The sequence below is a fragment of the Mytilus californianus genome, unplaced genomic scaffold, assembly GCF_021869535.1.
Source record: "Mytilus californianus isolate M0D057914Y unplaced genomic scaffold, xbMytCali1.0.p SCAF_19, whole genome shotgun sequence".
In the NCBI taxonomy this organism is placed as follows: Eukaryota; Metazoa; Mollusca; class Bivalvia; order Mytilida; family Mytilidae; genus Mytilus; species Mytilus californianus.
Genome location: NW_026262667.1, coordinates 3,316,876 through 3,461,054, shown reverse-complemented (window position 1 = coordinate 3,461,054; position 144,179 = coordinate 3,316,876). Strand labels below are relative to the sequence as shown.

General features: G+C 32.2%; 3 protein-coding genes across 4 annotated transcripts in view; 1 reads left to right on the top strand and 2 right to left on the bottom strand.

Moving 5' to 3' along the window:
- Positions 1-60,458, top strand: part of LOC127727068 (uncharacterized) — a 62,112-nt gene extending 1,654 nt beyond the window's left edge. The window contains exons 2-42 of one of the 2 annotated variants that reach the window (XM_052234482.1): positions 1,007-1,147; positions 1,997-2,138; positions 5,508-5,627; positions 10,741-10,967; positions 12,024-12,124; positions 15,959-16,009; positions 18,160-18,414; positions 18,776-18,958; positions 20,213-20,463; positions 20,867-21,710; positions 22,147-22,328; positions 24,402-24,476; positions 26,094-26,311; positions 26,640-26,814; positions 27,875-28,100; positions 29,374-29,483; positions 30,135-30,361; positions 32,120-32,287; positions 34,379-34,603; positions 36,290-37,839; positions 38,344-38,433; positions 40,540-40,771; positions 41,573-42,526; positions 43,212-43,330; positions 43,541-43,610; positions 43,990-44,092; positions 44,460-44,572; positions 45,047-45,164; positions 45,631-45,770; positions 47,318-47,589; positions 49,093-49,237; positions 51,395-51,585; positions 52,413-52,556; positions 52,940-53,180; positions 54,017-54,512; positions 55,078-55,350; positions 55,810-55,962; positions 56,258-56,371; positions 57,853-57,957; positions 59,416-59,567; positions 59,932-60,458. In XM_052234482.1, the coding sequence (XP_052090442.1) occupies positions 1,067-1,147; positions 1,997-2,138; positions 5,508-5,627; positions 10,741-10,967; positions 12,024-12,124; positions 15,959-16,009; positions 18,160-18,414; positions 18,776-18,958; positions 20,213-20,463; positions 20,867-21,710; positions 22,147-22,328; positions 24,402-24,476; positions 26,094-26,311; positions 26,640-26,814; positions 27,875-28,100; positions 29,374-29,483; positions 30,135-30,361; positions 32,120-32,287; positions 34,379-34,603; positions 36,290-37,839; positions 38,344-38,433; positions 40,540-40,771; positions 41,573-42,526; positions 43,212-43,330; positions 43,541-43,610; positions 43,990-44,092; positions 44,460-44,572; positions 45,047-45,164; positions 45,631-45,770; positions 47,318-47,589; positions 49,093-49,237; positions 51,395-51,585; positions 52,413-52,556; positions 52,940-53,180; positions 54,017-54,512; positions 55,078-55,350; positions 55,810-55,962; positions 56,258-56,371; positions 57,853-57,957; positions 59,416-59,567; positions 59,932-60,138 (9,843 nt within the window). In that variant the 5' untranslated portion in view covers positions 1,007-1,066 and the 3' untranslated portion in view covers positions 60,139-60,458. The remainder of the gene's footprint in view (positions 1-1,006; positions 1,148-1,996; positions 2,139-5,507; positions 5,628-10,740; positions 10,968-12,023; positions 12,125-15,958; positions 16,010-18,159; positions 18,415-18,775; positions 18,959-20,212; positions 20,464-20,866; positions 21,711-22,146; positions 22,329-24,401; positions 24,477-26,093; positions 26,312-26,639; positions 26,815-27,874; positions 28,101-29,373; positions 29,484-30,134; positions 30,362-32,119; positions 32,288-34,378; positions 34,604-36,289; positions 37,840-38,343; positions 38,434-40,539; positions 40,772-41,572; positions 42,527-43,211; positions 43,331-43,540; positions 43,611-43,989; positions 44,093-44,459; positions 44,573-45,046; positions 45,165-45,630; positions 45,771-47,317; positions 47,590-49,092; positions 49,238-51,394; positions 51,586-52,412; positions 52,557-52,939; positions 53,181-54,016; positions 54,513-55,077; positions 55,351-55,809; positions 55,963-56,257; positions 56,372-57,852; positions 57,958-59,415; positions 59,568-59,931) is intronic. The other variant, XM_052234483.1, reaches the window with a different exon arrangement.
- Positions 60,459-72,540: 12,082 nt separating this feature from the next.
- LOC127727069 (helicase with zinc finger domain 2-like) lies at positions 72,541-95,012 on the bottom strand. Its single transcript, XM_052234484.1, has 9 exons — positions 90,684-95,012; positions 89,686-89,777; positions 88,370-88,507; positions 87,584-87,721; positions 85,779-86,443; positions 80,190-80,414; positions 77,855-78,011; positions 77,116-77,283; positions 72,541-75,383 (listed from the first exon to the last, which is right to left on the bottom strand). Exons 1-9 carry the CDS (start codon positions 94,631-94,633, stop codon positions 75,286-75,288), a joined length of 5,631 nt encoding a protein of 1,876 aa, XP_052090444.1. The 5' UTR covers positions 94,634-95,012; the 3' UTR covers positions 72,541-75,285.
- A 1,989-nt stretch (positions 95,013-97,001) lies between these two features.
- Positions 97,002-125,373, bottom strand: LOC127726987 (uncharacterized). The gene is made up of 9 exons (XM_052234359.1): positions 125,252-125,373; positions 111,136-112,139; positions 106,013-106,055; positions 105,364-105,461; positions 102,063-102,266; positions 99,266-99,302; positions 98,578-98,705; positions 98,020-98,079; positions 97,002-97,010 (listed from the first exon to the last, which is right to left on the bottom strand). The coding sequence occupies exons 2-9, from the start codon at positions 111,949-111,951 to the stop codon at positions 97,002-97,004; spliced, it is 1,395 nt and encodes a 464-aa protein (XP_052090319.1). The 5' UTR covers positions 111,952-112,139; positions 125,252-125,373.
- Between the last annotated feature and the right edge of the window lie 18,806 nt (positions 125,374-144,179).

Genomic DNA, 144,179 nt, shown 5'->3' with positions numbered 1-144,179 from the left:
TCTCATTGGCAATCATTCAACATCTTCTTATTTCTATAAAGTGTGTTCTGAGACAAGAAAATCAAAACCTTGCAAAGAACTTGATAACTTTCTTCAACAGGTGATGTGTAATAGTAAAAGGCTATAATTCATGTCAGATAAAAATGTTAATGATCTTTATTACCGTAGAACTTGAAATATGGCTTGTGAGCCTCAAATAACAACTTAACAAGTTAAGGGTATTTCTTGTTTGATCATAGATTTGAGGAATATTTTTTTGTTATCCATTCAATATTTGCTTCCGTCCAACTGGACAATGGTTTTTTATTCCATTTGAAGAAATTGCGGCAGTGTATAGAATAAGGCCAGCAGTTCTTGATTGACATCTGCCTTATTGATTTCTGTAAAACTCCAGCAATATGCTACAATTGTCCTGATAGCCAAAACAATATGGTTTATATGATGACATTTTAGAGCTAATATAAGAAGAATGTTATTTTCAGTTGCACTAATATGGAAATTTTGATGTTAGGGGGTACTTTATTTTTGTGATTTCATCATTCCAATTATCTAAACTTGTGGTTCCTCCCTACCAAAAAGATCCACAAAAAATAATACATAAAAAATTATCATGATTAATGAATCCACAGTGTAAGGAGTGATTTTGACTTCATAAATATTGTAATTTTCAGACTATAAGGTTGAAATTGCGTTTTTATTTCATAAGAAGTTTTTTTTCTTGTCTCCTTACCTATTAATGCTTACCCTCACACATTTTAAGGACATTATTGGTTAAGCACTGTTTAGGTCCATACAGTTTGGTAATATGTACTATTAAAGTCCAGATTATTTCCTTATATAGTCCTTGTGAAATATAAATTGTTTTACTTACATGTCATGCATGTAGCTACATGTACCTACATACCTTATTTTTTTGCAAGGAGACAGGAAAATGTAAATTTATTTGTTTGCCTTCATTTCAACTTGGGTAATGATAATAACTTGTAATATCATGATTGTATTTCAGGATTTTATCAAGGATGGAAAATGTCAGTTAAGCATTAATATGTAACTAAAAGGCAAAGAAATGAAGCTTGAGCTTGAGGTGTTGGCCTCTACTAACATCAAGAGGAAAAAAGCATGGCCAAAAATAGTTTGGGTTGGAGAGGTTTGTATCAGATGTTTATTCATACTTTTATTTGATATCCTCTTATATTTATCATACTTATTACACATCAGAGTTTATCTTAGATACTGTAGAAACACTATATTCAAAGCATTGAGGGAAAAAGCAACTTAACAAAATAACTTAGGATAAGTAGAATTTGTCATGGCACGTAGGAAATTAATGGAGTAATAACATACATTGACATGAAGTATCATTCTTTGTTTGTGGTAAAACAACCTGCTTATTAGAAAGTGTCCAATGGATATTTGCACAAGTTGCAATGACACCCAGGTTTTGGTATTGTAGGTTATCTTGAATTAAAAATGATCAGTAAAAATTCAATTGAGGAAGGGATATAAGGTTAGAGTCAATAGCTAAAATAAATTATTGGAGGCATAATTTTACATCAGTGAAGCAGCAGATAAATACTAATATCCAAAGTTCAATAATGAGCTAAGCACTTATAACTACTACAAAAAAAAAAAAGTACAAATACTACATATACAGTAGATAACACATGCAATTTGACAAGTAGTGTTTGTTAAAATGGACTATCAACAAAAACAAAACATGAACAAACACTGATTTTTCAAGACTGGGACAGACAGATTTACAGTTTAAAGTTCTATGAATACTCAACACTTTGTGTATAATCTGAGATAAATGACAGAACAGAAGAAGTCTGTTTAATCCAAGCACAAGTGTTACACAATTATATTATAGTAGTAAGACTGATCAATATCTTTTTAACCTACACTGCTAACATAAGTAATCTGAATGTCCTCTTGTAAAGTACTACATTAATTTGCATTATTTAGACTATTGTGATGTTTTTTAAATATATTTTAGGAAAAAGAAAGCCTCCTATTACTGGATAACAAATCACATCGGCTGAGTGTTTTATATGTTCCATCTGGAAATACCAAACGTAGAATTAACAAATTATCTCCTTTGTTAGAACATGCAGAGATTATTACAACAACAAAAAATGGTAAGCCAAGTTAAATATATATTTAATTATAAATTGTATTGAGTTGAAGATATATTCTTTAATAAGGATATTTTTTTATCATATGATAATTTTAATTTGACTGAATATATTTAGTATGACCAAATGTTGTAATAAATCCACAAGTATACATAAATTAAGATACAAATATCAATATTTTGTTTCCAACAAGTATACATATGTTGTTTCAGAGCTAGATATACCTGGTCTGCAGAAAACAAAGATCTGTTGAATTGATTTTATATAGAATGTTCCAATAAAACTTTAAGCTAACCAGGGAGGACACTTATAAATCCTTCCTTCTTACCTTATGTTAACCAGGGAGGACACTTATAAATCTCTATTGTTGGTTGTTTAAGTTGCTCCTTCCTACTTATCTTACATCAACCAGAGAGGACACTTATAAATCTCTGTTGTTGGTGGTTTTAAAAGTTGCGCCTTCCTACTTACCTTACATTAACCAGAGAGGACACTTATAAATCTCTGTTGTAGGTGGTTTTACTGAAAAGTTCCTTCTCTGAAAGTACATCATAACTTTTCATTGAATAGCCCAAATTTTTTTATTGCTTTCCTATGAGATTTGTACTATACTGAGATAAATGAATTTTCCCGCGTTTCGACTAGTAATAGCTGGAAAATGTCTATTAACGGTTTGTAAATAAGGTATTGTCCAATCAGGATTTGTTTGTAATCAAAATTGATTGCAGGTAAAAGGTATACATGTAAATGTATCTCACTTTCTAGCCGTCCTTTGAAGCGTACACATCAAAATTACATTTTTTGATAATAGATTTAATATCGCAAAGCTGTTGGCGTAGAGTATATTTTTTTTAATTTCTGAATTTTCAATTTTGAAATGTTATATAGATTATAAGTGTATATTTTGATTGGGAATGAAAGTTCATTATCAACGCAAGTTCTCGTGTTGTCCCTATGAGACGGTCTGTTGAAAGATATTTTTGCTAGAGAACACAGGTTTCCAGAGCTTTTATGACCATCAAATACTATATGGTTTTATCTCTGGTTTTTCCTGAGCGTGTCTTGGCCATTGGTACGGGAAGGAACTTTCTTAAGTTAGTTGTAAATGATCAGTGATTAATAACTGTATGGATGTTTACTCAAACAATGTTTATCATATTTATTATATGTTGTATATCTAAAATAAAATCCGGCGTCCAGCGTACTTGACGTGCTAGTCGGCAAAATTAATATTGTTTTTAATTTGTATATTAATTATGGTAAACGTACATAGTGCTTATGTACGATGGGGTGTAGATCGGTCAGTATTTTAATAGAGTAAATACCACATTTTGGTACATTTGTTGCTAAAACTTCTACTAAAGATCTTAGGCAAACATGTCTCAACAATGATTGAACTGAAAGATACTAATGAATACTACAAGGTTCTAACTTTTTATTAAATCTTCCTTAATTACACAAGAAACCTTATAATTTTATATTTATATATTTGCATCTTTTAAGTGTTACAGCTTATTTTTTTTTTATTCTTTTAACTACAGTAGTACTTTTACAACTGTTAAGGAACTTTGTTAGCAAATAATGTGACAACCATTTTAGTACTTCTGACTTATTGTGTGCATCTCTATACCAATGTAATTTGGTTTGTTGATAAATAAAGATATACTGTGGATTCATTATTATTCGTTGGATACCAATTTTCGTTGGTTTTGTGGGTACAGGTGAACCACGAATTCAAATGTTCAACGAATTACCAATGTTAATTTGGCTTTGTATGTAGAGATTGGCAAAACCACGAAATCAAATATCCAACGAAAATGCAAGTGTTCCTCAATCCACGAAAATTGATACCCACGAAAATAAATGAATCCACAGTATATAGACTTGTACACCTACAACTGTTAAGGAATTAATTTGTAGGCATAATTTGACAAAACTTACAAAGTTATGTTGATTACTCAATATTACCTATTTCAAATACAAGTGTGTAATTATTACACGATTATCTTACAAGATGATACAATTCAGGCTCTTTCACCAAATGTTATGAATCAATCATTCACTTAATAGATTTTGGGGAAATATTATATACAAATATTTCTCACTTTAATTTCCAAATAAAATACTGTCAATTCAGAAATTATTACGATGTTTTTATTAATGCAAAAAATACGACAGAATAAGGTTCGCAATGATAAAAAACTGCATTCATAATTTCAGTAGTGATTTTCCATCACAAAATTTTGCAATTGCATTAACAAGATCTCACATTTTTACCACTTATCAGTGATTCGCAATAGTAAATGCTCAACTTAATTTCTGAATTTACAGTACAATGTATCATGAATTGATCAATCATAATATTTAATTAATAAAACAGAAAAAAAATGGAGATGTGCCATGATTGACAGTGAGACCACTATCCACATTAGGACAAAGATTGAGGCTATAAACAACTACAGGTCACTCTATGACCTTTAATGAGGAGCCAAGCCTACACCAAATTGTTAATATACAAATAAGGAGATCTGGTATGATTGCCAATGAGACAACTATACACCTGTAACAAATTATGAAGATGTTAGCAACTAAAGGTCGCTGTACAGCTGTCTATTTTGTTCAATTAGTAAGCCTGGTTCAGTGGTTGAAAGGTATAATATTTGGAAGAACATTGACATTTGTGCAAATGCACTCAATAATTAATGATTGTACATAGTTAAATATCAAAAGATTTTATTTAATTAATTTTCATTGTATATTCAATGATTGTACATAGTTGAATATTAAAAGATTTGATTTAATTAATTTTCATTGCATATTCAATGATTATTATGTTAGATAACTTTCACTTCCATATTTTATTAATACTGAATTTTTGATTCTGTTAAAAATATGTTCGAATATATTGTGCTGTCAATCTGTGTTAATACGGAATTATCTATTCTATTATACAGTTCCCATAAACATAGCAGAAATGTAACAACTTGTTGAAAATTGATATCATTATTTATTTTCAATAATAATAATAAACTCTCCAAAGGCTCGTCTATATTAAAATTAAATAATTTGAGTTGATTTCAAGTGATATCCAATTCACACTCTCTACATGCTCTATAAAACCTATCAATATCACACCTTTATCCCTTATTGTTGAAAAATGTAAGAACTTTCATGAGTTTAAATATATCATTTTAGAATGTTTTAGATCTAGTTCATGTAGTTACAACATTACATGATAAGAAATGCAGTCTTATATTAATTTTTTAAGTGAAACATTACATTGACAGATAAAATGTTGATAACTACTGTAAAAAGTATTAAATAATGTGTTGTATCTGTAACCCTGTAAACCTTGTTGTGGATATATTTCAGGTCGTTATGTAATTGGTTTCTTAAAAAGTGGAGAAGTCTTTATTTGGCATAAGGATCAAGATATTTTGAAATCCATCCATGGGTTGGAAACCATTGTTTCTGAAGAGGATTTTATTCATGGTAAGAATCAAGTGGTGAAAGCCTTATAATGTACCCATAAAAAAATAATTTTCTAATAAATCTATTTTCCTGGTTCAGAAATAAAATAGAAGCAAAAGAAATCCTATATATATTTCTGTTAATATACTGAGTGACTATAAAGACGCCATAGTGAATTTTTCGCTTGATAAACATTAAACCAACAGATCTTCTTTTGAAGTTGATCAGTTGTAAAATTTTGGATATTTCTTAGGATATGCATATCAAACAATTATGGCAATTTTCAAGCCTGTCAACACTGAGGTTGTAAGTTAGAACCAATCGTACTTGGCAGGTGCATCCATCTCCTATCCTAATTGATTGCCAGTTTTCCTGCTAAAGTTGGTAGTTCTCTCCAGGTACTCTAGCTTCCTCCACTAATTAAAACTGGCGGTGGCCAGGCTGCCACAATATTTCCAAGAGTGCTGAAAGTGGCAATAAACAACAATAATCAGTCAATCAATCAATCATTTTTGAACCAAATTCTTTGAATAGATTTTGAGAAATTGTAGTTTAAAGTGAATTTCTTTTTCTTCACACATACATTCACACGTTTAAAGAATTGTTTAACAGATTAATTAATTGTATCTCTGGGAGTAGAAATGTTACACCTGTCATTTATCAAAACTCAGATGCAGTTAAACGTGTTCTACATGCGTCCAAAATTTCATAAAAATCTGAAATACCACATAACTATGTAAATTACTCCTTATCAACTGCAATTTTTTACTGTTTTTGCAAAGAAAGTTTCTTATAGGTGTTGTTTTCTTTCTATAGACACATTGTTTTTATTTCCCCTGTGAAGAAATTCTCACAATGGAAGACTTACAGATGCTAGTATGACCCTACATTAACTGTTTGTATAAAGATTTCAGAAGGTAGAAGATCTGGATGCTTTATACCTGGCAGGGTTCGTGTGACCTTGACTTCATTTTCATGGATCATGGATAATGTTATATTGATTAAAACATAGGTTTATTCATGATCAGTGAAGTAGGGGATATATTTCAGCATGTGCACTCTTGTTTACAAACACTTTTGTTATAGCTGAACAACTATTTTGCCATTTTAATAAAACAAATTCTGGTATTAAACAAATTGACATTGATATCTGGGCTGTGGTGAATATCGTCCCACAAGTTTCTTGCATGTAAAGAATTAAAGAAACCAAAACAGAATTTTAACCAGTATTAATGCACATGATTATTTTTCATCACATTTTGATGTTTTTATGCCGCCTTGATGAAATGCCAGATGGGTTGTATTTTGTTTAACCTATTGGTCTGTGCATCATTTCTTCTTGGTGGCCATGTTGTGTTTATCTTAACACCTTCTATACATATGTATTTAAAAGATATGTGTCATTAATAAAAGCAAATTAGTTGACATTTGAATGTGAAAAAGATTGAACTCCTGGACAAATTGTTCCTGTTAACCGTTTATGATTTGAATTACCAAAATAATTATTGGTTTTTACTCAAAAGGTCATTTGACATAACTGTATGGGGAAAAAGTAAACTGACATTATAAATCAATATGCATGATACTTTTAATTTTTTTTTGGACAAATCCTGTAATTTCAATGCTCTGACCACAAATATGACAGTAGGTTTTGTCAATACAAGAGTGACATCGATCATAACAAACTGTCAACAAGTAGAAAAATTTTAAGTTTCTGACATTTTCTACTGTTTCTTCATTTAAAGTCAATGCAATAAAATTTTAATAAAAATCAAATACATTTGTAATTCAAATATGAAAAAGATATTTAACTGTAGACTGATCAGCAGTATGCATAACCATTAATCATGTTAATCAATGCGCTTGTTCTCAACGAAAACTTGTTAACATTTAACCACACGAACAATTGCAACATGCTGTGAAAATGAAACATCCTTATAAATAGTTGACCAAAATTATTTTATAAAAATTGATAAAGACTTGGTAAAATAGAATGTTCTACTTTCAATTTTGAATACATTATAAAGAGTTATGGTTATAACAGATGAAATATAAACTTTTTAGCTCACCTGGCCCGAAGGGCCAAGTGAGCTTTTCTCATCACTTGGCGTCCGTCGTCGTCGTTAACTTTTTAGAGAACCACTGAATGGAATGAAACCAAACATGGTATGAATGTTCCTTATGAGGTGCTGACCGAGTGTTGTTACTTTGAAGCTGATCCATTATCCAAGATGGCCGCCAGCGGGGGACTTAGTTTAACATAGGACCCTATGGGAAATACATACAAATGTCTTCTTTTAGAGAACCACTGAATGGAATGAAACCAAACATGGTATGAATGTTCCTTATGAGGTGCTGACCGAGTGTTGTTACTTTGAAGCCGATCCATAATCCAAGATGGCCGCCAGCGGGGGACTTAGTTTAACATGGGACCCTATGGGAAATACATACAAATGTATTCTTTTAGAGAACCACATACTGAATGGATTGAAACCAAACATGGCATGAATGTTCCTTTTGAGGTGCTGACTAAGTTTTGTTACTTTGAAGCTGATCCTTCATCCATGATGGCGGCCAATGGGGGGACTTCCTTTAACATAAGACACCTATGGGAAATACATACAAATGCTTCTTCTAGAGGTGCACTGAATGGAATGAAACCAAAACATGGCATAAATGTTTCTTATGAGGTGCTGATGAAGTGTTGCTACTTTGTTGCCGATTTACTGTTCAAGATGGCCACCAGGATTTTTTATCAAATTACAGGACCAATATTAAACCAAATTTGGCCTCACTCATTATTAGGGTATCTGTTATGATTTTAATCTATTTTTACATGATTTCCAAAACCAAAGTAGAATCAGGTGAGCGACACAGGCTCTTGAGAGCCTCTAGTTATTTGACATTTGAAATAATCATTTTTATAAGGTTACATTTTGAAATGTCAATTTTTTCATTGACATTTTGAAGGATCAACATTTTACATAACCTGATGGTTGACAAGGCACGGGCTTAACAATCACATGTTTTATTTGTACAAATCTATTGACAAGAACATGTAAACTCAAAACTTAACAGTACTAAATCTCCACTGTATATCAGTTTTTTTGTGTTTGTTTGATTTTTACTTTGTTTTCAGCAGCTAAAAAAGTGAAATTTGAATCCCTCATAAATTTTCCTGAATATTCCAAGATTTTTCGCATGCCTTATTGTACATAATTTTGTTTCCTTGAATGTTCTCTGAATTATGTTTTTTTTTAATTTTTAGTACTCATATTTATTTGTTTTCAATTCTCTGTCAGTCAATTAATTTTATGTTGTTTACATCTTAGTTTAAACAATATTTTATTATGAATTATAAAAATTACAATATAAATTCACAGTCACAAATAGGAATCAGAAACAAGCGACAAGTGCTTATATTAATCTATTAGATGTTTACATCTTAATACACTACAGTTATTTTTTCACATGTATTTTCCAAATCAGTGAAAATTTAACTTGCCCATTTTGTCATCAAATCGCTAGAAAATAAGCAGATAAGGAAAAACCAGACCTTGTGGTCATAAAACTTTCGAGCATGATTATCCTACTCAGACTAAGAAATCAACCAATCAAATTATTGGATTTGGTGTTTCGAGCACAAATTTTGTACTCCGAGTACTGAGTAAAGTTTTATGACCGAGAGCCCTGATATACAGTAGTTCAATCTCCATTGAAAGTGAAAATGTCCTTTTAACCTCAAACACTTAACTTGTTTGTTGTTAGCAACCTTGGCTATATCACGGTGGCTACTTGTAATTGGGTGATGATGCTGCAATGACTAGAGAAAACCCCCAACCTACAACAGGAAAACTGGTAATCCTTGTCAATTAGGATCAATGTATGTCCTTTCCTCCATAATGACACCTTTTCATTTACCCCCCTTTCCTTTACTCCATGATGACAGACTTTGAATCCTCCCCCACTACTCCATAATAACACATTTCAAAGCCTTTATGGTGAACCTCAGTTGAAATAAGCAAACACTTTTGAAAATCTATATCAGACTTCTTAAAAGGAGTGGGTTCAACAAGGCCCTAATATGGCCCTGATTTCCAGCTTAAATTTCAAATTTGATTTTATTGCCTCATTACTGCAATGAATCATTGCTAAAACAATGACTAGCTAGGAAATAGTTTTTTTTGTTGAGAATTTTTCATGTAAGTGTTTGTTCACACCATTGCAAATAGCACAACAATTGATTTCCATGACAGTTCAATGAAAACAAGTCAATTTCCATTGATTTTTTTTAACTGAAAACATAGAGCGCATGCATCCTCAAAAAAGATCTTTTAACATTTTGCATTATAACTTTAGTAATTAGTTTGTCCAGGCCTGCGGTCTATATTTCCTAGACTTATAAATATCGTTGGATTCTAGGCGATTTTGTAAAAATATCTACTTTTGGCTTATTTGGGTTGTAAATTTTAACTCTTTATAATATGAGAAAAGCATGACAAAATAGTTCTATTTCACTTTCTTACATGCCTTATCCTCTTCTTGAAACATTTATCATTTTGAAAAAAATGACTTAATATTTGGGGCCAAATATGGCCCTTACCAATCTTACTCCTTTGTATCCAATATATAGAGTATATACTTGGGAATATCTGACATGAATTTCCTTGATGAATTAATATTTTGGCCATGCACTATTGTTTCGAATGTGATGATTTTCATTAAATCGCCCTCGTAATTTAAAAAAAAAATTATTTCTTGAAAGTAAGCTTATTTTCCACATTTTATTGAAATATCCTATCTTAAATTACATGTAGTATATATGAAAAGAAAGTTCTCCATGGAGAAAAAGGTTAAGATGGAAGTCAAACACACCTCTCCACAAACAGGGTTCTACCTAACAACCTCAGAGTTAACAGGAGAGTGTTCACTGCGTATGAACTATTTAAAACACTCAACCACAATGGCCTCCAAAATTTAAGAGATTAGTCTGATTTCATACAGTAGATACCTAACCAGTAAATGATCAAAAGAGACAACGGTCTTATTCTTCATTCATATTTGAATAAAGCATATATCCTAGTACAAACATGTACAGTACAAAGTAAAAATATGTCTTTTGTACATGTTGTAGGTAAAACAGCAATTTTCTCCTCCAACGATTGTAAGCATATTATAGTTATATTGGGTACCAGTCATATCTATATCTGGAATAGGGAGCAAACTGAATCAGTTCTTGAGTCTAAGGTACCAGAAATCAGAGGAACATGGAATCTGATTACTGTCCCAACTGAGGCAGGAATACCAAACTGTGAAGAGTGTCCAGAATGCAGTGTAGAAGGAATCTTTTTTACCCATCAGGTAAGTCTTTAAAAAAAATACAACATACTTGCTTAAGTTGGAAATAAGATAAAAAGGGGAAAAGATATCAAAGGGGCAGCCAAAATATGGTAAATTAGAGAATAACAGACAATACCATCAGCAAAAGAAAAAAGACGAACAACAATGCACAAAACACAACACAGAAAACTAGTTTGAGCAACTCAAAACTCACCAAAAACCAGGATAGTAATCAGGTGATTGGGACAGGTAAACAGTTTCTGCTCCTCTAATTCCTCCTATCTTATCTCTTTAAACATAGTTTAGCATTGAAGTTTGAAAGAAAAAACATGAATCAGAGAGGCTGAAACTATTGCACATTAATATTTCCTAATGATTTATTTGAAAGGCAAATGTTGGTAAATTAAGGACCTATATGACATCATGTTACCATGGTGCTAAAAGGTCCTGTTGAGAACACTGGGGAAATGTGTCTTACATGTCTTTTGACTATCATCATGATCATGGATGATAATTTCTATTCATGTATTTGTTATTCAAATGTATTAAAATAAACAGAATCATGGCTCATTAATCAAAAATAAAAAAACATCTCTGGGTACTACCCTAGACCCAAGGTTGTGTCACCCAAGGACATACTTTATTTGTTATCTATTGGCCAAGGACATGTTATGTTAATGATCTGTATAACATCTGATGAATGTTTTGAAATATTTCATGGTCATGTTTATGTACTATTTGTTTGCTGGAATTGACAGTTTCAGTTTTACATGTGTTAACCCCCCCCCCCCCCCACCCCAAGAACCCCCACCTATTTTGCCTATCCAGATCATATTTTGTAAAAGTAAAACACATAATGAAAAAAGTCCAGTTACCAACAGAATGTATATTTAAAACTTTTACAAGGAAATGATAAATGGCACATAATTTGGAAAGCAGGGTCAGCAGTTGTTTAGATAAGAAATCAAGAATTAAAAAATCAAATCCTGTCATAATCAAAACACAAACTTCTTATATGTAGCAAGGGTTATATAGGAGTCCCTCTATGTTATATCTTTAATATTTGTTTTTTTTCAGAACCTTGGATTTTGCAGTCAAATTTCTTTTGCATTTAACAAGGACAAAGGAGTAAGCATTGTGACAGTCTTACTAAGCTTCAATGTTGATGGAAAAAGAAGGTGAGATTCTCTTTACAGTTTGTATGCAAGTTTCTAAGAAGTATTTTAGTAGAAAATTCCCAGTCTTTTGTTTAAATATTAACCATATTTTACTAATGAAGCAGTTTATAGATTTTTTCAAATTACCAATAATATGTAAAGCAATGTGGTACAGATTTCAAAGTTTTATTTTATTCTGTCTGTACTTTCCCATATAATCCACTTTTTTCAGGATTTTTAGTAAAGTCATAAAGAAGCATACAATTTTCTGAATTTTGTACACTTTGATAACAAAAAGTATCATAGCAATCAAACATTTCAAAAATAAAATCTTTACAAACCCCATAATTCTGCCAAGACCTGAGGTGCAAAATATCTTGGAAGTATTGGCAGAAAAAAATTAGAACAATTAAATATTACTATTCTTACTCTCAAAAACACATTTCTCAACAACACAGTAGTGAGAACTGAAAAATTTGACAAGAAATGTCATAGGCTTCAAATCACAATGATATTTTGAATTTCTTCTGTTTGTTTACATAATAAAATGATTTTTAAATGCTTATTGTTTATTCATCGTGATTTCGTAAGACATTTTAAGATAGTAAACAAAATTATTATAAGGAAAACTAATGTGATAATTAATGCTGATGTATGTAAGCACAGATTGACAACATGTTGTTGTTTTCAGGTGTATACAATCTTTTTGATTAAATAATACTTAAATAGGTGAAAAACTTTACCGAAAATGAAAATGACATAATCTATAAATAGCATAATAACATGATCAACATCAGGACCCTTTCCATATGTCTGTTGATGAATTCAACAGAAATCGTATTAGAAATTCCCATTTTTTATAAACCTGTTTTATATTGTTGAGGTTTCAAACGAGAAAACAATAATGTAGGGCATTTCTATTTATGGGTAAAATTGTTTATTTTTTATATGATTTTTTTGCAATGTAATTACACCTTGCAAAAATATTAAATGACTGAAGTAATATGATTAAAAATATTTTTATTTATTAATTTAAATTGAAAAAAAAAAAATAAACAATGTTGTATCAAATTGCTTCTTATACAGACCATCTTTTTTCACCTGCCTTATATTATATATAGCTTTTTTAAATAAAAAAGAAAAAAAATATAGAAAAAGAAAACAGCTGTTAGTATTATAATCTTTGTGTTATCATTTATAAGCAACAGTTTTCTTTCATAATTACTTTTATTTGGTTGCAATGAAATACAGTGATTTCCCACTTAAATAAAGACCGATAATTTTACTCCTCTGACATCATACAACAATGGGGGTCATTGACTATGACTTTGCATCAAAATGAAATGTGAATGCGTGCAAAAAGATATAGTTCCTTGTATGTTATACATTTTTTTACTTTATTTTCAATAATAAGCTCATGGCCAATGTCATAAAAAGAATAACTTATTGAAGTTTTCAAATATTATATGTTATTCAGGCCTCAGACAGGGTATATAATGTGACATTCCTGGCTTAGAGTTTATATTCCCTGAGCCAAAGGCGAAGGTGATATAAACCCTTAGCCGGGAATGTCACATTATATACCCTGTCTGAAACCTGAATTACACATATATTACGGATTACCCTTCCCTTAATGTTTTTTCAGTACCAGTTATTTGTTAAACATTCACCATGCAGTTCAATATATTTTCCGCATACGTAAAGGATTTTGCAATTTGCTGTGAAATAATTCTATCGTGTATGCAATAATTTGTAATAAAACTTAAAGACATTAATTAAGTATTTGATGTGTAAATCGCGTGGTTTTATATTAAAAATGTATTATTGATGGGTACACGTCATTATTTTCCATCTGTGAGCCTCTGATGTTCCTTATATGTTCTGTATAGCCTAAGACTACGTCACATAGTAACGATCGTTATGATGACGTTGTTGAGTTCCAATTGGGGTAAAAAAGTTGTATATACCCTGGCAGTTTCCTGAATATATACTGACATCTCTGTGTTGTTATCCAATCACAAAACTCGACACATTTGTAATTCGTAATATAAAAAAATATTCAACTTGTGTAGGAACAACACTGATAATTAACTCATTTGCTAGGGGCATTCGTGAATTAATGTGTTATTTGGTCACTGTTCAATATTTTTCTATATTTGAATTCTTCGATTAGTAATTATAGATATTCCAATAAACCAGTCATCCTTACACATTTTCCTTGAAGGATTTCTCAAAGGACTTGTTAAAATATCCCATATTTATAATATTGTAGCCAGAATAGATAGTTTCTTAATTTTTAATCAGATTCTTTCCAATTTGTATAAAGGTTTCCACTCATTAATAACTGGGATGTGTTCAATGGTCAGATAAGTCTGAAATTGGGGACCTATATTTTGGAGGGGACTTGTAAAAATATCCAATATCATTTTTTTGGGAGTTTGGGAAAGTTATTTTTCAAATAAATGTTTTCTCATTTAATCAGTGTTAATGAAGTTTGCTGGTTTTAGAATGAAATGTTTAAAAAATCAATTCCTTATTTTTTTTTTTATTCACTTTTTAGTTGTGATGATTTTTTCATTAGAATCCCCTTTACACATGCTTTCTGTAATTTGAAAAACAAATTTCATAACTATCCTTGAGTGTCCAAACTAGGAAAGTTAACACCTTTAAAATGCTAATCAGGATCTGAAGAAACTTATGACGTTAATACCTGGATTGACATTTAATGTTCATATTTGATGACATTTCAACATTTAACTTCTTTAGACCAGATGTTGAAATGTTAAGTCAGTCGTGAACACTATTTAATGTCATTTTTTGTAAAGTACGTAATTAAAATGTCTTTATGTTTATGAAAATTTATAAAAAATAAGAAGATGTTGTATGATTGCCAATGAGATAACTCTCCACCAAAAACCAAATGACGTAGAAGTTTAGCAACTAAAGGTCACCATACGGTCTTCAACAATGAGCAGAATCCATACTGCATAGCAAGCTAGTTTAAAATTAAAATCTTTCGCCAAATATAAAATAAATTGCTTTCCTAACTTACATTGAAGATAAAATGTTACTTTTGCAAAAGTTAACATGTATTTGTGGTAAAAAAATTTTCTTAGATCATTTTATAATTATGTGAATATAAATTATGTCATATCATAAAAACTTGGTTCGAAATGGCAATGTTTATTAGAATCATGCGAGTGGAGTCATACTTCTTTAATTTATATGTTTATTTGTAATAACATTTAAGTAAAGTTAAGGGAGACTTAAAATTAGAATGGTCTTGGTTTCTATGAGGATCGTAATGGGGTACCTTCATGACGAATAACGGTAAAAAATCTTGCCAAATGACGTTAACGGTAATTTTTGGTGCATGACGATAAAATGAACACTTTCTTTATGATGATAAAAAAATTGACTGATTTTGACGAATCACTTTAAATTCTTGTCAAAAATAATGGTAACGGTTAATTATTTGAGACCTCTGACGAATCACGATAAAATTATAACCAATTTGACGCTAACGGTAGCCGAAAATGACCGTTTGACGCCTAACAGTAAAGGGCATTCCTACCCTTTTCTATGGAACTACACAAATCATAGAAATTGAACACTGTATAGTACATGTAGTATATACATTGGTAATTAAATTCTATCAAAGAAATGATGACAAATTTATGGATCAATATGAATAAATAAATAAAAAAAAAAATAGTGTCAATAAATTGATGTTTTAAAGAGGATTGTTTTAGGCAGATGCTCGATAGTATTTTGTAATCTCATTTCATTGATATCTAAAAAAAGGAGTATCATTGATATCTAATAAAGTTGCTATATTGATATATATTTTCTCAGTTTGAAAATAGCTGGTAAAACACTACGTAATGAGAATTTAGAAGCTTTAAGGTACATTTTTGAAACTTCTGAAAGAATCAGATTATAGATGTTATCTTCTAATTTATTCACATCGCATACAGGGATTTTCTTCACTAGCACAAAGTTTCAGTGTTACTAACAATAACACATTCTTCTTTCACAATATAACTGGATGCTGGTAAAGGTGTTTCTTCATTCTGTATCTTCAATTCTTTGTTATTTACTTGCTCATTACACAGTTTTCGGTGGTGGAATATTACACAGCTCATGTCACACAATATTTGTAAGGTGTGTTCATGTTTCTCCAACATTTACAGGTAAATAATTTCTTGTTGGAAAAATGTGATTATTATGTGATAAGGATTAATGAAATTTACCTGTAATTAGAGTTACAGGAAATCCAGTCTAAATTAATGCCTTCAAATATAGTAAATCAAACATATGATCTGACGGACAAAAAACAAATTCTTTTGTTCTTATAAAAATCAAAAGTCACATATTAAAAGTATACTTATAAATAAAACTACACAGTTTTTAAAATTTTTTTTTCGTAAGTTCAATAAAATACACTAGACGCACTACTGTCTAATTTCCATGTGGAAGAGGAAGGTGGGTATGTAGGCATAGTCTTTGATGGGAAGTTCTCCTTGCAGAAATTGGTCTTTTAGCATTGATAGTCTTTTATTGTTTTTTTTTTTGCATTTCTTTGACATGGGTCGTAAGATACACAAGCTGCTTCCTATAAACAGTAACTTGGCCTGAGTTTTCTGAAGTATGTCTATCATGATGTATATGTTTTGGTGTGTGTGGTTGCTGTGCCATCCCTCTAAGTGGTTGTTGGTGCGTGGTTCCTTGTTGTCAAAGTAGTTGCATTACTGATAGTGTTTCTTTCTACCTGGTTCTCAGTAAATATAGGCGACAAACTGTCATGTTGATGACAATCATTTCTAGTGGGCAAGAGGTAGAAGTTCTGCATATCTTACTAGTGTGGGCGAAGTTGTCTTTGTTAGCGGTGACAAGTCACAGTTTTGGTGCCATTTCTCCATTAAGTATAGTGGAAGAAGCAACCTTCCAAAGTGGCGTTGGCAAATGCTCAATGGACGAAATTATGGGTAGCTGTCTCAAAGTCTGTGAAGAATATCTGTGGTGCTGATTTAAGTTGTTGTTGTTGACAAGCGGTCTTTGGCAACTGCTCAGTTTGGAAAACTTGGATTTGGCACGATTTACATTATGATGAAATTGGCATGATTTAATTTTGATTAATCAATTGATTTGAGTTAATATAGCAGGGTAGAATTAATATTCGTGTTATAATTATGATTGTATTTATTAATCATTTAGAATTAATTTAGAAAAAAAACATTAAATTTCTTTCAAGAATTTTTTAAACATACAATTTAATTGTTGATTTTTGAAAATTATTTTAAAAGATGTATGATTCATTTTTTTATTGTAAAATAATTTGGAATTTTAAAAATTTTATTGTGACATCTTAAATGTATGATAAAAAATGTAAAAATCATGGCTGTAGTTTGACTAGCCAACAATAGAATTAACTAAAGGCTATTCATTAACATTTATATAAAAACTTATGGTTAAATAGTTAATTAAAATGCATATTCAGGCACTTATTACAAAATAATTATTTCTGTTGCATTGTACTTTTTAGAGACAATGAAACATTTTTTTTCTAAGAAAAGATATGATAATTTTTTTCATAGCATTGTTGCAATAAAAACTATTTTTATTACTTGGGCAAACAACAATTATTGACTACAGTATATTTACATGACAACATAACCATTTAATTATGCTATTATAAATTATAATATTTATGTTTATTTGTATACAGATGCAGTTCAAACTAATATTGTTACCAAATTTTGTAAAAGTTGCAAACAAGGATTTCTAATATCCATGGTAATATAGGCGAGAAGTCATTAATACATTGGACCTGGTTATAACATTATCAGACAAGTTGAAGGAAGAATAAGGTTTTACTGTATTAAAACTATATAATATATCCTTAAAAATAATATCCTACTTCTCTTTCTTAAGCAGTTAAAGAACTTGCATGTTTATTATAACTTTCATGCTTTACTTATGCTTAAATTTATTGTAAGAAATATATAAATCCTTCCTTGAGTCTAATTCATTTGATGCCTGCTTCTCAATTGTAGCTTGCCGCCTGTTAATGTAGAATGGACTGTTATTCATTACCCTTTGAAACTCATCCATCCAAGCTGTAAACCAGTCTACCGTCATGGAGCATTTATAACCAAATATGCAGATAATGGTCAGGTAATTGCTGTAGCGGCCAATCAGGAGAATCCTATGCATACAGGAGTGTTGTTTGCCTCCCCTCTTTGTGATACAGTACTTCCTGTAAGCCTGAATGGATGTGGATCAAGAGATCCTTATTCCCAGACTGGAAGGTAATATTTCAGCACATTAAATACTGCATATTTGTTCTAAATTAGAAATAATTGTATGCCCCACTGGCATTATGTTTTCTAGTCTATGCATCCATCCCTGTATCTGTTAAATTGTTCTTCTGTCAAGTATCCACTTTAAGTTTTGGTTTGTTGTTGTGGTCACATAAACTTAAAACTGATGACACATGTCCATTAGGATGTAAACTTTTTAAGATATATGCTACATTATGGTTAGACCCAGATTTAGCAGTTTACTGAACATAGAAAGTAAGTAAGTAAATTTTATTTAGAGTCAGCACATATTTACAAACAAGAAAGAAGAAAGAAAAGAAGATATTCAGTTTTTTTTTTATCATTTTAGGAATTTTTGGGTGTCAGATATGGAATGGACATGTGACAGTCTCTTTTTAGCATGTTCTCTGCAGAATGGCTGTGTGTGCTTATTAACAAGGCTAGGAGAACCTCTAGTCATACAGATAGTAGGAAAGTCTCTAGATATGGGACCATCACACTTTTTACCGTTGCATCCACTTCTTATGGTCAGGTAATTTGATGAAATTTTACACTTGATACATGTACTATGGATTCATTTATTTACGTGGGTACACATTTTTACAGATTGAGAAAAACAGTGTTTTAGAAGATACTTGATTTCATTTGTTTAACAAATTCTGTTTGCAAATCTTAAGGAATTTGTATTTTTGTGAACACATAGATTTGTGATTCACCTATTCCCACAATCTCTGCAAAAGTCATAACCTGAAATATAATGATAAATCCATGTTATGACAGCAAAAGACACATAGATATAAGATGTGGTACGAGTGCCAATGTGATAACTCTCCATCCAAGTCGCAATTTGTTTAAGTAAACCATTGTAGGTCAAAGCACGGTCTCACACCAAACAGCAAACTATAAAGGGCCCCAAAAATGACTAGTGTAAAACCATTCAAACGGGAAAACCAACGTTCTAATCTATATAAAAAACAAGAAACGAGAAACACTTATGAACCACATCAACAAACGACAACTACTGAACATCAGATTCCTGACTTAGTCTTAGGACAGGTGCAAACATATGCAGCGGGTTTAAACGTTTTAACATGTCTATTTTTGAAAACTATATATTGACCTCAATCGACTATTTGCTTTGTGTTCTAGTTTTGCTGTCTCATTGATGTATAATCCACATCTTTGATTCATATGAATATTTATGAAGTAAGAATTGAATTGTAATATTATACTTTTGGATGTCTTACCATGCTTTATGAAACAAATGTAAATTGAACATGTAAAAGAACCAATAACAAAAATACATCAAATTTCAAAGGTGCAACCACTAAATATAAAAAACAATAAAGAATTAAACTTAAGACAGAAAATTAAATCCACATATATGACCTAAAAGGTCTTTGTCAAGTGTTATGGAAAAAAAAGAAAGAAAAAAAGTCCAGATCACACAAGGATGCAGTTACGACTCAAATAATCCAATACATGTAACACATATTTACAACAACAAAAAATTACTTCAAAATGCACATGATGTATAGGTTCCACAAAATAAAGAGATTATTGTACACATTTGTTTACCAAGTGGTGTAATTATAAAAAAATGAGGCTCTCTAATTATCTGTTGAAGCTCAGTGGCTCTTTTCACACAAATCTTACGAGTAAAAATACTCTTAACTCTTTAGTATAACTTACGATAAATTTAATGAAAAGAGTCGCTGTAGTTTTATGTTGAACCCAAAAGATTAAATATGTAGTAAGATTGTCTTAAATGCTTTTAAAATTTCAGGGGAGAAGAAGACCTAATTCATTCCAGTCCTAATGCACAGAAATTTTCCATATCAACACACCCTAGTCTCCCTATCATCCTATTCTCCGATGGTTTCATGGTTACTGTGGTCCAGTTCAAAGCAGACGTCACTTGTCTGAGGATGATGAAGAAGTTTGTCCTGACGTCTGCTAAACACCTGAAAGAAATTTCTGAAATGGCTAACCTTGATGTGACTTTGACAGAAGCATTTAAACTGCCATCGGAGAGAGGTAGTACATATATATTTTGGTGTGCTTTTATGTCTACACCATAAAGGAAAAAAATACAAACTTTCACAGTGTTTACATATTTAAAGAGAATTTTTCTTTATCAGATTTAATATGTTCACATTTTCATAAAATACCTTAAATTAGGACAGTTTGGCCATGGTTGTAATTTGGCGCTAGTAATGAAAGTGTCAAAATTAAATGAATAAAAACAAAATATTAAAAAAACTGTTTAAAGCTAAAGTTTTGGTAATCAGTTGCTTATATTATATAAAAGATATTTTGGTTTAGTCCAGTTTGAAGATATGCATCTTTACCGTCCAATCTGTGTTCATCTATTTCTGTAAATTTTAAAATTCGGGGTCTCACTGAAATATTTAGTTTCATCATTTTATTTCTTTTGAAGATGAAATATCAGCAAGGTCAGCTGGAAAAAGACGTCTTTTTCAATTTGAGGAAGATTATGGAAATGACCACGAAAGTGAAACAAGTTTTCTGGAGGAAAATGATTTAGCATTCAGAGGAATGAATGCTGGAAAAATAGAGTTTTCAGAAGGTGGATTTTTAGCCCTTGATTCTGGAGATTTCTCAGGTTTGACAGGACCAGAAATTTTGTTAAAGCACATGGAACTAGCTGAAAGTGCTTTGTTTTCATCATGGAAATTAGCAACGTCATATACTGATACATGGACTTCTGATATTGACAAAGTATCAAAACAGATTGCACATAATTTTACAAAATTGTTTACTATCCTGTTAGAATGTCGGGATATCGATCATATACTGTCTCATCGAAGAAATTCTTCTGTTGCAGCTCAAAATCCTCGTCTTTTTAGTGTAGTAACAACATACAAACGTGCCATGGAATTACTTAGATTTGATATTGTAAATAAACACTTACTTCCAGTCTCGCTAAAGTTGTCATATGAGACGGTTAATTTAGTGTTGACTAGTACAGAGTTACAACAGACAGACCCTCGTCTGAAGACGTTGTCTGGATGTTATGCTTTGTTGAAATTCACTGAAGAAATGTTAAACAAGGTGTACACATGGAGTCATCATGATGAAATATACACCGGTCTTCCCCTAGAATCTCGATCGGATCAAAAGCATGCTTATGAACCAGCAGTTTTAAGAAACTTGTCTCCTAGATCTCGACCAATAACAAATGAAGTGGACTATTCTAATTTAGAGCAGCTTACAGGAGTTGTCTCCCCTCGGCCTGGAAAATTACAGCAGCCTGGAAAAAAGTATGCAACACTGACAATTTGTTTACAATGATTTGAACAACTTAGTACTTTTATCATTATGAATAAAATATTGTCTTATAATTGATACAAAATGTTTTTGAAACAAACAAAATGAACTCTAGTGAGCGCTATTCAGCATATTAATGTATCAAAGCATTCCTTCTGTTTCTTTATCAAAATATAATACGGCCTTCTTTGAATTTAGATATGTTAAATAAGATAATATTGGCAGTATGTTTGTTGTTTTGGAAATGATTGTATTGTTTGAACTACAAAGAACGAAACAATTATTTTATACACAGAAAACATGTGAGATATGAAATGAAAATAAGTTGTTTTTCCCTTGTTTAAATAGATTTTGTATAATCACTTATACAATATATATAAGTGGAGTTTTCATGGTATTAATAGCTTATTTTTTTTATTTTTTAAATAGACTATGTGGTAGCTGGAAGTTATTGTATAGATCTCTAACACACTACCAGAAGTACATACAGCAGCAACCCACCAATGATAAGGAGCAAGAACAGTTAATGAACTTAATGTTTGCTGTTGAACAGAACATAAGACAAAGTGATGGCAGTGTACCTAAACAACCATCTCCTAGAATCACGCAAGGTAAATAATCCTATTTCCTACTCTTTGACCCTTTCAATGTTCAGTTTCTGTGTACTTGGATTTACATTTCTTCTGAATCATAGTTTGCCAGGATTTCAATACTTTTGTTTTATACTTCTTACTCAAAGAAGGTGGCATACTTGATTTATCTTTAACAATCTTTGTTTTTCATTTTATTGTCTTTAGCATAAGTAAGGCGGTTGTTTTTCTCTTCTTAAATTGTTTCAAATTTTGTCATACATGGGCCTTTTATAGCTTCCTATGGGGTGTTGGTTTTGCTGATTGTTGAAGGCAATGTGGTTATTAACCTATAGTTTACTACATCCACACTCTTTTGTCTTTGGTGGATAGTTGTTTCATGGCCTGATTTAAACTACAACAATGTACAAAAAACAAATATGTCAGACAGCAACCAACAGCAATCATTTGATTACAGGTTCCTGGTCAGACTGGTTCCTACAGGGCATGTTGGGTAGGATCAGAAATTTTGCCTTGCAACAGGACAATTGAGGACCCCTTCTTGAAAGGATTGGTTCTTTAACATGTTTAGAAGATGTCATTCTGCTAGACATAACTTTTAATGTTTTTGCTTAAGTTTTATTTTGTTACATATGATTATTCCTAATGCTAATATTTCCCATGTAAATGATAAATGTAATTAAACTTGTCGTGAATAACCTTTATTAACTAAGTCATTTTGCCTTCTCAATCTGTCAGTGTCTTGTAATAAGTTAAAAAAAAATTGTGTAATACTGTAGACTAGACTATTGAGACAGAAGAAAAAGCTCACATTCTGGCTATGGTAATAAACATATACTAGATTTTTTTTTATCATACATATATTTATATAGAGTTTTTAAATCTGACCTGGCCAGTTCCTGCCAATTTGGACTTTGTTGAAGAATTTATACTTATTTGTAAGACTTTATATTTTATGGAGTTATATGAGCTTTGGTACCAAGAAGATTCACATCTGCACCAGCACAATTTAAGTTTTCTTAGTGAACATTTGATGGAAACTTCACACACAGGTTTTGGTAGTGGTTATGGTTGTGGCTAATGTTGGGATGATAGTTTCTGACCAGAGCATTTATCAGTGTGTATATAGCTGAATGTTTGATAGTTTGTCATTTGAAAGGAAACAAAGTTTACTGTATCTTTAAATAAAGAATTGTTAATTTTGTGAAATGGGTTTCATAGGTTAAGACACCATATCTCTTTTTTTCCTTTCTTAAAAAGTGTTGCAGAATTTTATATCAGGTTTATGATGACCCCACCCTATAATGTCACCCTTTAAGAACAGAGAAGATACACACACATACAGTCTTTGTGTATTAGAATAGGCTTAGGACAGTTGGTTAAATACTTATGTGTTCAGTATTCCCCTCCCTCTTATTAAGATTGTAGTAGCAAAATAAACAGGAAACAAATAATAAAAAAACATGTAAGATAGGACCACACCTCATGATATAAATAAGACTTAGAAAGAAGCAATGGCAGATTTACTTGTTCAAAATCATTACATAACACAAGTAGGTCACCCTTACCTAATTATCACTTTTTCCAGACTTTTATCAAGTTTGTACTTATATACTATTATTCCAATTGATAGTATTCTAATTGATAGTTGCACATATATATATGTATACAGTATTTTTGAAATATTTATTTTAAATTTGGCAATTTAAGTAAAATTATGTGAAAACTTAATTTTTTTCAAGCATGCAATTTAAAGGGAATGAGGCAAACTTTTGAAACATTTATACTGATAGTAATACACATGTAGTCAAGTAGAAATACTTCTTGAATCTAGTTAAAAATGTCTGATTTGATAATTGTATAATCAAATTTAACACGTTAAAACAGAGTAATTCTGTTAAGATGGTAGTTGGATTTAATTACATTATACCATGTTCTTGATTTGATGAATTCAGAATCTTAAGTACATGTGTATCTGTTTAATTAAATGTTTGACCCATTAGAATTTAAATGTCATTTCACTTTCAAGGTCAAAATGTCTTACATAGAATATTCAGATTTATATGTTCTTTATAATTATTTTTTGTTTAACAGGTGAACATTTTAGTCTAGGTGGGAAGCATACAATGGCCATAGATGCCTGGAGAGAAGAACTGCAAAAAATATCAGGTACTAAAGTCTATTATCATGTAAAGGAGTGGATATTTGACATCATAGCTTCTAACTGTCAAGTTTCTATGTACTTAAAAATTCACACTTTTCAGCTTGTAATAAGAAACTAAGAACAAGCATCAGTTTTCAAAAAAAATCTTACAAAAAAAAGTGATATTAGTATTAGGAGCATTTAACAGTTTGGGTGATGATTGATCTTTTAAAAAAAAGTAAAAAAAATATATGTATAAGACAATTTAAATTAGAAATTTATTTTTTTACAAAATGAACTCAGTTTAAACTGTATTGTTTTTCGAAAATGTGTAGTAATATATTCCTACTAAGTTTTTAGCACAACTAAACAGCAAAATTCCAAGTGACACAACCTAACTTTCTAGATCATCTTATTTTCTACTGTTAATAAGGCCAAATAAAAATATTTGTTGTGTTAAGGGACACCCAACTGAATTAAAAAATTGTTGTCAGAAAAAACCTAAGAAACTTTTCTTAACCCAATAGTTCTGAATGTAAACAAGAAAAAATAGTTGTGATGAGTAACACAAAAGAGGACAAGAAGATCACTGCACACAGCTTCAACAGAATTTACTGATGAATTTGAAGTAATCAGTATTTTGTTTATGAATATATTCATAAAATCCTCTTCCCAGAAAAAGAATAGTTTCCGTTGGAGGCAATCATGACATGAGTTAATTCTCTGAAAGTAGTAAAAAGAAACTGACGATAGCATGACTTTCATTTAAAAGTTTGACCTTCAATGCATATCCATGGCATTAAAAAACTTAATCCCTGGGATGGGTTTTAATTGATTTTAGTCTCTGATGCATGATTTTTTATTATTAATTGTTTTTGGCTTTTAACTAGCTTTCAGTAACTGAGAGTATTCTCAAATCGTACTTTCATGTTAATTTTACCTGTTGACACAATTTGTAATACATTTCTGTTATTCAATGTTTACTTATTTTGTGTTATATCTCGTCTCACTATTTTTAATATATACCACCTTTGATAAGTATTTAGTATGACGATTAATTTTCACTTCTGTACTCGTACTGTGAACAATAAATTTATTTATTTTGTAAAAATTGTTTTCGTACTAACAACAAAATTATTATATTTAAATTTACCTGTGTAAGTAACTTTATTTAACGCCATTTTGTCCCAGGTTAGAGTTTGTCTTTTTGAAATGTTCATCTTTTTTATTAATATTGTATTTATATGTGTATGCACCTGTCTTAAGTAAGTCAGGAGCCTGTTGTTCAGTGATTGTCGTTTCTTGTTGTGGTCCATAAGTGTTTCTCGTTTCTTGTTTTTTATATAGATTAGACCCTTGGTTTTCCTGTTTGAATTGTTTTACACTAGTCATTTTGGGGCCCTTTATAGCTTGTTGTTCAGTGTGAGCCAAGGCTCCATGTTGAAGGCCACACATTGACCTATAATTGTTTACTTTTTACATATTGTGACTTAGATGGAGAGTTGTCTCATTGGCACTCATATCACATCTTCTTATTTATATGTAAAAAAAAATGCCTTAAATCTAGAAAAATAAAAAAAGACTTAAACCTTGACATATATCTGTCGAAAACTTTATTGATGAGGATGAAAAAATCATTTTAGAACAACCTGAAGATATTGAAAAGAAAAGTCAAGTTCTCCATGCTGTGTTATACACACATTTACTGAAGGATCAGCTATTGAAGGCCATTGATTTCGTAGATGAACTGATTATACATTCTAATGTGATGTCTACGCAACAACTACGACTTCCAAATTCTAAACCTGGTGTTGAGAAACCCTCACTGATGACACTAGTTACAGATACAATCAAATCACAGGTAAGTTATTTGGTTCAGAATATATCAAAGGGTCAAGGTCATTACAGGCTTTATTTTATAAGGCTAAAAAAAATGAAAGTTTAACTTTTTATTTCTTTACACATTCATTGTTGAAATATGTACTCCCTCCCCTCATGAAATCTTTTTTGTTGTATCTCATTCAAATTCAAATCATGAGTAAGTCATTTACGTCTAGTAACAGTCGTGATATATAATTACTTAATAACAAAATTAGGCTGGCATCAATAGATTGAAATATTCAGCAATTTTTCACATTGCATGCTTCATTCTTAAACAGTTATACAGTTATACTCTGTTCATGTTACAGCATACAGGTAACCAGTCCATGGTACCATGTATCCGTGACAAGGCTGTAAGACAATTAGTACAGAGTATGGCACGTTTTATGTCATCATATTTCTGTAACCAGCCAGTCTACATCCTACCACCACATAGTGCTCAGCCTCTGCCCTGTATACATCTAGGGAATGGTAAACAGAAAAGTAAGTATACTTCATTTAGCCTTTATTCAGATTATTTCAATGTTGTTTGCTTATAACGTAAGACACTTTTTTTTTTATATAAATAAAATGTCACAAAAACTTAATCAAGAACATCTGAAATACATTTTAGAAATTTTATCCATGGCATGGCCATATACTTCAATAAATATGTTGCCTCTTAGCTCTAGTTAAAAACAGAAAACAATTAATTAATGCATTTCTTTGTACGACATAACCCAAATCATTGTATTAATAATCCCCTTTGAAATAAACTAGTAAATCTTTTGGATTGAAAAATAGTATTTATTAACAGATTTATAAATCGTATAAGAAGAGGAACATACATCATTACATTAAAATAATGAAACAGTATACCTGTTAGCAAACCTGTATTATTTCCACTGTGGTCAAAAGGTATCAGGACTAAAATCAATCAAAAACTTATTCTAATATGACGTTCTTCTTTCACTTTGGTAAAAAAGCCATGTTCTAATTCCAATAAAACATGAGCTGCACATGATTGATATCACAGTTGAAATTGCAACTTCAGTTGTGTTTTGAACAACGCCTGAAATCAAAATGGACATTTTTGTTGGTGTTGCCCACTACAAAATTAAATAAAATCATTCTAAAAGTAAATTTACATGTATCTGTTCATTTCTTTTATAGTAAAATGGTTGATTTCATAACGCTTTGGCTTCATCAAATCAAAATGGATGCTCTTCTACGCATAACGCTTGGATTTACAAAAGTTCTAAATTTTCCTATTAGAATCAAAATAATTCAAACATGCTATGCTGTATGCTCATTTTAACATGGGTAGGCATTATATTTGTCAACATTTTACACAAATATAATGCCTACCCATTTAAAATGAGCATAGAGCATGTAAAACTTTTATACCACTGAGAAAATTACTTCAAAACTTAATGGGGTTATGTTGGGTTGCTGTCTCATTGACGTATATCCCAGATCTTTTTTTTTTGGATATTCAATTTTTTTGTTTAAGAGCTGAAACGTTTTCATTTTATTTAGGTAACATATGTATGTATTATTACAGATAACAGAATAATTCCTAAATATCATGAGGATATAAACAATGTAATATCTAAGGAAGGTTTAAGTAAGACTTGGACCACAGACAGAGCTATGGAATACCTGTTGTTAAGTGGACTATTGTGTGAGGCCACATGGTTTGCTGATAAGATGGGGGATTGGAAGGCTGGACTACTTTTATCTGTGGCATGTATTAATCACAGAATCATGTCTTCAAAACTCTACAAAAAGTAAGTTATATTCTTAAGGAACACCTTTTAATATTTTGGAAAATTTAAACTGATTGAAATAGCTTTCATATTGTGATAATTTACATATTTAGAAAATAATCTTGTTTCTATCAGAGTAATAAGTGAACTCTAGCAAATAGAACATTTTGAATGGAAAATGGTTGCCTATGGAAATTATCACCTTGGTTAACAGTTTTTGTGTAGTAGATTGTACAAACAACTTCTTTTCTTCTCAATTAAACCCATTAAATTAGACAAGGTTTTTAGATTGCCAATACATCACTCTGCATAATATCAGTATTTACAGCATGTTTAATTTCTTACAAGGAGATGATTTTTAGCTCACCGGGGCCCGAAGGGCCCTTGTGAGCTTATGCCATCACTTGGCGTCCGTCGTCGTCCGTCGTCGTCGTTGTCTGTCGTCGTAAACTATTTAAAAAATCTTCTCCTCTGAAACTACTGGGCCAAATACCTTCAAAGTTTAACTAAATGTTCCTTAGGGTACCTAGTTTATAAATTGTATCCGAAGTTTTGATCCATCGACAAACATGGCCGCCATGGCTAAAAATAGAACATAGGGGTTAAATGCAGTTTTTGGCTTATATTTCAAAAACTAAAGCTTTTAGAGCAAATGTGACAGGGGGTAAAATTGTTCAATTGGTCAAGATCTATCAGCTCTGAAATTTTCAGACGAATCGAACAACCCATTGTTGGGTTGCTGCCACCGAATTGGTAGTTTTAACAAAATTTTGCAGTTTTTTGTTATTATTTTGAATATTATTATAGATACATATAAACTGTAAGCAGCAATAATGTTCAGCAAAGTAAGATCTACAAAAAAGTTAACATGACCTTAATTGTCAATTGACCCCTTAAGGAGTTATTGCCCGTTAAAGACAATTTTACACAATTTGTTCATCAGGTTTGCTAACATTTAAAAATCTTCTCCTCTGAAATACAGGTGAGCGATTCAGGCTCTTGAAAGCCTCTTGTTATACCATAGGATACATTATTGTCCTTTTTATACATTAAATATATATAGTGTGGTATACCTGAAGCAGATCAGTATAATGTTTCCTTATTTCAAACTTTTTGAACCATATAGTGTATTATTGTTGTCATATTATGGAATTTTACATTTTAATATTTTATAAGTAGACTCAAAAAGTCTTCTTGATAATCAGATACATCAGATTTATAATTTGTGTCTTTTTTTAAGAGCTAGTGAGGTTATAAATGCCCCTTTTTCTTACTAATTGACATGTAATTTTAGGAAAAAGAGGCCTTTAATGTTACCAGATAACCTTTCTCCAGGTGCCATACTACAAGACAAATTAGAAGCTTTAATACATCTAGATAAAGTGTCCCAGGAACAAAAACAGGGTTAGTATTCAGGAAACATATATTTATGTATAGTTAAAACTTATTGAGTTATACATAGTTGTATAGAAAACTCCGATAAGTCGAGGTATTTTGTCAATCCTAGCAGAAGTCCTGTTTGTTCAATGCATTTTGAATCAAACTAATCAAAACTCAGTTGAATTGAATTGAATACTCAAGTTTATTTCAAAGTCCATTTTAAGAATAAATCAGATGTGATACAGTTGGAAGTTAAAGTACATTTGGAATGGAAAAAAGAAATTTTATGTTTTGAATACTGAATCATGTGTTCAAATCATATGTTTTATTGGACATCAAAATTAATAAAAGGTCTGTCAATTTGTTTGTATAACAATGAGAATGTCATGTTTAGTCTTTTGTGGAAACCTTTGATGATTGATCAAGCAGAATATAATATTATATTAAAGTTTGGAAAATTAAAAATGGATTTTTTTCCATATTTGATAAAGGAAATCTGTCCAACAGAACCTCCAACAATTAAACAAAATTACACTCCAATACAAGCTATTTTTGAACAATCATATATTTTGTTAACATTGAAGTTCTCATTTGAATTCAAACTTTATGAAATACATTGACATACTTATTAATAACCACGAAAAATAATATTTACTATTTTATCATTTATTTCAGATTTTATTCCCATAAACAATGAAACCAATATTGTACAGTTAACAAAAACAATGGAAGATTTATTAAAGGCTGGTGTCATTGGTGGGGTGGAGATCCTGCCCTGGTTGTTGTCTAGTTTGGTTGAACGGTTAAAGAATACAGTCTCACGACTACACCCCTTAGTACCGCAGGGATTCTACCTACCATCACCTCCTCTGTATTGTCCTCAGCCTTCAGATACATCAGAGGTAATAAAAGGATAAAATAGTAAATAGAAAAAAATGACATTGACTTAATTTTCATGGTTCATTGATCAATGTTAAGCTTTGGTCATTAGGACTGTTTTTCAGGGAGATAAAATAGAAAATTGAAAAAAATTACATTGACCTCATTTTTCATGGTTCATTGGTCAATGTTAAGTTTTAGTCATTAGGACTGTTTTTTGGGTACTATTCATAATAGCTTAACTATATTGGATGTATACAATAATGGTAAGGTCAGTGTTCTCTCCAGGCTGTTTTAGCGTCGCGGCACCGAGACGCTATATTTTTTTTCCATGATGCTATAATAAATTCCGCGACGCTATAATTATTTTGAGGATGCTATTTTTCTTATCCGCAAAACCATGTCCTAAATTTTGAACTTTCATCTAATTACCGCTTGTGATCATAAAAATTATATCACTTTTAATTGTAATCCCTTAAAGTCAGACAATAGAGGCAATTTAGAGTGATTAGATAGGTGTTAATTGCCCTTTTGGTGATAACTGTTTGGATATGAATACCCCAAGCTGACACTTATGACATGACTAATACCACGTGGTCCAATCGCAAATTTCGACATTGAGAAAATGTAATCAGAAATTCATAAACAATTCGAAATCTTCATTTGCATAATGTAAATTCAAAGATACAAAAGATTTATCTCTTTAGAAAAGAGGTTTGTTTTTACAACTTTCAAAAAGTTATTTTCTTTCCCTTTTGGTACTACTTGTTAATCGAGAGCGTATATTAAACATTTTGATTTCGAGCTAAATAAGTTTGATACTTCTTTAGAAAGTGATCAGAATTGGCTTCAGTTAATGTTTCATCCATTTAATGCATTAAAAGCGTCATATTCATTCCCAATCTCTTGTCAAACATTGTTTATTTTCGTTAATTAATCGGCCGCCATTGAAATATTTGTGTAAACTACGGATCGGAACCGGACCAGATATGAAAAAAAATCCGCATTTTTACGATAATAACTACAGATGCACAAATGGCACAGTAGACAGAAAAAATGACCCCAAAAGAGAAAACTATGCATTCCACACACATTAACAGACTATTTGTTAGATCTCCTTGCTAAATGTATTCATTTTGGAAATGCATTGTTTCAATATACTGATTAAACTTTGTTAAAAATACATATCATTTTGATATAAAGAAACAACTGGGACTAATACATTGAGTACCAACAAACAATGAATTTCATAGACATGATAAAGAAAATAGTTTTTTAATTGAAATTTTATTGCTATATGATACTTTCCCTTCCTTTTTTATATAAAAACCAGTTCTTTTTTTTTACTAGGTATTTAGTTGGGTAGGTAGGGTACAATGTAACTGGAACCACACATATATTTTTATTTGGCCCAAGAGGATAAAAATAATTCTGTAACTATAAATTAATATAGAAAACATAAACTGAAACAACTGTTATAGTTTATTTGTATTCTCAGTTATCAATTAAACAATATAAACATAACAAAAAGGAAATAGAGCATTGCCGCAACGTGACAAATGACATTGAAAAAAATACAGTTTATTTTTTTTTACACCAAATGTGATGCTATCCAAAATTTCTGGGGAGAACACTGAAGGTGTACTGTCTATCTGACAGGGTTTATCTGACCTTATTTTCATGGGTCATTGACAGTGTTAAGTTTCACTTTGTACTATTGTATTTTTTCCAGAGAGCAATAAGAAAAAGATAAAAATTACTTGATGAATATGTTATTTCAGGAAAAGCCTACGTCTGAAGTAGATATGGAGAAGAAACTGAGATTTGAGATATCATCAATGGTTCAGTTGATACTTGTGATACTTAATGCGTCCCATGTATCACTACCAGCTACACGGTGGTACATTCAACAGCTAGTTAAAGTACAGGAAAAGGCTGCACAGTTTAAGGTTTGTTCTTTGAATTTATCTTTAAATCCTCAGTGCTTGATTCTACATGTATCAGAATAGGGAATAGCTAAACATACTAATTTTAATGCCCCACCTACGATAGCAGAGGGGCATTATTTATTTTGGTCTGTGTGTCCCTTCCTTCGTTCGTCAGTTAGTCCGTTTGTTCGTCCGTTTGTCGTCTATTTGTCCCGCTTCAGGTTAAAGCTTTTGGTCAAGGTAGTTTTTGATGAAGTTGAAGTCCAATCAACTTGAAACTTAGTACACCTGTTCCCTATGATATAATCTTTCTAATTTTAATGCCAAATTAGAGTTTTGACCCCAGTTTCATGGTCCACTGAACATAGAAAATGATAGTGCGAGTGGGGCGTCCATGTACTATGGACACATTCTTGTTGAGGTATGGTTCAAGAATGTCATTGACCAAAATTGCTGGCCACCCTCCTGGAAAATCTCTCCTGCCAATTCCCAAAACATTGAAACAACTAACAATCTAAGTCTTCACTGTCTATACCCCTTACTTGGGTTGACATTTATTTACTAGCAATCTCTGGGTTGTTGATTCATTGCAGTGTATTTAAAGAATAAATACAAAATTAATTTCAGAAAGTGTTAATTTTACAGACTCAAAATAACATTTCTAGTGACTCATTGTTGGAATTTGAAAACAGATATTATTTTAATGTAAAATATAGGATTGACTTTGTGAAGTATTAAAATATATGCATCCAAATTAAAATTGCTGCTTAGAACTAATTGCATTAAGTATGTATACTACACCCTCTAAGATTTTTACTTTGCATATTCTAAAGGCTTGGTCTTTTCATAATACCGGTACTATAATTCACAAATATTTGTGCACATTTATATTTGCGATTGTTTGACACAAATGGAAGATTAATTATTAGGATTTCAGGAAATGTTGCATACAAATAATGTATCAAAATTTAGAATAAGCGTTTTAGTTTTGCAGAACAATTTTCGCAATAATAAACATATTGCAATGATTTCTGAATTCACAGTACCAAGTTGCTAAAATGTTTTACAAAGTTGTAGTTTGAATTCATCTCTTCAAACTGATCAATTGGTGAAATATTGTAGCTCATTGCTAATGAAAGGTTAGTTATATAGTATGACAGTTTAATGAAAATATTCTTACCATACTATTCTTGTGATTGGCTTACTGTTTACCTTAGAATGTGGACTGACTGATATCAGGAACACTAGTTCAAATATTATGTATATCGAAACTTCTATCATTTGACATTTAATGCGAACCAAATGAAATTCCACAGATTCATCTCCTATATATTGGTCAATCTATTTCAACTTTTGTCAGTTCTATTGTCCCATTGAATTAATACAATCGCTTATGTTCTCTGTGTAGTTTATTCACTGGGACCTTTAAATATCTTCTAAGAGAAATCCATCACTCATTGATTTATTTACCTGAGTAAAAAAATTATCTTCTAAAAGATGAATAGCTAAATTTAAACTGCAACTTGGTAAAATATTTTAGCTTCAGGATGTTTGCTGATCTTGCTTTTGACTTTTTATCAGATATTCAGAATCCTCCTCGTTTTATCCATGTAGTACCATTAAAAATTTTGCCCGCTAACTCCTACTTTTATTTTCATAAGTGAAATAGAGAATGAGAATCATTTCCTTCCAAAATTTCAATGGCTTATATCTCTTGCTCCGACTGTGCAAGACCCTCATGGGTAGTCAAGGTCGTTAAATACCCCTTAGTAGTTGCTTATATCTCAAAAACAAGAACACAGACTTTTCATCTTTTTGTACTTTTTTAGTTCGTTATTTATATACTATAGATTAATAAGAGTCTTTTAAAAAGCTTGATATTTTGAAACAGAGCAACATCCATAACTGATTTTGTACCTCAATTATTAAAATCATACTTCTGCTCTTTGGTTGGGTTGTTGTCTCTGTGACACCTTCCCCATTTCCATTCTCAATTTTATTCCAAACCAAATACATTTTCATCATATGATAGTGTCTGAAATTGGGTATATTGTAAGTTTTTAACAGTGTTTACATCTTATCATTGGGAGAAATTATGTATTATTATTACAGGCTACAACAGAAGGTCCCTGTTCAGAATTACCGGAGATTCTTGAGCAATACAACTCCATCCCATCATCAATGTCTGAGTCTGAGCCAGGTGTTGTACAGATTCTGACAAGCTTTAGAGATTTTACAACAACACTGTGGTTACTCCATGCTAGAGATACACTGTCAAAGAAACTCAGACAGAAAGAAACTTATCTTAATAATGTCAACTATCAGGACTATGTTAGGGTGAGTTGTCATGTAAACAGAAAGAATATGTCTCATAAATTAGCTGGGTTACTCACAAAATATCATGACATGTTCTGAAATTTCAATCTGTCATATGTACATTGTCCTTGACCTCATTTTCATGGTTCAGCAACTGCTTAAAAAAACTGTATTATATTTTATCACATGAATTGCTCATTTATCATGAGTACAGGGATATCTATATTTGGTATATGGGATCCTTGCAAGGTCTACATGTCGTTCAGACAAGGTTCACCGGACCTTGACATCATTTCATGGATCACTAGGGAAAAGTCTTAAGTCGAAGTATCAGATACTTTAAGCAATAGGTCAACTATATTTGGTGAATGGAGTGATTTCAAGTCTGTCTGGCAGGGTTCATCTGACCTTGATCATTTCATGATTCTTTGGTCAATGATTTGTTTTAGTGGTTACGTCCTTTCCCCGATACTTTAAGCAATAAGGCAACTATATTTGGTGTATGGAATGATTGCAAGGTGTACATTAAACTGGTCCGCTTTTCTATCTATAGCTTCACACCGAAGGAACGGGTTGGAGCCATTGTCACATTGGCATTAATTGGACGAAGCTTACAAATTCAACAATTCGCTTATAAAATAGACCAGTTATAGTGATAGGAAATTGACCTCAATTATTAATACTGCGATGCCGCAAAATAAACAAGTATCTGTTAATTAACCCCATGGTGGTAGCGCAGATAAAAGACCGACGAGCGTGTTATCATGTTCTTGACAAAATGAGCCGGTATCTTTCATTTCCTTAAGAACTCAGTAGGGTTATAAATGTGCTAATTTTTCGTTTGATTTCCTATCAGTATACTACATAATAAACATAGCACATGATGCACTAGTCTCGTCGAATTATTAAATCCCGTGGTCAGAATTCTGACCACGGGATTAAGGCCGTACCTGTTGTCAGTGTAGCGATAAGTGAACACAACAGGGTTCCAGTTTAGGTGTACATCTCTGTCTGGAAGGGTTCATCTGACCTTGAACTTGTTTTCATTGTTCATTGGTCAATGTTAAGTTTTCATGGTAAGGTCTATTTCTCAGATACTATATTCATTAATAATGAATATAGTTTCTGAGAAACAGACCTTACCATGAATCATTAGTTCAACTATATTTGGTGTATGAAATATTTGTATGGTGTACATGTCTGTCTGGCAGGTTGGTTAGACCTTGACATTTGTCATCATTTTCATGTTAAAAAGTCAGTGTTATGTTTTCATGGTTAAGGCTGTTTCTCAGATATATATGTGGTGATTGAAATGATTTAAGGTATACATGTTTCTGGGGTGATTCATTAATCTGTGGCCTAATTTTCATTGACCATTGGTTATGCTAAGTTTATGTACTACTTGTAGTAAAACCTTTATCTTAGAGACTTTTAACATGAATTGAATCATAATCAGCAAAGCAGGTGAGACATTGTAGCGTGTGCACTCTTGTTATATTAATGATTCCAGTTATATTGTTTGAAAGAGAAAAAAAAGTAAAAATTGACAGTTTTAATATAGCATAAAATAGTTCCTTTTGATATTTAGAAATATTACAGTTAACTTTTGACACTTATTATATTAATTTTTAATTAAATCAATTTTATGCATGAATTGATTTAAGAATATGATAGATAATTTGAATCCAGACATTACTTTAATTTAAGGCAAGCTGGGATGCTAAGCAAGGAGACAAGTGGATGAAGGAATGCTTCAATACTCTCCAATGGGCAGTTCACATGCTGGCATTTAGTAGATTCCTTCCTGAGGAGGAATGTGTCTACAAAATAGCCTTGTCCTTAATTCAGGAATTGAAGCCTGAAGAGGACACGGCTGATATTTTAGCTGAACATTTTCATGATGAAGAAAATCTTGACTCTGAAGTACAAGATAAATTGAATAAGATTATACAGGACTGGCAAGGTGTAACGATTGAACCAGAAGATGATGGTAAATCAGCCAGACCAGAACAGGACTTGGTGGAAATGAATGACACAGACCCAGATAACGAGGGGAGAAAATCTGTTACATTCTTTCAAGCATCTCCTCGGGGGAAGACTTTGTCAGTTTATTTTTTCAAGCAATGTGAAGTTGTAATGAAAATTTTGAAGAAAAGAAGAAAAGCTTATGGTAGCTATGAGGAATTCGTATTTGACTCCAATACTAATGTGGCTTACAGTATTACTTCTAGTCTAACACAAAATAATGGGCTTTGTCCAGGATCACGACCTTTTGAATCTAAACTATCATACTTAGAATTTTTAGACAGCTTTGTTGCAGTGTCATTTACAAAGATTGTTGATGAAGAAAGAGAGCGTAAAGTAATTATACCACCGTTAATTCTTCCATTTGCTGAAAACATTTGGAATATGGAACTAGAAAACTTGATCAAAAGGTCTGAACTCCCAGACCAAGAAAGGAAACAGGCCCTTATTGTCATGTCCTCCCCTAAAGGTCCAATGGGACAAAGTCCAAATAGGGTTGAAAAGGAACCAGTTCAAAAAGGCATGTTTAGAAGTGTAAGTGTGTCAAATGAAGCTGAAAAACATAGCCATGGTGGTATGAGCAGATTTATGAGTGAAGGAGGTGGACTGAATTATATTCCAGAGAATGAGTTGGGAAAGGAATATAACAACCACTCACCAAACAGAATGAAAGGCAAAATGACGGGTATGGTCTCAAAGTTTGCAGAATCGGAAGAAGTATTATATCGTGATCCCTCTTATGATCAAGAAAAACAGTGGTCACTTGATGTTGACCTGGGAAAACGATATCATCATTTACAGAATGTCTTACACTGGTTTTCCGTCTGGGGAAAGAAACAACATTCTTTAGGTTTGGAATGGAAAGGAGAAAAAGACTTGTCATTCAGGCCAAAAATGAAAATTGATGCACCAGTTGAACTTGTTGTATTGACAATATGGTTACTTGATAATAAATATTCCCCTTATGGTAAACCACCTAGTCACCGTACCTTACCACAGACGCAAAAGGAAGAAAATATTATTCAAGAGCAGATGCGTGTTTCTGTTAGTATGAAAGAAAGTGCTAAGATGCTACAAAGTAGTGGTGAATCAAAACGAAGATATCCAAAACCAAAACAAAACAAAAATGTTTCGTTGAGTTTACAAAGCACAAATACGGAAAAAGATTGGGAAAATGAATATGACATTGAAGCTGAAGAAGTCCATACAGAATATGAAAAAGTCTTGGATGTGTAAATATCTTCTTTTTCTACTTTTTGTTTTGTTTTATATGATCAACATTTTAAAATTTACTTAACAAAATATGATAGACTACATTTAATACTGTAAAAAAATTATTTGTGGGTAGAAAATTAAACTGAAACTGGAAATAGTGATTTGTAAAAGATGTACAATTTTTATGCATGATCTTGCCTTCCAGACCTCTTGAACACCATGTGCTATCTTTAGATGTCTTGATTTTTTGTGTCTCTGGGTTGTTGTCTCACTGACATATATACCTACATCTCGTTTTATTCATTTTTTAGGAATATGAATTTTTCTTAGAATTATTTTCAGATTTCATTAAATCACATAGAAGCAAGTCAATAACTTTCAAATGTCTTCAAAGATTCAAACATTTCTTTTCCTCTGAACGTTTTAAGATATTTATGGAGGAAAATTAAATTTTTTGAAATAGCAGTAGTAAACTTTTTTGGATCAATAAACTAAGAGACTATTTGACAATAATGTTACAGAAAAGAAGACAGCAGTTCAATAGAAGTAAGTTCATTGGAGCCAGAAGAGTATGATGATTCTCTGCGGAACACTTTATCATATATTAAAAAGTAAGTAGCAATATAGTGTATAGTAAATTAAATGGTTTTATTTTTTCAGAAAGAACTTAAATAATGATAGAAAGAATGCCTACACCTGGCAAAAAAATGGGAAAAAAAGATGAAAAGACAAACAACAAAACACTACACTTAAAACTAAACACTGAGAAACATAAACCCCACCAGAAACCTGGGGTGATCTCAGGTACTCTGGAAGTATAAGCAGGTCCTGCTCCACATAAATCACCTGTTCTGAAATTAACTTGTTGTTTATGATATTTATTAACATCAGATTTTAATTTTTTCAAAAATATGAGGCTGTGCTGAGAAATTTGAGAATTTATTTTCATGTGAATTGATAAATATCATAATCAATAGGGAATATTTATAGAATCTGTTTATCAAATGATTTAATGAATTTTTTTAATAAGAAATACCTTAATATATTTTGCAGGAAATCATGTAAAAAATTAATCAAGGTGTGGTTTATCAATTTTTTTTGAAACTGTCAGAACTGATGTAAAATGCACACGTTATAAGATTGATAGATTGTTGCTTGCTTATTGTCTAGTGGCAAACATTTCAAGCATATTCAGGAGAAAGAATAAAAGAAATTCATCTTACCTGTCATACTTTCAAGTCTTACCTTCAATACAATCTCTAATATTACCGTAATTCTCTATAAGGTACTGATAACTAATTTCTATAACTAGTAAGGTACTAAGGTTTGTAAATCAATTGGTAGATTTTTGTCTTGCCTCAATGAAGGCAAGACTAAGACATGCTTTTTGTGGTGACGGTTTCAACAGCCTACCCTATCCTATAATATTTGACAAAAGACCTATAGCTATATTAAGCTATTTCATGGAGAAAATAAATTGATTTATCAAATGTCTTATGCATCTTTAAAAAAACTAAACATTTCAGAAATAGTGACCTATTCCAGCAGCTCATCCCTACCACTAATTACATAGTGAGTGTTAAAAAGTTTATGATTAGGTCATTTTAAGATGAACCACTAATGGAAAGTCAATGATTTTTGTAATGCAGTTGTATTGGCATTGGCAAATCTCATTTCCAAAGAGATTATTTGGACCAGCCTCTCAGTCATATTTCATTGACTTTGAAACTTTTGCTTAGTTTACATGCTAAAGTTTGTAATTAGGTCAGTTTAAGGGGAGCCACTTATGATAAGTGATATTTAGTATGCTGTTGTATTAGCATTGGCAATTTGCATATCTCATTTTCTTGAAGATTAGTTGGCCCTGCATCTTCAGTCATGGTTCATTGACCTTGAATGTTTTGCATATTTTACATGTTAACATATATGGCAATCAAAGTTTGTAATTTACTATCAAAATTTGCAATTTACTACCAAAATTACATACCGGTACATAAAGACATATATCTTGTGTTCCAAGTTTATTTACATGCTAGTTAGAAAATTGACTTTGATTTAACATTAATTTCCCAAATATTTAGGAAAAAGAGGTAAGTTTTGTGTATAGATCCAGTGTGTCAGTTATTTGATTGCTCCCATTTCCTCCCAAAAATTTAAATCAATATCATCGGATATTGTTTTATTCTGTGTGACAACTCCATGAATTATTTATATTTTTCTAAACAGTTTTGGTGTCTGTTGTCATACAAATTTGAATGAATGTTCCCTGTTTGTTTTAACAAATATTTCTTTACATAAAATTTTTTTACAGACTAACATTCTATCTCTAATTTAAATTTTTTCCTTGAGAATTGTGAATTTTATCCAATGATTTTCCACTTCACCAAAACAAAAGATATACTTAGCTTTATTTTCAAATAGTTATTTAGATTATCTGAGGCAATATTTGTATAGCCTTATTTGATTACTATGTAACTTAGTGACTTTTTAGTGGCAATGAAGTGTTAATGTTTGAAAATGTCTCCTTTTTTCTACATTTGAAAAAGATGTGTTATTTCGAATTTTTTAAATGCCTATTTATTAGTCTGTTTTGTTAAATTGGAAATAAAAGTTAAGACCTAACAAAAATTGAGAGTGAAAATAAGACTACATTTTGGTAATTCCTGTTGTCATTTGTATGTGTTATTTAATGATGATAAATTTCTTTTTCATTAAAGATCTGGAAGTCTTAATCAGCGAAAGAAAAGTCCAAGAAGAGAAAGGTCATCTGAGAGCAGACGACATTTAGCAGATGACAGAAGAAGAAGATCACCTGATCAGTCAATTGATCATGAGAGACAGCGCTCTAGGGAGAGGTACAGTAGAGGGAATTCTGACAACTTTATTGGCAATGACCTTGCTCACCAGCTACAAGATATTGTCAGAGGAGAGCTAAGGAAAATTATGGAGGTAGGGAGCTTCACTAGAATTAACTAGCAGTGCAAATTGGTTACTTAGTTCACTTTTATCAAAATTTTAGATTGAAATATCTGTAGGCAGCTGGTGTGAGTACTGAAAAGTAATAAATAGACTTAGTTATGGAGAAATATTAAAAATCCGTATCAGAATTGAAGAGTTGCTTTATTAATTGGTTGGTCCATATTCACTACACGTATATGAATGTTACTCTGTTACTCTGTTTGTGAATTGGACGTTGATTTTTATACCCCACATCAAAGGAGGGAGTTTTCTTCTATCAGTCTGTCCTTAACACATTTTTTGTTGCTTTTTTTCTCAGCAACTACAAGTCATAGCTCTTGATATGTGGCACAAAGCTTCATCTGGTGATGACATTTATACCATGACACATTATCAGTTTCTTCAATAATCTACTTCCCCTTGTGAAAACTTCTAGTTAAAATACATGAATATGAAATTTAAGCCTCATTTTCTTAGCAGCTACAAATTTCTTGATATACATATACAAAATTTCTATGTGGGGAAATAGTGAATTGTAAATAAAGGATTATATTTGTGACATAGATGAATTCAGGTAGACAAAAAGGACATTATTAAGTCTAATTTTGTTATGATATTTATAATGTAAAATTTCCAATTATGTTTATTTTGATTGAGATAATACCAAGCCTAAAAACAAAGACTGTTGGAAATCACAATTAATTGTCAAAAATTCATAAACAAAAAGATGAAAAGATACTACATACCTTTGAAAATGTTGAAATTGTATTCATTATGATTTTCTCTTAACAGGCTCAACATAGAAGCATGCTGGCAATGATGGGTGCCCTTGATGGCCATGAGGTACCAGCTGATCATTACCATAATAAACCATCAGATTACAGAAGACATCAAAGCCCAAGGCGAGACTTATCACCAAGAAGGCGCCAAGACTCATTGGAGTCAAGTTTACCAAGAAGGAGAAGTCCTTCCAATGAAGAAAGAAGGAGGTATGAGTCAGGATCATTACATAGAAGGCCTGTTGAAGAACACATGACACAGAGTATGGTAATGGGTGAATTGTCTGGTTCTAGGAGAAAAAAATCACCTGGCAGAGCAAATATAGGCGGTACTCTGAAAGAATTACAGAATTTGCAGGAAAACACCAACAGAAGGAGGAGTAAATCTCCACATGGACAAGGGTATAGGTCAGAGGTCAATAAGGAGAACTATCAAAGTTCAGGAGCCCAGCAAGGAAGTGTTAATTTTATTCCTAAATTTCTACGTATGCAAGCAGAACGAGATGAAGGAGAATTTAAATTACCACATATTCCTATTCCAGCTTGGGAAGAAAGAGGACCACAGCAGCCACCACCAGGAATGGGTAGAGATTTTGGTATGCCACTCCTACAGCTAAATGCTGGATATGCTCCCTCACAATTGTTCCCTGGATCTTATAGAGTACCACAGGCACAATACCCACCCCCTCCTCCACCCCTGGGCATGCTATCACAGCCACCAAATGATACTCCTTTAGCACCGATGTATCAAAACATGTTTCAAAGAATAGAGAAGAGAGAAAATGACGGACCAGCAAAGATGGATATGCCACTGCTCAGTTTGCCAAAACATAAGGATTTATTAGGTCCGTCTGATGCTGCATTTGGTCGTCTACTGGATCCTCATCTCATTATAAGCCATGAACAAGAAATCAAGCAGAAAGAGTTGTTGAAACATAAACACAATTTAGATTTCCTGAGGTCTCATGTAAGTAAGAAAATTCATGTGCTAAAGTATTATTTTTAATCTTCAAATAAGATTTTTAGACTGTTAACTTCTCAAATCTTATACAGACCAGCAAGTCAAGGTGGAAAGGACCTAATATAACCTTTCAACTTATCAAAGGGTTTGATTCACAGTTATGTAAATGTATGTTCCTCTGTCTACTAAAGGATTTCAAAATTAAAGTTTAACTATATCAGAGCTTTTGAATAAACTGAGTTCTAGTAATCAGAGTAAAAAATCATTGGAAAATCATGAATTTTAATTTTGATGGGACTGACAAATACTGAAACTTAACCCAATTTTAAATTAGAAACACCACTAAAACTTTGTGACTGACCAAAGAAATTATGGATTAAAACTGATGTTACTTTATTTGTATGTTTTAACGGTAAAAGTGAATGATCACTTAAATTTTTGAAAATGGCAAATGAATCACTTTAAACTCATTTCATGGGTAATCTTAACTTTGTTTTACATAGATATAAGAAGATGTGGTATGAGTGCCAATGAGACAACTCTCCATCCAAGTCAAAATTTATAAAAGTAAACCATTATAGGTCACAGTACATGTCTTCTATGTGTAACATTTGTGTTTAGTAGATTAGTTAAGTAAATTGTTGGTATTTAGCTTTCAATTTGATTCTTATTCTCAATATATATATTCCAGGTTGAAAATCTTGAAGACTTAGAAAAGCAAGAAGAGGAGAAAGGAAAACAACTTTTGTCCGTTAATCTTAAACGTCAAGAGATGAAAGATAGGCATGAGGACGAAAGAATTGATAGAGGGTAAATAATAGAAAAATTATAGCAGTATTTAATTATATGTTCATAAATTTATAATTTTTAAAATTATAATAATTTTTTATCTGATATATATATATAAAGTGTTAACAGATGTGTGTACTTTCCATTCAATGTTTTTTTAAGTTTTATAAGTTTTGTTTCTGAATTTTAAGAAGTGATTATTAATGCGATGAATTTCTTGTTTTTGCATAGACGAAGTAGAAGAAGGAAACCAAGACCACAAAAACCTGCAGCAGGATTGACTCTGCAATCTTCACAGGAGGTATATATTCATATCAATTGATGCCATTTATATATAACTAGTCAACCATTCAATAAGTTTTGTTAAAAAAAAATAAATAACATAGTACATCCAATCATTGATTTTCATGCCTTATAAATTACTCAAAGTTTTAAAGTTTTTTAAGTTGGTCATTAACAGGATGGTTTACAATGACTTTGGTTTGCTTATAATGACTGGTTTTTAAGACAAATCCTACTGTAGATAAACCAATCAAATCAATAAAAAAAACAACGAAATGGAAAAACTACTTGAACTAATAGAAAAATATTTTGATACCATTTCAATTAATAATTTTAGAGCACAATTACACTCAAAGTACAAGTCCACTGATTTTGTAATAAGAGATTATCCCTTTTAGAGTCACATGGATGAGAAAGAAACACCAATAGAGGGCAGCACTGAAGAAGCAGAAGGTGAAACCAGTGAAGATCAGATACATGATGGTTATGCTATCAGACCAGGTACACAAACGTTGACTTTTCCTATTTTATCTTCTCTGTATTCAGCAACCATTTTGAACCAAATATACCAGGAATAATATGATTGATGTCATTTAAGGAAATTCCTGAGTAGGTCTAGTCGGGGAAACAACATGGACACCAAAGTGAATTTTTGAACAATTTTCAAATTTTCTCCGACTTGAATCTAATTTTTTTAATTATGAGATTATGATAACGAGACATTTCTGGAAAGATTTTTCTTTTTTTTGGTTTGGTGTATATAATGGCAACTATAATGCCATAGATTCTTTTTGATTCCTTTGGGAAAGGTCATTTCCATCTCTGAAAAATTACTCCCAGTAAATCTTTGATTTTGTTGATTTTGTAGGCTCCTATGAGAATTACCTCCACATGGACAAACAGATGGGATTTGAAGAAGACACAAATGCTAGAATACAGTACAGGACTGCCATGATCATGAAAAAACAAAGAAGAAAGAAGGTTCGTAATGAAATAAAGATAGTAATTCCACACTTTGTGAAGCTCTAATTGTAGATGATGTTTGTTTAAAAAAATTCATAAGCTGCTGGTGAGATTAGTTGGGCATGGTGATTAAGAGAACTGGATGGAGCTATTTTCATTCAGTATATATGTTGTACAAACTTATTTTCATATTAACATTCTATACCTTTTCTATATGTTAAATATTTTGAACTCATTTATAATGAAGTCATCAAAGAAAATTACTTTTTACAAGGATAGACTGTCCATTTTTATCGGGCACACTCAGGACTTTGATCTGTTATGCCTAAAATGACTTATAACTTGCAGAAATATAGCTATTTAGTATTTTTAAGACACCATTACAGTAGAGTAGATACTTTCAGTGTCAGATCTTAGTTTACTACATAATCTGAAACAATTTTGTAAAGTACAAGTCATAGCAGAATAGTATATTAAGGTTTATATTGACAGGTTGACTTTTCTACCATGACCCATAATGTTGAGGATGCTGAGATGGAGACAGACCCTGCAATGGAAAGAGAGTATGTCAGAACAGCCGAAGCTTCTACTTGTATTACTAAAGACACAGGTAAGTAGTTTTCAGTCAGGTTAGGCTAATATCTATTGTTCATTTCAGTGATTATTATATTTGCTTAGAATAACCATACTTTGATATTTCCAGATAAAATTGTCAAGCTCAAATCCTTTAAAATTATTATATAGTACCATCCATGTAAAACTGATGTTTAGAGGGGTTATATTCCTGTAAAAAAATGGAATAAAGATATAAAAATTTACAAAGAAAAAAATCCTTTGACTTGATTTTATTGAGAAAAGATTTAATCCAAAAGAGTCACCTGTCGCATTTTTGTAGCATCATAGACCATATCAGCAAAATTTTTTTTTCTTTGATTTATTTTAGTAGATTTTAAGTTTTTTTCTAATAAGAAAATCAAACTACATTTAGCTGATACAAATTTAAGACACTAATTATCCAAAGATGAACATTATTCTACTGGACTTGCTGTCACATTGATAAACTTGTATTATTACAGGTGTTGATCCAATACAGGAAGCTATAGTAGAATATAATCGAGCCAGACAAGGTAATGCTTTACCACCAGACATATACCTTGGTCTTAGGTTTGGTGATACTGAACAACAACCTACATCAGATGTTACTACTAAAGGAAGAGTAAGTCTAGCAGTTGATTCATTTACAACAATTGGAAAGAATGTTGTGTAAACTTTTCTGCAAAGTAGATTCAGAATTTAAGGTGTATTTGATATTGTAAATCTTTCATAATTTCAATAGTGTGAAATAAAAAAAATGATATTGCAGGAATGTTGTAATGGAAAATTAAAACAAAAATATAAAAATAAATTTATGATCATGTGATTATGTCACATAACTTTTTTAGTTCACCGGGCCCAAAGGGCCCCATGTGAGCTAATTCCATCACTTGGCGTCCTTCGTCTGTCAACGTCGTTGTCTGTCGTCTTCATCGTAAACTATTTCAAGAATCTTCTCCTCTGAAACTACTGGGCCAATTAACTTCAAACTTTAACTGAATGTTCCTTAGGGTATAAAGTTTATAAATTGTATCCGAAGTTTTGATCCATCAACAAACATGGCCGCCATGGCTAAAAATAGAACATAGGGGACAAAAGCAGTTTTGGCTTATATCTCAAAAACTACAGCAGTTAGAGTCAAAGTGAAAGGGAGTTAAAGTGATAAATGGGTCATGATCAATCTATGATGAAATTTTCAGGCAAGTTCAACAACCCATTGTTGGGTTACTGTTAGAAATAGTTTATTTTTATTAAATTTTACTGTTTTTGATTATTTTCTTTAATATTATAATAGGTAGAGAGAAAGTATAAATGGCAATAAATGTTCAGCTAAGAAAGATCTACAAATAAGTCAACATGATCAAAATAGTCAAGGCACCCCTTAAGGAGTTATTGCCCTTAAAACATTTTTTTTTTTAAATTTTTTGTGAAAGTCTTATTACTTTTTCAAAAATCTTCTCTGAAACTACTTGGCCAAATACTTAAAAACTTGAATTGAATGTTCCTTAGGGTATCTAGTTTATAGATTGTATTCGGGGATTTGATCCATTTAAAAACATGGCGGCAGTTTCTAAAAATAAAACATAGGCTTCAAATGAAGTTGTTGGCTTTCATCTCAAAAACTAAAGCAGTAAGAGCAACACTGACATAAATGAAAGTGTTAAACAGGTTTAGATCTACCTGTCAAGTAATTTTCAGACCAATAGGACAACTTATTGTTGGGTTACTGTCCAGAAATAGTTAATTTTTAGGAAATTTTACAGTTTTGGGTCATGTATTATCTTTAATATTATTATAGAAAGAGAGAAAGTGTAAACGACAAAATTGTTCAGCAAAGTAATATCTACGAATAAGTCAAATGCCTATAACTGAAATTACAGGTGAGTGATATCAGGCTCTCATGAGCCTCTTGTTTTAAGTACAATCAAACTTGCTATAAAGGTCACCTCTATAAGTGAAAACCTGCCTTGTCATGTCACCATCTTCTTGTCCCTCTATGGTAATAGCTATGTACTTTGAACCTCAATTATTGAGGTCAGTTTTCTCTGTTCCCGATGGTGACCTTTATATACTGGTTTGACTTTACTAGTATCAGTTGATTTGCAGAGACATTACTTAACTATTGAGCTGTAGATATTTCCTACTGAAAACAATACTTTATAACTTCAGGAGAAACCAAATGGACGTTCATATCTAAATGTAGTTGACCTTGATGCATCAGCTTTATTACATGATCTTCATGAGAAACCAGACAAAGAAGAGAAAGTACAGCGCGACCTTGCCCTTCAGCCAACATCTATGACTTTGACCTCAGCTAGAGAGGGATTGGAAGCCATGGAAACAACCTTGAGAGAAGCATTACAACCCAAGATTCAGCGTCCATTCACACAAGATGCTGTAACAGTCAGGATGTTTGAGAGCAAAGCTAAGGATCATGACAGGTAAAGTCAAATAAAATAAAGGGGAAAATAACTTGAGAGCAAAATTAAGGATTACGACAGGAAACACCCTTTAAAGTTAAGAACAAGACAATGGCAGGTTTTGCTATCAAATCTTTGAATTTAACCTGAGACTAAAAATAGTGAGACTTTTTACAGAATGATTGCCCATAGATATAGAAAATTTCATGAAAATTGCATTTAACAGGGCCATTAGTATCATCTCATGACACCTAGTTTTATATCAAGAGACCATAAAAGGTGATGTTTCAATTTGATTGAAAGAAATTAATTCAAGTAAAGTTGAAGACTCTGACACGAAATCAGCAGTTCAGTAGGAAATAAATGCATGGTTAAATCAATAAGAAGAAAACTGAAAAGAAAAAACTGTTTTAATTATAAGATCTATCTAAAAATATGTTTGGAAAAAAATCTATTAAACATGTTAATTGCCTAATGTAAAAGTCAACTAGTTTTTTTGGTTAATTTTTTTGGCAATTCAAATTGTACTTAAACAAGAATGTGTCCATAGTACATGGATGCCCCACTCACACCATCATTTTCTATGTTCAGTGGACTGTGAAATTGGGGGGTCAAAACTCTAATTTGGCATTAAAATTAGAAAGATCATATCACAGGGAATAAGTGTACTAAGTTTGAAGTTGATTGGACTTCAACTTCATCAAAAACTACCTTGACCAAAAACTTTAACCTGAAATGGGACAGACAGATGGATGAAGGAACGGATGCACAGACCAGAAAACATAATGCCCCTACTACTATCGTAGGTGGGGCATAAAAATCAATATCAACCATTTTGCTCTGCAATTGTTTAGCAATCACTATACTCCTTGTTTGATTATTAAATGTATATGTAAGCTTATTTTTTAAGATGTGAGCAAGGGAATACATTTATAAGCAGTAACTAACAGTACTTCTTTGTATCTTGATATTAATTGTAAATTTACAGATGATAAAATAATGTACTTTAAATGTTACAATTTATGTTGATATAATTTACTATCTATGAAACATGATATGTCTTGGTTAGTTAGAAAACATTAAAGACTTATTTGTTTAACTTACTTTTTCAAAATATTGTAATGAAATTTTGATACAAAAGGATTACGTATTGCACTAAATAACTTGCAAAATTGTGATAATGGAAAAAACTGGAAAAAAAATAATTTTATTGAGAAAGAGATGTTTTCTTATTAAGAGGTATGTTCCTATTCTTTAAATTAATCCAAAATGTTAGGAGTTTTTTCATTATATTTTTTGTAAGTATGATGAAATATTAAGTTATTATGGCTTTGAAAGTCAGTATATTGAGAAGTGTTTGATTTTATCTTAACAAAGTTACAGGGGGTATACATAGTAGTTGTTTAAAAATCTATTTTAAACCATCCAAATTGCTATTGTATTATAAGGTTTATGTAGAAAACTTTATAATTGACTAATTCATATTGAAAAGGTGGATATTGAGATAATGTTTGGTCTTTACAGAGTATCTGTTGCTGTAATGCCAAGAGAAAGCCTTCAGGGAACAAGAGCTAGTATAATCCAGAGACTGAGAGATATGAACTCACAAATTCAAGCAATAGATCACATGTCAGACAATATAGAAAGAGGTTTCCATGGAACCAGAATGGTATATATAAGGGGTCTTATGTTGGGTTTTATGGGACAATTCATAGACTTTTAAAATGATTCAGAACATAGGTCACATGTATATCTTGACGATTCAATGAAAGTTTGGGGATCTCAATGGTGGAGATCAAATCCATGTCATACATATGATATCTGTTAACATTCTAGTCATTTAATACCTTAATTTAGTCGGACATCATGGTTCATGATATTTTTGTCTCGTCTGTAACGAAAGTTGCAGTATATAATGGAAGACATAGGGATTACTATCCGGTGGTGGCAGTGATGTAACCTATTTGTATAAAGCTTTATATTTCAGAAGGAAGAAGACCTGGATACTTCATACCCTTTATGCAGATACCTTATGTTACGAAGTTTCAATCTATCATATGTCCATTGTCTTTGTCCTCATTTTCATGGTTCAGCATTTGCTTGAAAAAAAATTATATTTTTTTGTCAAGTGAATTTCTCACTTATTATGAGTAACAGGATAATCATATTTGGTATATGGGTTCCTTGCAATGTCTACATGTCTGTCAGATAGAGTTCACCTGACCTTGACCTCAATATATGGATCAGTGATCAAGGTTTAAGTTCTGTGATTAGGTCTCAGATACTATAAGCAGTAGGTCAACTAAATGTGGTATGTGGAATAATTGTAAAGGGCAGGTTTCATCTGACATAGACCTCATTTTCATGGCTCATTGGTCAATGTTAAGTTTTTGTGTTTTGGTCTGTTTTCAGATACTATAAGAAGTAGGTCAACTATATTTGGTGAATGGAATGATTGTAAGGTGTTCTTGTCTGTCTGGCAGGTATTATCTGACCTTGACCTCATTTTCATGGTTTATTAGTCCGTGTTAAGTTTTTGTGTTTTGGACTGTTTTTCAATTACATCTGACAGGGTTTATCTTACCTTGACCTCATTGTCATGGATCTTTAAAATGTTAAGTGTATGTGATACTTGAGTAAAAACTTTATCTTTAGGACTTTCAACATAAAATCAATGGTCAGTAAAACAGGCAAGACATTTTAGCATGTGCCTAGACAATAATAATGTTGTCTAAATTTTGAACTAACCATTTAAATTTTGAATGCAACTTTCAGTATTGTTAATGATTGAACATATTTTGTATGGGTACATAGACATTCCCTATATAAATATTTTTTTCAATAATAAGGATCAAATTATTGATTAAAATGTAGTTTTCAAAATCACGATACATAAGTAGAGTGAATTCAGTGTTTTGTTTGAAATTTATTAATGATGTTGAAGAACATTAAGAGCATTTTTATACATCCGTCAATTTTTGACGGGACGTATTATGGTATACTAATGTCCGGTGTCCGTCCGTCCGTCCGTCTGTCTGTCCGGCGTAAACATGTCGCACCGTAACTTGAGAATGACTTATCCAAATTTCATGAAACTTAACATAGTTGTTTCTTATGATGGTCAAACGATCTGTATACTTTTTGGTGAAAATAAAATTAAAACTTTTTGAGTTACGGGACTTAGTAACTAAAACAGGTGTGTGTTTTTTTTCACATGTCGCACCGTATCTCAAAAACAATTTATGATTATTGCTTAAAACTTTACACACTTCTTAGTTATATTAATCTTAAGATCTGTATACTTTTTGGTGATGATTCAAAATTTTATTTTAGAGATATTGAGTATTTTGTTAAAAAAGGGGGAGGGGTTTTTCACATGTCGCGCCGTATCTCAAAAACAGTATAGATTATTGCTTAAAACTTTACACACTTCTTAGTTATATTAACCTTAAGATCTGTATACTTTTTGGTGATGATTCAAAATTTTATTTTTGAGATATTGATTTTTTTTTTTAAAAGGGGGGTTTTCACATGTCGCGCCGTATCTCAAAAACGATTTATGATTATTGCTTAAAATTTTACACACTTCTTAGTTATATTAATGTAAAGATCTGTATACTTTTTGGTTTTGATTCAAAATTTTATTTTAAAGATATTGAGTTTTTTGTAAAAAAAAAAGGGGGTTTTCGCATGTCACGCCGTATGTCAGAAACTATTTATGCTTATTGCATAAAAATTCACACACAAGACAATGGGCGTATCATGCGCTCATGGCGCAGCTGTTTATTTTTTTATTGAACCTAAAATTCTTTTTCTAATATTACAGTTAATAAGTACATTAGAACATCTAGCAGACACAGAAGATACTACGCCTGGTATGATTGATGATAGGAAGTCAGAAACATTGACACCTAAAGTATCTCAGAAATCACCCAAGAGAAGTGCCAGGTCTAGTGCTAGGACTGAAGCCAAATCTACTGCCAGAAGGTCACTATCTCCAAAGGGCAAAAAGACTAGGTAAAACCATGGGACTTTACAATATATTCCCAAAATTGTTACGCTATCAGGGTGGTTACAAGGAAAGAGTTAGAATTGTAAATCATAACTAGACTTTTAAGCAATACCCAAGAATTTTAAATTAAAAGAGCAATGCCTTGTGTGGAATCTTGTATATATTATTTCACAATCTCTGTTAATTTATTTGCTGTAAATAAAATCCACAGCTGTCAATCAATTAAACTTGTACTGTACATATTAATAAGTGAAGATATAAGGCAAAACTCTATGAGAAAAAAAAAATATTGAAAAAGGCCTTCTACAATAAACAAGCTCCCACAGTGTAGGACAAACTCTAAAACTACCCTGAACTAAGAGGTAATGAAAAATTTAAACAGTGTGAATACTGTATCTTGCATCATTTATTCCCTTTCCTCCTACTTCAATGAGTTGAAAGGTTGTAAAGTCAATAATAAGGGAAGGAATTAGTAATTTAAAAGCTTATTTTAATCATGCTATAAGTTCATGGGAAATTTTTCTTTAAATTTTCAAATGTGATTTTTGGAAGTTTGTGTTAGTAAGTTTTTGAAATTAAAAATAAAAAAACTTTTCAATGCTTATTTTAATCTAGAATTAAACTTGTAGTATTTTGATGGATGACATTCCCTCTAGTTGTCTTTTGGTTAATTTTTTCATTGGGTTGCTGTCTCATTGACCTTTACCCCCATATCTCCTGTTATTCATGTTATTGTAAGTTAAGCTGTATTCACTGCTTCAATAATTCAGGATAGTAAGAGCCAACAGGCTGAATTAAGTTTTACTATATTAATATATGTCTTTCCCTACAGTTCTCAGGAGATAGCACGTATCTCAGGTCTGAGTGGTATCAGTGACATTATAGGGGAAATGGTCCAGAAAGGAGATATTGACTTAGAAGAAGCTGGATTTGAACCTGAAGAAGCCAAATTTCTAGTTCATCAAATGAAGCATAGGTATATGTCTAATAATTGTACATTGGTAATATATATTAATGATGGAAGTCCTTTCACTCTGAGTTTTTGAAAAGCTCTTGATGAAATTTGAAGCTGGATTGACCAGTTAAAAGAAAAATGGATAACACTTGAAGGGTCTCTGCTGTAAGTGTCTGAAGATTGTCCATCATTATTACTGAAAATTATAATTTTTCATATAAATACTGACACAAATTCTGTTAGAAGTAATTTGAAGGCAGAATAAGTCTTTCCAAATGCAATTACTTATTCATTAACCATTACAAGCAATGATGTTAATTTACTCGATGAAGGCAAACATATCTAATATTCCCTTCAAAACTAAAAATGTATAGTTGTATAGTTTTACTATTTGGTATTGACAGTGCTAGACGGGCAGAAAGTCCAGCACAGCAGGAGAGAATGAGGAAAAGTCTACAGAAACTGGAAGAATATGCTAAGGCAAAGGAAGAATATCCAGATGAGAGAAGTGCAGAAAAGAAAGAAGAAATAAGAAGATGGATGGCTGATAAGAGAGCACAAAAGATGGAGGAATATAGAAAGCACCTACAAGATCTGAGAGAACATGAAGTCAAGCCATTCAAACCTTCACAAGATACACACAAGGTTAACATTTATAACTATTAATGAATTGAAGATTTGGGTGTGTTAAAAACCAGGGACCTATGAAAAAAATCAACAAGTAACTACTAACTAGTTAGTATATATTTGGTTATTTTAGCATCAGGTTTTGTTCGGGGTTTTGGTGTCCGAAGGGGCAGTTAAATCTTTGCCTTGTTCATTGTTTGCATTTAAACAGACAGGGAAAGATTTATATGGTAAGTCATGGGTAGTCACAGATGTTAAACACCCCTGTATTAGTTGTATATGGTAAATGTTGCAGTAAAATGCCTACCACGAACATAGAAAATATTAGAAAAACATAAAAATTTCAAAATAGTTTGTATAATATAAGAATTGAATTTGCAGCAATTATCATTCATAATCTATATTGAGCTATTACTTGGAACATGAATAAAGAAATAAAAGAGTCTCAAATATATTGTCAGTATCGTTAATGTTAAACAAGTCCCGCATATTTGATTATCTGAAATGACCATGTACATAAATTTAAGCAAAGTATAATTCATTTGCTCAGTAGATAAATTCATCTTGCACAATTTTTGATTTTTTTTTTTAGATTTGATGCATTTCACAGTTAAGGTTCGTCAAAATGTCTAAAATGTCTGAAAAAAAAATTGAGTAGTCTGGTAAAAAATAAAGTTTTTTGTCCATTCGTTATGATACAAAACCATCTTTTAACTATTTGCACAGTATATCTTACTTTTCACTGGAAATACTCATTGTTTATTTTTGTTGTTGAAATGTCTTATATATGTTTCAGTGTATTGTCATTAAAGAAATATACTTGTTTTGAAAATATATCTTTTTGGTATTTTTAGGGAACGTTTAAAGCAAGTGAATTCAACGACAGGAAATTCCAAAATAAAGTGGACATGACAAGGAGAATGCAGGAAGCTGAAGAGTTATTTTTAGAAGCCTTAAGAGACAAGCCTGAACTGCCTCCTGAGCCAACATATCGGGAGCGAAGTCCAAAGCGTAAACCTGTTTCACGAGACACCAGTCCTCTTAAAACAAAAAAGCGGTCTCCAGAAAGATGGGAAAGAAGTCCTATGATCTCTGACAGAAGGGGTATCAGTCCAGGAAGAAAACAAATTGATACTTCAAGAACTACTGTAACTATTTCACCAAAGGTTTCAAGAAAGATATATAGACCAGATGAGAAGTTGCAGTACAGGGAACCAGTCAGGTCTCCAGTCAGGGAAAGACAACCCAGACCACAGCCTATCATGGTACAGCCTGCTCCTGAACCAGTTGTTCCTCGTCTTAGATTAATTGACTCTGATGAATTCATGAGAAGAAGTCAGGAAACTACAGGTATGTCATAAATATGGACCTTGTAGAATCCAACAAATACATTAGAGATTGATTTTATGTAAGATTTGTATCAAGAATGGTAATGTAAGAAGTAAGGGAGAAATTGCAGAAGTTTTTTTTTTATTTATACCTCATATTTGAAATATTTGTTTGGCTGTTTTAGTAGAAGAATAAGCAATTTGTTATTTAAACTTTTGTCTTTTGAAAAAGAAGAAATTATTAAATTTTCTAGATATCTTGTTATCTAAGAACCCCACTCTCCATGGAAAAAAAACTTCAAATATTTTTCCCAGTTTTCTTGTGTTGGACGGAAATGACAGCCTTCGAATATCTCAGGAAAATTTATGTATGCTAAAAAGTCAAATTGTTTACAGAAAAAACTTTAATTAAGAGTAATTACTGGTATAAAAAGTATGAAACTAAAAAATATTTGATTACATGTTACGAAATAAAACATTATAGTTTAAACATATTGTATTGTTCAAAAGGACAAATGGATTAGACACAAGTCTAAGAAATAATACATTGTGAACCATCATTTGAACAATTGAATTGTTTTATACAGGTGATTACTCTGCCTATGCCAAAGCAGTGGCTGACATGGAAGTAACACAAAGTCAGGAGGTTTACAAACCTAGACCTGCTTCGCCACCCCCCAAACCAGCAGGTAAACAGTACAAACAAAAATCATTCACAGAGATGGTGAGACTTCAAGATCCTTCCAAACTTAAAAAAAAATATTCTAAAATACCTACACCATATGCACAGAGGTTAGCTAGTATGCAGAGGGAAACACCCAGAGAACATAGCCCGGAGGAGAAAGGAGAAAGGATTTACGGTAATTATAGTAGAATTTGTTATTTGCTGTCAAAATTATTGATTAATTATTGGTATTACACCATGGGGATTTTCCTTTTCTAACATATTAGATTGAAAGAAACACCACTTGTAACACATGCTTTCACCACTCAAGTTAAACAATAATAGATAATACTTACCAACAAGAACGTGACAATTGGAATATATTATCATTTCACATCATTTTGGAAAAAAAAGATTGTAGAACCTGACGCATACATAATCTCAAAACATTTTCTTTTCTGTATTGATATTTAATTAAACTTTTGATTGAATACATCATATAGAATTTGTATAGTTTATTGTAAAATACTACACTACATTTTGAACCATTGAATTTTTTGAATTAAAAAAATTGATTTATGTATACTTGAGGTGAATTCCTGAGTCTTAGCAATTTGAATAATACCAAAAACTATTTTGAATTTCCCTTAATTAGGATCAAACAGATCTCCAAGTAAGAAAAGTTTTGCTGAACCATCTCCAAGAACTGTCAAGACATACGCAGAGAGGTTACAAGAGATGAAGTCAAAGAAAACATATAGCACCCCGATTATACCTCGTTCTCATATTCCTGGTACTGGAAGAACTGGTAAGAAATTAAAAAAAATATCCCAGCTGTACCTTTTTATCATACTCTTGGTGCTTGAGACATATAAAACGCTCCAATTTATTATTTATTACTTCATTTGAACTTAGGGATATATACCTAGTCCTAATTTCAGAATATCATCTGATAATTTACAATCAGTACATACATCTTCTTTAGGAAATAACATTTTTTTAACTCAGTCATACAATTTTGAAGTTTTTCAAAAGAGAAAGTCTGCAATTGTTTTCTAAGTTCTATATCAAGTGCATTCACTTTGTTTTATTATTTTTAAAAGGATCCTCAACAGTTATACAGAAGAAGAAAACAGGACCACCACATAAACCTATGACCTATGTAGAACAGTTACAGAAACTGAATCAAGGAGCTCCTAAAACTAGGGGCAAAGCAGGTAAACTTATTATTTAGTTAGATCAGACATGTCATCAGTTATCAAAATAGTATTCAATTGTATGTTTGTTAATAGCATATTTCATGTGAAATTTGTATGTCTTTATGTTATGAATAGAAAAGTATGAATGGTAAAACATGTAACACGAATTAGGTATTGCCAATGATTTCAGGTGTATTAAATTCAATTCTCCCAAAGTCTAAATTGTGTTACAATAGAGAAAAGACAAGTGTTACTGTTTACAAAATAGTTAATATTCAAGCATCAAAACAGTCATCTGTTAGAGGCATTGTTCCATTTGGTTGTAAATTACATAATAAGGCGTCACATTTGCTTGGCTTGGGTCAATATTTGTTTTTTGTCTTCCCTATATCCTTAATTTTTATCCCCTTCCTAGAAGCGGGAGGGTATATAGTAATGGAAAATTCTATCTGTCCTTCTGTCCCTCACAGGTTCAGTTTCTGGATAATATTTAAAGTAATGCTAGACCAAAATTTAAAAAAATTTCATAGACTATGAAATACAGGTCAAGGTCAAATTTGATAGTTTTGAAATGTACAGTTTATGAGTTATGCCCTTACTGACCTTGAAAGTTTGGTTTTCGGTTGATAATGATCATTCTGCTTGACTTAATCTATTTAAACCTTAACACAATGTCATGAACCATAAAATGCATGCAAGTTTGATTTTGATTATTTTTAAACATTAAACATTTCAAGAACTATTACTATCAGTTACCTTGAAACTCTTATTTTGGTTTCCAGATGATAATGAAAGTACCATTTCACAAAGCCATTTATGATTTTAGCACAATGCTATGAAACTTCATATGCAGGTTACATTCAATTTGAATTTTGGTTTTGGCATTTCCTGTTTTCAAAACTGTTTTCTGCAAGGTGGGGTATGAGTGATTACCAGATCACTTAAATCTAGTTTTGAATTGCTTTGAAACATCCCAAAAATTTTGGAGCTATCTCTGTCAAACATTATCTAAATCATGTTTTCTATAGGTTATTTATTTTATAATGCCAACAAAATGTTATTTATTTGTCTTCTCAAACTTATTATCTGCAGGGCTTCCATAGTATGTTATTTTACAAATATGTGTTCTGTGCACCAAAAAAGGTGTCATTTATTTATTCATATGTATTTACAGCAGATTCCATTGAGTGTGTAGCCAAAGGTAATATCTTTGGTTAGCTTGCTTGTTAGCTGAACCGTGAAGTCATTGTTAGGTTAGGTAAACTACCCTACTTTAAGAATAGACTTGTCCGACAGAAAACCAATCGATCTGTCTGTTTGACTATGCTACTTCGAAAGGAGGGTAGTATACCTGACCTAATAATGACTTCACGGTTCAGCTAACAAGCAAGCTAACCAAAGATATTACCTTTGGCTACACACTCAATGGAATCTGCTGTAAATAATTTTTTAGGTATGGATATAATTATGAATTATAAATAATGTTTTTATTTTACTAGGTATGAAGACCTTTGTAAAACCACAGACCTTCCTGAAATCTCACAAACCACTACATAAATCACAGACGTATTCTGAACAGTTACAGACTTTACAGCCACCTAAAGGTAATCAGATAATGATGTCATATCATCCTTCCCTTTACCTATAATCACCCTGTTCAGTTGCTCTGTAATTCTTGTATCACGTCTTTGAGATGTGAGTAGACATTATCAAGCTTATGCTTGTCTACCCTAAAACTGTCTAAGGAAGGCTGAAAAAGACCAGGAATAGAATGGTGAGAACAGATTATCGGGTTTTCTACATATTGATATCACAAAATACCAGCCGCTTGACACAATTCAAATTCTTTATATTCCTTTCCCAAGTCAGGAACCTGTAAATCAGTGTTTGTTGTTGTTTGCTGTTTGGAATATTAGTTTTTCATTTATTATTTTCATAAATCAGTTGGTTTTCTCTTTTGAATTGTTTCAAATTTTGTCATGCCTGGGCCTTTTATAGCTTTCTATAAGGTGTTTGTTTTGCTCATTGTTGAATGCCATACATACCCTTTAGTTTTCACATCCTCGTCCTTTGGCCTCTAGTCGATCGTTGACAATCATATCATATCTTTTGTTTTATATAAAGATACATATTATGGAAATCTCTCATAATTTAGAATTAGTGAAATCCCAATGCTGCTTACTGTAGTACAACAACCAATTGATAGAATTTATATTGAACTGACTAGTTGTAAGGAAATATAGCAATAAATTTTTCCTGCTCATGTTCCAGCTGGTTTCTTATCTTTTTCAATCTTTGAAAGATGGTGCCATTAATAAAGAGGGAAAAAAAATCATCAATTCTGATATTACTGACCAAAGGTCATGATCCCACCTATTATCAACCTGTAATGATGTCATCTTTTTGATTTCTAAAAATATTTAAAAACCGTAGGGATAATAAATTCCTGGTTTAGAACAATTGAAGTGGACTGTTATTGATTGATGAATTGTCCAGTGGCAAATATTACTTGCATATTATGAATATCAACAAATTATACAATCAATCAATCAGGTACATTTGCAAAGTAGGGTAACTGGGAGGATGGATATTACTTTTAATGTTACTAGACAAAGTAGGGTAACTGAGAGGATGGATATTACTTTTAATGTTATTAGACACTAAGGGCATGTTGGGAAGGCTCAGAAATATTTTCTTGCCACAGGTCACCCACTTGTATCTCACCAAGAGTTGTTCTATTGGTTTCTATCGACCAAAATGGGACAGATTTTAAAACACAACCAATGCCAACCTGATTAGGTTGCTTATTTATAGATCTTGCTCATATCAACAGAAACCACTTAGCAAGGTTCCTACTGCTTAATTGAAGTAGTTTAGGTAGCTTATTACTATAATTTAGTAGTATTTCTGTTTATTTACTACCCAATGGGTGAATAAACTATCAAGATATTCTCTAAGGTGAAATTTAAATTGACATGACTTGTTAAATACTTTTTCACATCTATTTATAGTAATAATCTAAACAATGTCTAATTATATTATATTGCTGTATATTATTTCAGCCCAGAAAAAGATATCCCCTGCCAGAACTAGAGCTAAGCCCTATCCTTATCCGTACTCAGGACAGGAACAATGGGAAGGTGATTCAGTGGTCAGTTCTTGGTCTGTTGATGATAGAGTTAATAAAATATTGTATGGAGATGAAGCAAGCACTGTAAGTAGAATTACATATTATTCAATTATTTAAGAAGTTAATGTCCTTGGTGATAATACAATAATAATGTTCATTGAAGATAAATGAGTAAAGACATCATATATTGTGAGTTTGTTGACATGAACAAAAGACAGAGAAAACATTCCAAATAATTAATCAGTCAAGCAGCGGGTTGTAGTTTTTTCTCATTACGTTCATTTTCTAATAATCTGTGAAATGATAAAATATATGTTTGTTTCAATTACTATCAAAGTTGATATGCATGAATGAAATTACTCATTGGATAATTATACATCTAAAGACTTTCATCATGTTCAATAAGAGTTGCACTGATGTTTCAATACAAATTATATTTATATTCCAGGTATATGGAAGCAGGGTGTCTTTTGAATATCCCATGTCTGACGACATATCAGATTATCTCCCAGAGGTAATGGGAGAGTCTTACGTAAACTCTGTTGATATTGATGAAATTATGCAGATAGCAGATGTGGCATCTGTTGGTAGTGGTGATGTTATGAGTGTTATTGACTGGGATGCGGTAGATGAACTTATTACAGATGTACACTGAAGAAACTAGGGATGCCGTAGATGAACTAATTACAGATGTACACTGAAGAAACTATTGCAAAAAAAAGTTTAGCCTATTTGATAACATTATTGAAAAATATGAATGTGATAATTTAGTTACATTTCTGGTAAAATAGCAAATATAAATGATATCTACTATAATGTTAGCATTTAATTAATTTTTTAAAAGTGAAGGTTGTGAATTAACTTTAACTTATATTCATCATGTTTATACAAATTATTTATTTATTATAGTTGTCCGTCCAAAATACTTTTGTATTGATAGTTTTATATATTTATTAAAATATTTTTATGACCAAACTTCATTTCCTTTATTAAGGGCTGTACCATTTTAAACAAATCTGATACTCACAAAAGGCACATTTAAAATAGGGATATCCTCATTGATTTATTCCCCAATTTTATTTTATATCATTTTGTCAAAGTAGACTCAATTCTGAAGATTGAAGTTTTGATGTATGTTATGATTATAGAATGCATACAAAACATTGTCAAATTTGGATGATTTGCTGTTAGATACCAGTATATTTATCTCTTCTGAAAATGAAAAATAAAACATTTTAAAAACTTATATCCTTGGAAAAATCTAAGATCATTTCATTTTTGTTGAGCCTTCGACTTTTGTCGAAAAAGCGAGACATAGTGATCCTACATTCCGTCGGCGTCGACGTCCACAAATATTCACTCTGTGGTTAAAGTTTTTGAAATTTTAATAACTTTCTTAAACTATCCTGGATTTCTACCAAACTTGGACAGAAGCTTGTTTATGATTATAAGATAGTATCCAGAAGTAAATTTTGTAAAAAAAAATTCCTGTTTTTCCACATTTTACTTATAAATGGACTTAGTTTTTCTGCCAGGAAACATTACATTCACTCTGTGGTTAAAGTTTTTAAAATTTTAATAACTTTCTCAAACTATCCTGGATGTGTACCAAACTTGGACAGAAGCTTGTTTATGATCATAAGATAGTATCCAGAAGTAAATTTCAGAAAAAAAAAATTACTGTTTTTCCGTATTTTACTTATAAATGGACTTAGTTTTTCTGCCAGGAAACATTACATTCACTCTGTGGTTAAAGTTATAAAAATTTTAATAACTTTCTTAAACTATCCTGGATTTGTACCAAACATGGACAGAAGTTTGTTTATGATCAAAAGCTAGTATCTAGAAGGAAATTTTTATTAAAATTTTGTACTTGTTTATGCATATTTTACTTATAAATAGACTTAGTTTTTCTTCCAGTTAACATTACATAAAGTCTGCAGTTAAATTTTTTAAAACTTTTATTAGATTCATAAACTATCCTGGATTTTTACCAAACTTGGACAGAAGCTTCTTACAATAAAAAAATTGTATCGAGAGGAATATTTTTATTAAATTTTTTCCTCATCTCATCTTTGTTGAGCCTGCGATTAACAGCAAAGTAGGCGAGACACTGGGTTCCGAGGAACCCTTACGAATTTTTGGTGTTAATGATTGTAGTTTAGTTCCAAAATATATCTCAAATCATAGAATAAAAAATATTAAGCAAGTGTATTTTTGTCTCCCCTCAACGAAATTGAGACAGCAAGAAATAGGCATACCGTTTTTGGGTGTCGACAATTTCAACAATGTATTATTTTGTGATTAGGTCAGTTTAAGGGAATCACTAGTGGAATGATAATAATATTTGGTATGCAGTTGTATTAGCATTGGCAAACCTCATTTCAATAGAGATTTTTTTGGCCCTGCCCCCTCAGTATGGTCTATTGATCTTGTAACTTTTGATTAGTGTGCATGTTAAAGGGGAACCACTAATGGCACATATCATTTCCATGGAGATTATGCTGCCCTGCCATATAAAACATGGTCTATTGACTTTAAAACTATGTTAAAGTTTGTGATTAGGTCAGTTTAATATGAACCTCATGTGGTAAGTCATGATATTTGGTACGTAGTTGTATTCGAAGTTGCATGTCTCAATTCCATGGAGATTATATGGCCCCTCAATCTTATTTTTAAAAGCATTTGCTTTTATGGTCATCGTGTAAATGCCATTTTGTTGACGTGAAATGGAGTGGATACATTTTTCATTCTACAGTTTTTTAAAAATCATGTGAAAGAATGTGTTTGCTTGAGTTTTGTATTGAAAATCAAGTTAATTTGATTATGCATTCCTCAAATGCAATATTTAAATGAAAGATTAATAGTTAACCCTTTTACTTAGAAATTTTGATCCGCTAAAGGTTACGTAATAGACTTCATTTTCGAACGCAGTGATACAAGAAATTCAGCGCCCTCTATCAGCGTACCAACACTGTTAATTTTATTTTTTACGAATTAAATTTTGTTGTCATAAAAGAATAAATAGGGGCGTTCTTGCTTGTTTATATATCAAAATACTTTTGTGAATTTATTCGAAGTATCATATTGGTAAACCTTACTGTGTTTGCGGATCTGCAACAAGTCATGTTTATTTCCACGTTGTAATTTGTGGTATTAAGATTTAGCTTTACCGGACTGGTTTACGATACCCTGTATTTCGTATGGAAACAGTTGAAAAGAAACAATCTAGATTTTTACATTTTCTATCAGGCTTTGATTTTTAAAAAAACTTTTGCATAGTTTACATGTTAAAATTTGAAGAGGCCACTTATGATAAGTCAATGGTATTGGGTAAGCAGTCGTATTAGCATTTGAAATTTCCATGGAAATTATTTGGCCCTGCACCTTCAGTCATAGTTCATTGACTACTGTAAATTCAGAAATTATTTCGATGTTTTTATTAATGCAATAATGTGACTGAATGAGTCGCAATAATAAAAACTTGCATTCTGATATCTGATACATATAACTGTATGCAGATTTTCCTGAAATCGCATTAATTAATCTCGCATTTTAGTCCATTCTTCAAAATTTGCAATAATAAATGCACGCAATAATTTCTGAATTTACAGTAAATGTTTTACATAGTTCACATCTTAAAAGTAGTGCAAGTTTAATTTCAACATTTGCATTATACTTTCAAAAGTACATAAAGGTGAGACATATCTCTGCGTCAACAGTTTATTAACAAACAAAAAATGAATTATCTGATTTTTCCTAATGTTTGCCTATTTTAAAATCATTTGATACTGATTATATGAACAAGCTACAATTCCAAGAAAGCAGCCCAGTTGATATTCAATTTAACAGTGTCTGTCTGTCCTGATATTTTTAAGTGAACATATCATTGATACTAATTGATCATCATGTCATCTCATAAGGATAAGAGGGTTAGCCTTTTTCTATATCTAAAAATAAACTGTTAACACAGAAATATGTCTCGCCTATTTGTTATTTTGATAATGCAAATGTTGAAATTAAAATAGCAATACTTTATTAATATTTAAGTTATGCAAATATTCAAAGTCAATGAACCATGACTGAAGGTACAGGGCTAAACAATCTCCATGGAAATGAGGTGTGCCAATACTAATACAACTGTATACCAAATACCACTGAAATCTCATATATATAAGTCGTTCCCTTTAAACAAACACAAACATTAACTTGTAAACTATGTAAAAGTTTAAAAGTCAATGAACCATAATGAGGATGTGGGGTTATATAATCTCCATGGAAATGAAACTTGCAAATGCCATTACATTTGCATACCAAATATCATTGACTTAACATTAGTGGTTCATCTTAAAATGACCTAATCACAAACTAATACATGTAAACGAAGCAAAAGTTTCAAAGTCAATAGATCATGACTGAGGGGGTGGGGACAAATAATCTCCATGGAAATGAGATATGCTAATGCTTATACAACTGCATACCAAATATCATTTACCTACCACTAGGGGTTCCCCATAAACTGACCTAATCACAAACTAATACATGTAAACTAAGAAAAAGTTTCAAAGTCAATAGACCATGACTGAGGGGGCGGGCCAAATAATCTCCATGGAAATGAGATATGCCAATGCCTATACAACTGCATACCAAATATCATTGACCTATCACTAGTGGTTCACCATAAACTAGACCTAATCACAAACTAATACATTGTTGACAACGCCACCGCCGCCGCCGGAAACAGCATACCTATGTCTCGCTTTTTGACTCCGTCAAGGCGAAACAACAAATAATCTCCGTGGTAATGAGATGTGCCAATGCTAATACAACTGCATACCAAATATCATTGACCTACCACTAGTGGTTCACCATAAACTAGACCTAATCACAAACTAATACATTGTTGACGATGCCGCAGTTGACGCCGGAAACAGCATACCTATGTCTCGCTATTTGACTCCATCAAGGCGAGACAAAAAATGGAATTAAAGTACTAGTATCAGAAATGGTAAAGGCAACAACAAAAACTAAAGGCTCCAAGGAGCCTGTATTACTCACCTAGCATTTTTGCATAAAACTGATACAATGCAATAAGAATATTTGTGTTGTATGGAAACTGTGTGTTGGGTAAAAAATCATGTCTTTCTGATCATTTTTGCTGTTCAAAGTTTCAGTCTATCCATCATAGTTTCAAATGTAAAAACACTAAAATTGGTCAATAATCATCATTTATTTCCAGAAGTCAATAGACGATTTGGGTCATTTGTTTATCTTTTTGGCAGACCAGTTTTCAATTTATCAATTAATTAATGATAGGGAGGCTGGGCGTGAAACCCCAGTGAAAAAATGTATGGTGTGATGTAAAGGTCTTGTCATGACAATTAAGGATATGCATGGTTAAAGGGTGGGAATATGAATATTTATCAATATTAAGATATTTTTAAAACAACTGATGATATGCAGGGATTTGGGAATGTCCCCCATGGTCAAACCCTATAATTAACTTAAAATGCTATTACGACTACATAAGGTTTAGGTGGGGTGTCTAAGCTATTTTTGAGATATTAAAAGATTTATATGTTCTAGTGTTCCTATACAAATGGAGACAAGAGTGCACATGCTGAAATGTCTTGCCAGCTTAACTTAAGATTGAATTTATTTTGAAAGTCTTAAACATTATTAATGATCCATGAAAATTAGGTCAGATGTATAGAATAGAGAATGGAAACGGGTAATGTGAGGCAACAAATTAACAAAAGAGCAGAAAACAGCCAAAGGCCACCACTAGGTCTTCAATGCACAGAGAAAATCCAGAACCCTGAGGCCGGCTTCAGCTGGCCCCTAAACAATAATGTATACTAGTTCAGCGAAATTGACACCACACTAAATTCTGAAACATACAAATGAAACACAATTAAAAAAAAACACACAAGACTAACAAAGGCTAGAGGTAAATATAAATAAAGGACTTCTAGCAGTTACTGACATGCCAGTTCCAGACTTCAATTTAAAACTGATTGAGATTCTGTATTCATCATATGGACCATGCCAGGCAGACATGTTAACCTTGAAATCATTTCATACACCAAATATAGTGGTCCTATCACTTATAGTACTTGAAAAACATATCAAACCACAAAATCTTAACATTGACCAATGAACCATAAAAATGAGGTCAAGGTAATATGAACCCTGCCAGATAGACATGTACACCTTACAATGATTCCGTACACCATTTATAGTTGTCCTATTGCTTATAGTGTAGGATAAACTGACAAAACCATGCAAGAGTGATCAATGAACCATTAAAAATTACTGAGAAATAGACCAAACAACAAAAAACTGAAAAATGTCTAATGAACCATGAAATTGAAATCAAGGTCGGATGAAACCTGTCAGTCAGACATGTACACCTTACAATCTTCCATACACCGAAGATAGTAGATAGATCTATTGCTTATAGTATCTGAGATAAGGACTTGACCACAAAAAATTTACCTTGATCATTGATCTATGAAATGAGGTCGAGGTCAGGTACACATTGTCTGATTGACATGTAGACCTTGCAAGGAACCCATATACAAAATTAGTTATCCTATTGCTCATAATAAGAGAGTTTCACACGACAAAATGTTTTTTTTTTTTCAATCAGTCAATGAACCATGAAAATGAGATCAAGCACAAGTGACATAATAGCCCAAAACTTCATAACATACGGTAACTGCATACAAGGTATGAAGCATCCAGGTTTTTTATCTTCTGAAATATAAAGCTTTATACAAATAGTTTACGTTGCCGCCAGATTATAATCGCTAGGTCTCGCATTCTGCAACTTTCATCAAAGTTGAGACAAAAACTGGACATATATAAAAAGTAGGACTGTGACCTATTGCTTACTAATGATACCCTGCTTTTAGTATTCTTTAAAAAGGAAGTTGAAGAAAAATGAATCTAAAAACACATTACACGGTGAAGCATGTTCACATGACGCCTGATAGCAAATTTCAGGAAAATCTTATTTGTTGTTCCTCAGAAAAATGCATCAAAAATTTCATACATGGCCAGTATGTGTTAGATTGAAATATATTCGGTAAACAGGAAATTGATAAGCCGATGAATCTGAAGCTGTGTCCCACAGTAAAGCATGCTGACATGAAGCCTGATAACAAATTTCAAAAGCTGTTGTAGTTTCCTAGAAAAATGTGATGAAAATACATGGCCGTTATGTTTAGACTATATAAGTATTCTGTATCAGTAAGTTAATGAGTGATGAATCTGAAACCATGTCACAGGGTATAGCATGCTAATGTAAAGCCTGATAACAAATTTCAGGAAGATATTATTTGTAGTTCCTGAGAAAAATGCAATGTTCTATTTTGGGGAAGACAGAATTACAGACGAACGGGACATACATACTGATGGATGGACAGGCAAGATTAAACCAATATACCCCCCCAACTTTGCAGGGTATAAATAAATTACTACATTTTCCATGCAATTTGTCAAGAGGGAATAAAAATTATCAATACACCATGTTGAATCAAATTTTATTTGATAAAAATATATTAAGCAACACCATACATTTATTATTGTCATCATTAATATATAGAAATCTTTTGTAAGTACATGAACATGTGCATTTTATAAATAAGGGTCACAATTACTGAGTTCCAATAACTCAGGTGTATTTCTAATAATGTACAATTATTTATTCATTTTTTGACCTGGGCCTTAGCAGCAGCAAAACAAAAACCAATCAAAGACTTTTTTGCTCAAAAAGAGTATCCACTAGATTTCAAACATTCAGCTATCAATCAGTTTTGTATGAGAAACTAGTCTTTAAATGAATGTGAAAATAAAATAAATCTTTAAATATTTAGCATTTTATAAAGCATAAGAATTATCGTTTTCATTATTTCGTATGCACTAAAACCAATTAAATATTTCAAAATTATATCCAGTCTGTAGTTTGCTACAACATACATTCAATAAACCTAACTGTTATAAAGGTTAGCGGTCATGAGTTGTTCAAAGTTCTCAGTTAGCTACAACCAATATGTAATTAACAGATGTATATATAAGCATGTGGATGTTTAACAATTATGATCAGAACTTATTTAAAGATTTGCAGTTTTCTTCAATCTATATTTAATTAAAATCAAAATACATCATAAAGATGAGGTCATGAACTTTTCAAAGATTCACCGTTATCACAACCCTACAAAAATAAACAGATTTAGATAAAGCAATAATCTGGTGTAGTGGTGAGTGCTAAAAAATATGCAAATTTCTGACATTTACTTCGAGGTGTTCAATTAAATTTTGCTTTTAACAGTTAAAGTTTTTGAGGTGTAACTTTCTGCCAAAAAAGTATATCTAATTCTGAACACATATGCATATATTGTTATTTTCTGAGGATAAAGTATATCTAATTCTGAACACATATGCATATATTGTTATTTTCTGAGGATAAAGAATATCTAATTCTGAATATAATTCTGAATACATATATGCATGTTTTGTAATTTTCTGAAACTAGAGGCTCTAAAGAGCCTGTGTTGCTCACCTTGGTCCTATAAGAAGTCGTCTGACAGTTTGACGTATTTGGACAATTGGTAGAGCTCAACATTCTGAACATTTCTGGCCCTGTCAGATTTTTTTTTCTCTGTTTATAACAATTTTAAAATAATAGACAAAACTTGCATCTTGATTGGCAGACGGGGTCATCGGACACATTTTTTAAACTAGATACCCCAATGATGACTGTGGCCAAGTTTGGTTAAATTTGGCCCAGTAGTTTCAGCAGAGAATTGTTATTTTCTGAAGATAAAAGTATATCTTATTCTGAGCACATGTGCATGTATTGTTATTTTCTGAAGATAAAGTATATATTATTCTGAACACATATGCATATATTGTAATTTTCTGAAGATAAAGTATATCTAATTCTGAACACATATGCATATATTATTTTCTGAAGATAAAGTATATTTAATTCTGAACACATGTGCATATATTGTAACTTCCTGAAGAAAAGGAATATTTAAATCTGGACACATATGCATATTGTTATTTTCTGAAGATAAAGTATATCTAATTCTGAACACATGTGCATATATCGTAACTTTCTGAAGAAAAAGAATATCTAAATCTGAACACATATGCATATTGTTATTTTCTGAAGAAAAGAATATCTAAATCTGAACACATATGCACATATCATTTGTTACACAACCTCTACTTATTTTACTTGGCTAGAGAATATAAAACCAATAAATAAACATATAAATAATTAACATAAATAGCAAAATTTTAATACCTTATTGGGTGAAATAAAATACACAACGGCAAAACTTGATAAAACTTTACCTGAAAAGGAAGGATTTATAATTTGAAAATTATAATAAGCAAGTTTTTTGCTATTTTCATAAATTTTTCTTTGATCTCTCTGTATGATAATTTTCTGTCTTAAGCTACTAGAGGGAGAAGATTTCTTCTCGGTCAAGTAGAGAGAGAATGCTATGACATCTTAAGCCAACGTCATTGAAGTTGCTTAAAAAAATAGCAATAAACAGATTATCTGTCGTCCTTCAAACTCAAGGAAGCCATTTTGTTTTAATGACAAATGTACCTGTAGTAGCTGATATCCCTTTAAAGTATACAAGTTATAAAGATTCAAATTCAAAAAGAAAGAATTGGGACTCCTTTTCTTTTTAGATAAAGGAAAAAGTTTTATGAAATGCCAAATTTCATCACCTTAGGGTGAATATGCATGGTAAAGACACATTATAGTCTATAATATTTGATTTACATAAAGTACACATTGCATATTAAGTACACATACATACATATAAATTGAGTGCTGGGACTTAATACATGTGTAATACCTGGCACAGCATGAAAAACATGAAAGGATGATTATTTAATTCTATCAGAAAAGCATTTACAGAAATATTTCAACAAATGAGATTTTAAAGGCCACATCTAATGTAGCCACTATATATGAGATCGGTATCAGCATAACACACTGTTTCTTTCAGAGATATATATTAACAAATGAACTAAATAAATGAAAGACTTGATAAAAATTAAATTAATCTATAAAAATAAACATCAATTTCTAAAACTGTGAGCAGAGAGAGGGGGTGAGCTACATTTATGGTTAACCATGACTTTTTACCTGTTCCAGTCTAAACAAGTTTGGGGGCCTGCAGGCCCCCTTTTTCAAAATCCTGGATCCGCATCTGGTGAGAACATGGTAATTTTAAAATGTTAAATTGGTAAACATATAGGAATGTACAACTTAAGAGGCCCAAATGAGCCAAACAAAAATAATAGAACAAAGAAGGAAAGAAAACACTACACTTACACTTAAAAAAAGGAAACAACAGAAACAACACATTGAAAAATCAAATTTTTCTAACATTCTAACATTTTAAAGGAGGTATGATATGAGTCATGATTTGGCTCCTGAAATAGTAAAATTGTTCAAGCCTTTTACAATAATATTAGTTTTTTTGCAATTTAAAACACTGATTCTATGTTAAATTCTTGATCTCCAGATATCATAAAAAATGTAAAATTATAGCTAAGCTAAATACTATACTGTTTTACGATAAGTCATTGAAAGCTTTTTACCAGGAATGTTAAGTTTTAATTTTAGCATTTTTCATAAATAAGAGACAACAACTGTTTGTTTATTCAACTTAAACAGTTATTTTCTCTCATTGAAGTGGATCACAATCATTAGTTGCATCAGAAATGTTGTTCATTGTAATATTTGGTTCTTTTCTAAGTCTTTATAAGGATTTTTTTATGCATTGAAACTCCTACTCAAACAAGACCAATCGCTGCATGCAATTGATTGAGGTAATATTGATCATTCCCTTCTGAAGAAGCCCAGAAAAGTTTGATTAAAATTTTCCTCATAGAATGAATGTTGTAAAATTTCAAACTATGGGTGGCAAACAGGAGGAGGCAGCAAGGCAGATGTAAAAATTGCTTACACGGTATAACTCAACATTATCAAGCTGCAGATTAAATAGAAATTATTTCCCTTCCATAGATGCCAAGAAAAGTTTGACGAAATCTTTTTGGTACAATGAGTGTTCGAAATTTTAAACTATTGGCAAAAAAGGGAGTGGGTGCAAGGCAGATGTAAAAATTGCTTACACAATACAATTCAAGATTATCAAGTTACCAAGACCAAATAGAAAATCATTATCTTCCATAGAAGCCATGGAAAAAATTCAGGAAAAATTCCAAGCAAAACTGGTTAAAACTAGAGATGCTGATGGATAATTTAAGATGTTAAAAAGTATTTTTTCAAGATATTCTATTTGCAGATTTTTTCTGATCAAAATGCCAAAAGAAACTGGTAAATTATCTACATTTTGTTTCAATCAACTGTACAACTGGAAATGAAGTTATAAATATCTGTCTATTAATGCTTAATCATATTCAAATAATGATGGCCATGATTTCTAAAAGACAGGATCACCAGATGTAATTTTGATTTGCAAGGATGATTAAGATAAGGTAGATGCAAATTGATCTGGTTTTCTAAGATGCTAATTACTCACAAATAGACAATTCAGTAAGACACTACAAACTGAAAGGATGAATACATACCGGCAAACATAATATATCAATGCACAAATATGATAATCACTTAACAAAATATATAAAAAAAATATTGTAAATTAACTGATTGTCTATTTACTGGTTTCTTATTTGGTACAGAATAACTCAATAAAAATATGAAGATATGACATGGAGTATCTAATTTTACTTTTTGATGATCTACAAAAAATGATATTGTAGCAATAACTAATCACAGCAGTCAAAATAAAAAGTGAATCTACAGAAAGGGCAAACTATCTACAACTAATCTGATAAAAAAAATTATATTGAACTGGATTTAAATAATTGTCCTACTTGCACCTACTAATACTGGCAAATTATAAAAAACAAAATGTAAACAATAATTTGATTGAACAAAAAAAAACCTATCACAGCTTTGTAATTCCTTAGATCTATTTCAGAAAAAAGTCCTTTGCGTCTTTGAAGGTACTCAAAGGTACTATTATTCCAATTTCTATTCATGTTACAGAATTCAGGAAATTCTAAATGAATAAATTGTAAAAACTAATGAATGGTGAGTCTCAGAAAAAAAGCACCTTCAAATACTGTCTAAAGACATTTTCTGAAACAGACCTTAATGGTATAGAACGATTATGGTGATAACTTGGCCATTAAACATGCATTTATAAATCTTTTGTATTTGTAAATGAAATTCTTCTGCAAATATCTGTATTTGTATAGACTTATTTAAAAAAAAATTACAATGTCTGAATATGAAAAAATAAATTCAGTAATTGAAAGTTGTACTGATTAGTTTATAAAGTAATATACAAATCATGAAATAATAACATGGCAATATAAATTAAGTATACTTTTGAAATTTTGTTCTACATGTGTGTCACAGAGACATGCACCTTACATACTTTTCTTATGCATAGATACAGTGTTTAGTTTTGCCCAAAGACAAACAACATTAAAACAGAGATAGATCCCTATCTATCAAATTTATAAATCGTTCCTCACCGCCATATAATTTTTGTTTAGCAAACATTAATCAATCATTAATCAATGATATTGCATTATAATCTATGAGAAGATTTCACTTTACACAAACCTTACAATATTACGGAGCAGTAGGGTCATTTTTTCATATTGCATCATGATTTGGTGTTTTAAATAAATCAGTTACAAATCATAAACTTATCTACATAACAACTGCTTCAAGGTCACCGGTACTAGTAAATGGTACAAAAAATGATTCACTGTGTGTATACAATAATGATATGTTTTTAAACATAAAAATAAGATGTGGTATGATTGCAAATGAGACAACTCTCCACATGAGACCAAATGATGTACAAGTTATTAACTATAAGTCACTATACCACCTTCAACAATGAGCAAAACCCATACCGCATAGTGAGCTATAAAAGGTACCAAAGGACAAATGTAAAACAATTCAAAGGAGAAAATATGTACAAAACAATAAACGATTAAAGTATACTAGCAAATGGTACACAGTAAAGTACATGCAACTTCTAAACTTTAATCAGCTATACTTAAGAATAGTGTTTGCCTGAAGAAAATATTATTAATCATATCACCACAACCTAATTTTGGTTGCCAATTCTTCTACAAGTACTTGAACAATTTGAGATAAATGTTAATTAACATTATACATTAAATACTTTTACTTCAACATTCTGATCTCATCTAAAAAGTCATTCAATTTTTGAAACCTTAAAATTAGTTGCCTTTAAGTGTGTTTACTACTAATAATTTACAATTTGAATTTGAATTTTAAAAGTTAGGGTTATATTTTGCTCTTTTCTTCTTACAGAAGTTTGATTATGTCCTCATTTTGGTTAAAATTCTAGACACATCTTCTAATTTTCCAATTATCTCAACCATAAGCATTTACTGTCTAATTTGTGAATAAGTAAAAATTAAAGAAAAATGTCATTTCTGTTGTGCTTTGCTTGACCAGAATATTTTTAAACTAATGCTGTATCTGGAAATAAATAATTCAATAAATAATAGATAAGTTAATAAATAATAAAATAAATATATAAATAAAAACATGAGCATTAAATAAAAATGTGTTCATTGATTGTGAATTACGGATGGCACAACACTAAGCTATAAATATGGCACATTATTCAAAATATAGGAAAACAAAAATATATATATAGTCTGAAATGTGACAAAAATTAGCTCTTTATATATCTGTTAAATGGAATGTGGACATTAAGGCACAATGTTTAACTTAACATATGACAAGCTATTCAACACAAAAAAAAACATGACAAGCTTTTCATCATAAAAAAATTGAACAAGCTATTCAACACAAAAAAACATGACAAGCTATTCAACGTAAAAAAATATGACAAGCTATTCAACACAAAAAAATATGACTAGCTATTCAACATAAAAATGAAGAAAAGCTATTCAACACAAGAAAATATGAAAAGCTATTCAACACAAAAAAACTAATAAACACATCTTATGAAAAAGCAAGATTTAGCTTTTTAAGTAACTTTAAGATAAAGGTGTTGACATTAACGGCACATTGTTTTACTTAAAATATGGCACATATTTCAATACTCAAAACAACACCAAAAAGACGTCTTTCGTACCTTTATATTGTTAAAACCAGAGAGTTTACTAACTATAACATGTACAACCTATTACAAATTTCTTTCTTTTTCTATTATCAGAACCTTTAGAAAAATCATGACTTCACAAACTAACTGTGGATAAATCTATAGACAGGTGTTTAATTTATGTTTTTCAAAACACAAAATAGTGCTAATAACATCTTTTGTACTTGAAAATATAATTCAGACCACAGACTTCAGTAACTAACATATTCAACCTATAAAACGTCATAATTGAAAAGAGATTGTTGATTATAGATTAAGAAATTTCTAAATCTAGACTGTAGAAAAATTATGTTATAATGGTTTTATTTTAACACTAATCGATTATTGTTGTAAAGTGGGGTGTACTTATAGTGAAGGGTTAAACAGGATCTTAAAATTACAACAGATTGAAAAAATATTATTGGTATTGAATAAATACAACATCACATGCATTTTTTTGAGTTGAAAAATGTATTTTCATCTATTTAGAAGATAATTTTTATACTCAGGTAAATTAATCAATGAGAGATTATTGTATTTATTCAATGGGACAATAGAACTGACAAAAGTTTAAATAGTTTGACCAATAGATGACTCTGTGGAAAAGTTTCATTTGGTTCGCAATAAGTGCATAAAAAATGATTCCCCATCATATCTTACTAGCAAGTTTTATTATGTTTCAGAAAGAAATCCATACCCCTTGAGAAATGCTGTTGAAGGAAACCTCATACTCCCTAAACCAAAAATCGAATTGTTCAAGAAATCATTTATGTATTCCGGACCATACTTGTGAAACAATTTGCCTCTATCTTTACGAAATTTTACAAATGTTAATTCTTTCAATACAAAATAACAGATCATTTATTGAAATCAACCAATTGAAAAAATGTTAAATATTAATTATTTCATCATGTTTATTTTTTCATAAAATTTTGTATGCCATGTATATGTTTGCATTTTGTTTTTGAATGATTTTTTGGGGTTTTGTTTATGCGTTTCTATAATGAGGGCCTCAGGGAAGATTAGTTATATAGCTAACTGTGGAACCCTCATAAAATAAAAGTATTGTTGTTGTTATTATTATAAATTTCTTATATATTTTTCTATATCCAAATCCTTCAGAAAAGATCTGCTTTCACATATTAACCTTGAATCACTTTTAATTTGACCTATAGACAGGTGTTTAATTTAGTTTGACCTATAGACAGGTGTTTAATTTAGTTTGATCTATAGACATATGTTGAATAAAGTGTGAATATAGACAGGTGTTTTATGTTGTTTGACCTAAGAAGACAGGTGTTCAACTTTGTTTGACCTATAGACACGTGTTAGATTTAGTTTGCCTTATTGAGAGGTGTTCAATTTAAATTTGAAATATTTTGTGTGTTCTAATAAGTCTATTTACAATTCTTAATTAATTCAAGTAAAAAATATTTACTTTTACAACCGTTTAAACATATTTCAGAAGTTTGCACAAGAACATACATAAAATATATATAGTACAATTCATTTCTGCTGCCAAAATGTTATTTGTTTAGTAAACTTTAATAAAGATAATGTCCTTAGTAGCATGTTTGTCATGGAAACTGACGAGCATCAAAGATACAACCCTTCTCTTCATAGTCCTCTATCAATTTCTTCCATACTTCATCACAAATCAGTAAGTTCTTGTTCCCTGTTAAAATTGTTATTATGATTGAATTATATCACAAATACATTCAGTATACATTTGGCATATTATTTATATTTTGCTTGATGGCAGCTGAAAACTTTATGGCCTTATGCTTACAAAAAAATGAGATGTTTCACGATTTATTCAAAAGATTAGTAAAGGGGAGATTACACTTTAATATTTGACGTTTCTAATTTCTAATTTTTCATTTCCTGACAATTGGCCTTTTTCATTATTATAAATTATGTTTTTAAGGGTTGAGATTGCACTAAAAGAATCACATATTATCAATCACAATTTGTAGTTATAATTTTATGGTATAATAACTTTCATCCATATGTAAAAAATTACCTGTATTATGCAGGGCTTCCAAAATTATTTTTAGCCAGCCTGACATTTAATATATTATCCCGATTTTAATCCCTTAAGACTAAATAAACAAAAGGCAATTATGGTAATCAGTTGCCGAGTTGGCCATCCCAATGATTGACATTAAAAAAAAAAACAATATTAAACTTTCTTTGATTAAAATTCGAAGTACTGACGTAAACTGTTAAATTGGCAGTGCATCATTCGAAGTGTGCAACATCAGCGTACTTATATCTGCCTTAGACTCTTTATTTGTGCAAAATAACGTTGTCACAATCGTAACTACTCGGCCATTCTTGCTATGCATTTCTTCGTGCAACCAGAAAGGCCGAGTAGTTCCGATTGAACGTTGTCAAAAACTTTACTTTCGTTTTTAAATATAATACCGGTTGTTATCTTGACAATGGTAAAACATGGACCAGAGATAGATAAGTAAATTCTGTGTACGTTTGCAAAGCATGAATGAGTGTAAGTAGCTCTTTCTACGTTAATTCTTCAAAAAAATTGTTCGAAATAAACGTGAGATAAAGGTATCAATGACAATTTAAGCATTTTTTGAAGAAATGAGGATGCATATTTAAATTTCACACCTGCGCACACGTGTACTAGTTCAAACAACGTGGTTATGACGATTTTTCATTTTCACCTTTTAAATTTTTTCATCAAATCATATTTGGAAAAGAATTTCTGATAATTTAAATCTTTTTGACTGAATTAATTAGATGCAAACCGATGAAATGTAAAATAATAACTTTGAATAGACCGATCAATGTCCGGTTCAAAATAGTTTACCTGTCACCTAAACAGGTACATTTCAGCTGTTCGACAACTAATTAGCCTTGATTAAAATGAGAAGGTATTAAAGTAGGGGTTGTTTTGATAGTACTTAATGATCATGTCACTTTTATGACCGGAAATGTGTGGCTGTTAAAGGCAAAAGGTTGGGTTAAAAAGATCGCAAATTATGTTAAATTGACCGTCTCTTAAGAAAGCCTTGAAAACTAAAAAGTAGATGACCGTTTCATGCTTTGGCTAGCCGGACTTTTATCGGACATTATACAAATGTCCGGAATATATGACCGTTTTGGAAGCCTTGGTATTATGTGATTTCTATACACAACAAAATCATCAAAAAGCAGCATTTTTTTTACCGGAAATTGAACAGATTATAAGCTTGATTTTAATAATTTAAGTTGCTCTTTCTTGACTGAGTACCAAAATGTCCTACCAAAAAGTAGGTAACATGTCGAAAAATTATATAAACCAGATTCAAAAGTCGGTAATATGAACAAAGTATATTGTTTGAATTTGTTTCCTCTTTTTTTCTAATGTATACTAAATGTAAACCTATAGAGAGGTGAATTACCTATAATTACGAGTCCCTTCTTAGCTCTTGTTAGAGCTACATTAATCTGATGTCTGTCTGTAATAAATCCAAGGTTCTGTATACACCATCCCTCTGTAGGATTCTTCTCTATCAAGTACTTAGGTAATGATCTAACCAGACTAAAGATCACATAGTCCCATTCACCACCTGTACAATGTACAAAGTAAGGCTTAAAAAACAATAACACCCATAGCCTCATATTCAAAGAAGATAATTCAAAGTGGAACTAAATCCATTCTACTCTACTCAGATCTATCAATATCTCTCAAAAACACATCTTCATAGGATTTACAAAGATGTATAGCCAATTGGAAGCCAATTGGAAGGCATGATTGTAAAGTTTAATTACTCTGATCTATTTAAAATTGGCATACCAAATTTATTTACTGTATGCAATTGTTCATAAGATACTTTATCTTAGTACTTTGTTTCAAGGAAATCCATTAAATCATTTATGGTGAATCATGTCAAAAGGTCTACAGTGAGCTTCTTATTAGAAGAGTATCAAAATCTAGTTTACTAACCTTAAAAAAAGCTATTGTTATGCATATATGGTATCAACAATTAACAAAAGTAGCATTAGGTATCAACCAAAAAGTGTTATATTGCTGTAGGTGTTTATTTCATTATCAATTGTCCCACAGCTTCTTTCAAGATAAAAACCAGCTGTTATGTATAAAAGATCATTTTGAGACAAAGAGAATGAAATAAGCAATACCTTGACTGGAGACAACTGTTGTGACATTGAACTTGTCAAAGCCTTTTTTTGTTATTTCTTCTCTGAGTGCTGTACATTGGGCATTGTACTGAGACATAACATTAATAGTTTCTGGATCCACACCTTCAGCTGTGACCATGTGTCGAAATACTTTTAACTAAATTAGAAATAATAAAATAAAGGTGATCAATGAATTTGAAACAGAAAGTCGAAGTGGTATCACATTTTTAGAACCTAAATTCAAGGGTTGAAAGCTTTTTGATATCTTATCTGGGATATAAAAGTACAGTACTGTAAATTTCAGAAATAATTGTGAGGTTTTAATTGTGAAAAATGTGACTGGTTAAGTATCACAAAAAAAAAAGACTCCCATTCTGATATCTAATACATATATCAGTATTGACCTTTTCCTGAAATCGCAAAAATTAACCTTCAATTTTGGATTGTCATGTGAAATTCGCAATAATAAATGCTCACAATAATTTCTGTATTTACAATATGCTGAAATTCATATATAGTTATTATATTGACCCTTTTAAGGTAGGTATAAATTCTGTTAAATGCACTATAAACTCATGCTGAGGGAGATAACTCCCATAATAGCCTTTAAAATGATTTGTAAAATGCATGCCAATTTTCTACCCTGGAACAGCAGTTAATCATCTTATATTCGTACTAATCAACGTAACTTAACTTGCGAAGCGTTCATACACATTTCTGTTGTAGCTCATTGAGTCAGTGGCATATCCCTGGGGCTTTGGGAGGTGCAGCTGGGAAATGGCAAAATAATAATGGTGAGTAGAATTGCGAACCATTAATAAAATCTTGTTAATGAATAAGTTTCTTTCAGCAAACAAAATACATCAAAATTAGAGGCAATACTTTACAATGAATATTTTAACCTTAAAACTGTATACATGACATGATTTTAACAAGAGGCTCATGAGAGCCTGATATCGGTCACCTGGCTGTAATTTCAGTTTCAGGCATTTGACTTATTTGTAGATCTTACTTTGCTGAACAATTTTGTCATTTACACTTTCTCTCTTTCTATAAGTATATTAAAGATAACACATAACCCAAAACTGTGAAATTTCCTAAAAATTAACTATTTCTGGACAGTAACCCAAAAATAAGTTGTCCTATTGGTCTGAAGATTACTTGACAGGTAGATCTAAACCTGTATAACACTTTCACCTATGTCAGTTTTGCTCTTACTGCTTTAGTTTTTGAGATGAAAGCCAAAAACTTCATTTGACCCCTATGTTCTATCTTTAGAAACTGCCATGTTTTTGAATGGATCAAATTCCCTAATACAATCTATAAACTAGATACCCTAAGGAACATTCAATTAAAGTTTTTAAGTATTTGGCAAAGTAGTTTTAGAGAAGAAGATTTTTGAAAAAGTAATTGGACTTTCACAAAAAATGTAAAAAAAAAAAAAAAATGTTTTAAGGGCAATAACTTCTCAAGGGGTCAATTGACTATTTATTGCCATTTATACTTTCTCCCTATCTATTATAATATTAAAGAAAATATCCAAAAGCAGTAAAATTTAATAAAAATAAACTATTTCCAACAGTAACCCAACAATGGGTTGTTGAACTCATCTGAAAATTTCATAACAGATAGATAGATCATGACCCATTTGTCACTTTAACTCTCTTTCACTTTTCACTTGTTGATGGATGAAAACTTCGGATAGAATTTATAAACAAGATACCCTAAGGAACATTCAGTTAAAGTTTGGAAGTATTTGGCCCAGTAGTTTCAGAGAAGAAGATTTTTGAAAAAGTAGTAGACTTGCACGAAAAATGTAAAAAATAAATGTTTCAAGGGCAATAACTCCTTAAGGGGTCAATTGACTTTTTTTATCATTTGACTTATTTGTAGATCTTACTTAGCTTAACATTTTTGCTATGTACACTTTCTCTCTATCTATTATAATATTAAAGATAAAAACCAAAAACAGTAAAATTTCATAAAATTAACTATTTCGGACAGTAACCCTACAATGGGTGGTCCAATTGGTCTGAAAATTTCCTAGCAGATTGATCTTGACTAATTCTTCACTTAAACTCATGTCACTTTTGCTCTAACTGCTATAGTTTTTGAGATAAAAGCCAAAAACTGCATTTTACCCCTATGTTCTATTTTTAGCCATGCGGCCATGTTTGTTGATGGATCAAAGCTTTGGATCCAATTTATAAACAAGATACACTAAGGAACATTCAATTAATGTTTGAAGGTATTTGGCCTCGATTCTTGAAAAAGTTTACGATGACGACGACAGACGACGACGGACGCCAAGTGATGGCATAAAAATACTTCCTACCACTTGTTCTATTTCTCTGTTATTGCTCCTGGATTGTTCATTCCCTTCCTTTGTCTTTACAGTCAATGTTTCTTCCTCTCCTTCAACATGACAAAACACTCTTGGGATGCTGTTGGATTTCCGCCACATCTTTAGTGGTTTAACTGCTTTGCCAATACCCTCATGAGCTGTTTTTAATTTACCACCATAAAACATTCTAGATGGGAACTCACAAATACTTGTATTCTGAAAAAATGTTTACTCCCCACTTTACATGTACATTTACTGAATGTTCATGTTTTATTATAATTTCTTGTCATCAATTTCTACATTGAGACTTGAATTTACACCATACTATAGACAAGTGATGATTTCCTGCATTTATGAAGCATTGAAATACATAGTAAAAAAATTTGATAAAAAAACATTTTTAATAGTCCTCTTGTTTTTTAAATCCCTAATCGAAATTTTGAGAAATAAGCAGGCATTTCCTAATTTTGTTTTCTATTGTCACCTGGGCTACATATTTCAGCCTTGCAGTTTCGATTTCTTTCTGCCTCTTCTTTTGAACCATATTCAATTCTGAGATTTTGAACTGGTTACTAGTCTCTGGTATAAAAATACTTTCCTTGCTGGTGACATTTTATTGGTTAAGTGACATCTCAGAATTCAATGAACATAATATTCTCATTTGCAAAATATTTACAACGATATAGATATCATATATTGTTCTAAATAACTTTTCTAAATTTTATCTCACATACAAACATTTATGTAAGAAACCACCCAGGCATTTTTACTATATATATAATAAAATATTAATTTTCGCGAACCATTTAGGTCACAGAAATTCCAAAAAATGACATCAGTAAGGAGAGTTGTACAAATGATGTGAATACACAGAAGCCTTGATGCAATGAAGAAAAGGGGTTGACAGGATAAACGTAATCGTTATAAATTTTAACTTCATGGTTCTTATGCAAGCAAATTTAATAAACAATGATTTTATACAGTTGTGTTATTGTTTTCACCTTACATAGGGCTTTATTTCTGATCTCATTTCTGTGTACACAATTCTGAATCTACATATTTCAGCTATATCAATATTAGGTAAACTGTTTACGATTCCATATACTATTATGTTTTAGGGTTTTATAGCTTTAGTGTCGAGTTGGTGTATAGTATTGAGGGCTATCTGCGAGAAATAAATCCTTTTTTCTGATAGGTTAACTAACTTCAAAACCAATATAAAAATAGTTAACACGTATATTTTATTTATCTGAGTAAATTGATCGGAATGTGAATGATACATAAACCTAAAATTCGTTTTGGTCTATCCCAGTGATGACATTTGCGCGGGAATTTAGTCCATTGACATCGTAATATAATTTACTTTGGATTGTAATTATCTTTAGATGTAATGTTACAGGATTTAATGTGAAATTATTTGTCTCTTCTTTTATAGTACACGAGTTTGACGTCAGGTTTTTACACATGAAGTCTCTAGTCTAAAAAAAGCCAGTGACAGAACGATAAACAGATAAGCAACTGTTGAGGGCCAAGTAAGGGAGGTGAAAAAGCCATTATTACGCAGAACGATAAACAGTAACATAGACGGATCCAGGGGGTGGGAAAAATTTGGTTGATTTTATAGGGAAGCAGGGGCGGATCCAGCCATTTTATAAAAGGGGGGTTCCCAACTCGGGACAAAGGGTGTGGGGGGGGGGGGGGGGGGGGGTGTTCCAACTATGTGTCCCCATTCAAATGCATTGATCGTCCAAAAAAGGGGGGGGTTCCAACCCTCGGAACCGTCCCCCCGGATCCGCCACTGGGGAAGCATGACGGGAGTGGGCAACCCTTAGGTCAGTCAGCGGCCACCCCCCTTTTATGAAAAGTTGTGGATCCGCCACTGAGATTTATAAAAGCAGGTTTTCTTTGTGTAGATACCTTAAAATATCACCAACTGTGACTGAGTACACAATTTGATTCATTTTAGCTCATTAGCTGGGCTCACTCGCTAAAAAGGTTCATTGCGGGCCTGCTCACTGGCTAACATTTTACGATATTCATGACTCGTGTAGAAAAGCCGATAATCTATACATGTGTGTGAGGAGTAGTTATCAAGCTTGCTTTCGTCTGTAAAAACTGTCTTAGGCCAAGTTAGGGAGGTGAAAAAGCCAATAATAGAACGATAAACAGATGATCAGGTTTTCTTCATATAGATCCCTTAAAATATCCCCCACTGAGGACACAATTTGATTCATTTTAGCTCACTAGCTGCGCTCACTCGCCATAATAGGTTCATTGCGGCTTACTGGCTAATATGTGTAGAAAAGCTGATAACCTATACATACATGTACATGTATATGGTCAGATCATATGTTTTCGTTCGTCATATGAATTTGTACTATGCATGCCTTTTCAATGGAAATTGTGACGACAGTATGCATTCTAAAACGATTAGAAGAGGATACATATGCCAACCAAAATTTTTCAGCAATGTCAAAATATGTGAGGACACCCTATCAAGATCTATTAAGCTTGCGTTCATGTTGCGTTAAAACTGTTTTAGGAAGGTGAAAAATACCAACAATATAACAATAAAGAGATAATCAATATTGTAAAATATCAATGTGTTGAAAAGCCAATGGTCTACATATATACAGTACTTAAATATGTCAACCATAAAATAAAACTGATTTAATTTACACCACAACTGTTGAAAAAAACCTTTATGTTTATATAACTTATCTCATTCTAGTCCATTCAACTGACAGAATCAGTGTACATTTCATGAACTCTTTAATAACAATAATCATCATGGACTATTCTTCTATTCTTTATAGCAATATCTGTTAGCCATTTAGGGGTCTTTTGCATTCAAAGTTTAGTTTTAGTGGGTTTATTTTGCGAAAAAGAACTCAATTCCAGATCAAAGTTAACATTTTCTATATATTTTGTTGTGTCAAAATGACCTAATGAATATAAAGGACAGTACCCATATAGACCCAAAAATGGTATATCACATTCTACACATGACATTTTAGCAGGAAAAACTGCCATTGGAGTATATAACTTTTAACCTGTGTATGTATAATTAAAATATGATAATAAAATTCATATCTTTTTCAGGACTTCTGATCGAACCATGTACATGTAGTATGGCATGTTTGTGAGATATGGTTTTGGTGGATAGGATGTTCATGAAGGACCTGTAGTACAAAGTATATCACTGGATTGAGCTCTTTGTCTAAGTGTATTATTAAAGTGCTTTGCTTTGAGCTCAGTTCATTGTTATGCAATTCATTCTTTGTGAAATAAAGATTTGACAGACAACTCTCATGTACAAGGATTTGTCAGGGTAGTATCCATTCTATGTACAATGTAAGTAATAAGGAGATAAAAGCATTTTATTATGATTTGAACCAAACATTTTTTGTCCTTTAACCAAATTTAAAAAAAAGAACAAATTTACCCGACAATGCTACACTCGCTACTAGCAATATGATGCTAGGTTGTTTTAATACATCTGTACTGTCTACTGATGACACGGTCCTGAGTGTAAATGGTCATTCAGTATGTTAAAAAAAAAAAAAAATTTATAAGGCCTATCTGGCCTAATTGATTTCTAAAACTATATTTCATTGTTCATGTTCAACATTTTTCATTCATTTGTTTATTTCTTAATTTGTGTGAATTAACATTGTTACAGTAACTGTTTATATTTGTATCCATATAACAAAAAAAATTGAAAAGAGAATAATTTTGCAATACCTTTTTCATATTGAATACTATAACTTTTTTGATATTTAGACATATTAAGTAGATTTTCATAATACCCACTTGACATGCTTGAAATTATATCAGATTACTTTTGGAGCAGTTATGAGTCTTTGAAGCATGCTCACAAAGGTTTTTTTGTTGATATCGTTTTCATATTGGTCAAAACTTTTTTTTGCTTCGCCAGCTTTGGAGGAGATGTTATCAAAGAATTGATAAAAAACAACACAGAAGTTTACTTTCTAGCTCATCTAGCCCCAAGCATCATGTCAGGCATTTTCATTACTAAAAACCAATAAATGTCTTCTAATCTGAGAAACAATTTCGACATTTTAACAAAATATTTTACTAATGATACTGACAATCCACCACAAAGTAATATAAATAGAACCATAAAAATAGTGAGCAAATACATATAAAAAAGATGTGGTATGATTGCCAATGAGACAATTCTCCACAACAGACCGAAATGACACAGAAATTAACAACTACGGGTCACCGTACAGCCTTCAACAATGAGCAAAGCCCATAACGCATAGTCATTTATGTTATTTATGTACACAAAATAAACGAAAAACAAATATTATGTAACACATAGACAAACGACAACCACTGTTCTCAGATATCATCTCCCATTTAAAAAAAAATCGCATGAAAAAATTAACCTATTATGTGTTGCTCTCCTAGCTACAAAATTTATCCAAAATCAAAGATGTGGAAAATATTCTATCATAATCATTTGGTCATTAATGCAATTAGTGTCTCTTCCATGCCCTCTTGAACATAAAATCTAAATATTAAATAAACAACACTCCTCATGCTCAGGTTGGTTGTCATCGTGCAACACAGTTAATAACACCATATAGGAAAAACATAGAACTCCTTTTGTCATATAAAACACTGTCAAACATCCAAATACTATCCACATTCATCTGTGTCCACACTTGTTAAATTATTAAAATAAAGTACTTCAAATCCAGCTTTTTACAGTAATATTATGTATAGGGGAAACAAGTTTAAAAAATTGTTCTTCCAATATTTTGTTGAAGTTGAACAGATATTTTGTAAATATTATGATATGTTGTTGATCAAACATGATGTATTGTTTGGGGATTAATATCAGTCACTAATATATAGTATTACCTTTCTTTTCTGTTAAATGTTTCTTTTGTTTTTCTGCATTGAAATTATTTAGAGATTTACTCTGAGCATTGCACAAGATTGGACATCATGATGATAGTGTATGAAATCTAGTTCACAGTAAATTGGTCAATTTTAAGATTAAATAGGGTGGATTGATATCTAAAAAGAAATATGCCAATGCTTTGCAAAGTCACAATTATAACTTTTTTAATAATGTTCATAAGATGGCAGACAGACTTTCAAAAACATGTACAGAGGGAATGATGGAAAGGACAAAGAGAGCATCTATCTACAAACTTTTAAGGGAGGAATTACTTATTTTATCTTTTTACATTGTAACTTATTATATACTGCCGAATGAAATAAGGGTCAACTTGGTCTATAGTGCCAATAAGTGGGTACAACAATCCTATTAAAACAGCTTCAACAACATGGTGGAAAACATTTTTCTGGTTTTTCATTCCTTTTTTGGGATTTTTTGTTAGACATCATAACATACTGAGCCTACGATTTCCCTGCAAATTGGTATCTGAGGAGCATAAGATTTCCAACAATTTTCTATATCTGATTACAAAAAAGTAACCTTTGGGAGCTCTTCAGGTAGCACCTGCCGCATATAAGTCTTTGTATAGATGAATGAGTATGTAATTCATTATATTCTATATTTAGAATTTGCTATATTCTTACCATCCTATACTGTTGTTCCAACATTGTCATCAGAGAACGGTCAGTGGAATATCTCTCAAACAAAGATTTCTCTAAACCTAGCTCGGATGCCTCTCTGCTAATAATAATTGGACGTAACTGTTTGTGATCACCAATAAGGACAACCTGAGTGGCATGTGTGGCAATGATTGGAACCATACTCTCTGGCTCAGAACACATGCCACATTCATCAATGATGACTTGAGCCACTTGATCTTTTGTAGCAGTCAACAACCGTGGATTACCTGCCAGGGAGGTGGTACAAAATATGACATCATAATTATCTAACTCCTCTACAGTAGCATTGTGAAGCAAATGTTTGTATTCATAAATGTCCTGCAATTTTGTGTTGACTGGTTTTCTTAGCTCATGAGGCACTTTCTCATTTTCTTTTATTATAATGTTGTCGGCATGAAACTTAGCATCAAACTCTTGGATTTTTGCTGCATGAGGCTTTCCGTCTGATCGAATGATATGATGAAGCACTACACCCTTCTCATTTAATAATTGATCTGATTGCGCAGACCTCATAGACCTACTGGAAATAATAGCACGGCCAGGTACAGGAAAGTCCAGGTATTCATAAGCGCTAGCGTACATTCTGACTATTTTTGGAGCCTTGTCTCCAAGTTTATTCACTACCCATCCTGTAACCAAAACAAATAGATTACAAAATGTTTTTTAAAATACTTTTGTGCTGTTAAAAATAGTGAAAATATATAATATAGTTGAAGTTATTTTATTCAAATCAAATAAATTTAATTAAATGTTTTATGCAGTTTTAAAATTTAAACTTTTTTCTGTTGCTGTTAGGATCTCTGGATACATTTTGGAGCTATCTGGACTGATCCAAAGTCTTTAACCCTGCCAAATTCTATGCCTGTCCCAAGTCAGGAGTTTGACTCAGGACCCATTATTTTGTACTTAAATTAGGCCGTTAGTTTTCTCCTTTGAATTGTTTTACATTTGTCATTTCGTGGCCTTTCATAGCTGACTATGTGGTATGGGCTCTGTTCATTATTGAAGGCTGTACAGTGACTTATAATTGTTAATTTCTGTGTCGATTTGTCTTGTGTGTAGAGTTGTCTCATTGGCAATCATACCACATCTTCTTTTTATATTTGATACTTTTTATTTTGCTGAGCATTTCATGTATTCTTGTCTCTTTAATATCTTTTGTTAATCAAGGTATTTAACATATTCTTGTCTGGTAACTTTTTCAACTGAACACTGTATCTGTATTGTTATGTCTATGACTACGTTTAATATAAACGTTATAATGCTATATTGTAAAACAATTTTAACATACCAAAATATCATTTTCCCAATATAATTATATTAGTGTAAGAAAACTGAACAATTCAACATTGGTGTAAGGAGTGGAATATGAGGAATTCAATTCATATTGCAAGATCTTAGTCTCAACCAGGCCCCAATTCTAATTTTGACTTTGATACTGAACATATAAATTTTCATCATGATTATTTTGGTTGGTAATAACATTAAATGACCATTGTTAAAGGTTGAAATAACCATTTTGTGCAAAATTAGGTAACCACTGAAACCAGTTAAATGATATATAAAACAACCTTTGGGATGGTCTGAGAGTGTCCATTAGAGAAAGTTGACCACTGAAACAAGGTGACTGTTATGGCAAGTTTGACTGAACTTGTATGTAAAAAAAAGATATAACTGTCAATTATTTTACTTCACTATTCAGAGATAAAAAGTTCTGGTCCAAAGTTATTGTCCAAACATGGCTGAAGGTGAGACATAATTACACATACTTGCTACTAGATCAACAGATTTATTTGATGGTCCACAGAAAATCACTCGTCTTCTTTTTCCATCTCTCTCCTGTGCTAGCTTGTTCAACTTATTAAATAAATACACAAGTTTGACTCCTGTGAAAGTCTTCCCTGTTCCTGTAAAACATATAAAAAATATATGAATACTGAAGAATAATTTGTAATTGTAATAGTAAGATAAAAAGCTTTAGAACCATTTCAAACTTTGAAGGTCTTATTTGTGTGAATAATTAGAATACTGTAAATTCAGAAATTATTGCAAGGTTTTTATGAATGTGAATAATGTGACTGGGTGAGTATCATAATAATAAGAACCCACATTCTTATCTCTATTGTATGCAGCTTTTCAAAAAGTCGCAAGAATAAATGCATGCATCTATTTTAATGTTGATTGACAGAGGCTTTCCAAAAGTTATATTTAAATACTGCTTATGTTTATTGAATAATGCACAGTTATACCCCAATGGGGTATAAAGCAGACATAAATCAACAAATAAGTTTACAATACACCATAAAAAACAATAAAAGAACAAAACATTATATACATATGTATCTATCATGCAGTTGTTGAGGCCAACCTCCTAATTGACCATGACTTTTTAACAAATGGAGCAGCATACTGCATAATTGAGGGACACGAAAAGCATAAAACCAATTTATCAAATACTGATAAATCATCAAAAGAAATAAAGTAGTCAAAGTAAGTCAAGCTTTAGCTTTGTTTATTACATAACTGTGTAATTAAGATGTCAAATTGTAACATACCTGGAGGTCCCTGAATTAAACTGAACCTAGAATTCAGAGCTTTTTTGATAGCTGTATGCTGCTGTGTGTTGTTGGCAGGAAAACCTAGTATATCAACTTCATAACTTATGGTTCTACAAAGTCTAAGATGATCCTGATCTGGAAAAAAAACCCCAAAAAATTTATTTGTTGATGCAATGTTGCCAAAATGTCACTGATTACTTTAATATAAAAAATATGCATCATGCTAAAAATATCAAAATATGTTGGGTTTTTTCAACAGGTGTTTCCAAGAATCTCTGCATATTTTTCAGCTTGATATCATAATTACTGAAAAATGAAAAACAAATACATGTATTATTTCTGCAGAAGAATGATTACATGTAAAATGTTATTATACCATATCCTTCTCAGTTTCTGTTACTATGTTCCTGGAAGGATTTCTTTTTGGACAGAATCTTGTTACATGGAGGGTTATTAAAAATAAATTTAGCAACATAGATTTGGACTCTAAATTGTGTTATTTTCAACAAAAAAAAAGATTACTTGTATGGCAATTTTTATGTGATATTTGATGAGTTGACAATGGTTGAGTACCAATAAACATCACTTAAGAACCTAGCCACTCACAATAGAAATTTTCTTATATATGAACATGAATGTCATATATTGCTGTTTGGTAGTGAGAAGAAAAAGTTAATGAACAATAGCCACCGTCATAAATCCAGAGCTCTAGAAGCTCTCCTTCTTTCTCAAATTTAAATTTATGTCACTTGAAATCAACATAGAATTAAAGTTGAAAATCAACAAACCCCTTCTATCTCTTTTGAATAAAACTTGCATTTCAAAACAAGCTTATATAAAATAAAAAGTATGATTGCCAAGAGACAATTCTCAAACAGAGACCAACTGACAGAAGATAACAACCATAGGTCACTGTAAGGCCTTCAACAATAAACAAAACCCATACGGCAAAGTCAGCTATAAATGAAAGTTTTCAAAAATCAAATATCTTCAAAGGACAAATTCCTGATCTAAATTGGATGAAACAAAACAGTAACTGGTCCTGGACCAGTACAGCTATATTTAAAGTGAATATTTATCCAATTTCATTGCACAAATTGTTGTGCAATCATTTGCAAATATCATTATTGATTTCTGGAAATCATAGCCGACGTCAGCACATATTCATAAGCAGAACTTATGAAGTATGCTTAAAACTTTTGAAGATTTGTCAATCAAATACACATATAATCCAGATCTATTTCAATAAATAAGTATGATATGCAAGAACACATAAACTATGTTGTATAAACTCTTAGAAACATTCTATATACCTGAGGCACTGATAGTATGTCCTAATGCAATATTCTCAGCGAGTTCACTAGCCTGTCCCTGTCCTAATAGTTTGATGTAACATTCTATTCTCCTACAAAGAACAGTGTTTATGGCTAGATGTCAATATAAAATTGTCTTTCATTGGTTGAAACACAGCTGATAGATATAAGAAGATGTGGTATGAGTGCCAATAAGACAACTCTCCATCTAAGTCACAATACATTTTTGATAGTTATTGATAAAATATTTAAACTGAACATACTAGTTGCAAGAAAAAAAAACAGTTTACACAGGTATGGTTATTGTAATAATCTTGTGTGATTGTTTACCAGTGTTTTCAAAGCATTGATGTGCAAACAAAACTAGAATCAATTTACACACAGTACAAATTATAATATATCTAAAACAACCGTTTTAATTATTTGCTATAATTTTTTGCTAGAACATTGATTAGGGAATTAATATAAATATCAAAATAAAAAATACCCTCAGCATACATCATGCGTATCTTGACTCACAGGCTGTTTGATTTTCAAGTTAAACATTTTCAAGAATAAGAATTAGCAAAAACATTTAATACAAGGAGAGAATTAGAGCTAATTTCCTAATGCATGCAGAGCAAGACTTTGGTTAGCTTGCTTGCTTTGTTTGTATATTGTACAATTGTAATTGGGATAATGTTCAATCAAATTTTAGTATGATCTATACAGTTTTAACTATGCCAATATATATTGTTTGACGATGTCAATCATAATTACAAAGCTTGAGTAAATGTTTATACAAACAAAGCAAGCAAGCAAGTAAACCAAAGTTTTACTCTACAAGCATTAAGAAATTAGCTCTAAACAAAAATAGGTTTAAATATATACTGTATTAAAGTAAATATAAAATTGAGAATGGAAATGGGGAATATGTCAAAGAGACAACAACCCGACCAAAGAGCAGACAACACCTGAAGGCCATCAATGGGTCTTCAAGGCATCGAGAATATACTTACCTGAAGACTTTAGGCTTTAAAATGAGTTCTATGGAACATTTATCATCAGATGTTACTTCTGTCACAGGTGGTAAGGAACTGCATTCATGCAACTTGAAAACAAGATCAATTTCTAGAACCTTTTTAAAACACTCTCTTCTTTTGCTGAATTTCTTGGTCCTTATTTTCCTGGATTTCAACAGTTCACCATGAGCTACCCAAATGTACTGGCTTTGTCTTGGCAGGCAATTACCTATTTTTGCCTTGACATTTTCTGGTAGAGGCCTTTTCAATTTAATGCATAAAAAGTGAGGACTCAAAATATTTGTGTACTTTGGTTTCTTCTTCTGTGAGCTGCCATCTTGTGACCTGTTTTCAGTTTCTTTATTTTCTCTTTCTGGGTCAACAACCTCCAATCCAGATGCTGTACGAGTCTTACTTTCTTCTGGATTTGTATCAAAAGACAAATTTTCCCTCTGACCTACATTTGACATTTCTTCTTCGGTATCTGTTTCATTTGCTGTACTCATTGGGGTATCCTCTTCCTCAGGGTTAATTCTCTGCTCTGCAGATTCTTCTATAATATTCTCTGTCCCATCATCAATCCCAGATGATAGTTTTTCTATATCTCCACTAGAAATATCGATATCTCTGATATCACAGAATCCCTTTGTTAAGACAAATCTCCCCCTTCGTCCCCTAAATTCTACTGGGATGTCATTTATAACTGCTGTATCTTCATTGTGCACTGCATTGAGGGTTGCTTCCATTTCTACAATAGGTATCCAAGTTTTGACATAATCCTCCAGCCTGGAATATGTTGGCTTTGTATGCAACTTCGCATATCGTAGCAATGTTTTTATTGGGTTATCAAAATGGTCAATGCAGAACTTAATATTTTCTGTTACGTCAAGAACCTGAGGAGAAGGTGTCAAAAACCCACGATTCAGACTTGCTGACATTTGAAGTTGGATGATTTGTCCATGATGGTATGGTACTTGAAATCGGCATCTATGCTCCACAATGATTCCCTGTTTAACTTCTGAGCTAGCATCAGCCACACTTCGTTTGAATGAACTGACAGTATCTTTATCAAGTAAAATATTATTTATTGTTTGTTCATGGTCTTTAAACTTGTAGAGCATATCTTTTAAATCATCAATCTTTTCTTCCAAAATCAACTTCAAAATAGTACTCCAATGCTCCTTGTACCTTACAAAAGTTGTATTTTGGTGTGGAAAAATTCTTAGATAAGGCGAGAAATACTTCTTTTCAGACTCAAATCGACTTGTTTTAGGTTTTCTGCATGCTCTATGTGTGTAATTGTACAATCTTTTCTCCCATTTCACTACAACCATTTTCCTGTCTTTCTCATATTCTGTCATACTTTGCATTTCAACATCATCTTTTTCCTCTGGTTTGCAAGCGACATCTAACAGTTTGAACTGGATTTCTTTCCTGGAGATTGGGAGTTTTTGTAAACCTGGTATGACAATTTTGATTCCGTTATCTGATATTTCTTTCACAAAACCATTGAATAAAACAGGATTTCTCTTGAAAAATCTACCAAAAATGAACTGCTTACAACCTTTCTTAAACTGGTTTGCCCTCTTTGTAGCATCATTTATGGTCAAACATAAATCTGATATTTCTTGAGGGTCATAAGGAGATACTGCCTTCATCAGCATTGCAGAGACAAGTCTATGTACAATGAGATCACTGTATCTACGAAGTGGAGAAGTAAAATGGACATAAGATTTTTTTCCCAGGGAGAAATGGATGCCTTTTTCTTGATTTGCCAATATCTCTGTAGAACAGACATACTTTGATGATTCTTGAAACAAGTTCCACTCATGGTATGCCAAAGCTTGTTTAGGATGCAGAAAATCAGACTGGATAAGTTGCTTGATTCTGGATATATTTTGTACAGTTTCTGGCACCAAATCTTTGATCTCCTCCAAAACCCAAGTCTGGACCGGTGTAAGTTTCCTAGTTCTCCCTTCTGGTGGAGAATGAAAGACAGAAATCGTGCCTCTTGGTGTGTGTCTTGATTGAAGACCAAGAATGTGATGTATGTAATGTTGATTTACATTGTACCAGTTGTCAAACACTTCATCAGCAGGTGTCTGTTGACAGAGAAGGGGAACACTTCCTGGATATTGTTTTCTCAAAAGTTGGGCAATACTATGGTTTGTCAGTATCATAAATTCTTCAACTAAGGAATGTGCCTGATATGTATCCATGGGATTTTCATCCTCTGAAACATCTATTTCTACTGGCCATGAAAATGAAGCATGCCCTAATCTGTCTTCTTTCAAACACTGGGAAAGTTTATACAACATTTTTACATCCTGAGCCAATTCAATTGGTTGTTCTTCTAATTTGTCATCTAAAATATTTTGAACTTCTTGGTATGTAAACTGTTTACAAGATTTAATGATAGATTTCTGAATGATTGGCATTGATTTTGCAAGATTCCCTTTCTCATCAAATTTAAAATATACTGATATAACAGGCTTTTTCTGATTTGGTAGCAAACTGCAGATACTTTCACTCAAAGGTTCAGGCAGCATAGCAAATGGACGGAATCCTTTACCTGGGTAAAATGTGACACATCTAACCTGTGCTTCTCTATCCACTGGATCATTTTTCTTGACAATAGTTGACACATCAGTTATGTGTACCCCTACCTTATAAGAACCATCTTCCTGCCTTTCAACAGAGAGGGCATCATCTAAGTCTTTTGAACCTGGTGGATCTATGGTAAAGATCCTAAGATTGCTAGTTCTGTCTAGGTAATCATTAGTACTGAAGGCCTTAGCTTCTTTGAATGCTGCCTTAATGCCTTCAACAGTGGATTTTTCATAGAAATAAGGCACTTGGTGTTCTTTGGACATTATTCTTATTCCATCATAAGGATTTTGTGAGCAATGAATGACATCAATAACTGCTGCCAAGGGATATATTTTATTGGGTTTCCATTTTATAAAGGCAACAATAAACAACCATTCTTCTCTCTCTCCTTCTTGAACATCATGATAGCGCAAAAAGCTAACGGTTCCTTTGGTGGCATCATAGTTATAAATCTCAACTCTAGATTTACGAATATGCTTAAATTTTCTGTTAACTTTGGAGTGTAAAATATGTAATTTTGGAAGAGTACGACAGAGTGGTTTCATCAAATGTCCTTCCCTAAGATCTAAAAGACATACAAACACAGGATGGTCAATATCTTTGTAACGATGTCGTTGAAGAAAGGAAACTACTTCTCCATGAACCTTCCCGCCAATTTGTTTTGAGTGAATCTGAACTATTACTGTATCATCCGTAAAGGTTTGACCACATTTTGATCGTCCAATGATTTGAATTTCCTGTATTTCATCCGTTGGTTCAACTGGTGTACAAACAGCTTGATGAGCTGATTCAATACTGATAGTGCATTTTTTATATATCTTTGGTAACTTTCGACATTGATCATCAAAATTTTTATTACGAATGTCACGGTACATTATCATCTTTCCTTTGAAATAATGAGATCCAACAGATTCAATACATTCCTCACTCAAATCCAAACCTTTCTGAAAATATTCTTTTTCCAGAATATTTCTTGCTCTGAACTGTCCTGAATGATAACTTAGGCTTCTTTGAAAATATGTTGGTTCTTCTGGAGACTTTTCCTCAATGTTGTCTTCTTCTTTCTCCAAATCAGAGGCTGAACTACACCAATCACTACCAGAATCAGAAACATCATATTCTGATCCACTAAATTCATCTGCAGACAAACCAGCCATTGACATAGTTGTACAGCTGGTCATTGATGATATATCAGACATATTTTCACTCCGATTTTCTTCCTCTGAAAATCTCATTTCTTCATTCATTATGAAGTCTTTTCCACTTTTATTGTGACCCTTTAGATACTGGTGACCTCTTAAAGCTTGACGACTATCGTTTCTCCATTTTTGAATCATGTTAAACTTTGAAGACGGGCTTACTGCGAAACTTGGTAATGGCAGAGTACCAGAACTCTGTGATGAACTACTCTGATCTGTCAAGATTCCTTTCTTTCTTCGTAATGTCTTTGTTTTTCTTCTTATTTTAATCTTTCTACTTCTAGTTGAGCCTGATGATGCAGTGTCATCATTAGAACTTGCATCGGACAATGCTGAATATTCAGAATCGGCAATACTTTGGGTATCTGACCATTCATTTCCAACATCATCAACTTCAGCTTCAAAATCGATGTTTGCAGATTCCACTAAATCTATAAGTTGACCATAGCTGTAGCCTGAACTTTCTGTCAGTGTATTTCCAGAATCTAAATGGAATAACAAGATTTGTAAATAATAAGTTGATAATATTTTACTTTATTTTTCAAAAACTTTCTCAATTATTAACCTATTAAAGTTGAGTTATTATCGGGTGATAAGTTTAAAATACATGATAACAAAAATGTAAGTTAAAAATGTTTACATCAAGACAATAACACAATAAAAGCAGGAATGACATCTAGCATACAAAATACCCTGACAAATGTCTATACCATCTACCAAGTTTTCAATTTATGGTCATACATTTACATTAATTTCTAAAAAATCAAAGAACTGCCATCAACACCAAATTATAAAAATAAAATAAAATAAACTGTTGACGCATAGATATGTCTCATGTTTTGTAATTTTGATAGTACATGTATAATCCAAATTCAAAGTCAATGAACCATGTCTGAAGGTGAGGGTCAAATAACCTCCATGCAAATGAGAAATGACAATGCATATAAACTTTAACTTGTAAACTACATGTATGTAAAAGTTTCAAAGTCGAAGACCATGATGAGGGATAGGTGCCATATTATCTCCATGAGACTTGAAAATGCTAATACAACTGCATATCAAATATCATTGACTTAACATTAGTGGTTCATCTTAAACTGATCTTATCACAAACTTTAACATGTAAACAATGCAAAACATTCTAAGTCAATAAACCATGACTGAGGGGGGAGCCAAATAATCTTCATAGAAATGAGATGTGATAATGCTAATACATCTGCATACCAAAAATCAGACCTACCACTAATGGTTCTCTTAAGGTTGCACTTCTGTAAATATTCCTATAGGAACTCCTTTTACAGCTAAAATTGAGCCACTTTTACTATAAAGTTTTGTAAAAAATTATATCCTAGAATGGAAAATTTATATGCACAACTATTTTTTTCAAAGGTCAAAACATAGGGCTGTGCGGCATATTTTCAACATTTATATGCCTCAAACTTCTAATAGTTTAAACTTATACTAAAATTATGTACTACCCCCTCCCTTCACTTTGGGTCTTCCTCCGAATTCAATTTGGCCACTATCCATGTGTATTTATACTGGTAACATTTTCAAGTTCTGTCTCTACGAGATGAAGCATAAAGATCACATCTGGGAACCAGTAGGTAAACAAAACAAAATATCTATGATTATTAAATTTCTCCCCAAAAGAGACTTGGTTTTTGTGAAACAGCTGTATTTACAAAGTGCAACCTTAAACTGACCTAATCACAAACTAATACATATAAACTAAGCAAAGGTTTAAAAGTCAATAGACCATGACTGAGGGGGGCGGGGCCAAATAATCACCATGGAAATAAGATGTGCCAATGCTAATACAACTGCATACCAAATATCATTGACCTACTACTAGTGGTTCCCCAAAAACTGATCTAATCACAAACTATTACATTGTTGAGGCAGCCAATGCTGTCGCCAATGCCGGAAAAACAAAATGCCTAAGGCTCTCTTTTTTGACTTAGTTGACGCGAGACAATAAAAGTACTGCAAGCAAAGCTCATAAAATAATACCACAGGCCCTTGCAAAGTCCATACTTTAGTTAGGGAAAACCCAAAAATAATTGAGATAAAAAACAAATAGGTGCCCATTTGCATTATCTACAAAGTTTCATTAAATTCTGTTGTGTGGTTTCAGAGGAGTTGCGATAACAAGAACGGGACTGGTTGACAGACTGACGGATGAGTAAAAACATTATAGTTGCGTGGGGTATAATTAAGTAAAATTGTGAGGGTTCAATAAATTACACTACCATATCGTAAGTCTGTGACCATTAAATTTCCCCTTTACATTATATATTGATGCAATAGTAAGATTAACAAAACTTAAAGGTTTTAAACCAGACTTTTCTAATATCATCTTTTCATGAATTTATTTTTCATATACTGAGTATAAAGTATTAAGCAGGTTTTTTTCTCATTATTTTTTTCATGCATAACTTTAACTTACCACCATTTTCATTATGTTTGTTCTCTTTATTTCTCTGAAAAAGATAATTAACTAAGTTTAAAAATCCTGTAAAATAGATGAAATGAAATATTAAGTTAATACATACATCTGTTCAGCATCACAAAGCTACAAAACTTTGACAAGGAGTCCTTTACGTCTATATAGTGGCAATCAGGTTTTATTGGTGGAGGAAGCCAGATTCCTTGGAGAGAACCACAACATCAGTAGGAAAACTGACAATCCTAGTTTATTAAGAGTGGAGTTAAATGCAACTGCCAATAGCAAGCTGAGAACTCACAACCCCAGTGTTGACAGGCTAGTGATACAGTAAATTAACTGCTTAGATGTAAAAAAGGAATTGAAAGAATATGCATTGTTTGCTTCTTGTAGATACAATGTAGTAAAATAATCAATTAAGCAACTTCAAAAGCATAAAAAATTATTTTGGTTAAAACTGTTAAAACTGTCCCACTAGTTTCAAAGTATAAGATAATATAAATGTATTTTCTGGAAGATCCTGTGTAAAGTTATTATTTAATAACCATCTTAGATCCTAATGAAGTAATACTGTGTAAAAGTGATAGGCAATAACCTTAGGTTCAACTTTGGCATAACTTGCTCAAAGAAGAAGTTATAATAGGCTATTTTTTGCCCCTTGAATTTGACAATCAAAAAGTTTTATGCACTCCTTCACATAATCACAGGATATTTATAGTTTGTTAGATATCAATATTTATATTTATGAAATTTGTCATTTCTTCTTCATTAATACACCTTATCTCTATTTGTCCGCCATTGCTGTAAATTGCAAAGGTTCAAGTATCAATGGAACAAAATACACCAGTTTGCACAACAACCGTGAGAACTTGTATCAAGTCTGATTCAAATCCATCTCGTGTTACAAGAGCGTTGTGGATTACATGTTTAACATGTTTAAGACATCCAATATTTAGTTTTCTTCCAGACCCTCAATCTGGAAAACAAATGTAAGATACAAGACAGCAGTTGCTATTAAGAAAACTGCATTAACTTGTTTTGACACTTTAGAAAGAGGGTATACACATTGAAGCCTTACCTGTTGAATTTTCTGTATTAAATGTTCTTCTAACTTTTGAAATCTGGACTTTTGTTCTTCCTATAAAAAAAATTTGATTAAATCATATTGCAATTTCAGTGTATTTTCACATTTTAAATTATTTACATTCTTAATGGTGGCTTTTATGTAATTTAAATATGAACCAGATGAAAGGGAGATAATTGCAGACATGCATAAAAGAACTTCAAGTAAGAGAACCAATAAGAATTATATCCCCTCGCAGTGGAATGATCAACTGTTTTTATTATTGGAGATTTAATAGCTCAGGGTAAACAAACCTTAAGTTTTGACTTATGGTAAGGAAGTATAAAGCATTTCATATATTCTGTTCAAATTGTATCTTTATGTGTTGCCTTCGATTCAGGTGTAATTACTCATCTTAATTTGAATGGTAATTAAATGTAATTTACAATACCAACTAGGACATAAAACAGTTTCATTTTCTATCTGTTTAATGCTTGGCCAATTCATATATATAGCAAATCTGCATAAACATATAATTTGTCTTTCTTTTTGAAAATATGCGGTATTACTTACAGTTCTTGCAACTTTTATGGCCAGCTCTACTTTTTGTTTAGCTAGAGTATACTTTTCTGTGTGCAATAAGCAAAAGGCCCATAGCTCTAATACATCAATATTGTTGCATTGTCTTTGATCTTTGCATACTGAAATAGAACATTAAGCATATTGTGCCTAATCATACTGCATAAAGAAACTTACCAGTTTTATATATTATTGTATACAATATTTTACACTTGAAGGATAATTGCTTTATCATTTCACCAAAAACTGATCTTTTTACTTAAAGAAATTATAGAAATTAACAAAACAAAACTTATTCAAAATGTTGAATTATGAAATTCCCAATTTTTTTTTACCCCATAGTCCTCTACTTTGAAATTCCCTGCCTAAATGTATGCATGCTGCACATTTGTTGATAACTCAATATTAAAATACAGATCCTGTGTCCACACTTTATTTATAAAGATCTGACTCCACTCCATTGTACTTTCTGTTGTGGTAATTGTTACATCAGCCAATGAATTCCTGCCTACAAATTTTTGAAGGTGTACATCATCACGACAAAATTAGAGGTTACCAAAAGATCTTTAAAATAGAAAGTAGAACAGAGTGCTGTCGGATCCTCGTAAGCAAAGGGAGGACACATGATCAGTATTTTATATTCTAATGGCTTTATTATAAGTAAAAATAACTTGTTACTTACATAAATTAAGGACTTCCTGAGCTTTTATAAATTCTTTCTATAAGAATAGATAATATTTAAATTAGAATTTCACATAACCAAATTAGAGTAATAATAATAGTCTCTTTGCTAAAAACTGATTTGATTCTGTTATTACACACTTTTGAGACAACTTGTTTTTCTTTACAAATTGTAGACTGGTTTCAAACCAGTCAAAATAGGCTGCCCCTATGAAAAGCCCATGAAAAACATGATAGTTAAAAGTGTTAAATAAACATTTTAATAAATGTTTACTAAAAAATAACTATTGATATAAAATGTTTTCAGCCTACATAAAATGAAATGTATTTAAAAGATTACAAACATTATGATTAAATAAATTTGCTTTTTTTCACTAGCTCTTTAAAATTGTAAATTAAAATGGACGTCCCTCCTATGGGTAACAACTGGTACAAATGGATGTTTAATTACAGGATCAAATACAGAATAAACAAATAGGCTATTGCATATACAAAGTAAGCAGTATGACAATTACAAGTTTGGGCTCACTAATGATAACTGTATAAAGAAATGAATGCATGTTTTAATTATTGCAAATCTCTGGTAAATATGGGAGATCTTATTAATGTGATGTCAAAATTTTTGTGAAAGACTGAAGTTATTAATGTGAGTTTTTATTATTGCCAACCTGATGCTTTCACATTTTTTGCATATAAATAAAACCATAGCAATAATTTCTGAATTTACAACAATTCTCCTTTTAAATTAGAGAATTTGAGTCAAATGGGTGAACATGAATTTAATAGCTAATGCCCCTTTAAAGGTTCCATGGATATTGAGAATTGTGTATCTCGAGAGCATAGAATGACATTTTTGTTTTTGATACTGACTTTATCAGCAAGAATATCAAGCAAGCCTGCAAGGGCAAGCTGATACTTGAGCTGATGAAGTCAGTATCAAAAAATAAAATGCCATTTTTCTCTTTATCAGCAATTTTGTTTTAACAATATCTTTTTTGGTTAAGAATGTGAAATAGAATCAGGGTTTGACACTAACTAAATTTCTGTACTAGCCTGTAGGGCTAGTTAAATTATCATTCTACTAGCCCTCCAAGTGCCTAGGCATTTGGACGGTCGTGCCACCGGCATGGCCCTTTCTAGGAGGGTCTGGGGGCATGTCCCCCAGAAAATTTTGACATAAATGAAGCTAAATCCTGTGTTCTGGAGCATTTCCAGAGGGTTTTGAAATGTTTTGTTTAATGAAATTTCACTGGTTTGCTAATAAAAAGTACCAAAAAAAATTTGTATTTTCATTTTTTATCATCCATATTAATAATCTGTGACTGTGTGACTTATTTTGAAGACTCCTTCAGATCATTACTTCATCATTCTCCTCATTATCCATATCATTATTACTAGTTTCATGATTGAAGATGGATAAGTAAGGGATTTAAAAATACACCCACAATAGGGGAAAGGTTTGCACTTGCTGCTTTTTGTCATAATTCTTAATGGACTCCTTCTTTTCCTTGGTTGTTTGTCAGTTTTTTTTTGTTTTTTTTTTTGCAGGACAAGGTTCTATTCCTAAAAATCTGTATATTTTGACCAGAGACCTATAATTTAGAATATATGTCTCTGATGTAGACATATTATTTTGACTTCAGGCAGAAGTGGGGATCCATGTATGATGTTTTTCGTGTGACCCCTGTAAATTTAGAAGTTTTATAATTTCAAGGAGCTTCCTTTCATGACAAATTTAGATTTAGTTTTAGTTACCTGAAAAACCACAGTGAGTCTTGTAGAATTTCAAAGCCATTTCAATCAAGTCTGTTCAGACTAGTACAATTCATATTAATATAAAATGACAATATTATCAAACCCCCATCACAAAAAAAATAAATAAAAATAAATGTTCGTAAAGTATTAAAGTATATACAAATATTTGCAGTTTCACTCTGTTCCCCAGATAGTATGCATTATTTAAATAAATTTAAATGGCACTTCCATCTCAGCTGTTTATCAGATTGAAATTCTTTGCTGTCTATAAATAACCAGATACATTGTAGTCATTTATTTAGGGATTTCCCATATTTTCCCGCCAAAAAGCACATGGCTCCCAACAAATGTAAACATACAAATTTTGCATGTGACCATGATTTGTTTGCAGGATTACTGCTTTTATTAATTTAATTTGGATATAGATATTCAATTTAAGGTAAAGTCAAGCTTTTGCATTTATAGAATAATTTGCATACAATTTTTAATTTTCAACTTGAAGAAACTTGGTCATACGATGTTTGACTTGTTCAACCGTGCGAGACAATATAAGTAAATGGGAATGTGTAAACCCCGAGGATGCATATGTTCATGGAAGATGGGAGTACCCGATATTGTCCGAGTAGAAACAAATTGGTTTTAATTGAAACTTGGATTTGTTGACAATTAAAATTCTGTGAAATTCCTAGTTTTAAACAAAATTTTGACAAGCCCTGTCGGACTACTGTGATGAAAACTTTACAAGCCCTCCCTAATTTTTACAAGCCTTGGGCTAGTGGGCTAGCGTTAGTGTCGAACCCTTAGAATGATATTGTCAGTGAAACTATTTTTACGTGTACAAAACGTTGTAATAGTTGTTTGGTTGTATGAATGAAGTCGCATGCACAGAGTTTGCATATAACCTTATAGAAAATTTGTAATTCATTGAACACTTAATTTCGTGGTTCACCTGTATCCATGAAATCCACGTTAATTAGTATCCAATGAATAATAATGAATCCACAGTACCACAACCAAGTCCCTAATTCTTATTTTATACCTACCACTATATAATGACATCTAGCACAAATGAACCACAATCTAGATATAAGTGTATAAATATTCAGTTTGGAATCTTCTGGTAACTTTGACATCAGTTTTACAAACTTTGTTGCCAGTTCAAAAGCCATGAATAATATTATCCTTGTGTTTCTTTCATAAAGGTCGTTGCATATAAAAACCAAATCTGCCATCTCCTGGTATGCTGCCTATAAAATACAGAAAAAATATCAGACTGAACTAAAGGTTCTGTGATCAAGCTAATAAAATGATATACCTCCCTTTCCATTCACTTCTACTTTCAGTTTAACTGAAAACTTATTTCACTTCAACTGAAATTTCTGTTCAACAGTATCCATATTGTAGTCCTATTCATTTGTCAAAATAACTTTTAAACATATCTTGAAAGGATTGTAGAATTTTATTACATTTATGCAATTCTGGGGGTCAGATAATGGCTCTCATCATACATTCTACTCTAGAAATACTGCAAACAATTTTAAAAAATAACAACAAAAAATAAGTTCAAAACATGCTTTTAAAAATCAACTATGTAAAAAAATATATACAGAACTATAGATACAGGGTGATTCAGAGCTAAGCATACTTTAAAGACACATGTCATTGTTGAAGACCACATTATGACCTTTTAAAGAGTTATGGGTTTTCTGTGTTCTTGGGTTTCTTTCTCTCTCAGACTCTGATGTTTACCTTGTATCTCCTTTTATTCATTTATACCTTTTTTTAGATACTCTAAGAAGATATTTTTAATTGGGAATTCAAAAAGAGTTGAAACAGATTTAAACAAGAATGTGTCCATAGTACATGGACGTCCCACTCGCACTATCATTTTCTATGTTCAGTGGACCGTGAAATTGGGGTCAAAACTCTAATTTGGCATTAAAATTAGAAAGATCATATCATAGGGAATATGTGTACTAAGTTTCAAGTTCAAAAACTACCTTGACCAAACACTTTAACCTGAAGTGGGACAGACGGACGAACGGATGAACGAACGCACAGACCGAAAAACATAATGCCCCTCTACTATCGTACGTGGGGCATAAAAGTATATGGAGAATGTGTCCATGGGACACAGATGATGCACCACTTGCATTTAACATTATAAAGGGACATAACTAGAGAACTGTAAAAGTGACGCCACCCAAATTCAAACTTGATATGTGTTTTATAATAATAAGCATTGCTAAACTGCTTACATCCACTTCATTTGAACTTTGGTTGATAGTCGTCTCATTGGCAACCATACCGCATCTCCTTATTTTTAAATTGTGTATAAGTTTGATAACATTTGGTTAAGGCAAACTAAAGTTAGAGAATGGAAACCAATTTTGGGACGTACATACGTACAGACGGACAGACAAGGGTAACACTTAATGCGGCCGGGGAATAAAAAGTCCCACATAAGGATGACAAAGTTGAGTAAGAGTCCAAGGTAATGAAAATTCAGGTAGCTCAAAATCATTGCTATATGTGACAATATCTGAATGTTATATGCAAATAAATGTTCACTTTAGATAAAGGATCAGGTCAGAATTCAATTTAAAAATTAATCTTGCTTTAGCATATCTGCATATGACCTAAATCAACAGATTAGAAGCTTTGCCAGGAACACACAATTCTACCTAAATATTGATGTTTTTCAGCTATTTCCAATAAAACTGAAATTTCGGATTTTCCCAGACATCAGTCGTGTCATAAAACAAAGTATGGACAATTTTTTTTCCAAATTTTTAGCTAATTAAGAACAAAAAAATGCACTCCGCCTCCAGCAGCTGGATACGACCGCAGAGGTCCAACTCTGAACAGTTGGGGCAGGTATAGACACAATATTCAAGCTTGATCCAGCTCTGAATTTGGATAGTGATTAAATATTTGGCACATTATAGATTTCTGACACAGAATAAATGTGGTCAGATAACTTAAAAATTTGAAATGGGACATTTAATCTACTTAATGTTCCAATATCCGAAATCTAATTCCATAGTTAGATTCAGCATATAAAAAAAAACATGAATTCAAACAAAGTTTAATTTTGGACCCTTTGGACCTTAATATGGACTAATTTAAAAACAGGGCCCAAAATTAAAAATCTGAATGCACAGTTAGATTCAGCATATCATAGAACCACAAGAATTCAGTTTTTGATGAAATCAAACAAAGTATAATTTTGGACCCTTTGGACCTCAATGTAAACCTATTCAAAAATGTCCAAATATCCAATATAGTAATACATGGTAAAAACCTCAAACAATTCAAGACTTTAAATTAATCCTCAATGAAATTGGTTAAAGTATTTGTATTTATTTTCAGTTGAAGATGTCTTGCTGTTGTGCAATACTTAGTAAATCTGTTTACAAACTAAATATAATAGTTTACACACCCTGTTTGGTGTGTATCTCCTGTCATATCAGTATTTGTTGTTTCTTTAAATAGATCAGAAATAATTTATGTTAGAACCAGCTTAGCCAGTATTAGAAAAGACTTGTTTTTGGCCCCTATTTGGCCTCTAGTTTGTTAACGATTAAAGCAATAATCCACAAAATCAACCCAAACCTTCTGTGTGTGGTATGGAACCTTGTGGTACAATTTCATAGAGATCCATAGACTAATACTTAAGTAATTGTCCATTAACCAGAAAAACCTTGTTCCCCCCCCTTTTTTTTGCCCCAAATTCCTGAACGGTTTGGGCCATAACCCCCAAAGTCAATCCCAACTTTCCCATTGTGGTATGGAACCTTGTGGTACAATTTCATAGAGATCCATACACTTATACACAAGTTATTGTCCGGAAACTAGAAAAATGCCTTTTTTGGCCCCTTTTTGACCCGTAATTCCTAAACAGTTGGAACCATAACCCCCAAAATCAATCCCAACCTTCCTTTTGTGCTATTGAACCTTGTGATTAAATTTCATAGAGATCCATTCACTTATACTAAAGTTATTGTCCGTAAACCAAATGTCTTCAGAAGACAACGACGACGACATGATAGCAACATACGAACGCAAATTTTTTGCGGTCGTATAACAATCAGTTAAAAAAAACAGGACTCAAAACAGTCTTTTTTACAAACAGTGTTTTTGAATCCTTTGTACGATCAGAATATACATATCTGTAGTCAAACGATACCAAAATAAACTTATAATAATTAAAATACTAAAGTCGTTGTGGTCCTAAAAAAGCTATTGAAACATCCAGTTAAGTTATAGTTCCCTTCAGAACTTTTCTAAATTTTTATCCAGAAAAAGTACTTATTCCAATTTTCATGACTTTCTTATACTTACCTTGAAATTATTAACCACCTCTTCTTGAAATCTTATCCATACGTCTGAACTAATTTTCTCATATTCATACAAATCAGGGTTACCATAATACACCAATCCTATTACAATGAAATTTTTAAGAAGTAAAATTTAAACTTAGTATTTCCAAATATTATTTGTATATGTGCTTCATTTAAAGCTTTAGATGTGTTGGGATTTATTTCCAATCTATTCCTCTACTTGTTTAAAATTCAAATTTTATCCTACATATTTTCGTCAAAATGCTTTTTATAATATTTTCACATAAACGAAAATATGAATGAACAAATCTAATTATCATTTTTTTTTTATACAAAGTAAGAAAATTTGTGTCATATTTACACAGTACAGGAAGCAAAGGTTTATCAAAATTGAAGCATTATTCATTATTTTCAATTAAAAAAAATATGTATATGCCAAATTATCTTAATAAAAATAAACACCTTTCAATTTTTGAATTTTCTATGCTTTCTATGTATTGTGTGCGATTTTGTCCCATGTACATTTACTCCATATCCTTTCATTTTCTATTGAAGATCATATGTTGACCTGTAGCTGTCTTATCTATACTACTGTCTCCTTAAAGTATACCACATCTCCTTAAGCTGTTATTTATAGTATGCAAACAAACCTGTATAAAGACATCTCATAGCATCTAACACACTATCAGGAAGCTGAAATAAATTAAATCAAATAATTATACTTCACAAAGCTATGAACATAAAAAAAACAGCTAAGACGAAAAATCAGTTCCACCAAAACTGTTTTAAGGATGTATTCTTCTGATGTTTCAGTCTCATTGAAATCTCGTTCAGGAATTATTTCAAAAACATGTGATACAAGTAGGAAATATCAATGAATTCAATAAATATTATAATCAAACTAAACTCTGCGAAAAAATTGTTTACTTACAATAAATAGTTTTTGAGTTAAAAAAAATTCAAATTTTATAACCAATTCCCCCAGTGTCATCAGCCAAAATGTTGAGAAAATTTGTGAGGGGTACAAAGAAATGATTTTACCAAAAATATGTATATCCCATATCAATTTTTTTTTCTTCAAAATTCATAGATATGTATTTTTTCAATCATTTATAACAAAAAAGTTGACAAAACATGCTATTTTGTTCTAAAAAAAAAAAGAGAAAAAATCTAAAATTTACAAAATTGACAGCATGGTCGATTTGACACATTAAAGCAACAAAAGTTTAGGAATCTTTCTTATAATAACACCAATCTATAGTTTTTTTTAAGTTAAATTTGTTCAGATTGGTCCACTTTATCTTTAGTGAAAGTATGAAAAAAGTGTAATTGTAAAACTGATTTTTTTCATAATAGCCCCAAAATGGGTAAAAATTGATGAAAAATGGGAAAATCATTAAAAATGGGGTACTTTTAAATGGCCGTAGTAAAAAAAGAAGTGCACCACCATATGATTTTTTCTACATCAATTACTTTCTTACAGTCATATAAACCGAAACATCAGGTTTATACCACAAAGTTTCTCCAAGAAGGTATACTGTAAATTAACTACGTTGTGACATAGTTAAAGGCTCATTGGTTATCGTCTGAAGGTTACAACTGTTATACACTTGTAATTGACCTTAATGACCTGTACCAAGTTAAGTAATGTAGTCTGTAATTAAGTGGCTGGTGGTGCTATAACAGAGACAAAATGCCTGACTGAAAACGAATACATTTCAACAGAGAAAACTGACAAATATAAAAGAAATATAAAATTTATTACAAAAAATAAAATTATATAGTATTGCCCTTGGGAAATCATCTCAGCTAATTTTGAAAATATTTTTGCTAATTATGAAAATATTTTCCCGTCGAATTCCCTGAATCCTGAGCTGTTGTAAAGCGTAGTTTGCGCGAACTATTGATGCTTGCGAAACAGTGGTTGACAGGAAATTCGACGTGACCTGTCCTATCAACTGTAGTATAACTAATGAAATGTGAGTTGTAAGTTGATAGAACTTGGGGGATAAAAAATTGTCATTTAAAAGACTGACCAGTGATAAAAAATGCAATGAATAGCAAAGCAGAGGTATTGCTTCGTAGCTGAGATCTCCCCGTCACATGCGGAATGAAGGCTGGCTGTCAGGGGACAGGTTGGAGGGGATATTTTTTGTAAGACAAGAACTGCTAACGAAACTGATCGAAACAAGAAGACAGCGTTATCTATCAAAATAATTTCAATAATAATTATTTTAACGGCTATGGTCTGACCGCTATCTGACTGCTAAGCTATAAAATTCTCGACGAGACACAGAAACAAAAACAAACACCCGAAAGTCGTTATGGATCATTAAAAGAAGAACTTCTCAAACGAGCAATAAAATGCAGCTGTCGAAACAATTATAAACCAAATTATGTGCTATATATTCAAATAATTTAACATTAAGAAATTTTTTTTGGCTCCTCACTGGTGTACATCCTTAATAAACAGTTGTGCTAAAACTGAGCTCAAGATAGGCCTGTCCACAATAATTGTTAGACAATTTTCAAGCAAATATAATTTTATTCTGTCTATTTAGAGTAGGTCTGCTTGTAGGTCATGACATTCTTTGCTTAAAGCTTGCTATTTATGAATTCAGTAGGTTTTTTCAGGTCATACCTAAGTAATAGAACACAGCAAGTAAACATTTGCAATGTTAATTCTGATAAAAAAAAAGATGTGAAATTTGGTGTCCCCCAAGGATCTATACTAGGTCCTCTATTATTTGTCTTATTTATAAATGACCTTCCCCTTTGCATTAAAAATTGTAAAACAGACTTGTATGCTGATGATACTACTCTTCATAAATCCGGGAAAAGCATAGAAAATTTACATGATGATGTACAAGAAGATTTATGCAGAGTTGAAGAATGGTGCAAAATGAATAATATGTTCATCAATACTAAAAAAACAAAATGTTTGGTTACTGGAACAAGTCAGAAGTTATCAACTCAATCTTTTCAACCAAATTTACAAATAAATTCAGAAAAACTACAAAGTTCATCATGTGAAAAATTATTAGGTGTTAAAATTGACAGCACACTTAGCTGGACAAATCAAATTGATCAAACTTGTGCTAGCATTTCATCAAGAATATATATACCTTCTTTCTTAATTAAAGAAATTTCTAGATGTTAATGCCAGGAAAGCATATTATATATAATGGGTATATTCTGCCGCTCATCAATTACTGCTGTATTGTTTTGGGAGAATGTAAAAATGAAGGGATATTAAGAATATTAAAACTTCAAAAAAGAGCAGCAAGATAAATTCTTGATGCAGACCCTTTATCCCCATCAGCCCCCTTATTTAAAGAACTTGGATGGATGAAAGTAGAAAATAGAATCAAATACCACAAATATTTACTGCTATATAAATGTATGCGGAAAGAAGCACCACAGTACCTACTTCAAAAGTTTCAACTTATATCTGTTTATAATCCTTATGCTTTAAGGGGTGTTACTCAATGTAATTTGATAGTTCCTAAGCCAAAAACTGAACTGTTTAAAAAATCTTTTGCTTATTCTGGATCAGTTTTATGGAACGGACTACCATATGAAATGCGTAAAGTGCAAAACACTTTTTGTTTTAAAACAAATTATAAAACGATACTTGAGGTAGTACAAATATTCAGTCTTGAAATGATTGCAACTATTACTTTTTTAGAATGTATGATTTTGATTTGTATATAATATCTATTTACTACATGCACTCTGTAACTATTTTATATGTTCTAATGGTACATGTACACTGAACTATCATGACTATACGATTGTGAACTGACTATGTGTTAATATGTTGTATGTTTGCTTTTTTTCTCTTATTAATATTTGTTTACTTGTATTGTATATGAGGGCCTCAGGGAAGATTAGTAATTGTAACTAACTGTGTTTACCCTCTTTAAATAAAGAATTTATTATTATTATTATCATTATTACTTGAGTGGCATAGATGATAGAAAAATAATTTGCGTGTCTTCAATCTCTTAAGGATGTTCGCTCCTCTTGTTTTTGAATTTTTTGTCAGATATTCGGAATCCTCTGGTTTTATCCATGCAGTCCTAATAAATATTTTGCCCGCTAACCCCTACTTTTCTTTTCATAATTTTATTACATATAGTTTTAAAAGCTATATTTGAAAATCTTATAAAATCCTTGTTATTTTTTCATAGTTTTTGAAAGAAAAAAGGTGCCAACGTTTAATGTATGAAAAATCTAAAGAGAATGATTTCCGCCAAATTTTCAATGGCTTATATCTCAAAAACAAGCACACAGACCCTTTAATTTTTTCTGCTTTTTTAGTTCCTTTACTCATACAATTTCAATTTATAATAGTCTTTTAAAAAGCTTGTTATTTTGAAATTGGGTAGCGAACATCATTAATAGGCGTGTTCTGCTGAAACATTCTGCCAATATATGAGTAAGCATTTGACCTTCAAGCAAGAAATTGGTGACAAGGTGACTCAAATCTCAACAAACTGTTTAAGTGGAATGTAAAGTGAAACATCAGACATGTGTTTCTTAGAAAAAGACTAAAACACAGTACTGAACCAAATACATACTTGCATACAGATGGACAAAACTAAACCTAAAAGAAGACAAATATGTGTCCATAGGGCACCATGCCAAGCTCTAACTATCATGTGTCCTTTTCAGTGAATCATGAAATCTGGGTCAAAGTCACAATTTGGCATACAATTTTAAAGTTTACTTCACAAAGAACATGTGTACTTAGTGACCACAATTTCATGGTTTTATTGTTATTTAACTATCTTAACAAAAACCTTTAACCTGAGAATGCATCAATTTCAGACTATCTATGTTTAGTGAACCATAGAGTAATTTAAAAATTTCACATCATAATACCATATATCGGGTATTTTTCCCGTGTGTCACATTTTCGCTTTGTTCGTGGTAGCTAAAGAAACGCGAAAATTTGACCCCGCGTAAATTTCACTGCATATTCCTAGATTTATCATTGTTTGAAAGTTTTGTATATTATACTGTTGATTGTCGAGTCTTTAGTGTTGTTTGATAAATCACAAGAAAGTGTATGCTTAATTAATATCTCTGTTTATATAATAATTAAAATGATTAATCAAACATGGCACACCTTTTGACAACACAGCAATCAGTGACAGGTTAAAAGATGTTAATTAGCGACGATCTATTAATTGGTGTCATAACACGAACATTTTGCATTTGATGTAAAATAAAAAATAAAAATAAATCACATTTACATGGATATTTGTCTATCTGTGATGATCAAAACCTTCAATTTTTAGCATGCCCCAATGTCTGTACATATTTTATGTTCCTTGAAAGTTCACTGAATTATGTGTATTTTCGTTTGTAGTACTCATATTTATTTACAATTGATTACCTGTCAGTCAATCAAGTTTACGTTGTTTACATTTTTAACAATGCGATAGTTATTTTTCGCGTGTATTTTCCCATTCAGCGAAAATTATACACAGTGAAAATTTAACCTGCCCATTTTGTCATCAAATCGTGAAAAAAAGCTGATATAATGTAACCATCTGAAATGTGTATGGTTGACATGGTTGATGTGACCACAATTTAAAAGTAAACTAGCTTAACAAAAAAAATCAACTTGATCATTAATAGCAGAATTATACACAAGAATACACATACTACAATGAGTGGTTGAACATCTTACGAATACAGTTAATAACAAAATATACTGTGAGTAACATAATGGACAATGAATGAAAAAATAAATATTACATACCTTCATGAGAAGGAGGGAACACATTTTGTACTGTTTCCCAATTTTTTTGCTATGATCATCCAACATGGCTTTACTTTGATCAACCCTCTGGCTTGTTCTCATTAGGTTAAATTCTTGATCTAACCTGGTTAAAATATGAGCAATATTAGTTTTAGCCTCATGTTGATTTCTGTTTTTAAGCTGCAGATCTGCTAATTCAAGCAATGCCTCATTGCTGACTTCCTCTTGAACATTGTTACTAAACACAACAATCTCAGAAGGTTGCCCATCAGTCACATGATTATTAAAATCTAATTGTTTGACTGATTTTTTGCTTTTAACAGGTACTGTTGCTGATTTTGATTTAGTATCTTTTTGGAGAGAAGGCAAACATAATGGTGTAGCTTTAACAACAGGTTTGCTAGGAAGCTGTAAACAAACTGTTTGTTTACTGATAGCAGTGGCTGATGATATCGTATCTAAGTTGGGTTTTATATTTTCACATGTTTGTGATTTTGTTTTAAAACCCTGTCCACTCTCTGAATGATTTTGTTCCATGTTCTCTAAAAGTACTGATGAATGGTCGCGAATATAGGCAGTAGCACCTTCCAAATTGTTGTCTTGCATTGAAACATCATGTGATTTATTGCTGTCTGAACTCATAGAGATTTTATTGTACTCTTCCTTTTTACCACTTGCTATGAACTCATTGTCGCAGCAGACATTTTCACTCTCTCCCTTGACTTCAGAAGAGGTTCTTATGTATTGTTCGTCAGCTGCAGTGATTTTAGAGGCACCTGTCTTTTGGGTATAGCTAAAAGATACATTATTTCCCATGTTATACTCTTTTGGCTAAATTCATGCAGGCAAGATGTCAGATTCAAAGAGTCACATATACAAGCAAGACAAAAATGGATTTTACTGTTTACAAACACCATATTTGCTCAGTCTAGAATCTAGGCCACCTTATCTTCTGTTTCCATTTGTTAGTCTGGCTTGTTCTTTAGACTCTTTAATCAATTAATCTGAAAAAATACAAAAACATGTATAACAAGCATTCTGTGAGTATTGCATGGCAATACATAGTCCTCTACCAGCAACATCAAAAATGAAAATACAAGCTCCTAAAGTAAATGTCTTGCTTAAATTATATAAAAATTACAGCAATTGTAAGCACTGTTCAATATTTTGTGACCTTTCAGATGATTTAAGGTTGTCTTTGTTGTTAGGTTGATGTCTCATTGGCAAATACCTCAAATCTGTAATGTGACAAAAGTTTGATATTAAGCAAACATGAGACTGATGTACTTCAGGAAAATTTTAAAACTCTGACAATTGGAAACCAAAGTTACACATATATTGCAGCCAAAATTATGCAACTGTTCACTAATCTATCAACAACTGGTTTAACAAGCATTCTGAGAGTATTGCACAGCAATACATAATCCCCTACCGGTTAATAATTCATTGTACTGGAACAAAATGCTAACTTGATTTATAACTTGTCATGGTGTAAAAATACATAACAAATATAAAGTCAATATCTTCAAACATGACAAAAAAGTGTTGAAAACTGATTATTTGAGTGAATTTTCTAAGTCCATGGACCATAACTCTGCACAAAATCATCAGACCAGAACAAAATTAACTTGATCTGTAACTTGTAATGATAAACCTATACACAAATTATCAAATCAATATCTTCATGCATGACGAAAAAAAGTGCGGAAAACTGATTATTTGAGTGAATTTTCTAAGTCCAAAGACCATAACTCTGCACAAAATCATAAGACCGCAACAATATTTGATCTTGATCTGTAACTTGTCATGATAAAACTATATACCAATTATTAAATCAAAACCTTCAAGAATGACAAAACAAAGTGTGGAAAACTGATTGAGTGCATTTTCTAAGTCCAAGGACCATAACTCTGCACAAAATCATCAGATCGGAACAAAATTGGAACTTGATCTGTAACTTGTCATGATAAAACTATATACGAAATATCAAATCAATATCTTCAAGCACGAAGAAAAAAAAAGTGGAAAACTGATTTGCCGGACAGACAGACAGACAGACAGAGTTTAGAGTGCAAACCTAAAGTCCCCTTCGACTTCGTCGGTAGGAGACTAATAAGGAATTACATGTATTTCCAACTAGATAAAAATTTGAAATCTAGAATATGGCAAGTCCATCAATTCTAGATGTGTTTGATTAAATCAGTTTGTTTTCTGTAATAGTGTTTCATGGATTGTAGTTTGTCAGTGTTCATTTTATTACTTTTAGCCATGGTATGTCAGATCTTATTCAACTTATGGTTTTTACCCCCCACCCCCCTCCTCTCCTTTGGTATCTTCTACTCAATCTTTACATCTCAAAACATCTTCCTTTTTCATTTTGTCCATGTCTATGAATAAATATAAAATATAAGATGCTGACTAACTGAGGGTGATTTATAGAAGTCATATTGCATGATGAATATGTAGTATTTTGATGTCCAGAAATGCAGGCGTGCTTTCTGTTAACTAGTTATAACCTTTAAAATGGGTATGTTATTGGTCTCATGTCATTAAAGAGCTGACAAATAATGGGTACCAGACTTTTTGCTGAGAATAAAAAATAAAAGAACAGAGCCAGGACAGCCACAACACATTTTTAATCTGTCCAAGAGCAATATCTCCATTATTCTATTTATATTTTTAGCTCCCTTTTCCAAATGAAATGTGAGCTTTTGCCATCACTTTGCATCCATCGTCGTCATCCGTCCAGTGTAAACTCTTTCAAACATCTTCTCCTCTGAAATTACTAACCAATTCCAACCAAACTTAAGCTGAATGATCCTTAGGGTATCTAGAAATAAAGTTTGTGTTTTATTTTCTGTTTCGTCAAAAAACATGTCTGCTATGGCTAAAAATAGAACACAGGGGTAAAATGCAGTTTTTGGCTTATATCTCATAAACTAAAGCATTTAGAGCAAATCTGACATGGGGTAAAAATGTTCATTAAGTCAATTTCTATCAGCCCTGAAATTTTCAGATGAATCCAACAACCCATTCATTTAATTGCATTTTTAAGCTGCTCATTAATATATATTGAAAAGCAAAAATAATCATTGATGAAATTTTTAAGCAAAAAATTACAGGTGAGCGATTCAGGCTCTTGAGAGCCTCTTGTTTATTTATGTATTGCTGTTATTGGGGGAGGGTCTCTTGGGAGGTCTGTGCTTTTCATTTACGTCATAGCTCTTAATGGACCTTAGAATATGATAAAACGCCTTACATGTGTAAGATACACCACTATAAAGTACCTTTATAAATTACTTCCTTTACTGTAATGTACAAGATATATAGGCATTAGAGCACTTACAATTTTCCATATATTCTTAAAAAAGAGGGGCGAAAGATACCAAAGGGACATTCAAACTCATAAGTCGAAAACAAATTGACAACACTATGGCTAAAAAAGAAAAAGACAAACAGACAAACAAAAGTACCGGTACACAAAACACAACATAGAAAACTAAAGACTGAGCAACACGAACCCCACCAAAAACTGGGGGTGGTCTCAGGTGCTCCGGAAGGGTAAGCAGATCCTGCTCCACATGTGACACCCGTCGTGTTGCTCATGTTAGTACAAACCCGGTAATAAGTCTAAATTGGTATGTCACATTCGGGAAAAGGGGACATGATTGTAATTATGACATTAGGAACATGTCCACTATCATCTGTGAAACGGATATTCCGTAACGGTTAACCAACTCGTAATGGCGTCCGTAAAATTTACTAAGGGATGATTTCAACTTCACCACTTGGAACTCTTGGTTTAATAGCTTCCTTGTGAGCAGCAACCCTCTATCAAGGAAATCATGATAGGAAATACAAACCCTGGAGTATCATATCAACTGGGAGATATATACTCCGTATGCAGGCACTGCTAGAATGTTGCTACATAAAAATGGAAAGTTCACAAATGGGAAGCTGAAATCATCTCTTTTGTCATAAAGTTTTGTTTTCAACCAACCCTCATTGTCAATTTCTAGATGTAAGTCAAGATATGAGGCAGACTTAACTGTATCTGTTGTATCCTTTATCTCAAGTTCAATGGGATAGATGCGTTCAACATAGTCACCAAAAATATCAGTTCAAAACACAAAATATTGCAAAAGCTAAAGGTTGAAATTGTACTGGAAGAGTTGCGATCACGAACTTTGTAAACAAATAAATCTTTAATGCCATGCACTTTGCATGTTTAATGACTCTTTAGTGCAACAATTCTTTGAAGGTCCAGCAAGGTGACATAAACTTAGAACTTAATAAAATGCTCCGCTGGGGCGCAGCTTGATACGACCGCAGAGGTCGAACCCTGAACAGTTGGGCCAAGTATGGACACAACATTCAAGCTTGATACAGCACTGAATTTGGTTTGTAATTAAATATTTGACACAGCATAGGTTTCTGACACAGAATGAAAGTGGTCTAAGAACTTAAAAATTTTTAATTTACCTATTCAAACCATATCATTATTATTTGCTTTTATATATAAATCAGAAATAACCAATTAAAAATGGAAAATTTTAAAGAAAAAAAAGGAAAAAAAAATCCCCCCCCCAAATTTTTTGAACCCCCTTATGATTCATCACCCCCAAACTCAATCCCAGCTTTCCCTTTGGGGTATGGTACCTTGCAGTACAATTTCAGAGAGATCCATACACTTGAACACAAGTTATTGTCTGGAAACTAGAAAAATGCTTGTTTTGTGGCCCCTTTTAGGCCCCAAATTCCTAAACGTTTAGGGCAATTACCCCCAAACTCAAACCCAGCTTTCCCTTTGTGATATGGAACCTTGCAGTACAATTTCATAAAGATCCATACACTTACACACAAGTTATTGTCCTGAAACTAGAAAAATGCTTGTATTTTTGCCCTTTTATGGCCCCTTAAATTACTAAAATTTTGAGGGAATTACCCCCAAAATCAATCCCAGCCTTCCCTTTGTGGTATGGTACCTTGCAGTACAATTTCAGAGAGATCCATACACTTGAACACAAGTTATTGTCTGGAAACTAGAAAAATGCTTATTTTTGGCCCCTTTTTGCCCCCTTATTCCTAAACTTTTTGGGCAATTACACCCAAACTCAATTCCAGCTTTCCCTTTGTGATATGGAACCTTGTAGTACAATTTCATAAAGATCCATACACTTACACACAAGTTATTGTCATGAAACTAGAAAAATGCTTGTTTTTTGCCCCTTTTTGGCCCATAATTCCTAAAATTTGGAGGCAATTACCCCCAAAATCAATCCCAGCATTCCCTTTGTGATATAGAACCTTGTGATACAATGTCAGAGAGATCCATACACTAACACACAAGTTATTGTCATGAAACTAGAAAAATGCTTGTTTTTTGCCCCTTTTTGGCCCCTAATTCCTAAAATTTATAGGCAATTACCCCCAAAATCAATCCCAGCATTCCCTTTGTAATATGGAACCTTGTGGTACAATGTCAGAGAGATCCATACACTTACACACAAGTTATGTCTGGAAGTTACAAAAATGCTTATTTTTGGCCCCTAATTCCTTAACTGTTGGTACCATAACCCCAAAATCAATCCCCACCTTCCTTTTGTGGTATTGAACCTTATGGTAAAATTTCATTGAGATCCATTCACTTAAACTAAAGTTAGAGTGCGAAAACTAATGTGTCTTTGGACGACGACGACGTCGACGACGCCAACGTCATACCAATATACGACCACAAAATTTTTTTGCGATCGTATAAAAATATAAAGTTTTTAAAAGTTCTAAGTTTATGTCAAACATATGTGTTTTGAACTGATATTTTTACATGTAATCTAACTGATAAATGTAACAATATCTGACTAAAAAAATTCGTAAGGGTTCCGCTGAACCCAGTGTCTTGCCTACTTTTGCTGTTAATCGCAGGCTCAACAAAATAAGGAAAAAAATTAATAAAGATATTCCTCTCTATACTATCTTTTGATTGTAAGTAGCTTCTGTCCAAGTTTGGTAAAAATCCAGGATAGTTTATGAATCTAATAAATGTTTAAAAAACTTAAACTGCAGACTGTATGTAATGTTAAATGGAAGAAAAACTAAGTCCATTTATAAGTATAATACGGAAAAAATGGAACAAAATTTTAACCAAATTTCATTCAAGATAGTAGCTTTTAATCATAAATAAGCTTCTGTCCAAGTTTGGTACAAATCCAGGATAGTTTAAGAAAGTTGTTAAAATTTAAAAAACTTTAACCACAGAGTGAATGTAATGTTAACTGGCAGAAAAACTAAGTCCATTTATAAGTAAAATACGGAAAAGATGGAAATTTTTTTTTACAAAATTTACTTCTGGATACTATCTTATGATCATAAACAAGCTTCTTTCCAAGTTTGGTAGAAATCCAGGATAGTTTAAGAAAGTTATTAAAATTTCAAAAACTTTAACCACAGAGTGAATGTAATGTTTCCTGGCAGAAAAACTAAGTCCATATATAAGTAAAATATGGAAAAAATGGAACTTTTTTTTTACAAAATTTACTTTTGAATATTATCTTATGATCATAAACAAGCTTCTATCCAAGTTTGGTAGAAATCCAGGATAGTTTAAGAAAGTTATTAAAATTTCAAAAACTTTAACCACAGAGTGAATATTTGTGGACGCCGCCGCCGACGGAATGTAGGATCGCTATGTCTCGCTTTTTCGACAAAAGTCGAAGGCTCGACAATGATATTCTTTGTCAGTCCACACCATTATCCAAGGTAGTATTACCACCAAACACTTACTCAGGATTGATGATATTCGAAGATGAGGGAAGGGAATAACATTATACAATTTAGTAGTTTTGCTAATAAACTGTTTTGACACAGAGATATGTCTCACTGTTTTGACACAGAGATATGTCTCACTGTTTTGACACAGAGATATGTCTCGAGATATGTCTCACTGTTTTGACACAGAGATATGTCTCACTGTTTTGACACAGAGATATGTATCACTGTTTTGACACAGAGATATGTCTCGAGATATGTCTCACTGTTTTGACACAGAGATATGTCTCACTGTTTTGACACAGAGATATGTATCACTGTTTAGTAATTTTGATAGTATAATGCAAATGGTGAAATTAAAATTATGGCAATATCTAACATGTCTAAACATGTAATCTATACAAACCATTCAAAGTCAAAGAACCATGACTGAATGTACAACGTCAAATAATCTCAATGAAAATGGGGAATACCAATGCTCATTAAATTCCATCCCAAATACTGTTGACATATTGTCGACTCCCTTTAAACTCACTTAAACACAATCTTGAACTTGTAAACTATGCATAGTCAAGTCAATGAACCATGATGAGGGGGCTGGGTCATATAATCTCCATGGATGGAAATGATACTCGCAAATGATAATACAACTAATGTGAGGGTACCCAAATTGCACCTATTTTGACAGTTTTTTCACCTATGTGTATTTATGATCCAGACAAAAGTTTCCATTCTATGTTTATTTTGTAGATGTATCATTATTTACTATACAGTTCCACCTTTTTATTTTGAATCCATATTGAATCATAGAAAAATGGGTATGAACCTACCTCCAAATTACCCATGACTCCATAATGAGGAGTACCCAAGTTGCATCCATGCTGAAATTCACATTTGTAAAAAATTGAATTACTAATGTTTTGTTTTATTTTTCCAAATAGTTAGAACGATTTGACATTAGTACATGCTTACTATTAATTTTTTAAGAAATGAATGTCTGTGATATATTTTAATTGCTCATTTTTAAACAGTGGCGTAGCTTGCATGTATGCTCAGATGAGCATCCACATTATTTTGACAAAAAAAAATAAAAAAAATATATAATTGCATATAATCGCATATATATAATTGCATATAATCGCATATTTTAGCAGCAGATAAACGCGTAGGTCTCCGAATGTTACAGGGGTAAGGATATGAGAACAATGCCAAATCATTTGCGAAGCATGTGTTCTTCATTTAGTTTATATAAACAAGATGGAAAAGCAGAAAAGTGTTCTCGACTTTTTTCGAAAAAACTCTACGTCATCGGCTACTGCAAGCACAGAGGATGATGATATGCAGACCCGCTGACAAGTTTCGTCTGAAATTGAGCCAAGCGGAGCAATGGCTTCAACATCTGACGAAGCAACAATGTTACCACCAAATAAACCACCATATCCTGATATCGCTTCCTGTGACATGAAAGACGAATTGATTAAAACTCAATTTGTGACACAGTGCGATCATTCCTGGACTTATAAATACCCGTTTCCATCTAGGTACAAATACTGTATTTATTTTCACATGTTTTGGCAATATCACCACTAAAATGGCTAAATAATCATAAATCAAAAACCCCATGGGGAGGCTCAATTCCAAGAAAAGGGGGTCACTGGTTTTCATATTCCAAAGTTCCATAAACAGAAGTGCCACTGTAATGGGTCCGTTTTTGAGCTGTCAAATATAAAAGGGGGGCTTTTACATTATATATTTATTAATTGAATGATGGTAGTTTCAAGAAAACAATAAAATTCTATTGGAAAGATATGAATTGTTGGTTATATTGGAATTCAAAGCTACACAGCCTCAGGTATGCCAAATATATATAAGTGACCCCCATGCTTACTTAGGGGTCTGGGCTTAGGGGGAATGTGAGTATCATGTATTGAGCTTTGCTTTCAATTTCAAGTCTTCCTTTTGTTTGTATTTAAAAATATGGAATATATAATGGCACAATCCATGATTTAAAGTTTTGGTTAAATTGTAGGGTTATCTATGGTCGGGAGAGAAAACTCACTGGATGCATTTTTGTTTAAAGAGAATCCATGGCTAAGACTTTCGATGTTTACTGACGCACTCTTATTTCGGAAGTTGTACTATCTTAGCAGATAAAGCTGCCAAAGACTGTTCATTAATCTGGTTACTGATGGGTTAATCTTTTAGATATGTTACTCGTCACGAAAAAGAGGGACTGTAATTACAAAATTTGCATCTGTTAAGGGAAGAAAGCTGAACTTTTGGTTGAAAATAATCTGAATTATTAATTTTGTAAATAAATTATCATTGGAACCATATTCAATATTTTCAAGGCACTTATTTATGGAATTGAAACAAAAATCTAACAAGTGTCGGATTCTGGGGCTAGTACACATGCATTCAGGGAAAATGTGAGAAAAAATATAATTTTCTGCATAAAATGGTCCAAACAAATTTTGCACCTCGCTACGGTCGGCCACAGTTTGGCATCCACATCCATTCAGCCCTGGCTACGCCACTGTTAAAAGTTGACATTGTATGACGACTTTTCCGTAGATATTATTTTTTCACTGAATACTTCATCTATTGATACTTTACTGTGACCGTTTTGTGTATATCTAGATATATTTAGCTATGTTGAAAGATGTGCATAACGTCAAATCATAAAAACACAAATTGTTTAGTCTCTAAGAAAACTTGTAAGATTTCTGCTGCTATTTATTTCTGAAAAGTTGCAATTTGGGTACTCGGTGTAATTTGGGTCCTGCTACAAACTTACATACCAAACATTGCTGACTTATAATTAATGGTTCATCTTAAACTGATCTCATCACAAACTTGAGCATGTAAACTATGTAAAACATTCAAAGTCAATAGACCATAACTGAGGGGGTGAAGCCAAATAGTCTTTATGGAAATGAAATGTGCCAATGCTAATATATCAGAATATCATTTTAAATCAGAGTTCAAAACACCTTGTCAGGAGCTCAGTTCAAAGTCATTACCTCAGTGTTGATAGGCTAATGATAAAGTAGTAAACTACTTAGACCACTCGTGACCTAGGTAACCAAGGCCTTATTCCGTATTTAGATGTTGTGTGTTGTTTGTAAATGTTTATGCAGGATTGTTAATTTTGATAGATTCCTCATACACATGGCAGGAAGGTGTCAAAGCCATAGGTGCTTGAGGGCAGACTGCTGTTATGAGCCCCTGTAGTCCCTCCCCCTTATTATCATAAATCCTCGATTTTTCAATATATATCACTTATTTGTACCATATGTACAGTAGTGTCCGGTAATTCCGCCCGTCCTGTTAATTGCTCACTCCCATTTACTTTCAAAATTGTGAATTCCATGAATATTTGGTCTCTTATTTTATTCATAGGAACTGTACTTATCACCACTGCATGTCAAGTTTTAAAGAATAAACTGTTATCACAGAGATATGTCTCGATTTTTTGTAATTTTGATAATGCAAATGTTGAAATTAAAATAGCAACACTTTAACATGTAAGTTTTGCAAATATTCAAAGTCAATGAACCATGACTGAAGGTACATGGCTAAACAATCTCCATGGAAATTAGATGTGCCAATGATAATACAACTGCATATCAAATACCATTGACTTATCATAAGTAGTTCCCTTTAAACAAACCTAAACACAAACTAATACATGTAAACTAAGCAAAATTTCAAAGTCAATAAACCATAACTGAGGGGGTGAGGTCAAATAATCTCCATGGTAATGAGACGTGCCAATGCTTATACAACTGCATACCAAATATCATTGACCTACCACTAGTGGTTCCCCATAAACTGACCTAATCATAAACTAATACATGAAAATTAAGTAAAAGTTTCAAAGTCAATAGACCATGAATGAGGGGGCGGGGCCAACTAATCTCCAAGGAAATAAGACTGCCAATGCTTATACAACTGCATACCAATTATCATTAACTTACCACTAGTGGTTCCCCATAAACTGACCTAATCACAAACTAATACATGAAAACTAAGCAAAAATTTCGAAGTCAATAGACCATGACTGAGGGGGCGGGGTCAAATAATCTCCATGGAAATGAGATATGCCAATGCTTATACAACTGCATACCAATTATCATTAACTCACTACTAGTGGTTCCCCATAAACTGACCTAATCACAAACTAATACATGAAAACTAAGCAAAAGTTTCAAAGTCAATAGACCATAACTGAGGGGGCGGGGCCAAATAATCTCCATGGTAATGAGATTTGCCAATACTAATACAACTGCATACCAAATATCTTTGACTTTCCACTAGTGGTTCACCATAAACTAGACCTTAATCACAAACTAATACATTGTTGACGCCGCCGCCACCGTCGCCGCCGACACCGGAAACAGCATACCTATGTCTTGCTTTTTGACTTCGTCAAGCGAGACAAAAATCCTTTATTACGAAAATATCTAATGATAGATATAAGAAGATGTGGTATGAGTGCCAATGAGACAACTCTCCATCCAAGTCAAAATTTATAAAAGTAAACCATTATAGGTCAAAGTACGGTCTTCAACACGGAGCCTTGGCTCACACCGAACAGCAAGCTATAAAGGCCCCAAGAATTACTAGTGTAAAACCATTCAAGCGGGAAAACCAAGGGTTTAATCTATATAAAAAACGAGAAATGAGAAACACTTATGAACCACATCAACAAACGACTACTACTGAACATCAGATTCCTGACTTAGGACAGGTGCAAACAATTGCAGCGGGTTTAAACGTTTTAATGGTACCAAACCTTCACCCTTATCTGAAACAATAGTGTAACATCACAACATAGAAAGACACACTATAAAATATCAATTGAAATGGCTTAACTCAATCAAAAGACATATTAACACCAGTGAACATACACTGAACAAATAAATTTGATCTATGATACAATGTAAATACAAAATAAATAAACTAAAGGAAAAACAATAAAAGTAACATGTTATACCGCTGTGAAATGTTAAAAAATTTAAGAAAAACAATATGCTTGAACAAAAATATCAGCCATTTGCAATTACTTTAAACACAGGTAAATGAAAATAATTTTGTTGTTAGGTATACATGTACTGTTCAAATAGAGAAAGGAAATATTTTTACAAAATAAATAATTTTGATTTTCATAGTACGAAGAAGTGAAAATTTATAGAAATACCAAACACTTATCAAAGCTGGTATATAGACCAGATATAACCATGAATAATATTAAATAACAAAAAAGCATTACAATTATTATCAACAGGTCAAATAAACAAGAAAGTACGATTTGAGAGTACTCACAGTTACTGACAGCTAGTTAAAAGCCAAAAACAATTAATAATAAAAAATCATGTATCAGAGACTAAAATCAACTAAAACACATCCCAGGGATTTAGTATTTTAACGTCATGGACAGTCAAAGAAGACATGACTTGTGCAATGCCAAAAATAAATGTATTGACAGGCAGTAGGATAGTTAGGAGTTAACCTCTTTATAGATCAAAATGAACGTGGGTGTGTCTTTACAGGGATTGAAGTTAAAATTTTGGCATGGTAGCCCACAGCTTGAATTTTGGTAGCCAATATATATATATATAGTTCTATACAAGAAAAGCAGAAATTTTAGTAGCCCACACCAAATTTTAAGGGCCATTGGCGAGTGGGCCCCTGCTAATTTCAAACCCTGCTTTATACATCCTGTTTGAAAAGAATACAAATTTAGTTATGTTTCAATTTGCTGATGACAAAATCGATATTAGTGCCAATGTAAACTATATTCAAAGATCTTATTACAACATTGGTAAGATAACCTTTACTAATAAGTTTGTTTAAAGGTTCGATGAGTTTACACAGATCACATAGTAATTTCCGCGCTTTAAGTACAATATTACCGTAAAATTTAGGATGTGAAATACCGTTTTTAATCAGTTTTCTACAGGTACAGCCAAATTTACTAATCAAATCTTTGTATCTATGAATGAATTTAGTAAAAGTTTTATGTAATTTATGGTAACAAAATCCCTGTCTTAATAATTTATTATACAGTCATGACAGTTCCTGAAGCTAACCTAACGATAATCATATTATTGCTTACAAAACTCATTTCTGACTTGAAATTTTTTTTTTTTTATTATCTGGAATCCCTTTATAAGTGGTCTATTAAAAGATCACCTTTTCCCTTCATAAATATGTGATAAACTGGCCCTCCATACATATTTACTGTGCATGGGCGGGTTTACTGGACAAACACATTTCCAATAAAAACACGGATGACCCACTTGTGTTGATTTTAAAATTTATTTCAGATATTTTTGGGGATGAAATATACTACTCAAAATTGATTTGTCAGTGAATCGATTTATATTAAATTTGATATAATTTGTATATAATTAAGCAGAAATACATGCGATCATATAGCCTTAAGTGGGCAGATTTATGGGACAGCATTGTATATCAATATACCATATTTTTACTCTAAATATGCATGTTTACTATCAACGTGCCACTCAACTTTAGAGGGTCGAGTGGTATGTTGATAGTAAAAATATGGTATATTGGTATACATACCCTACAAATAAATGATATATATTGAACAAGAATGTGTCCATAGTACACGGATGCCCCACTTGCACTATCATTTTCTATGTTCAGCGGACCGTGAAATTAGGGTCAAAACTCAAATTTGGCATTAAAATTAGAAAGATCATATCATAGGGAACATATGTGTACTAAGTTTCAAGTTGATTTGACTTCAACTTCATCAAAAACTACCGTGACTTAAAACTTTAACCTGAAGCGGGACAGACGGAAGGAGGGACAGATCACAGGCACTTGTTTTTTATCCATGGGAAGAACCATATTTAGGAGTATACGTTGATGGTGGTTCTTCCCATGGATAGAAAAAATTGCCTGTTTGACAGATGGATGAACTGACGAACGCACAGACCGAAAAACATAATCTGATAAAGCCCCTAGGTGGGGCATAAAAATCGAGGATTTATGATAATAAGGGGAAGGAACTATGGGGGCTCACAACAGGATCCTGTCCTCAAGCCTTCAAAGACGGCAGGACTTAGGCCCCTCACCTGCACTACAGTCGTTTCCAGATGTAGGGGTTTGTCAGAGTAAATGTTGTCTTGAAACAATGGAAGGCTATTTCATTTTTTTGCTGTTACGCCTTCCATTCATTACTGATATTTATTTTGAAAGATAAATTTAATGCAATTATTTCTTATATTTTGTGAAAAAATCCTTATTATGTTTAAAATGAGAAAAAATACCAATTTCGAAAACCAGATGATAATCAAATAAACTGTTTGTTTACCGGTGGTAGAAGGACTATGGCGATGCTCCTATAGGGGAATTCCCAATTATGCCATGTGATCATTTCCTGAAAATGAAAATGAAAGTGAAAGTCGTGAACCCTAATGATGCAACCGATTCGAGGTTGAAAGGCGATATAAATGGTATCTATGTGCATAAATATTATTAATTTCTTTTTTCTTGTTTCCAGTTTTTACCAAATTATTAACTTAAACACCAAAATTAATACAGTTTCTCAGTTTAAACTGTATAATCTTGGAATAGTGCACTTTAATTACATTTAATAATTAAATTATTATGTCCCAGGTATCTGATAATAGTCTCTATACATCCGTACATTGATAAACCACGTATAAGAAAACGATGTAATGATTTGGTAAAATAGGCTGGAAATAGGAAAAGTGAAAAATCGATGGTTAAATATAGATTCTACCACTGCATCGAGTGTGATACGATATTTATCCACGCGAGACAGTTAAATTTTCAAATTTAAAACGCGAGGCTCGCCGAGCGTTTTAAATATTTAAAATTTAACTGTCGAGAATGGATAAATATCGTATTACACGAGATTTAGTGGTGGAATCTGTTTCTCTAATGATTTTCAAACAATACGCAGGCAAATTTATTTCTTCTTTTTCGAATGATCTGCAAAAAGATGTGTTCTTTCTATGTGACGTCATCAGGCATGGTCGCCTTTTTTTCATGCCGTCACAATAGGAAATCAGAGGAAAGCAAGAAAATTCGACGTCATAATCGGATTTTAACCAATGAAGAACTGAGATCAAACGAACCACACGTTGATTAAATACAAATTTTTTATACAATGGGTGCAGAAAGGGATAATTTGACGAAGAATTAGAGAAAAATATGTACAAATTTCAAGATACTACATATGATGTCGGTTTATTTAGTCACGCACCAAGGGACCGGTATGGATTTGGATTATTATAACGATTTCAAAGTTAGTTCAACCAAAGAACCCGGAAAATATCGCGAGTCGATATGTTATCTTTGATATTATGTATTTTCGTAAATGTAGCACAAAAGAAAAACAAAACATGTATGAGGGTGTTTAATTTCTGTTTTCTTTAAATTTAAGGGCATTTTTCTTTATCTTTAAAGTAATGCTTATTTTGTAAAATTTTCATGCAAATGATTTTACTATTAAATTTTCTGTAATTATATTTCTTTATTCTGTACATTGTTCAATTCTGTAATCAGTATTTTATTACTTAATTCTTGTATTTTCCACTGCTATTCTTTATTCTTATATTTACCTGTTTACCTGTACTGCAACTCCCTCCTATGTCAGGAGAACCACCAATCTTAGAATCGATGTAAAATCACTCACACGGTTAAAATCCTCTGAATTAAGTTTAAAAGATAAAAACTTTTAAAACTATAAAAGAGATATTAATTATCTCCTCTGGGGGATGTGACCCTATCACCATTATTTACACTATTCAGGATACATACTAAAAATCGTCCATGGTTCATATATAAAAGTTGCTTCTTTCATATTAAAACGGTAAAATGTAAATACACTATATACACTAAAAAGATAATGATTATATATTGGAAAAAGTTTTTGGTCAGGATTCCTCAGAAAAAGCTCATAACAAATTTATGAAATATATTCTTGGTGTAAACAGAAAGTCCAGTAACATAGCTGTGATATCAGAGCTTGGTAGATTTCCTATTTATTTTACTATAATTTTATCAATGTTAAAATATTGTCATAGACTGGAAGGTTTGAAAGAAGGATTATTATTTGATGCATTCATATGTTGTAAACAATTACATATTTCTAATGTAAATACATGGTACTTTAGTATAGATTATATTCAGAGAGAGATTGGTTTACCAAATTTTGACCAATCAATTGGTTCTTTATGTTAGTATGTTAAAAATAAACTATGTGAAAGTTATTTAACATTTTGGAATAGACTGAAGTATCAAACAATTAACTCTGAAAAAGGGAAGCTTGGTACTTATTTTTCTATAAAAAATTGTTTTGAAAAAGAAAAATATTTAGAACTACAGGATTTTAAAAAAAGACAGTCAATTTGTAAATTAAGAATAAGTGCTCACTCTTTAAAAATTGAGACAGACAGATATTCAAAAAAATATATAGAAAGATCTGAGTGTCTTTGTTCAAATTGCTCACTTGGTAAAGTTGAAGATGAGCTTCATTTTTTGTTAGAATGTCCTCTTTATGATACTCAAAGGGAAGACTTTTTTCAATACATATCTGACAATTGTTTTAATTTTAAAAATTTAAATAAATCTTCTAAATTTTTATGGCTCTTGACTCAAGAAAATGTAACTCTTATGGAAAAACTGGGCTGTTATATTTGTGACTGTTTTGAATTAAGGAGATCAGGTATGCATATTGACACTAAGTCAAGTAAATGATTTGAGAATGAATGCATATAATGTAATTTTATTCTTTTATTCACAATATATATGTGGTTTTTGGCTCTGATTCTGACCAATGCTAATATACTAAATATATATTTTCAAGTGACTATTATTGTTGTTGTTACCAATTATGTAAATCAATTGTATCTGATTTTATGCCCTTTATGGGCCCTGTAATTTGGGAAATAAAAATATTCTATTTTATTCTATTCTATACAAAAACTTTACTATCTTATGGTATGTCCTTCTTTTTCAACTTGATATATTACGCTTTTGGATTACTGTTCAATTAGTATTGCCCGTTGCTGGAATAGTTTATGACACAGACCTCTCGACAATGTTTCTATTCTCTCCTGTGCGTTCTCATTTAAAAATCTAAACTTTGAGCAGTCGCTAACTAACTGACACAATTGTTCGTCACTGGTCATTAAATCCTGAATAAGATCCTGATCCCCTAAGTTTTCTGTCAATACCTCGCTTATCAGATGTAGAAAGTTATTTCTTATATACTGTAGCTTAGAGCATTTTACTATGAAGTGAAGTATATCTTCATTTCCCTCTGCACATAGCTGGCAAATAGGCGACACATGTCCATTGCTAAATTTAGCTCGGTGATATTGCAGGTATATTGTCCCTGTTGCTAACTTTGCCTTTAAGGAGGCAGACGTTATGGCATATGGATTTGTGCCACAGCTTTTCCAGATATTGTGTATTTGCCCTTCTTTGACATTTTCATAATTAAGTCGAGCCAGAGTAGATTTTGATTGAGCTTCATTGATCATTTGTTTTATACAATGATTCCCGGCGACTGTTTTATTTACCAGATTTTTCCAAAGTTGTTTCCCGGGTGGGTTATCTATAGTATCATATGGCGATGGTAAATCATATATATTGGCAATTTCAACAGTTTTTGTAAACCAGCTACCAGATTGAAGAGATTTTGTTGCCAGCTGTCTGAGGGCTAATTTTCTTTCGATTGAGTTTTCGTTTCTTATGATATTTCCAAAAGTTTTGAGAATTCGTTTATGTATTTCTGATTCTATAGTAATCCGTCCAAGTAAAAGATGTGAAGCTGCATTGGCAGTTCTGTATGGCAGATGCTGAATTTGTCGCAAAAGTTTCCGGAAATAAGTGGAGAGGTTTTTTATGTCTTCAGTAGTAATTGTGATGACATCCAGACCGTACAATAATCGTGGTATAACGTATGTTTGGATCAGATGAATTGCTGCTTTATGGTTTACTCCATTTAGTCCATGAAGACCAGCACCCATCAGTGCATATACTGTTCTTCTTGCTGTGATGATCCGTTTTTTTACGACTAGTTTTGTGCCTGTATTTGATGTATTGTCCCTCTCAATTCCTAGATGTGTTGAGGACGTTGGGGTAGCCATAAGTTTGCCATTTAAATGCCAGTTACATTTTGAAGAATCGTTAAAAGTAAGCACCACAGACTTTTGTTCACTGATTTCATATCGGTTCCTATTTGCAAATCTCGATTGTATATCCAACATGGTTTGAAGTTCATATGGGTCAGTTGTAATTAGTGTGACATCATCAGCTACCGTTGGTATACCACAGTATATTGAACCAATGGTGGCTCCAATTTGATTTTCTTCAAATGTTGTTAATAGCGAGTTGACAAATAGTTTATATGCTGAGGGGGACCATATGCCTCCTTGGCGTACTCCTTGTTGTTCTATGATTTGATGTGAAAGTTCTCCTTTCCATTTTACTTTCGAAGTCAATTCTGTGTATCAATTTTCAAAAAAGAGCCAGTTGTTTCCCTCAAGTCCTGTTTTGTGCATTTCTCTTAGGAGGCCTAAATGCCATAGTATATCGAAGGCTTTTCTCGCATCCATCAGAACAATAAATTATATAGGCTGGATTTCCTTTTCTTTGCCTCAATAATTAGTTCCGTTATGATCAGTGCCGCAATACATGGACTTTCACCCTTTTTGAATCCTTTTTGGAGATTACTTTGCCTTTCTAAGATTTTATCTTCATTCCTAGATAAGTGTATCTTCTCCACAACTTTGACCACTGAGCTTGTAATTGTTATTTTTCTATATGAGTTTGGATCATCTTTCGGTTTTCCACCATTCTTAAATACTGGTCATACTATTCCACTTTTGATAAGTGCTGGTATATGTACATGTTTAAACAAGAAATTTATAATAAAAGCTAAAACGGGTATTAATGATGATCCACCATATTTAAGATGTTCAGCAGATATATTTAGTTCATCTGGTGACTTCCCATTTTTAAAAGATAAAATTGTTTTTTCCACCATGTCGGTTGATACATGTTCTATATTGTGTTGATTTTCTTCTAAAAATTACTTATGTAAATTTTGTACATCTTTTTCTACATTGTCTTTAAAAATTGGGTCAAAGTTAGGATTTTTAGATGGTGTGGCTAGATCATAGAAGTAGTCAGCCCAGGCTTCTCTTATTTCAGGATCAGTGTTAATTATTTCTTCCTTAAAGATAAATGCTGATGCACAAGTATTCCCAGGGTCTCTTTGTTTACGAACAAGCTGGTAAAAACCTTCACTATCATTTTCGTTCAGATCCATAATCCTTTGATATTTTTCCTTTCGCTTTTGTGCTGCTGATTTTCGCTGTCTACTTCTGAGTACTTTCTTACTATTTCTTAGTTCGATATATGCGCTCTGAGTGTGATCTTTTTGCTTTCCTAATGTTTTCCATTTACCATAGCATTCTTTGCTTGTTTTTGCTGCTGCGGCTATTTCCGAATTCCAACATATTTTTCTCTTTTTACGTTTTTTGATGGGTTGTTTACATTGTTTTTCTGCATTTTACTTAGTATGGTACAAAGTTGTTGTATTTTCTCTGCCGCATTTACACAGGTGATATCTGAACTAAATGATTTTAAGTCGTCTTCTACGTCCTTTGCATATTTTTGTTTATCTATTTTTTTTCCAAATGATTGGTTTACTTTGCTTTCTTAAATTTTGTGTATAATCTTCTATACTGGTATCGCACCCTGGAGTAGCACCAGTACCGGGTCATGAGTTGAAGTGTTTTCTGGTTCTCTCACAAATGTTGTGAACATGGATATAATTTCTTCACTCTGCAGGAAATAATCTATATGAGATTCATCCCTCTCATTATAATGATAAAACGTATTTTTCCTACGACATTGTTTTGGCATAAACAGCTTCTGCTCCTCTAGAAAATTTTTAAATGTTTTATCTCTGGATATTCCATCCTTTCTGTGTAATGACGCATTCATATTTCCACCCAGAATAATGTCAGCATTAGCACCATATTTTTCTACTATTTCTGCTAATTCGTCCAAGACGGCCTGATAATCATCATGCGTATTGCTACCTCTTGTTGGCATGTAAGCGCAGATCAGTATTAATGGCTTTTCGACCTTTAATTTTATAGCAATAATCCTGTTTCCACCATCTGGGAGTAGTTCTGTGTATTGATCAAATTTCTTGCGCAGGCATATACCCCCCCCCCCCCCCCCCCCCCCCCCCTGCCCTCTTGTCCGTTCCCTAGGTTCAATCATTTATCCTCGTCAAAAGACTTTGCATGAGATTGAAAGTCCAAAAGTTCTGTGCCAATAATATGTTTTTCATGCTCATAAAGCCAATGTTCTTGCACAAAGATTATATCTGCTCTATTGCTTATTTTGTCAAGATACGGTTTATTGGATCGATAGCCTTCTACATTAAAAGTTAGAAGTGATAGTGTGCATTTGTTAGATTGACATACGGATTTTGCGGCTGGAATTGACGTTGCATCTGGTGGTGTGGAGTTGTCATTTGAGGGTGTGACTGGATTGCTGTTTGAAGATGCATCCAGTGTTGTTGTGGTATTGGTTGGGCATATGGGTTGGGTTGTATCTGATGCTGCGGTATTATCTGAGGATATCTGCTTGGTTGCTGGCTGTATGTTTGTTTGTTGGATGATGTTGTTTCCTTCGTCGGTTTTCTGTTGTTCAGATATCTCTGCTTGTTTGATCTCTTCCAAGTCTGTGATCGTATATGTTTGTTTCTGAGTTTTAGGCCTTGCGGTTGAATTTGTTCTGCTTCCTTCAGACGTACTTTTCTTGGAATGGGAGTTTCTAAAAAATGGTCCTGGTTTTTTTCGCTTTCAGTAGAGTTATTGGCTCTATTATCCTGATGAGAGTCAACCTCGTCTCCCCTCATGTTCACTATCAGGTCGTCCAGCCTGGTACATAAATCTGTTGCCTCATCCGTGTCATGGTAAGTGTGGTTTTGGCCACTGATGTTTGAAAAGGACGTTTTCTGGCTTCCTTTGGAGCGTTATGTTTTTCTTCCTCTCTGATGTTATTTGAGCTGTAATGTTTTTCATTCATGGACATAATTTTTGTGTCATGTTTATGCATATCTAGCTCTATCTGACGGACTTTTTGTTCCAGAAACCAGATTTTCATCTCATTCATAGTGGAGTTTGAGTCAGATGTAATGTTTGTTGCATTTGAGTGACTTGATTACTGTGACTTTCCGTTGATACCTTCTAGTTGTTCAATTCTCTTTCTTGATATAGCCAAAGAGTGTTCTAAATCCTTTTTTTCTTGTTCTAAATTGATGGTAAATGACCTGTTTGTGGCTATTTGCTTTTTGAGCGTTGTAATTACAGAGTCCAGTTTGCAGATTTTGTTTTCTATGGACTTAATAGTTTTGTCGTTTGCCTCCAATTCACCTTTCAATTGATTAATTTCGGTTTGGTACAGAGCATTGGTTATAGTTGGCGGTCTACTAGAATGGTTTTGATGACTTATATTATCATTCCCTATGTGTTGCGCATTTGATGTGTCTGCGTTGTCTATAATTGTTGAGTTTGCACCATGTTTGTTGGATGCCTGTAGTTGTAATCTTTTTGGTTCGGCGTGATTTGATTTATTTCCAAAGTTATGAATTGTCGGGGTCTTACTCATGACGGGCACCATGACTCTTGGATGCTGCACAACAGAGCTGCCATTGTTGTTGTTCATTTTACAATTGTCTGTTGATGGTGCTGATATAATTTTCAACGGCGTGTTTTGATGGCTTGGTATGGAATAATTTGATGCCCTCGCATTGGTTGGTGAATCGAATCGGTTTTGGACACATTGTCTGATTCGTCATTTAAGGCATTTATCTGAATTTTACAGGTCTTACAGATATAATTGTCATCGCCATTTTCTTCTATGATCTTAATTTCTTCAGTACTTAATTTCTCACATTCGTAATGGAACCATTGATCGCAAGTATCACATCCCACAGCTTTACAATTGTTAGTACATCTTTTATTGCATATTGGGCAAGTTAGCAGAGTAGAGTTTATATTAGATGGGTTGTTTGCCATGTAAGAGGATATCTTTCCCTTGTTGTCTATTTCTTTCTGTTGCGGAGTTAGTTGGCTTTCTTTTGTTTGTATTGGGGAACCGACTATGCTTGTGTTGTTTTTAGTTACTGCCTTTTGAGCATTCACATTTTCCATGTCGAGGTATTGTTTACAGCTATGTCGTATCATGAAGTTAATTGATGTAAAATTTACATTTCTATCTTGTAATTCTAGGATGTTCATGAGATACGATTTTGTGAATGATAGTACATGTTGTTGTTTGCCATTCAATAGGACTTTTGATGTTGAGTTGTAAAAATTCAGTACGAAAAGTTTCTCATTTTTTTCATAGATAGTGTATGACTCTGAGATTACAGCCCCATTTGTATCCTTTGTTTCAACGGATTTGATATTTGTATCCTGTGTCTGAAGAGTGTTTATAGTTATATATTTAAATTCTTCATATGCCGCAGCAGAAAAATTAGTACTAGATTTCCTTTTGTGAATTGCGGGGTTACAGAGTATATTCTTTCGGCTGCTTCGATTTTCTTGGCAATAGCCTTGGGCTTGTTCAGAGTATAAGTGACATGATGGTCTTGAGATTTTGTATTTTTGTTTGCCATTGGCCTTCTGGGTGTAAAAAGGACTTTTTTTGTGCGCAGTCTATTGCTTTTTCTTCTGGCTATCTCCATTATTATAGTTTATAATATAGTTCAAGAATAATAATACTAGGACGGTTTGAATTCTTAATGCGTTCCTATGCAGCAACAGCGTGGCTTGGACATTCCATGCCTTCTGAATACGTACATAAAAAGTAAAGTTTTTTTAATTCAGATATGGATCAATTAGACACTCTTTTGTTAATTTTCTTTTACGCAGAAACAGCGTGGCTAGGACATTCCATGCCTTCTGAATTCTGAATGCATACATAAATTGGTGAATTTCAAGTAGAGCCAGAACCAGCAGTCCTTTTGTACTTTTCCCCCTTTTGACTTGCCTCCTTGTGTAAAGGTGATAACTAAAATGAGGTGAGTGACAATCAGAATTCTTATTTATGTATGTTATACTTTCATTAATTTGTTCTATTTGTTTCTGTAATTGAATGTCCTGTTCTTTAAAAATTTCAGGGTTGGGATGGTTGGCTGCCTTGTTGCATTCATGAATTGAGTAGATCGGAATTTCTAGTAATGTTAGCCTGCAGTTGGATGATTTTCTGTAATGGAGTCAAAGTTTTGTAATAAAGTGATAATATTTTGAGCAGCATCTACTTCTTGGGACTTTAGTGAGATATATCTGTTTTTATCCCTTGTGGTTGTGTTACATGTGCCTAGCCAGACGTAGATATGCAGATTTCCGTGACGTTTGATTTTATCTTCAATGGTTTTTGTTAACCAGTCATATCCTTGTTGGATTGTTCTACCACTAGCACCCCACCATAAAATGTTCTTATCAAATGGATGGACTACCTGACTGGCCAGACGCAATCCCTTGCTGTCGGATAGCACAGCAGGTGTGAAGCGTTTCGTCCCTAACAGCGGCCGCCTCGGTTTTTGCAAAAAGTCCAAAACTTTTTTCTCGGACATATATATTTATGGATTTGTAAAGTTCAAATGGTCACCAGCAGTAAAAAAAAAGTCTATTATGTACAGCTAAAGCCTCTCTATGTTTAAAATATCAGTGAAAGGGTCACATACACCAGGGTGATAGATATTTACATGTTTGTATAGGGCGCCAAAAAAATTCAAATACGGCCGACCCGGGAAGGAAGGTAAGTTTTGAGAAAATATGTACAAACGGCTTTATTAAAAAGTCAATGTTACTTTGTTAAAATACTCCAATGAATGTATATGCAGATGATGATAATTTAAAACAATGTTAAATAGGTAAAACTTTCCTCTAAAGTCAGGAGCTATTTCAAGTGCGACCGTCTTCTTCCAAGCCTCGTTCTTCAATCCATTATTCTCTATTTTTTATATTTTTTTCTCATTTTTCTCTTATTTTTGGCCATTATTCTGTATTCTGTAAACCCCATCCAGACCCTCGCGTATTAAAGGGGCATTAACTACGATCTAGACAAAAACATAAAATACGATTCTTTTTTTAGTTAGTATTAATAAAACAGTCATACCTCATAAAATTTAAGTGGCTGTCAGCATTCATTTAGTAATGACATTTATCAAATTTGTAAAGTTATCAGTAAAAATTAACATAACACAGGTGCTAGAGTGATAATTTCTGCATTCTTTGTGATTATAGTGTGTACACATGGATGGCATTGTTTCTAAAACATGAAATATAATTTCAGATATAATTATGATACACATAATATAATACGTAAAACATTAAATCAATACATGACCCTTTATCTTAAAGAGATGAAAAAAAAAATCAACAGAAAATAACTGTTTATACAGTTGTGTATAATAAATATGCAAAGTTTAAAAGCAAAATAGAATTTTATAATTGAACATGCATATTTTTCATATCTGTATGACATTTGCATTTTCAATGTTCATCTTTTCAGTTATTTGATACTCATCACACATTTCAAATGACTGTAAAACCAAAAAAGGGGGATGAAAAATAAAAAATAAAATTTCACTAAAATTGTACAAAATTAATGATTATAATATCCATTTGAATACAAGGATTCACAATTACCTGTTATTCCTTTAAAAAAGTACACTAAGGCTATAGCAAAATCCCCCTCCTACAAATCAAGACAAATGCAATTGTTACTTTATAAGGTGTCAGACCACCAATTCAAAATCCCCCAACCAAATTTTGCAATTTTCACAGCTTTCTTAAAAATTTACCTTAAGTTTAACTTCATGGAAACCAGGTATATCCTGAATTGTACATGTATCACCTTTCAACATGCCAATTTGCAACCCATGTTTAAAGTCTTATAAGAAAGAACTGCCTTTCAGAAGACAAGTACTACTAAAAATATCCCTGGTTTTCTGGAAATCTTAAATATTAGTATACTATTTAGCGCATTAATCCTCAATTTTTAATGCAAACTCATAGACAAGTAAATTTTGGCTCAAAATGGTCTAAATATATTTCTCTTTCACCAAAAGTTCCATTTCCGCAAATTTGTTGGTTAGTTTAAGTAAGCATTGACATAAAAAGCATTATTTTTTGTCAGAGTAGGGCTTCTTTTACATACGTTCTAAATTGGAGGGAGTGAATTAGTGATCTGACACCTATAATTTAGTCATATTAGAAACAATAGTCTTATTTCGAGCTGACCAGTCTTTGCAGTAAATGGTAAATGATGTGTGCTTGGAGTAGAAGCAGCAAATACTAATCTTTTTTTTCTTGACTAAAACTGGGAACCAACCACCTCCCATTATTTGAATTACAATGTAAAGACATTACATCCCATGATTAAGATTTCAGTGTTTATATATAAAATGTAAAAGAAAGTACAATAAACAAGTTTGTCAAAAAGTACAATTTAAGTGAAGTAAAATTAGCATGTCAGATGAGCAAAAAAGTTGTTATAAAGGAAACACTCTTGATAATGCATAGTTTAAAGTCTCAATTCTTTTTGGGAGTTGATGTCCTGTTTTGAACTATTTTGTGTCTTCCTTTCTGTGGTGTTTTATTCTGCTTCCGTTTTGATGCTTTTTTCTTTCTTGTTTGTTTGGCCAAATTTTTTCCAACAAAACGTTTGATGAAACTAATATCACACTATTTACATCTTCAACATGAGCTTCTTCTCCTAAATCGAATTTCACCAGAAACTGATTTTGTAAGAGTTTAATTCAACTTCAATTTTATTGTTGTTTTGCTATACTTTGACTAAGTTTTCCTGCACATTCTGGTTTTTTCATAATAGTCATAATAGTCTGCAAAACAGTTGAATGGGATATCCCATATAATTTTGGGCGAAAGTCATTTCCACCAAGTGACAAAATTGACATTTTGATTCCAATGTAATGGTCATTCCAGGCCTGTTCAAGAATCTGAAGGATTTCTGTCATATTGTATACATCCACTACAGATCCAGGTTTTTGTAAAACAATATGCACAGGATGAAGATATTTTCCATCAACTGATCGGGATAACATATATGAAAGTGTAAACATGTGAATTGTGATAGCATGAATGTCACCTGATGACAAAAATCATATATAAGACTTTCCAGGTTTTAAATCTGGAAGGTATTGGAGTAGCCAATATAATTGCGCCATCTCTGCTTCCCCTTTGCACTGTTTTATATCTTCTAATGTCTGTATTGATGATTCTCCCAAAAGACTAAAATTATACTGAATGAGGCTAGTATATATTTTGCATTGGCATTCATCAGAAATACAATTACACTGTGACAAATGGAGCTCACTATAAAAATCAACTACTATATTTCTCTGGAACTTCAGGTCTGCTGCATTACTTGCCAACTATGTACCTATCAAATGTGTACCCTCAATTGTTGTTATAACTGTTGTCTGTCAAATTTTGTTGCACTCAGAATTTCTTCTTTCGTTTTCAAATGTGAAATTAGATATGTTTGTGTCTTCTGCCTTTGGATCTTGTTGCAGCTTTAAACTCATCTGGTGTAAAAGTATATTTTTCCTCACACACTACTAAACGTTGGAGTGAAGAAGCCATATTTAAGATCTTGTTTATGATAGATTTTTCAACATATTCTAAGTAGAGATTCCCATCTACAGAGCGCGTCTTAAACTTCACACCAGCAAACTCGACGGTTTCATGAGTTGCTGCTGAAAACAATGAAACAGGTAAAGCAGTTTGTCCAAGTAACAGAAAATCATTCAGGTCAGCATTAAGTTCACTGGAGTTCTTTTTTATTATAGATAAGTTGTGTTTTGTTTCATTAAGTAAGGCTTTTTGAATTCTCGGTTTTGAGCAATCAGAATTCACGAATGCCTGGCATGCATTCATTTCTGAACTTAAACTATCCACTATTTTATTTTGTCGGGTTACTGTCTTTTTGCGTTTTCTTTCTTTGACATCTTTTTCACTTTTGATCAGTGATTCTTGCTTTGTACCAGAAACAACTTTCGTAACCTTCATTTTTTCAATAGTTCTTTAGGACCTTCAATTGTCCCAACATCTGGGATGTCACACTACTGATATCCAAACAGTTCAAAGGATGCAACATATTTTGTTATCAAGTACTTTCCTGCTATATGTGTTGCCGAATCAAGCATTGTCTCGGGCAAAATATTTGTTGGCATTGAATAAACATTTACCATCGTTTTGAATTTTCATTGGAGTTCAGTATTTTTGTTATTTTACTTTTTACCACTTTAATGTTTGTTAATAGGGCATTCTGTCGTAGGATCAAACGTGCAATTTTAAGGATATAGATGATGACAGTTTGGGTTTTATGAAAGACCAAGTAAATTGTTCCGCTTATGAGCACTACTTATTTCATCGCTAGTCTCATTAAAACTTTTTGTACTATTACTTGCATCATGTGCTTCATTCGAAGAGACTATTAAAGCCATTCTTGGCACAACCAGGGGCGGATCCAGGATTTTAGGTTAGGGGGTCGGAAACTTAAATTTTCGCCGAGCGGAGCGATGCGAAAATTTTTTTGAGGTAAATTTATCGAAATGTTCTATATTAAGCTGAGGACAACCCATGCTTTGCAAATTTTAAATTTTAGAGGAGGGGGCGCACATCCGCCACGCCCCCGCCTGAATCCGCCCCTGACAACAGATGACATTGTTGCTCCTGATCTAAAACTCTTTAGAACATCTTTGTGGTCTAGTCCTCTATGGCTGTCCAAACCATGTACGGACTTTTCTGATGTATTTGGATGCCATGTTGATGTGCTCGACCAAGTAAATTGTTCCGCTTATGAGCACTACTTATTTCATCGCTAGTCTCATTAAAACTTTTTGTACTATTACTTGCATCATGTGCTTCATTCGAAGAGTCTATTAAAGCCATTCTTGGCACAACCAGGGGCGGATCCAGGATTTTAGGTTAGGGGGCGCAAACTTAAATTTTCGCCGAGCGGAGCGATGCGAAAATTTTTTTGAGGTTAATTTATCGGAATGTTCTATATTAAGCTGAGGACAACCAATGCTTTGCAAATTTTAAATTTTAGAGGAGGGGGCGCACACCCGCCACGCCCCCGCCTGAATCCGCCCCTGACAACAGATGACATTGTTGCTCCTGATCTAAAACTCTTTAGAACATCTTTGTGGTCTAGTCCTCTATGGCTGTCCAAACCATGTACGGACTTTTCTGATGTGTTGTTTTAAACAATGCAGCATTCACATTTTGATAAAAGTTACCAGATTTGTAATGTTCGTGTAAAAGATTAACTGCATAGGCTGCATTTGACGTAGAAACGTTAAGAAATGCAAAAGGTAAATACATCTTAACTGCTGCTAACATTAGTGAATATCCTTCTGTACCACCAAGTCGTTCAGCAAATGATAATGCACTTATCTCTTCACTGAGATTCAACATTTCAGTATGTAGCATAAATATGGCATTTTGATTTGTGACTTTCCGTATTCTAAAAAATTTCTCAAATCGATCATTCCATTTCATACAGTTTACATTCTCATTTTGCAAATCATCACTCATGGCATTTTGTACTTCAAGTTGTAAGGTTTGAAAATATTTTATAAGAAAAGCAACCCTCAGAGCAATGGCTAAGCGTCTTATATATTTGGATGCCATGTTGATGTGCTCGGCTGATATGAGTTTTTCCAGTCATTGAATTCCTCATCTCTCATATATTTTGATTTTTCTATAATACCTGCATTCCCTTAAGCGGTACAAAAAAGTGTTATCTTTGATTTACGCAAATGTAGTATTGGAAATCCGAAGAATTTTTTTATATTTTTTGGATGAAGACAAGAGTTTTAGCAAATTACTGCTTATTTTGTTGTCAGGAGCAAAAAGTACTTTCAAACTACCTTTTGTAGCATCATTGGAATTAACCTTCATCATTATGTCATCAAGTACCCCTAAGTTTCTGTAGATCGTCATCTCTGCCTGTTGCAGGGGGTGGATGTCTTGTCAACATCAGAGGTGATTGATGTTGCCTTAATCCAAATTTCCCTTCAACCATGTCATGATTAATTTTTGAACTTTGGCTTGTTACCACTTCAGTAGTATTTTATACATTTTCATCTTCATTTTTTGACTCGACAGACTTTTGTGTAAGAACATTAGTGGTTTGATCCAAAGGTTTAAAATAAGAGTCCAAATTGTCTAATTCTGTGTCAGATGTTGTTTTGATCTCATCATCTTCAAAAATGTTCTGCAAGTAGATTTCTTCTTCAATATCTATGTCTTCTGCTGTTAATGCTTCTTCACTATTTTCATCTTTGCTTAAACATACTTCATAATCAATTGTTTTTCTTCGTTATTTTCAGATGATGAACAGTCACTACCTTTAGAATCTGTTTTTTGCACTAATTCTTCGTGAATCTGAAACACATTGTTGACTGTTTAAAATGTAACTTTCTTTTTACAACTGTTGTCTTATGATTGTTTGTAGGAAACTACCACTTCACCATTTCAAAGCCTCTTTCTAATTTTCCTAGGAAACAGCAGTCAATAAATCGTTTTAATAATTTTTAAACAAAAACAATATTGTTACATTGTACTTTATGTATTTTCTCTCTCACTTTAATCTGTTAAAAGTCATTGTTGCGTATGCATTTTCTTTACTATAGAAATGACATGTCACCAGTTGTAGATGTGTGTATTACAAAACATATCCTGCAGATGAAATGCATTCAACAAACTAACATATTGTTGCCCAAAGATATTTTTCAAAGATATAATATAATCGTCTTGAAGGCAGTTTATTCCCCAATTTTTTTTTATGTAGCATGAAATTACCCCACTATCACCCATATCCTCCTGTTGAATATCCAATGATGCAAAAGATCTCTCAAATGTATCATTTTCGCAAACTTTTCTTTCCAAACCACCTAGCGGTAGAAATTCATCTTCATCTAAAATTTAGAGTTAAAATGAAAACTATTAAATTCTCTTTTTTTAATTGGTTTACTGTATTCATTTAGCTTAAACAGTCAGAATGATAAAGCCAGAATGGAAAATTGGAATCAGTGGAAATAAAAAACGAGGGCATTAGAAATAAATAAATAGAGCGTATGTCCATGGGACACAGATGATGACCCCGCTTGCATTAAATGTAATAAAGGGTCATAACTCCAGAACGGTAAAAGTGACGCCACCCAAATTCTAACTTGATCTGAGTTTTGTGGTAATGAGTATTGTGTATAAGTTTCATAACGTTTGGTTGAGGCAAACTAAAATTAGGGACGGAAACCAATTATGAACGTACGGACGGACAGGGGTAAACCTTAATATCCCCTCCGCTACTGTGGGGGCATTTCAAATCTTGTAGTGATTTTTACTGTTTCATTCAATTTTAATAAGTACTACTATAAACAACTGCATGCTCTTCATGAATGAGTTTGGAATTGTACATTCAGTTTTACTTGAGTTGGAGTGATAGCAGTGGTTAAATTACAAGATGTATACCAAGTGATTCACGTGTTATTGTACCATATTCACGTTAGTGATGTAAAGATAGTATTGTTTTTGTGATGAAATGTATTACCTTTCTCTGAATTGCTGGACAGAAACTTTTTTATGATTTTTCATTTTATTTTTTCATACGTAGAAAGTGCTGTATTTTTAAAAATGGTTACAATTTGCATCATAATATTTTTTTTTCAAGTACACCCCCACCATTCTTTAAAATAGGATTAAGATTGCAAATCTACAAGTTATTTTGAAATATATACTAACTTCAGCAATCTGTTTCCAAACATCAAATAATGTCCATGGCATCATATTTCTTAATTGTGTAAAACAGCTTTCTTCCTCCTTCTTTATACCCGGCTTTAGCAAGGGTGATCCTGTTGGAATAGTTACTCTCCCTGACTCAACCTTTGACATTGATTTATTACTTGTACAAATTAAATAAAATTGTTATACAGTTAAGTTGTTGAACTAAGAATTTTTTCATATTTCTGTATGAATTACACTTACAACAAGAACCCCGCCGCATTTTTGCGCCTGTCCCAAGTCAGGAGCCTCTGGCCTTTGTTAGTCTTGTATCATTTTTAATTTTAGTTTTTTGTGTATAATTTGGAGTTTAGTATGACGTCCATTATCACTGAACTAGTATACATATTTGTTTAGGGGCCAGCTGAAGGACGCCTCCGGGTGCGGGAGTTTCTTGCTGCATTGAAGACCCATTGGTGGCCTTCGGCTGTTGTCTGCTCTATGGTCGGGTTGTTGTCTCTTTGACACATTCCCCATTTCCATTCTCAATTTTATATATTTATCATTTATTTGTTAACAAAGTTTCTGATCGCAACTCTTCCAGTACAATTTCAACCTATAGCTTTTGCAATATTTTGCATGATATTTATCATGTTTATAGACCACATACGTCAGATATATTCATATTAGGACAGTGTAGTCTTAAAATGTTTTTAGGATATTTCTTACACGTTGAAAATGCCATTTATCTAATTAGAAAAAATACATAAACAATTCTACTCGATTCGCCTGGTTTGCTATATGTTTAATAAAATTGAGAATGGAAATGGGGAATGTGTCAAAGAGGCAACAACCCGACCAAAGAGCAAAATAAACATATATGTATTTTCACTCCTGTAAAGCAACTGCAACAGCTGAGCTGTATTTTGAATTAAACATCTTAATAACTAAAAAGGTGAGGTTGAGATAATGTGGATTTATTTTTTTAGTTGGTACCAATTGTCGTTGATATTTGATTTCGTGGTTTTACAAAAGTCTGCATACAAGGCTATAGCAAATTTGTACTTTGTTGAACATTCAAATTAAATTTGAGGTTCACCTGTACACACCAACTTAATGTTTCACCTGTACACACCAAATGAATGGTTCACCTGTACACACCTGTATTCACCAAACGCACAAAAACTGGTATCCCACAAATAATAGTGAAACTCTAGTATTCTGTGAAGTTCTAAGTTTCTGTCCAACATATGTGTTATGAACTGATATTTTTACATGTAATCTAACTGACAAATGTAACAATATCCGACTAAAATGATAACCTTTGTCAGTCCACACCATTATCAAAGGTAGTATTAAAACCAAGTTCTTACTCAAGATTGATGATATTCGAAGATGAGGGAAGGGAATAACAGTGGTTTTCCCTCTTTTTTAAAATTGAGAGTACAATTTGGTAGTTTTTCTTATAAACTGTTTTGACACCGAGATATGTATCACTGTTTAGACAAAGAGATATGTATCACTGTTTTGACACAGAGATATGGTTCACTGTTTTGACACAGAGATATGTCTCACTGTTTTGACACAGAGATATGTATCACTGTTTTGACACAGAGATATGGTTCACTGTTTTGACACAGATATATGGTTCACTGTTTTGACACAGAGATATGTCTCACTTTTTTGACACAGAGATATGTCTCACTGTTTTGAACTGTTTTGACACAGAGATATGTCTCACTGTTTTGACACAGAGATATGGTTCACTGTTTTGACACAGAGATATGTCTCACTGTTTTGACACAGAGATATGTCTCACTGTTTTGACACGGAGATATGGTTCACTAATTTGACACAGAGATATGTCTCACTGTTTTGACACAGAGATATGGTTCACTGTTTTGACACAGAGATATGTCTCACTGTTTTGACACAGAGATATGTCTCACTGTTTTGACACGGAGATATGGTTCACTGTTTTGACACAGAGATATGTCTCACTGTTTTGACACAGAGATATGCCTCACTGTTTTGACACAGAGATATGTCTCATTGTTTTGACACAGAGATATGGTTCACTGTTTTGACACAGATATATGGTTCACTGTTTTGACACAGAGATATGTCTCACTTTTTTGACACAGAGATATGTCTCACTGTTTTGAACTGTTTTGACACAGAGATATGTCTCACTGTTTTGACACAGAGATATGGTTCACTGTTTTGACACAGAGATATGTCTCACTGTTTTGACACAGAGATATGTATCACTGTTTTGACACGGAGATATGTATCACTGTTTTGACACAGAGATATGTCTCACTGTTTTGACACAGAGATATGTCTCACTGTTTTGACACAGAGATATGGTTCACTGTTTTGACACAGAGATATGTATCACTGTTTTGACACAGAGAT

Coding starts and splice junctions, on each gene's coding strand:
- LOC127727069 (XM_052234484.1), bottom strand. CDS start 94,633: ATGATTCAAAAATGGAGAAACGATAGTCGTCAAGCTTTAAGAGGTCAC. Junction 86,444..87,583: donor ATCTGTTGATCTAGTAGCAA/GTATGTGTAATT, acceptor TTTTGGTTACAG/GATGGGTAGTGAATAAACTT. Junction 78,012..80,189: donor ACAGAGAAATAGAACAAGTG/GTAGGAAGTATT, acceptor TTTCTAATTTAG/TTAAAAGTATTTCGACACAT.
- LOC127726987 (XM_052234359.1), bottom strand. CDS start 111,951: ATGGGAAATAATGTATCTTTTAGCTATACCCAAAAGACAGGTGCCTCT. Junction 106,056..111,135: donor GTTCCCTCCTTCTCATGAAG/GTATGTAATATT, acceptor AATTTATTTCAG/CTTCCTGATAGTGTGTTAGA. Junction 98,080..98,577: donor CCATAAAAGTTGCAAGAACT/GTAAGTAATACC, acceptor TTTTTTTTATAG/GAAGAACAAAAGTCCAGATT.